General features: G+C 36.9%; 3 protein-coding genes across 14 annotated transcripts in view; all 3 read right to left on the reverse strand.

The window, feature by feature from the left end:
* Positions 1-19230, reverse strand: part of LOC119781846 (SREBF chaperone) — a 35186-nt gene extending 15956 nt beyond the window's left edge. Inside the window, exons 1-8 of one of the 3 annotated variants that reach the window (XM_038282444.1) lie at positions 19048-19230; positions 13734-13934; positions 10574-10691; positions 9174-9331; positions 8460-8680; positions 6925-7030; positions 4545-4717; positions 1633-1759 (exon numbers count right to left, since the gene is read on the reverse strand). In XM_038282444.1, the coding sequence (XP_038138372.1) occupies positions 1633-1759; positions 4545-4717; positions 6925-7030; positions 8460-8680; positions 9174-9331; positions 10574-10691; positions 13734-13867 (1037 nt within the window). In that variant the 5' untranslated portion in view covers positions 13868-13934; positions 19048-19230. Of the gene's footprint in view, positions 1-1632; positions 1760-4544; positions 4718-6924; positions 7031-8459; positions 8681-9173; positions 9332-10573; positions 10692-13733; positions 13935-16324; positions 16477-17355; positions 17557-19047 lie in introns of those variants that run through there. The other 2 variants (XM_038282443.1, XM_038282442.1) reach the window with 2 other exon arrangements.
* A 568-nt stretch (positions 19231-19798) lies between these two features.
* On the reverse strand, positions 19799-23215 carry elp6 (elongator acetyltransferase complex subunit 6). Its single transcript, XM_038282446.1, has 8 exons — positions 23163-23215; positions 22950-23038; positions 22714-22792; positions 22564-22634; positions 22330-22454; positions 21645-21852; positions 21376-21534; positions 19799-20243 (listed from the first exon to the last, which is right to left on the reverse strand). Exons 2-8 carry the CDS (start codon positions 23001-23003, stop codon positions 20118-20120), a joined length of 822 nt encoding a protein of 273 aa, XP_038138374.1. The 5' UTR covers positions 23004-23038; positions 23163-23215; the 3' UTR covers positions 19799-20117.
* A 21338-nt stretch (positions 23216-44553) lies between these two features.
* Positions 44554-117567, reverse strand: LOC119781844 (chondroitin sulfate proteoglycan 5-like). Of its 10 annotated transcripts, none has more exons than XM_038282436.1 (7): positions 117037-117567; positions 89274-90207; positions 68254-68442; positions 57248-57404; positions 54267-54323; positions 47875-47976; positions 45204-45342 (listed from the first exon to the last, which is right to left on the reverse strand). In XM_038282436.1, the coding sequence occupies exons 1-6, from the start codon at positions 117134-117136 to the stop codon at positions 47890-47892; spliced, it is 1524 nt and encodes a 507-aa protein (XP_038138364.1). In that variant the 5' UTR covers positions 117137-117567; the 3' UTR covers positions 45204-45342; positions 47875-47889. The 10 variants fall into 10 exon arrangements, with proteins under 10 accessions (XP_038138358.1, XP_038138363.1, XP_038138362.1 ...); XM_038282440.1 differs by having other exon boundaries at positions 57326-57404; positions 117037-117566; XM_038282430.1 differs by lacking the exon at positions 47875-47976 and having other exon boundaries at positions 44554-45342; positions 117037-117566.
* Positions 117568-135793: the final 18226 nt, after the last annotated feature.

Genomic DNA, 135793 nt, shown 5'->3' on the forward strand with positions numbered 1-135793 from the left:
TGATAATGTTGAACTAACTGTTGTGAAGTATAAAGATGTTTAAATTCTCAGCCTCTCAGACAACATTTCTCCTGACTTCCCCCTCCTCACTGCCACATAATGGCAGCCATCAGGCTGGGAAAATGTGCTTTCACTCTGTTCTTTCCTTTATCTTTTCTTTATATATTTTTAAAGTTCGAATAAGAAAGTGAATCAACATCACTACAGAAAAGACCACAAACAAAAATGATGTTTGCTCAAAGGTACTGTACACTTTCACCAGATCAATCCAGCAATTAAGATCAGCCCCTTCTTACAAATACTACAGAAAATCAACAATAAAATAAAAAAGAAGCAAAGTCTAAAACAAATTCAGATTTGTTTGTCAAAGGGAACATTCGGGAACAAAAAATCTGGATCATTTAGATCTCAGATTAGCTTTCAGTAAAACAGCCAATTATCCCATAACAACTAGCTAGTAACTGAATGATGCCTGCAGGGAATTTCCTCCCATTACAGAGTGTGACGAGAGATTATTATGAGTGTCCTGATAAGCAAGCGCTTTGGAGGTAAGTGTATAACTGGGTCTCAGAGGAGTCAGCAGCTCTACATATTACATCACACTCTCACACACTTAACTCTGCAGCTCTAAGCATGGAGCAACCGTGACTAAGCAGAGTCCACATCAGGGCCCATTTGTTCCTTTTCATTTATTCATATGAAAACAGAGAGTCTTATAAATTCAAGTAGATAGGTGATGTAAAAAAAATTATTACTTTTATTTATTTAGGTTATGACCTGTAGGAGTTGCAATTGTTTGGTGACGTTTCCTCCTGCTTTGTGTTTGTGCAAGCCCACCCATACAGAGCACAGCCCACGGCAGACATGCGTGGATCTTAGACAGTGGTTGAACACCAGAGTGCCATTATCACGCCACGATGTCAGCTCTTTTATATCCCCAAATGATTGGACGAAGCATTTAACGTCAACAAGACTGAATCTCCTCCCTCTGACTTTATCCAACCCACATCCACTCCCACTGCTTCCTGTCTATCAACAATGACACACTGACTTTTCAAGTCTGGTAGTAAACATTAACACACATTATTGGGAAACCGAAATAGAAGCCGGAAGTCTGAAGTGTGTGTGTGGACAAGTGGAAACAGCAACAGGTAATAAAACTAACAGGAAACGTTTACTAAACACATGCGGATGCAAATAAAGAGCATTAAGGTGACTCAATAGAACCTGCAGATGTTCAGAAGCTAAAAGTAGTGAATCTTATTAGTGACTTTATGCACCAATCATAGCCGAGTCTACATGGCTGTAATACTGGCTGTTATGGATAAAGATCATAAATGAAATCATTTTGCAAATATGCAGGTCAAATAAAATTAATCCTGAATGAAAGACATAATAAATCTGATAAGGAGTTAAAATCCCTCTGGACCTTTTAAGTAACACTTTACAAGAAAGAAAAGGTACTGGGTTCATAGAAAGTTCTACAACTTCAACATAAAGTTAGTTCTTTTTTTTTTTAGGTTGAATTCTTAGCGACAATGTTTGGCGGTGGAAGACAAACCACCAATTGTGTGGACCGAACCTTTTTCAGCTATCTTAACTCAAGTATGACAAAAATGTGGGAGTGCCTACCCTCCATTCAGTGTGGGTGTCAGTCCAAACAGTGTACACAGTCCCACAGACATGAGCAGGGAGCTGAGGACTGTGACCACGGCAGCCAGGGCCAGGCCCCACTTGGACCGCACCATGTCGATCTTACCTGCAAGGAAGGAGGAGAGGATTACTGATCGACTGTCCGTTAGAAATTATTACTAAAAAAGGACAGCATTTTACTGCCTAGAAACTAAAGAAAACATCTTGGAGGGGAAAATAAAAAGAAAGAACCACTTAGAGTAAATTATTTGACATTATTTATGAATGAATGAATGAATGAATGAATGAATGAATGAATGAATGAATGAATGAATGAATGAATATTTTGAATGAATGAACAAAAAAAAATAAAATAAATAAATCAAATTAACAAATAATATAAATGAATCAAAAGAACAAATAATAATAAATAGAACAATTCCAATTTCAGAAATGATCAAATAATAACAATAATTAAATCAATTTCAGAAATACTAACAAATCTGTATCACATAAAAAAATGATGGTAAATATTAATTTAAATTTCTTGTTCCGATTCGATTTAATAATTTGAACTTACTGTAAATTGTCTGAAAAGGGGTATGAAGAAGTAGAACTTATCTATCATACCCCTTCTCCCTCTAGTTGCACTGAAAGCAACCTAAAAGTACCTTCCTGTTTAACATCTATGTTTTGTTGTTATTTTAAATTTTTTTATTATCTTTTTTTTTATTTTTATCTTTTTTTTTTTCACACCCACATACATACATATACATACCCATTTACATACCAATATTTACATCTGCACACATATGCACACACACATGCCTACCTACACACACATCTGGCCTAAATCCACATTCACACCCACGTTCCACAGCACTCTGAGTACTGAGATCCATCCTCTTCAACAACTGCAGCGTCAGGCTGCCGGAGCAGAGGACCAGGAGCAGAGGAGAGGGCCCAGCACCCCCATGCATACACACAGCATACACACCCACACACAGTGCTCAGCAGTGATACCATTCACCTCACCTCCTCATCACAGTACATGTTGAGGAACAACAGTTTGAGCCTTTTTTTAAACAGACGCATGCTTGGACATTGCTTAAGTTCTTTCTGGAGTTTATTCCATACCCTCACATCTTTACTATACAGCACACATGGAGTAGAGTTACACTTTCAAAACAGTCATCATCAAATAACATTATAGTTATATGTGCACTACAGCAGCAGGGATTCAGCGTTAATATGATGATATTTGCAATTTTGTGATCATTTCAACAGATTCCATACCACAATGTTGAAATCTTAGCGTTGGCCTTTATTTTTTATTAGATAATATTAAGGAAAGAAAAATCAATAAAAGTGGTAAGTTAAGCCAAAAACACAGATTTGACATTTTAAACTATTTTGATAAAATTTTGCTTCAAAAGAAAACAAACACTCAAAATGATTTTGTGCTGGGTTTCTAATCAAAATGCCTTGTTGTGATTTAGACTGAATTCATCACAGCTCTTATAGTCATAAGTTACGATTTTTAAAAATGAGAAAACTATTCAGTTAGATCTAAATTTGACTTTCCCTTGCCTCTCTTAAGATATAATAATGGGAAAATAATGGGGGGAAAAAAACAAAAAACTCTTCACAAAATGTAATCAAAACTCAAAACTAAGTACAGAAATGTGGATAGTTTTTGGAACAATTTATTTCTGCTGTATTCTGAGAAAGATGAACACTGGAATCCACCAAACCGGAAAGATGCAGGACAGACCTGCCCACCCACCCCACCAAAAATAAATAATTTGACCAGTAATTAATTCAACACACAGGGACCTACAAAATGCTCTTTTGTAGGTCCCAACACAAGCTATGCAATAGTGATGGAAACGATTACAAATCACAGTCTGGTTGCTTTTCTTCATGAAATATGACCGATTTTGAAAATTGTTTAATTTCAACATTTTAAAGTAGACTGTTACAGAATCATCAGGGATGAGGAGTCAGAAGTTTTTACTTGAAATTACTAAAATGATAAAATATAGGAAGGTCAGACAAGCTGAAATGTTTTCCTCCAGGTTGCAGACTGCAGTGTGTAGTGAGCTCTCCTCTAAAAGGTCAGTCAATGAAACCTTCTCTGATTTGTTTTATTGCCACGTGAGAGTGACAAAATTTAAACACTGAGCGTCCTTGTGTTCCCTGTGTGCACGTCTACATGTACGAGCCTGAAATTTATTTGGCTGCTCGGCTGGAAGTGGGCAAAGATTCTTGCCTCATTACACAAGTTTTATGTGAAATTTAGGATTTTTTAAAGGCGCTGAAATTATTTTAACTTAACCTGTAATTTATTAACAGACGACTCATATCTTACCTTTTCAATATCAAAACAACAGTGATACCAACAAATAAAAAATTACAAAAATGTCTTAATTGAGGACAGAATGGAGCCAAAGTCAAATTCTCTGATAATGTGCAAAAAACAAGTGATTATAACTGAACCTGATTCTGAAATAAATCCATAAAGACTGCAGTCATAAGCAGGTTGTTAATCACTTTAGGAAAAGGCACCAAAATTGAACTAATGTTTATTTTTGAGTGCATGCGTTGGCCCTCTGAAGTAATGTTTGTACTGGCAGCTTGCTGAAGGCTTTTGCTTGCAGCGTTCTTACAGAGGTGTGCAGTGTTCCAGTGGGAGGATAATCCTGTGCCAGACAGGAACAACCTTGGCACACAAACAAACGTGCAAAAACAAAAGTACAGAGGGCACGGGTCTGAATGTGTGCCTGTTAAAAAAAATAAAATAATATACCGTAAGAAAGTAAAACGGCGCAGAGGCGAGCCAGCAGGAGCTAAGAGAGAATTTAAGATGTAGGGAAAAAAAGGGTATAGGACGGGGGTGAAGCGGGACTCACGAGTGGAAAAGTAGATGTAAGCGAAGAGGATGATGTACGTGGTGACCAGGGGAATTAGCTCAGCGATGCCGATCTCCTCCTTGAAGTGGATGTGAACCATGTGGTCGTCTCTCAGGCTGCAGTTGGCTGAGGGGTGAAGCTGCTTCAGGCGGGATCGCAGGCTGTTTAGAAAGCTGAAAACATCAACAGACACCGTAACTACATGTTATATGTAGCGAAAAATGTGAACAAATAAAACACAAAAAGATCCTTTATTGTTTTAATGTTTAGATCACAAAAAAGCTAAGGGCCCTGTCACACCCTGACAATTTTGCCAGCGTATGTCGACGTCCCAGAATCTCCTAAAACACTGGCATACTCTAAACTTTCTATGCATTTTTTAAATTTTTGGACGTATAAACAGAGTATTCATAATGAGTCCAGAACTTTTGTCGAACGACAGCCTAACTTATGCTTAACGCACGGCAGTGTAATGCCCATAAAATGTTATAAGCCAGAGTCCTGGCTTGTAACAACAACAAAAAAAAAATGAAAAAAAAAAAAAGAAAGAAAGAAAGAAAGTTGCAGCAGATTTAGCGTCATGTCTGCTAGGAAATTTGTTTGCCATTGTCGTGAACAGGGGGAGGATCAATCACACTCTCCTTGCTCACCCTATGATGTGGATGAAATCTAGAGGAGAATTGTTTCCTCCTGTGAACCCCCTTTTATACCAAAACGCTTCCAATACGCCATTACACAGTAGCTCTACATTAGAAACACGTTCAGCAGTCGTTTGGAATACGTCAGATATATTGATATACGTTGGAGAGAAGTTCTTGATAATTTATGCATAAGTTACTCATAGTTTTTGGATAAGCTAGACACCAAGACTTATGAGTAACTTAGATTTAACCTATGTTGACAATCAGATCACTTACCTGTAACTAATGGCCCACATATGAGCATACGCTGGCATAAATCAAGACATTTCACTCATAACTTATAAAAAACATACCCATAACTTATCCAACGTATGCCAGTGTTTTTGCCAGACTTCTCGTATGTCAGGCATATGCTGGTCTAAATCATCAAGGTGTGGCAGGGGGTTCAGATATTCATCTATTATATCATAACACTCCATTATAACTGGTATTGATTCCAAATGTTTATTTAGAAATGTACTATGTCAATTTTATGTTAGTGTGTCGCACCTCAGTACCAAAACAAATCCTTTGTAAATGCTAAACATTACTTGGTGATAAAGCTTGCTTCTGATTCTATTGATTGTGAAGTAAAATGCTTCCAGGGATTAAACTAGAGATTATTTTGACATGAATCTAACTGATCCCCACTTTGTGCTGCCAATATTTTTGGGCTGATTCCTCTTCCTTTACATTATCAAAAGGACACAATGATAACAGATGTTACACAGGACACAATTTAAACAAAAAATAAGAAACTAAACATTAATTGATAAAACAAACGAGGTTGAATTCAAAGCATGGCTGCTGGCCAAAAACATCAGCCAGTGGATGCATTGATCCATCTCTTGATTAAACGGTTGCTAAATTATGACACATGAAATAACAAATAAAGATAAACACAGAAAATAGTGCCTGGCAAACAAGCAGAATATTTTCAGCTTTGATTTTTAAACAAACAGCTCCTTTAAAAGACTAAAATCAACTGAAGCAGAATAAATGCCTGTGTTTCCATGACAAGGGGACTTATAAGGAGGCCTTTGTGTTCTGGAGGCTTATAGACAAAACTGATCTGAGTTATACCAGCCTCTGTCAATAAAACAGCGTAACATTTGATAGTAAATAGGTGGATTTTTATTATTGAATTGTATTTTTATACAATTGAATTTCCTGAAGGGCGAGCTTTTAAATACTTCCTAAGCAAGCTCGAACAAATCTTTCAACTAGGGGCGATAAACCAAGCAAAGGAAGTGGTCTGAACAACATTTCTGGGAGGATAACTGATTATCTGTGTGGTGGGATCAGGTTCAGAGAGGGAGATCACAGGCCTCCCATCATTATCTGTTCCAAATATCAGACTGATCCTTGATTATCGTAAGAAGAATATCAACTTTTAAAGATTTTACTGGTCATAATTAACCATGCAAGTAGACCTTTTCCTGTTTTAAGACAAAAGTCCTTTGACATTTAAATCACACAGAATTTTAAAGAGCACTAAAGCCGATGCCATCCTAGAGAACCTGCTGCTGCCTCTTTAAAATCACCAAATGTCTTAAAATAAATGTACTATTAATTCAAAATAAAGACAACTTAATTAAACTTCATGCAAATTCAATCTCTGAAGCTAACATTGAGATTTTACTCAGGGGTATATGTGGCAGTCTAAATGTCTAACAGCTTTGAGTGCCTTTGTAACTCACCCTGCGTCATATCTGGAAAGCACCACAGTGATGGTGTATGTGACCACTCTTTTCCTGTTGTAGTGACTGACTCCTGTGTACTTTCCAGGGACACCGAACAGCAGGTCTTGAAAAAAAAAAAAAACACACAAAGACAGATTTATGATTTTTTTTTAAACCCCGAACAATTATTTTTTCCATGTCGTGGCTACAGAACCACGCGTCGGACTGATGACTTTACCGGGATCCTAAATTTCTCAGTTAAGAGGGAAATAGTGGGGTATTCAGTATAGATCAGGGATCTGCAACCAGCAGCTCTTAATAGTGGCTATAATGTATATAAAGAGCTAAATAATTTACTATAATACATACCGGTATAAATAGCTTTAGTGTTTTTTATAAGATGGAAAAGAATGAGATTAAAAGAACCAGAAATATGTTTTAAGAGACATTTTTCTATGAATTAGCTTGAAAATTATAACATTAAAAATATATGAATTGATTGTTTGAGATGGCAACAACTAATTTCCTACACAGGATTTTTAAAAAAAAGGTTTTCTAGAAAAAGTCATGGTATATTTTGCGGCTCTAAACAACTTTTATTTGGTCGTACTCTGGGCAAAACGGCTCTTTGGATATGAAAGGTTGAAGATCCCTGGTATAGATGAACCAACCATCATATTATTTACTCATATGAGATCATTTATTGCTGCTATGTATAAAGATCAAAGCCAGCAGCCATATGCTACGTCTATGTGTTGATGTCATTTGTGTAAGGAGATAACATCCTGATAAGCATCGCTCCTGTGAATTACTTTAGCTAGAAGATAGGCCAATATCCTGAGCAAGCATGGAGAAAGGCTTAGTTCACTGTGGGTGTGTGTTTGTGGGGGGGGGGGGGGGGTTCGCAAATACAACAAGTTCCAGAGAAATAAAACTGCTCAAGATAAATCAGCTTAAAGGCCTAACATTTCATTAGTTTTAGCAAGCATTGTTCACTGGCAACTGACACAGGAAGAATCAATCACCATTTTACCATTGTATAACATATTTAAACTAGTAGGGAGTTCAACGGGCTAAAAATCAAGCAATTATGTTCCCAGATGCAGGGTTCGATGCAGATGCAGGTGCATTTTGAACAAATAATTTGATCTAAAATGGATTTCAGCAACACAGAAGATGAAATAGTTATATAATAAATGTTGACAGAAAAGGTCCTTGGTTTAAGCTAACGTCAAAAAATAAAATACTTTGTAACATATGGCCTTTTATTAAATTATGAATTTAGTCATTCTTGTTTCATTAAAGAACATTAAAACATTTTATCTCCAAACATAAAAAAAAAAAAAAAACATTCATTGTTTCCTTCCAGGTTAAAAAAAAAAACCCAAAGAAACACAATGAAGTTTATTTGCAAAGTTAAGTTAGTAAGAATTTAAATAACACAAAGATTTTGGTGTAAAATCTTAAACTGAAAGGGAAGGACTTTACAAGCTCCCACTGCATCCATCCTCATCATATTCAGCAACCATCCACAGATTGGTCTCAGGCTCTACCTCGTAGCGTTGCTGAGGTGTGCAATCCTTTTGGTTCGTGCTTCTGAATGGTCCTGAGGAGGTCCGAGTCCGAGTCGAACAGATCTCGCTGGTTCTGCCAGTAGTTACCAGGAGAAACAAGGAGGCAGCCATGTTCTGGCAGCACCGACTGCATCCGCCGTAACCCTGGAAACAGATCAGTCACCTGGAGACACAGCGTTTCCAAGCTTCGGACGCCAGAGCTGAAAAGAGAAGAAACAAGACGGTAGAAAAAAAAAAGAGATGTTAAAAAGTTATTTAAATAAAACTATTTGAGATCAAACGATCAATGTTTAGTGTTTGTCTTTAGTATTAACTGGAATAAAAGGACGACATGGCTGATAGGTCAGTATGTTTAAACACACGTCAGCTGATCCGTAAACAAGCCCCTGAACTACAAATCAGGGTTCAGCTTAGTCCTGCATGGTGCAGCTGCAAAACAAGTGAAAGAGGGGACAGTTCCAAAACCTGCTAGTTTGCAACAAACAGAGCTCACTACATGTTCAGAGCTGTTCTTTCTGTAAGGTCAGGGATGTTTTCTTTTATGCTGACGCAAAACAGGTTGAGGTCCAGAGTTTGTTTGACCTTCTGCAAAAGCATGAGGAGGCCAGTTTATCGCAAAAGCACCAAAGGTTGGTACAATGGTCGCACAAGATCTAACCACTTCCTTCATCAGTAATCCAACAGTGCGTTTACCCATCGGAGTGGACGTGGTTATGGATCTCCTCCAGCAGACTGAAGACTTTACCCAGAGGTGACCGGAACACATCCACCGGCACGAGGCTGCTGTCCCACGGCGACACCGCTGCCTTCACCAACACCTGCTGAATGTAGGCGACCGGAGGTCCATGGTACTGCAGCATAAGCACAGCCCGCAAACACATAGACAGGCAACACATTCATCAGCAATCACACACAAATGAGATTTTTAATGTATTTAAACTAGCGGGTCAGAATTGTGTTTACCGTATTTTCCAGACTATAGAGCACACCTCACTATAAGCTGCACCCACTACATTTTTTAGAAAAACTGGAAACTTGCATATATAAGCTGCACCGACCTATAAGCAGCTGATATCTACTGAACTGTCTCCCACCAAACCTGTAGGGGGAGCTCTACATTTAGCTGGAGTAGGAACGAAGAAGAATGCTAGCTCCCGTTAGCTTGTTGGCTCGCACACTAAGAGCTTCTACTGAAAGACGGGGCTTCGTCGCCTCTTTAACTCTGCAGGAGTTATGCAGGAATAATGCCCAGTCTCTTTATTGGTTTTGCAGCCTTAATGCGACAAATAGATGTCAAAATATGTGAATTCAGGAAATTTGTTTTACGCTGTGTCTGCTGCTAGCATGTTCTTGTGCTAAATGAAAATTAACCCCTTATTCATTCATTTCCAACTTTGACTTCCCCCTCTGGGAATAAGGAAAGTCAACAGAAAAGTAAAAAAAAAATTTCTTATAAGCCGCATAGTCAAAACGTGGGAAAAAGTAGCAGCTTTTAGTCTGGTAAATACGGTACACACAGTTCTAAGTACTTCTAAAAGCATTAATATAAGAGGTCTTTACTTTTCAACTTTGTATGCGACTGGTGAAAAATTAAGTACTTAAGTCCGCTTTATTGCCAATTTCTGCAAACATACAAGGACATAATGAGGTACTGAAATGCAGTGACTCTCGGTCCTCTAACAACATAACAGCTTAAAACTTAAAAAGTATAATAGTATAGAATAGACACTATTCTGTGCAAATAATAGGTAGAATGTAAACATTGACATATAAACAGAAACAAATAGGTACGGGTGTCTCAGATGGCGGTGCAGAGTAAAAGTCTGTGCATCATATAGATATCACAGTATAATTGTTAAGTAGAAGCAAAATGACACCATGGAAATGGACTGAAGAACCGCATTAAAGTTTGCCATCTCCAAATTTACATGGCAGTTTGTGGTTGTAACGAGAGCCACAGGAAAGTACAAGGTGCATAAAGACCTCGGCAAAGCACTGCTTATACTGTACATATAGGACTGTTTAGAGCCTTTGTGTTACTTTTCTGTTTTCTTTTCCCAAATAAAGTACATATGTGACCTCTCCTCTCTTACCCAATCAGGTCGCTCTAGATCTCCCTGAGGCTCATGGGAAGGGACGCTGTAGTCTCGCACCCCTGTGGTGAACTCCACAGGACCTGTCCCAGGCAGGGGAAGCCTCAGCAGCGGATAACTGGTAGAATGAGTGTGGAGAGGGAACCTGTGAGTCCTGGTTTGCTTTCAAATATACTTTAAATAATAATTTATTAAAATAATCACACAACCAACAAACCAGCTCTTTAGTTCGGCCACATGACTATATAAAATTCTTGAAAGCCAAGATGAACAGAGTGGAAAGATAGCTGGGTGTTTCCTTTGTGTCTGACAGATTCCTCTGGGAGGATTAAACCTGCACCTCTGGCTTTTCTCGCTTGGCCAATTCAAACCCGCTAAATAAAGGCAGAACTGATCCACTTTTTCTCCTGCAACTAGGTTGGTCCATTTCATTCAAGAAAACAGCCAGCGCTGTGTCACGGACATGTCTGGGCCCATGTAAGAAGAGCTTACCTGAATGAAACAGGAAACTGTGCTATAACTGATCTGAGACTCAGACTGTTCTTTTACGAAGAAAAAAGGTCTCGGCTTGGAGGCAATGTTTGTATATTTAGGTCAGAACAGGAAAAACTAAGGCTTAACTGTGTCATCATCTCATTTATCTCTTGGTCCAAATGATTCATTAAGCAACTTACGAATATTTTTCTAATTGATTAATCCATCAATAATCGGGTGGAAAAATGCTCCTTAAAGAAGATTTCACATAGAATTTAAACCAAATGAAGCTAAAACTGTATTCTTTGATGACTTCTGATAGAGCATATTAATAGTAGGGCTGCAGCTAATGATTGCAAATTGATTAATCTGTTGATTATTTATTCGATAAAAAATCTGATAGCCAAAGAAGACTTTTTACGAATTCAAACTAGATGTAACTAAAACGTTTCCAAATGAGGAGGCTGGATAGAGCATTGTTGGACAAAAAGGGTATTTTTTATTTTTATTTTTTTCAAATTTTGGTATAATTGCTTCTCTAAGTAGGTCACTGTCAGCTAAAAGCCTGTTTTAGAGTCTCTATACTCCAGTTAAACATTAATCGATGATTAAATTAGTTGACCATTATTTCAATAATGAATTATTCACAATTAAAAAGTATTAATTGTTTCATACAAAAAAAGCAAACACACCATCACCAATACAAAATAAAACGGAGGACTTAATGTCAGAGTCAATTAACCTTTCTTCCAGAGCTGGTTCTGTTCACTAATTCAGGCCATTTCAAGGATGCAAAAAAAATTCTGATCCATTTATTTTGATAAATACAGATCATCTATTCAGACTGAAGTGCAGTTTTTCCACTTGGGCAAATATTTTCTGCTCCTTTAGATATGCGTTTCTGGGTTGAGTGAAACACCCCTCCTTTCACCAGGCTCCCTGCATCCATGCTTTCCACGGCCTCCTCCAGTCCTCCCAGGTCACTGTACCTACACAAAAGCTTCTTTTGTGTTCAGCAAGCCCCCCTCCTGTTGGGCAGATGGAGAGACAGGCATCCCATTCTCCCAGGGCCACTTTCTCACAGCCCTCTGCCCCAGCTTTGCCTTTAACAGCCCTGTCGACAAGCTCTTTCTTCCCTCACTTTCCCCCCCCTGGGTGGCAGGCAGTCTTCCATTTGGCCGGCACCCTGCTGTAATATGCTTGAGGGAAAGCACGCAGCAAGTGCATGACTGTGTTTTAGATCGGTGTGATTGTTTTACAATCTTTGCGCTGATGGGGCCCGGGCAAGTCTCTGACCTATGTCCTCTCTTTGGACCACTTATTTAGCAAGAGGAGACACTGTATGTGCACGTGTTAAGTGAATGGTGGTGCTGTCAGCAGGGAACTGTTATTATGTGTGTACAGATGGCCTTGAAGTGAGCCAAATCTCAGCTTTATTCTGCGCAGTTCAGCGTATCCACTTTGTATGACAACTCTGATTCTCTTTCATGTTTCAGTAGAGGCCAAAAAAGGGGAAATAAGTCAAACTGTAGATCTAAAACCTTTCCACAAAGTTCAGAGCAAATAAAGCCAAAGTTCTGCAATAAAAGAACAAATCTGATCAAAGTTTTCTAACAGATGCAGATGAAAGGTGGGCGAAACATCTAAGAACTTTACAAGATTAGAACATGTGGAAAACATAAGGATCTTAAAACGAAAACAAACTTTAAACAGCTTGTCCAAGAATGGATAAAAAAAACTATTATATAATAAATAAACAAAAATGGAGTTAAAGGTAAAGATTTGGTTATTTTTAAGTTGTTTTTTTAACAAATACAAATTAAAGAAGGTGTTCGATTTGTATTTGTCCAGTGATGCACATAAATAAAAGTCACTTTCAAACGTCACCTCTACACCAGTTCAGGGTCTTTTGCAGCTTTTGAACCTGTTGTTCTCCCAGGTTGGTCATAAATCCAGCTCCAACCATCTCCATCCTCCCCAACAACTCCCATCAACTTAACTCCCTCCATAATTAAAGAAATCAGCCCAACAACATAATGCTGCCACCTTATGGGTCGCATGTATGATGTTTTCAGGGTCAAATGCAATTCGATATTAGCCCACTTGGCCAAAGCACCTTCATCAAATCGCTACACCTTCATAGTAACCGTTTAACTTCAGCTCCTTCTCTAATTGATGCTCTGTAAGCCAAAACTGCCAGTTTAAATCAGGGTCGTAGTTTTGCCATACTTTCTTTATAATCTAAACCTGCTTTAGACTTCTCCATAGCGTTCCCTTCACTCGTCTGCTGTGTTCCTTGGTCTTCTATATGCTATTCATTCCCAAATGCTCTCCATCAAACCTTTAATGTCTGTTTTTTTATACCGAGTTTAAACACAGAGAGGTAAACTCTTAATTAAGTGGCTTTTAATGGCAATTGGATTTAACTTTAGGGTATTTGAGTAAACGGGGTTAAATACAAATATAGAGTTAATGTTTCATTTGACCATGAAACTTGAAAACCGTATTAAAGATTATCCTCTATTAGTGAAATACCGAAAAATCATAAAATACAAAAAGTTACGTTGAAGTCTGTAGCTCTTATGGCAAGAAAAAAAAACTAGAATGGGCATAAATACATTTGCAAATCCTAATAAATGATCTATTACGACGAATCGGCTCAGGAACATCATCAGAGGGTACCTACCAGCAGGTGAGGATGCTGGCAGAGGTGAAGAGGATGATGGGTACTGGGTAGGAGGCACACAGCAGCCCGTGCCGGTAAAAGGCTGCCGAGATCTTCTCTCTCAGCTGCTCGCGCAGCGTCATCCTGTTGCTCATGGTCAACTCCCGGCCATTGGGAAGCACGGGGCGGCCGAGGACAGGGCGCCGCGGAGCATCCAGAGACCTGAATCCAAATGTACGAAAAGGTCATCAGTCTACGAAATCATACCCATCCATTGCTGCTTTTTTTTTAAACACTGCAACTTTCTGAGGCAGCTGCCCCAACATCAACTCTAGCGTCTCTGGGGACGACCCTGAACCCAACACTGATGTGGAAATCAGTCTGCAGGCGGAAAAAAAGAAAAAAAAACTAAAACTAAAAAAAAAACAATGTAAACACATCATTCTGTAAGAAAACACCCATTTATAAGTCCAACAAACACTATTTATCAACTCAAGAGTAAATTCAGAGTAAATATGCTTTGCTAAGAGATTCAATTTGAAACTAAAGTATTTATGGTGAATTAAGAAGGAATTTAAAGATTCAATGTTTTCATTCCTGATACGATACAGAGACGAACAGTCGAAAAAAAACAACAGGTTTGAAGTAGAGCACTGCTGTTATCAGACATTTTAGATGCAGGCCAATATATTCTGAAATTCGTCTTTTTGGCTATTGGACGAATTTCCGATAATCAGGATATCCTTAGAATCAAGATGAATATAATGCAATAATGCAAAGAACACAATTGGGGTATCAGAGAAGAGGTGACCTGAGCCAGGCCTACAAGAAACACAAAGACCTTAGAAACTAGGGATGTCCCGTTATCCCAGCTTTGAGAATTGGCCGACAGGATATTGACCCGATACAATATTATTATGGGTCACACCAGCTTCAATTATTTATTTTATACTGTAGAATATTTAAAAAAGGCTTGATCAAATGTCATTACTAAAACAGAGAACAAAAGTCAACATCAAAAGGTATTACAAATAACTGACTCAGGTAAAATTAACCCATGGGTTACAGAAAGTTTCAACAAAAGCAGAATGTTTCTATCAGCATGAAAGTATCTGAGTTTTTAAATATTAGTTTTTTGGCTAATTTCGAACTAATAATATCAGACAATGACATCCATAATAGAAACTTTATCGCAGGAAAAGTCTTTTATATTTTAAATATGTGATGAAGTCTGGATATATTTATAAACTTCTTAAAACAAGAAAATCACAGTTCAGTAGATCCTAAAGCAGAGAAAAAAAACTTTCAGCTAATCTTTTGATTCTACATCATTTGATTTTTTTTTCTTACAATTTTGTTAATTTTGTAAAATGTCTTCCTTGTATCACCTACAAACTAAAGGCAAATCATTCACATAGGATCCAGGAAAACATATTTGTGTCATGTATATTTCTATTTCATTAAAGATTTTGGGTTTATCGAGACTAAGGTGCAAAACTTCCAAAGGTGCAATGTGTGCCACCCTTGTGCCACATTCTGCAGAAAAAAAGACAGGCGTTGGGTCTGCTGTAAACATGGAAATAGTTTCATCCTCCCTCAGCGTTAGCAAACATGGTGCTGCTGACTTAAAAAAGAAAAAGAAAGATCTGTTTTCTGTCAGGCCAGTTCCTATGCTTGACCGCTCTTAAAACACACACGTCTCTTTCAGAAACCAAAAAGCTGTGGGTACATTCCCCACAGGACTGTTTTCTAGTAGACAGTATGGGAGTATTTTCATGTTAGCAGTAAAGAATATAGACGATGGCCATAGAGAAGGGGACATCTGGGCATGAGTCCCTTTTTGAAATGGGTTAAACAGAGATTAAAGTGTTGAAAAGATTATTTTAATTATATTTATTTTTTTATTTTGTTTTAAAAAGCTGAATTTATTGCTCATAAAATGTTCAAATGTCCTTTTTTTTGCTGCTAATCATATTGTTTATTAAACCACTCATTCAAACTAATTATAAAACTACTAAAATGCATAAACAAAGCAAACACATTAAATTTTTTAAATATGGCCATTCCAAAAGCTTGCAGTGGGAAATGTAATTTCAGCTCTAAAAAAAAAAAAAAAAAGATGTGAAATCATAACAAATTTTAAAAAGCATTAAAAACCCAACTCCAGAAAGCTGCAGCCTGTTTCTTAAAAACAGCAGAAATCTTCTGATAAATCTATTTCAATTCCATGTAACCAAATTGTTCCCTTTGCATGCAGGCAGACCGATAAGGGGAGATTGTGTGAAATCTTTGACTTCAGGCCGGTTCACTGCCTCCTAAGTAACTTCACTTCACTTCTGTTACCAATCCAATCTCAGCTCCTGTCTTTCCTACGCTCCCTTAGCAAACAGGCGTCATTTCTTCCTTTCACACGCGTTGATAGCAGCGCTCAGGTTTCCCACCCATAAACAAGCAGAGATGCAGCTTAAACTAAACAGTATCACATTGTGTTTTCATTCCTTACTAATCCTTACAGCTTTAAACTAATACTAATAAGTCACAGTACATGTTTACCTTTCCTTCATATAACATCAGCCACTCTGTCAAACACAAAAGCTGCTGTGAAAAGGTACCTGTTGATGGGGGAGCAGGTTATCTGTCGGGGTCCCACCTGTTTTTGTCGCTTGAAAGCAGCAGCGCTGTTTTTTTTTAGCCTACATGCATTGTGGTTGACATAGTGCTCTCTCCTTGATTCAGGCAAACTCTGTGACGGCTTGGTTCTTCCCCCCGGGAGCAACGGAAACATTCCCTGGGAGGAATTCTCCTCAGGGGTCTCTTGATCTGCTGTTATAAATACTCTATACAGTAAACAAAGCGACAGCGAGCTTGCACAATGGCTTCTGTGAAAGCCAAAAACAGGAGTTTAAATTAAAGCATTTGTAGATTAGAAAGAACTTCTGAGTCCTGGTGCCACTGACTTTCTTGCCAGGCATTCACTAAAAACCTTTGAATGAAAGCCTCCATCTTTCAACTGTCAGTTAAGTTCACCGAGTGCTGCAGGGTTATGTGGGTGCAGCTGCAAGGCCTGATTTGGCAAAAGGATCAGCAGCATCTCCGTCAGTAAACTAATCCGGGATTGAGCCGATTGGAAACTCAACGAGCAGGGCACAGACCCCGTGGCCACCTCCCATCGCTCTCACTCCTACTTTGGTCTTAGGATTCCAAGACATTGGTGCCCTAAAAGCAAGGCAAGGCTGAAGTGGTCTTTACAACAGCACCTCCACAAAGAAAGTGCCCAATGGACACCAGCCAGCAGCAAAGTGTTGGCTGGCAGCGGCCGCACAATGCTGGGTTTGTGCTCTCTTCAGCCGTTTCTGGCAGGTGATAATCAGCGATTGTTGGGAACTGAGATTCAAGGACATTAAAGCAAGAACCCAGCAAACTTTAAAAAGAAATCCAAAAGACAGCATGGGAAATGTCTGTCCAAAAAAAAAAGTTTGTCTACAGTATTCATTTTTCCATTATTAAACCCATCAGTCAGGGATTTGGTCATCTTTACAGTAACAACCAAACATCAGAGGGAAGATCTCGGTTGACAATTTTTACATTTTACAAAAGAGTTGGGAGAAAAAAAAAAAAAAAAAACACAATTCAAGATCCTTACCTCTTTTCAATCCTTCCAAAAAAGCCAAATTTACAAGCCCATCCGGACTTCATTGATTCCAGCGGCATAGCAAGCAGCATTAGGTATCATGCAAGACATGCAGCGGACAGCTAAAAACAATAACCACCAACATTCCAGAGAGACTCAGGCTGCATCCATTCTCATAACTGCATCAAAATTCAGTGACATAGTTGCATAATACCGAAGCATGCGCCGCTGATAAGCGTAGACTTTTAGTTCTGTTGTAAACTGAACACAGAGGCTCCCTGTGAATGAGCAGTATACAAGCAGGGACGATGACAGGAGAGAGAAAGTTTCTGTCGATCAGTAACCATGTCGTGACGACTAATGATGTTAAACAGGCGGACCATTTCTATTCATGGATACTAAATATTTAAAAGAAGCAGAAACAAAAGGCCACATCAATTATGTCTCAGTAATCGCTCCTTAAGAGCAACAGTCACCAATTCTGAAAAAAAAAAAAAAAAATTATGATTAAAATCAATATTCCCTAAACTGCAACTTTTTACTGACATATTTTAATGAAGTTAAATAATTGTGAAGAACTGGGCTCCCAAGACAGAGAGCACATGAATAGATGGAAGGGCTGATGCAACCATGTTGCAACATCACCTGGAGGAGCGAGTTATAACACGGACATCACTGACAGGCCCAGAGAGGTTCTACTGTTTGATGAAAACAAATCTATGCAACATTAAAAAAGAGACATTTTAAAAATCTAGACTTTGTCCACAGCAAAGAAGAACTTAGAACAGGTTTAGTTGTGTCTTACTCTTGTCTCATATTTATTGTAGGCCATAAAACATTAACAAGCTAATTTCTCCACTGTGAGATCAATAAAGTCAATCAATCAATAAAACATTGATCAAATCAACAGTTCACTATAAGTTTATACCCAAAACCAGCTAAGGCACTTAACAGTTGACACTTGCCCTGGGAAAAACACCAGCATTAACAAAAAAACAGCTATATTAGGTCTTGAATTAGAAAACAATAACTATGTAAATGGTACTAAAAAAAAAAAAACAGAATAGACACATTCTTGGACTTGAACCATAAATATTTACTTAATCTGTGTTTTCTTTAAAGAAATTCACTTCTCATAAACTTTGTAATAATACGTAGTAATAATATAAAACTTAAACCACATGCAAACAACCCAAAAAGTGTCTTTTATCACGGCTAACAGCGACCTTAAAGATGTCTTTTAGATTCTTAGCACCTGTCCTCAGTTTGTTTTGGCACTATGCTAAAGGCTAGCATAGCTAGCTCATTGACATCTAGCAATGTTAGCTTCCCTCTCTATTTGCCACTAAGGTAAAAGTTAGTTTAAATGGTAACGTTAAAAACCTCTTTGGGGATAGTATATGGTCAAACGGGGAAGGTTTTATTTGGGAATCCTCTTGGAGAAAGTTCTCCATTAACATTTGTTTTTTTGGTTTGGAAATAAAGCAACAGAAGCTTTACTAAACTGTAAGGTTAAGTAAAACCTGTTATATAAACTGTACAAATCAAGAAATAATTGTAGGGCAGAAAAAAACAGAACCAGGTTTATCGACAACGTTTTTTTTTTCTTCCCTATATTAAGAATAAACAGCAGCAGTTTCCATGCTTCCCTTTAAGTTAGCGCGGCTAATGCTGCTACTTTAGCTGCGCTGTTAGCACACTCACCTGATCTAACTTTAGGATTCGCTCCGACGGATTCAGTCGGTTTGGCTCTTCGGGATAAAATGATGATCAGGTTCAGTTTTAATCCTCGGCTTTAACAGTTGCTCATAGGTTGCTCCGATGTGATGGCGACGCACAGCATAAAGGCATCATAACTGATTGTTGGTTGTCAAATCCGGCAAGACCTCTCCACTTTGACCTTTCACTCATCAGTGTAAAAGGCAATACCACAGCGACCCCGTGTGGACAAAGATCAATACTAAATTTTTCCACTATTTTGTTTGGAGCTCAATTACAAGACTCACTTGGATGTCTTTATTCTCATACTGTATAATAATCATACTAACAAAATATTTAGAGCGTCATAAAATATATTTCTGTTTCAGTGATCAAAGTTTATTGTTGTAACTGATCATTTTTACAATATCTTTCCCATGTGATGATCTACCATTATACCAACAGCTGGAAGAGCACTGATGAATTCCAGGTAATGATTTGTACAATAACCTAACAAAGCCGATGCTGGAAAGTCATCATGGTCTTTATTTCACAATTATCACAGAAACACTTTTTCCTGTTTGTTTCTTTTTATTTCATTTATATTCTTGTGAACTACACAGTTCACATACAACATCAAACATTTCTCTCATTCAGACTTTTGCTGTTTGCTTTTTCCTTTTCCATAATGTTAAGGATAGTATTTATTTATTTGTTGAAATCTAAAATGTTCCAGAATGCCAAATAATCAGCAAAGCTGCAGCAAAAAAAAAAAAAAAAAAACTAGCAGAGGATAAACAGGATCATCTTGTTTTGACAGCAGTGCAAAGCACCTTACAGTCAAATCAAAAAACATTGTGAATAACTATTCCAAAGCAAACCTGTAGTACTAGTGAGGCTGTTAAGAAAAAATAAATAAATTATTCCTCCAGAAACATACATACCAGGATCAATAGTATTTGTTGATTGATGATACCATCCTCCAGGCAAAGAATACAAACCAGCAAATGCTAAAGTCAAATCTATAACGTATGGTGATCTTGAAAAATTTGTACATGGAGAATAAAAAGGTGGAGTTAAAGAACAGCGCTGGACATCCCACGGGCAAAAAAGGATGCTCCTTTATCATGAACTTTGTACTGGAATAGGTTTGTCTGCAAGTGGGGTACATCGCCTTGTCTCCTCTTCCAACAAACTTCCATCTGGAAAACAAGTTATTCTTTTTCAATTCAGTTCAATTATATAGCCCCAATTCACAAGTAGTCATCTCAAGGGACTTTACAGAGATATTTCAATTGAGTTGTACAGTTAAATGGTTCACAGTTATCAAAGGAATCCCATCTGATTGCATTTACTCAGTTTGTAAAACATCTGAGTCTCCTATAAAATCAATACTATACGTTTGTAATAGGGGTGGAACGGTTCACAAAATCCATGGTTCGGTTCGGTTCACAGCTTTCGGTTCGGTATATGTTGATTGTTAGGAAAATCTATTATGTCTTGTACAGTACAAAAAGTGTTGAACAATGCTTGCACGCTGTTGCATTTTTATCCACAACTTTCTTTCCGCCGTCATCGTAGGTCACTCTAAATGCAAAGTGGTCCCATACAGCAGACCTATAAAGTGCTGCTTCCAACTCATGTTCTTTCCCACTCGCCATACCCACACAATTCTCCACAACAACAGATTTTTTTCTGCTACACCTGGCTACGCTGCTTTGCTGCTTCTTCTTGTTTACTACTGGTGGTTGGCTTTGGTCGCAGTACCGCCACCTTCTGCTCTGGAGTGTACACGCTTCGCCTATGAGAAAAAGGAGCAGCGCATGAACCGAACGCAACACACGCAAATCGAACCGAACGGTTCGGACGGTTTTCATATACCGTTCCATCCCTAGTTTGTAAATGCTAAAACTTAAGACTTCAAACTTTATCTTATTAGGTTATAAAGATATTTCATCTCTATTTCAGTTCTCACTGGTCAGACCTCGGAGGACAACAACAAAACAAAGGAACAGTCACCATCAACAGAACCACGGCTAATCTTCGTTTAGGGAATTATTTTTTTTATGGAACTCCAACAATGACAATATAAATACATTAACAGGCTGTGTGTCGTCTGTCTCAGGAGCTAATGCAGCTTTAATGTAAAATATTGTAGCTGGATGTTTAAAACTGTAATATATAGTCCCATCAATAAAGTTCTGAAATGATCATTTGTGGTAAAAACATAGGAAATTGAGCAATAATTGCTAATAGTTGACAAATTTGAACTTAAAAGCCAGACCTTAAAAGTGCACTGTGAAGGATTAGGTTAATCAAAGAATGAAAACACACCTGGCCATGTATGTCCTTGCAGTAGCCAGTGGGAAGACCCTGAACATGAAGATTAAGACTACACTGGTGGGTCAGGCCCCTCAGGAGAGCCTTGGATCCTTCATCTGCTTCATCCTCCTCTTCTTCTGCATTACAGCGCACCAGCATCACCATGTTGCCCTGTTGTTAAAGAGCCATGATGATTCATTCATCTGCAGCTGCCTTTATCATGAGCTCATTTTAAATAATTGTTTGCAGAAATAATCCAAGATAAACAAAAAAGGGCAAACCTGTAATTTGGAGCAGACTGCGGCTCTGCAGTAATGGCTGAAGTCCAAAACGGCTCCAACGTGGACGCCCAGACTCAGCAGCACGCTAAGGTCGTCCACCAGCAACACAGGAGGTCCCCACTCCTCTCCCCCTTCCTCCATGCAGCCTGAGTCCATCACGCTGGAGTAAACAAACTCATACAGACTCTTCAGGCCGACTGAAGGGTTCCTGGAGCGAGAAGGTGATTGAATAATGAGAGAAAGAAATAAAGGTGATTGTAAACAAGAAACGTTCCTGTTATTTTTACAGAAATATATACAGTAGCAGCCATTTAAAATGGTCCTTTCCAGTCAAACACCAGCCGAATGGCAGCCCACTTCCCTGCAACTCCCAGCAGAATCCCCTTCAACTTCCAGCCACTGGAATGAGCCCCTCTTGCATATTTTTTTTTTACTCTGACTCCACTCTTTAACTGAATAACAGGGTGTGACCAAGAGAAGGTGCTTCTCTTCAGATCTAAATGTCCACAAATGATGACAGAAAGAATGTTTTAGTACAAAGATTGATGTTTAAAAATGAATTGTAGGGGACCAGCTAAGGGCTCATCAAGGAAAGTGGGGAACATTTGAATGGATACTACTGTATGTCCTCCATATGGTCCTGGAAGTTACAGCAAAATGATGCCGAGGAGGATTTTGACTATACCTGAGAAAGTTCATAGCTTCGCTTTCTGGGATGTTTTCTTGTGGAATTAGAACAGACAGCGACTCTTTCAATCCCTCCAAGAAAACCAGCTGACCTTTTTCTTTTGCTTGTGTTAAACTGACACCCTGAGAGCAGAAATTCATTCAGATATTAAAACAAATCAACAGCTATTCCAAACATGTTTCCATTTGCACCCATCCACTATAAAACACTAGTTACAGAGCAGGTACTCACTAGTCTTTGACCCACTACACTGTAGTGGCAAAATGACTGCGCCAGGCCCAAAAAACACACTCTGCATCGCGCTTTATCGAAGAAAAAAGACAAATTAATAATGATAATTAAATTTAAAATACTCCATTGGAAACTAAACTATTTACTCACATCGCAGGTAGAACGAAAGGAAGTGGTGAATAAGGAAAGATGCGTCAGTGTGTGTTTCTGAAACCAGGATATATTCCCCCTGTCAAGCAGCAGAAAATTAATACAATGGGAGAAGATGCAACAAAACTGCGGCTTCTGTAAAAACAACAGCTGCGTTTTTTCTGGTTACCGAACGTATTCATCATTAGTGATATGACAAAAACACTAATGCTTTAGCGCTAGGATTAAATTCTTACCCTGCTGAAGGAGTCAGGAGAGGTGTTGAGGATGCTGTTGAGTTCTGTAAACATTGCTAGCTTTATCGGCTAACACAACATAGACTCAGCTGTTTGAAAAACGAAAAGAAACTGTTACATAATAAAGGTATAGTTTAGAGATTATTATAAATGCATCCTCTTTTAAATATCTGTTAAATTAACATGGTTTTGTTAAGTATTTGGAAGCTTTACTTGCTGCTTTGAGAAAAACATCTCAAAACGTGGAATTATTGGCAGAGCGCTCTTCTTCTTCTTCTGTTTACTGACGGTTGGCAAAGGAAATTTAAAGATGAGCATTACCGCCCCCAACTGGACGGAGTATTTTTTCTTCTTCTCCTTTTTCTATTGGTTTAATGGCAGATTGCAACCCTGTCCTTTAGGCGCATACCGCCACCTACTATACCGGAGTACGTAGCATGAGCCATATCAATGTACGTATGTATACATACATACATATACGTATATATGTATATATATATATGTATATGTATATATATATATATATATATATATATATATATATATATATATATATATATATATCAAAAAATCTTTTTGAAGGTTATTTTTATGTTTTTGCAATTATGCATCTTCCTTTAATGAAAGACAGAAATGACATGCACACAATAGAAACTTGGTTATATATAAATAAATAAATGGTATATATATATATATATATATATATATATATATATATATATATATATATATATATATATATATATATATATATATATATATATATATATATATATATATATATATATATATATATATATATATATAGGTACAACAAGTAACAAAACCAAGTTTCTATTGTGTGCATGTCATTTCTGTCTTTCATTAATGGAAGATGCATAATTGCAAAAACATAAAAATAACCTTCAAAAAGATTTTTTTTCAGAAAGTATTTTTTAATACCTTGGTGATAGCTATAAATAAAAGATAAACACATACACAACCAACGAACCTTTATCAGAACATCCATTAACCGTCCTAAAACATTATTCTTAGCTATGCAATTATACACTTCTGTAATATGCACTAACTATTTACATTTGAGTGTAAAAATAGCTTTAATTTTTTTATTTTTCAAATAAATCACTTCCCATGACAAGTGACAGAATGGCTGTAAGAAAGTTGATTCATTTTATTGACGATCTTCATTGGCACATTGAATCTTCTTGCTCCTAAAAATACTTAATAAACAATAAAGTAAGATAAATTTCTTTTAAAGTTATTCATAATCCAGTTAAAGCATTTTTGATAAGAAGATATAACCTGATGTGTACTTTTTGTTAGAAAATAATGAAGGAAAGCTTATTCATCTTTTTGGGGATTGTAATTATACCAAAAAAGATATCTCATTTTTTTTGTCATCAAAGAAATCTCAATAGGATGGAGAAATGTGAACTTGTCAAGAAAGAATTTTTATATGTTATATATATATTTTTATTTTTTTTTTTTTTTTCATATATGGCAAATATATTCACACCTCCAAATATTTACAACAAAAACCTAATTTCCAGATTCAATTATCTTCTATTAACATATATAAAGAATCCTTAAAATTCAGCTCAAATGCTAAAACCATTCAAATCACAACTGCCTTAAAGAATTGCAACCCTGAAGCAAAGTTTTGATTTTGACACTGTAAAATATTGCTCTATGTTCTGTAAAGCCCTTTGATATTGTATTTGTTTGTAATTATTAATGTTCTATGATGTTCTTTGCAACACACAAAAACTTGCACCTGTTGTTATTGTGCACAGTGCCACCTACCGGTGGTAAGAAGAAGTTGCCGCATGCAAAACAACAGTTGAGGTAATATTGTTTTCGTTCAGTAGATGGCGCTGTGTAGCTTTCAAATAGAAAAAGTCAAAATTAAATACACTCACCGGCCACTTTATTAGATACCCCATGCTAGTAACGGGTTGGACCCCCTGTTGCCTTCAGAACTGCCTCAATTCTTCATGGCATAGATTCAACAAGGTGCTGGAAGCATTCCTCAGGGAGTTTGGTCCATATTGACATGATGGCATCACACAGTTGCCGCAGATTTGTCAGCTGCACATCCATGATGCGAATCTCCCGTTCCACCACATCCCAAAGATGCTCTATTGGATTGAGATCTGGTGACTGTGGAGGCCATTTGAGTACAGTGAACTCATTGTCATGTTCAAGAAACCAGTCTGAGATGATTCCAGCTTTATGACATGGCGCATTATCCTGCTGAAAGTAGCCATCAGAAGTTGGGTACATTGTGGTCATAAAGGGATGGACATGGTCAGCAACAATACTCAGGTAGGCTGTGGCGTTGCAACGATGCTTAATTGGTACCAAGGGGCCCAAAGACTGCCAAGAAAATATTCCCCACACCATGACACCACCACCACCAGCCTGAACCGTTGATACAAGGCAGGATGGATCCGTGCTTTCATGTTATAGACGCCAAATTCTGACCCTACCATCCGAATGTCGCAGCAGAAATCGAGACTCATCAGACCAGGCAACGTTTTTCCAATCTTCTATTGTCCAATTTCCATGAGCTTGTGCAAATTGTAGCCTCAGTTTCCTGTTCTTAGCTGAAAGGAGTGGCACCCGGTGTGGTCTTCTGCTGCTGTAGCCCATCTGCCTCAAAGTTCGACGTACTGTGCGTTCAGAGATGCTCTTCTGCCCACCTTGGTTGTAACGGGTGGTTATTTGAGTCACTGTTGCCCTTCAGTCTGGCCATTCTCCTCTGACCTCTGTTATCAACAAGGCATTTCCGCCCACAGAACTGCCGCTCACTGGATGTTTTTTCTTTTTCGGACCATTCTCTGTAAACCCTAGAGATGGTTGTGCGTGAAAATCCCAGTAGATCAGCAGTTTCTGAAATACTCAGACCAGTCCTTCTGGCACCAACAATCATTCCACGTTCAAAGTCACTCAAATCACCTTTCTTCCCCATACTGATGCTCGGTTTGAACTGCAGGAGATTGTCTTGACCATGTCTACATGCCTAAATGCACTGAGTTGCCACCATGTGATTGGCTGCTTAGAAATTAAGTGTTAACGAGCAGTTGGACAGGTGTACCTAATAAAGTGGCCGGTGAGTGTAGAATGCAATTAATCTGCAGGTTTAACAGGGACAATAGAAAAAACACTGTTAAATCACATATGTAATGTTAATGATGATTGTTAAGAACTTGTCTATAATTTTTCAGTTTTTGTTTTAATTATTTTCTAAAACGTGATCATTATGAACATATATGGCTGTAAAGATTGTTTTACAAAAACATGCACAATTTAAATCACCTTTTTGATGATAAATAAACTGTGGTTGGAAAGAAATATACTCTGAGGGTGAGACACTGATAAGGGCCAATGTCAAAGCCATAATAAAATGAAGATTGTAGACAAAACCTGTTGGTATAACAAGAACAATCTGAAACACACAAAACAACCCAAAATCGTCTGTAAACATCGGAAGATATTTATCAAAATGTTTCATACCATCACCACTGGGATTTAAGATCACTAATTCAGAATAATATAGTGATTTTTAATTAAAATCATACATGTAAAAGCATTCTATAGCTCTCCCATAAGGCCAGACCATTATCTATTAATAACATTTTTAGTTTATTAATATTATTTCGATGTTTATAGACACAATGTAACTTCACATATGAAAGGGGGCATTTCTTTCACATGTGGAAAATATATTTTAAATCTAACAGCTATATTACTTTTGTCACTTACATACATTGGACGACACCATCACAAAGCTGCTGTCCCACTTAGCCACCCACTTACTAATAAATATACTTTCCTTCCATTTAAAAAAATATGTTCCTACAAAGAGATGTAATGCTTCTTATAAAGATGTCTTCTGCTTCTTTTTCAGATCCTGCTGCACTTAATTTTTTTGCCAACAAATAGAACCTGTGTTTCACCTGTGGTTCTGCATTTAACTAGTTTTCATCAGTAAGAGCAGTCTGATATCCAAGAAAAAAAACAAAGATCACCTACAAAAGGTCCACCTTTCAGATCTGACATACATTAACTCATTAAACCTTATTTTTACAGCAGCACAAAAAATATCCAGCCACTACCACCGGATTGAAATGTCTGCCTGTTTATACTGTAGCTCAATACTGAATAAATCCAAACACGAAAGATTATTAAATTACACAAAAAAGCCATGAAAAGTGGCGACGTGTGGATTATATTTCAAATTCAGCCCAATTTGAGCTTAAAACCAAAATGTTCATACAAAGATGCACATAAAAATCATGAGAAACTGATGAGACCAAATACAAATACTTTACTTTTTAAAGTACTTTATTTATATAAAAAAAGTAAATAAATGCTTTGTTTCCCTGACAACACGACTCGAAGAACGGTTATGTTGAATTCTGTTGTGATTTCAACCAAAGGCTTTGAGTTGTTTAACGACTATGAAATTAGAATCAGGCAAAAGTGCAGAAGTAGAAAACACATTCAGTTTATTACTTTGCTTTGTTTTTCGTGCAGGGAATCATCGATAAACACTGACCAGTCTTTATTTGTCATGATTATGAACAGTTTGCTATTAAAAAAAAACCCAAAAAACACTTAAATTTAAGATTGCTTCCATGTCGAAATGGTCAGAAAATGTCTTTGAGGACAGATCCTTTGGGTTATTAGCAATGTGGAGTATTTTAGAACCAGTAACAAGAACTTCCTTCTTGTTAAAAGGAATCCACTGATTTTATGACCCTCAGATTAATCCTTTATCTTAAACCTCCAAACGGACAGAATTTCAAAGCTTAGCAGTTGTTGTTCCTTTCAGTTTCAGTATGCTTTCTTCCATATAGTCCATCTAAATACAATAAACACAACCAGATGACTTTCACTGAGCAGCCAGCTCAGGGAGGTGGAAGGAGTCCATTTGTCAGAGGTTGTAGGGGTATATTGTCCAAGGTTCGATCTGTTGATGTTCGTGTAACGCAGAAGCTGGCAATGACCGAGTACTTACCGGGCTGCGCATAGAACAAGAGGGAGAAGGTGGGTAAAATTCATCTTCCCATCTTATAACTCTGCCCTTTGCTCTGCTGGGTCCATTTGCAGTCTTTTTGCTTGGCCCGTTTAGAACGCGAGGTTTGGCTTTTGGTACCCTGTACAGGTAGACATCATATTTTGCCAAAGGTCTTTTAGAGGATTTGAATAGACTCTTCTTGCTGAGGTGGAGCTCCAAGTCGATGGTTACCTTACGGCGTAAGAGGAGAATCATTTAGTAAATGGACAGATAAACACAAGTGCATAAGAATGACAAGTACATACACCCTCTGGCACCACTGGTAAAAACATCTAAAATTCTTTTATTGAAGAAAAATCTCAGTCTAAACATTTCATAAAAATCCAACATCTAATTTCAGCACATTTAACCCACTTTAAGAAATAACCACCTTTGCTAAACCTCGAGTGGCACATTTTGGTGTCGCTACTAACATTTATAAAAGATATGTTACAAAAACATTTAGACATTTTTATTTCAATTTTCTAAAGCTGAGTTTCTTGAACTCTTAATTATCACTTGCTTTTTCCATGGTGTATAAATAAAAGGGGTGAAACAAAGTTTTCTATCCGTTCTTAAAGACGAAAAAGACAAGAGAGCAGGCCATTCAAGGCAGGTGTGTTTTGACCTTTTTAACTGGAAAGTTTATTTAGTCTAATAAACTATGCTTGTCCATATCTACTGTTAGAGCAACAAATAAAAAGTAAAGTTTATTTTGATCATGACAAGAAAAGACACTGCGTAATGAATTTTTGTTTTTTTGTCTTTCTGCAAAAAGCAAAGGATGGCAGGGAAGGTTAGAGAGCTACTTGGCGTTTGGTGATCTCCAGAAAGTAACACGACTTTAATAAGATGAATGAAATTGATAAAACTGAGCTTCCAGCATCAAACACACATAAAGTTATAAGGCATCTTGCTCCCACTGGTAAGCATGGAAAAGGATCCATGATGCTCTGGGACTGTTTCTCTTCAAAAACTGTGCTAGGAACTTACAGTAAATGCATTGGAATATGAAGGCTCTTCAGCTAGGACTTTTTAAAAGAAGAACTCAGTGGACTGAAAATAGATTCCCATTAGGTCTCACATCAGGATAAAGATCTAAGGCTTATGGCTAATAAAAACAGAGGTGATATACAGGGCACAACACCAAACTTCTAAGCAGGCTACAAAAAATCATCTTGGAAACATAAAGAGAAGATCCCTGGACTCTACAGAAAATGATGGTAAAAAGATTAATTCTTAAAATCTACCTATTTAAATGCTTTAACGTGTTTAAAAGCATGGGGAAAAGGCCAAGACGTCCCATCAAATAATTGACACACATGCATCTGTATTTTATTTTCGATGTGAGAATACTGACAGTAGTATTTTCCTACTGTCACTTAATATCACTGGTGCCAAAAGCTGAGAGAGCAATGTACACTGGAAAAACGATCTAGAAATAAATAAATAAAAATGTCTTAAATTAAGTGTATTTACCCTTAATTTGAGTAGGTAAATTAGATTAGTATGAGTATTTTTACTCTTAAAATAATTAGATAAAATGCACTTGAAATAACACCATGCAATTGTGTTTTCTTATTTTAAATGTAAATTGTCTTGTTCCATTTGCAAAGTGTCTCTTTTACATTCTTAATCCAAGAATAAATTCACTTATTTTAACAAAAAATGACTTATCTAGATATCGATTTTTTTCCCAGTGTAATGACACTAAAGTCCCACTGATCTGTTTCTGAAAAAGAATCTGTAATGAACAGAGACAAAAAGAAGACATTTCATCTTGTTTTTGTGACCAAGCTCATATTTATACCTATTTTTTTTTCTTTTTTTTTTCTTTATACAGGGAATGTTTTTTTTAGAAACTGATTCATCACTTCTATGAGAGCAAATTCTTCATGATGAGGAAATTGCTGTTAGTTTCTGTTGTTTTATGTGTGTGAGGCACATTTCCAACCAGCAGAGTCAATTTTACGCTTGATTAGAAACTATCAACACTCAATTTCCAAACTGAGGGATGATGCTGAGTGTTAACTATCTTCTGTAGCTTCTCCCAAACTTGCTTAAAAAATAGAGAACAAAGAGGAAAAAACACATTTGAGCATTTCAGTCACCAGATTTCCATATTCTTGTGTATTTTCTTCTAATGATGAATATTTTGGTAAATTACCTAGATACCAGGAAGCATTACATGATTTTTGCAGAAATACTGAAATAAGCACTAACATGTTGATGTTTTGACGTGTTTGTATATCGTAACTCAAGTGATACAGATATGTTTAGTTGATGCCGAGCAGAGCTGTCTAAAGTGCGTGCCTGCAGCCAGCTTGTGGACCTGAGTATGATGTTGGAGCAGCAAGACAACCCTGTTGAAATGGATTGACACTTTAAAAAAAACAAAACTAAGGGCTTTAAAAAATTCCAGGTAATTCATTTATTCGTAAAAATGAACTATTTTACACAACACAAATTACACAAAGTATTAGATTTAATTTAATTAGGACTACAAACTTCCAGTAACAAAGTCTGTTAAGTTTGGTTAAAGACAGCATTCCCCATGACTGATATCTGTTTTCTGTGACTAAGAATAGACTAAAAATTATTTTAAGGACCCACAAAATGGGGACATTTTTTTTATATATAATCAATAATAATATTTAGAAACTTCTATGCTGCAGGATGTTTTGTATGTTTTGGATAGAGAAATATTTACAGAGCCTTGTGCTGTAAAAATTTGACTATTTTGTTAAGTATCAATAATGTGTCTAGTTTTTTGATGAGCAGGCAAAAAGTTCTTTTCATTTTTGATCAAAAGTAAATACATATCTTTTACCACCCAATCACTTTTGCACAAGAGTCCCTGATTAGCCTCATTCCTGCTCTGTTTGAATATAGCCATGGTGGTTTGATTACCTCAGATTTAGCATGACAGATAAGTTTTTATTTTAAGTATTAGATTTAAAATGCTCCAGTACCATTTAGTAATAAAAAGTGTAAACTAAATCAGGTTTATGAAAGCAGACGTGTGCATTGGATTTAAGGTTTGACATTTGGTCTGTAACCTTTATAAAGCAGTAGGATCTGAGGTATGTTGTTACACCAATACATCTATCCCAGCTTCTTCATACAACAACCTGCAGTATATGACCAACATTTAAAAAACTACTTTTAAATCTGGCTTGAAAACTCTTTACTGACAGCGTCTGAAAAGAAAGGAATAATAAATAATTGGTCATATATAGAATTTGGCAGAAATAGAAAAATCTGTGAAAATTCTTTCTTCACACAACAATTACTATGTTTGCTTCTGAATGAATGATATTTAAAAAGTTGTATATTTAACTTATTTAAAGTTGTATATTTAACTTCTTGCTCTAATATAGTGTTTTCCTTTAGTTAAAATGCAATGCAGGCTCCTGTACTGTAAAAGGATGTCTTATAATTCACAACTGCATTTCAAACACAGTGATAACATAAAGGATTTGCTTCTTTATAATTTATTGTTTTAACTCAATTCTACAGTCTAGTTGGAGAAATAGCAGCATTAATAAGAGATTATTTATAATACGATTCAAAAATCTGTTTTTTTTTAGTCTAAAATCAACAATTAGGAATCTGATTTGTAAGAAAAATAAGACATTTTGTTTAATGTAAGAAGAGGTAATTCTTGTTGATAATGATTTTGGCCTCTATGGCAAAAACTTGGACACCACTGCTGCAGAGTTATACAACCCGGTCATTAAACACATCTATGTTGATTGGTGGCCTTTTGAATGTTTCATTAAAGTTAATAGGGTAGTAATTGCCCAAAACAACAAAGCATACCTATGAATTCTGCCAAAGATGATTAAAAGAAAAAAATCCTCTTTATCTAAAAACATGAAAATGGAATTTGTTCATCAGAGTGCAAATGTTCTCTGCTAAAGAAAGCAGTTTGGTTCCACCATGTTTTACTCTCTGAAGTCATTGCCATCACTCTGCTGCATAACTAAACCGGTTACTGATCCGCATGTAAGACAGGAAGCAGGGAGAACTGGGGGTATTCTGCCCCGAACTGTTAATGTATCACCGGATTTCCATCAGAATGGAAGCCAGAGGCTTCTGTTCCGATCTGCAGAATTCCTCAGAGCCTCATTAGTAAACTAGACGGTGCCAGACTGATTCATTTAGAATCAAGTGGGAGTAAAGGTGGGGGTAGTTCAAGAAAAAAGAACAATCAAGTAGCCTCCATCACTGGTTTTTCTCTGGGTTCCTTTTGGTTAAATTTCTACCTTTCATCCAAATCTGAAGCTCACACTGCATGCACAGACCAGTGCCACCATAACTGTAGTTATATAAATAAAACAACACATCAATTTCACACTACATGTTGACTCTATTCCCACATGTGTACATTTCACATGCATGAATAAGTGTGTCTTTCAGTGTGTGCTCGCCTCCTGCACAGACTACTACATGCCTCAGCCAATCACGACAGCTACTTTGGCATCCTGACAGCATCATTCCACCACACCGTCAGCCAATCAGCGGCTGCTGCTGAATCCCAGGTCCCATCTGGCTCGACTTTTAGAGCATCAGAGAAAAATGTCATTTTCACACACTCTCAACACGTTGGTTTCTTTTCCCATTTCCCTCTCTCACACTTTGGTCCCACATTGCATCTTTTGCTTTTTAAAGAGATTTCACAATAGCCAGGCATGAACAGGAACCCAATCAACAACACTAATGGGGCGATCTGAGGCTTAACTGAGGAAACAGAAAATGCTTAATGAAAAAATGGGATAAATCTATTCAATCATCTAGAGCAGTAATGACAAGATTGAGATCCGAATGCTGTTGGACATTTTAGTCAAGCTTTGGCTGCTAAGGTAGATTACCATGAACACATGTCTAACTGTTTTTATTAACTTAAGTTGTTGCTTCTTTAAAGAACAGAAACTGGGAAATGGTGGAAATTTGAAACACATTGTTCCTCTGAGTGCACACAAAGCTCACCTAATAATAAGGACACATAAATAGGAATCATTTATTGATAACAGATAGGACCAATATGGGAAACACATAGTTTTGTGTTTCACTGATCAACTGAGAAAACACTCACCATCTTACAGGAAGTAAATCCGGTTAGTTTAAAAGCTGGAGGATCCATCAGTTCTCTAGGACTTTAGGCTGCATGTTGTAGTCATCTGTAAGAACCTCAGTGCTTTCATTTTTTATTTCAATTACTGTATTCTAACAAAACAAACATAAAAAAACTATTATAATATCCTGAGTGATAGGTGCCAGAAAGAATAATAATCTTATCTGCCCCCTTTACTTTAAACAATACATTCAAAAAGAACTTAAATCACAAAATAATCAAAAACAAAAAGAAGACAATAAGCATAAATAACATAGGAAAAGATAATGAAATAAAATATCTGTCCTCCTGAAATACTTTAGGTTAATTTTCTGTATATTATTAGAATTTGACATGATTATGTACAAAAAGGTATAAATGACATATTCACTAAGCATATCATCTTTTATTGTCCTTTATAATATAAATATTAATTGTGACTCTTTGGTATCTCTGGATGCAGATTGGCTGCAGGGATTAAAGGACCAGAATAGGGTTTAAAAGTGAATTTGAGACTATTACAATAACCACACCAGTCGTCAGGAGCTACTATCAATGTTTTCTTTCTTTCCGCACCAAACCTGAACTAACTGCATTAATTGTCTAATCTGCATGTCAGTAAGGTCCACAGAGGCCCAGCATCATTGAAACATGTGACTCAGAAAAGGCATTTATATAAAAGTTAGAGTAACTCTGCAGGAATTAGGTTCTCCTAATAAATGTTGGTAAGAGATTTTCTTTTCTGTAGCTCATATCTACGAGCATGTAAGCTTTTGATAAGAAAGAGACAGTTTCTCTTTAAAATTAAGGTAGGAGAGCCTCATTTCAGATATTAATTCATTAAATCAATGACCAGCAAATGTTTTGCACAACCGTGATTCCTGTGAACAATTTATGAATGGTCAAATACCTTAAATTGAAACTCAGCACCTTTATAAAATAAAGCACCAATGTCTGTTTGGTATGGTAGCTAAGTTTTGAAACATTAGATTTATCAATATTACCTGAAAGATTGAACAAATAATCCTCAGATTCTTCGTGGAAAAATTGTCTGATATCAACAACACAAATACTATCTGTTTTATTTTGAAACCGGATTTTATTTTTTGAAAGAACCTTCAGTGTTTCTTTTTTCAGTTTTAATGGTTCAAGAGCTACCCTGCCATACTACTCTTTTACCACCTCAACATGTGGATATATCATAATATTTATGGGCAATTTCTCCAGAGAGGCCCATTTTTCTTAGGTGACATTATCTCACTAGTTTAGACTTAATTTGTCTGCTTTAAGGGAATGTGGTTATATGACTCCAATAGACAACATTAAACAGTGAGAGTTACTCAGAGTAATCCTGGTTTGATCAGAGCTTATAATCTCTAACACTTTATAAGGACCCACTGACCAAAGATAAGAAATAAAATGAATGGGTGTAACAAAAAGTTTTCAGATTATCATATATATTTGAATTTTTTATGTTTTTGAACAGTTTTTTTATTGATTTTTCTCCATTGTTCATGCAAAATTTAGGTAATGCAACTTACATATTATGGTTCAAGTAAATGGTAACAAATGGGTTGTTTACAAGTACAAAATGGGTTAAAAAAGGAATTCAGACAAGAGATCTGTTTATCTATTTCATGTCATATGATATTTTTGTCTTGGCTTTAAAAATCTAGAGAGAGGTTGTATGGCTGTTTCTTATGTAAGATTTATCTAGAAAGAAATGCATACCAAGCACAAATGTAACAATGTGGAAACTAGAGTTAAAGTTTCTTTGCACTTTAAAAATTGCTCACTGTCTAATGCCTCCTATTTCCATATAATAGTCTCAAAAAAGTTCTTTTTCAAATTTTTGGGTTTGTATAAAAATAAAAGTAAAATAAAAGTAACGCATGCAAATTTTACCCACATCTTTTAAAGTTATTAGAAACATCCAATTAAATATTTACAATAAAAGTAATGATCATCATAAAACCACATAATTAGTACTAATTGCTTTTGCTATAGTTAGAAAACCATTACACTGTGATTTTAATTAGAGAATAACAATCATTAGAAGAATTTATTATTGGGACTTTTTAGGATCTTTCATTATTTTTTTGTCATTATTTTGATTGCTAAAAACCACAGCTTTACATGAGATAAGGTCTGTTGTTGAGACAAAAGACTAAAATCTAACCCAAGTCACGATAAGTGCTGTTCTACTTGATAAGCCGGATTAGGGCTGTCTGTGGAGATCGCATGATGGCTTGTTGAGCCTGAAGTGGATTGAGAGCAGTTTTAATTCTCTGATAGCCTTCAGTACATTACTAGATGACACTAAAGCTCGGTGAGACTTTTAATCTGCTTGGTTGTTCTGTTTGTAATTGAGTCACTGTGTGTGTCTGAAGGCAAAATAGGACAGAAGCTGCAGAGTTTGGATTTGAAATTATAGCTTCACACTGGGTTTCCATGGAGATAATGCCCAATGTCTGAAAATGCAAACAATTCGCTGCCAACAGTTGAAAAGTGAAAACAAGAAGAGAAGAGGAGGAGGGATGTAGAGCTTTATATAAATTTGAGAATGTTCCCTTACAAGCAGCATGTTCCCCTTTCTGCTGCTGTAAATCTCATTTGATGCCTACCTAACATCTCTTATAAGGACATTTTTGCACTTTGGTTGATATTTAGTAATATCCTGTCCAGGGGTGATGCTGAGAAACTAGTCTATGCATTTGGTACTTCAAGGCTGGACTATTGTAATTCTTAAATACTATCAGAATTGGGAGGGAGTAGCGGTCTAGTGGTTAGGGCTTTGAATAATGAGGTTGTGAGTTCGATCCCCCACTCCCACAGACTGCCACTCTGGGTCCCTGAGCAAGACCCTTAACCCCACACTGCTCCCCGGACGCCATACAATGGCGGCCCACTGCTCCCCAAGGGGATGGGTTAAATGCAGATAAGTACTTTCCCTCTGGGATTATTAAAGTATAATAAAAAAAAGTCCACAAACTATAGTTGAAAGTCTTCAGCTGATCCAAAATGCTGCAGCCAGAGTTATTATGACAATTAAAAAGAGAGATCATATCTTTCCCATTTTAGCTTCTCTTCATTGGCTTCTTTTTAAATCCAGAAGAGAATTTAGAATCCTCCTTCCCATGAAGCCTTAAATGGCCAAGCTCCATCTTACATCAGATATATAATTGTTCCTTATGTCCCTAACAGAGCACTTCACTCTCAATCTGCAGATTTACTAGTGGTTCCTAGAATTTCTAAAAGTAGAATGGGAGGCAGATCTTTTAGTTATCAGGCTCCTTTTCTGTGGACCAGTTTTAGTCCGTGAGGCAGACACCCTTTCTACTTTTTAGGGACATGCTTAAACTTTCCTTTTTGATAAAGCTTATTGTTATAGTGGCCCAGTTTATGCAGAGCTATCTCTATGGTTATGCTGCAATAGGCTTAGACTGCCGGACGAAATATGGACCCCTTTCATCATTCTGCTTCATTCTCTCTCTATTCTCCCAAACTTCAGCAGCTGACTGGAAAAGAAACAACTTTTAAGTATTTTCACACATGGATCAGAAAGGATGAAAAGGGTCTGAGCAGACAGTCAGAAGCAGTACACAATATACAGGATTCTTATTAAAACTATATATATTGTTTACATGGCTTATAAGGAACAAGAGGTAATCATAGTGATTGAGGACACCTGTAAATATATTTATATACAAACATTTAATTTACATAGTTCCTGTCTCAAAAGGAAAACTGTCAAGTTTCGGGCAGTAAAAACATTCATATCTGTTCATTCATCGGTGTAAAGTACAAACCCAAATGCTCTCAGAACTAAATCAGAGAGGACAGGAGTTACTTAGAGCAGAACTCAGAGTTTTGAGGTGCTGTATGATATGAACAAGCATGCACATTTAGTCACCTGATCAGTTTGGTCATTTTGATTTATAAAGTGGCTTTTCAGGGATATTTTAAGAGCTTTGATAACAGAACAAGTTTTTGCTAAGGAAAGTCTTTGTTTTGAGAGCCTGAAATCCTGTTTGGTTCTGTGATCTGTTTTGCAATTGACATTTCTGAATGGAGAAATGTCTCTAAGGAATTGTAAAAAACCTGTGAGACACTATTTTCAGCGATAGAAGTACCCATAGATATTTTCCCATCCCATTGTTGGGAGCAAATCGCTACCTCACTAAAATCTGTTGAACATTCTATATCAGGCATGCCCAAAGTCAGTCCCCGAGGGATGCTGTCCTGCAGTTTTTAGAAGTTTCCCTGCTTTAGCACAGCTGATTCTGCTTATTGCACATCAGCAAAAGCCTGTCAATCACCTGTCAATGAAAATCAGCTGTGCTGGAGCAGGGAAAACTTGAAAACCTGCAGGACAGCAGCCTTTTGGTATGCCTGTTCTATATGAAATAACGATGAGCTTGGAGCTGGTGCCCCTCCCTTCCCACTACTGTTGACCTTCCAAAATGTATAAAAAAAAGTCTTTGATTTGTTTGCTCTTTGCTCTCAACTGTTATCATAACCTTATCATTCATCACTCAGTGCTAAACTTGAAATAGATAGATAGATAGATAGATAGATAGATAGATAGATAGATAGATAGATAGATAGATAGATAGATAGATAGATAGATAGATAGATAGATAGATAGATAGATAGATAGATAGATAGATAGATAGTGTTGTGTCAGGTTTCAGCTTAATGTGTGAAAGACTCGGGATTAATTCAACAAATGCTGCTTTACCACAGCAGTTATTCTAAGGTTTCATTTTCATTAAACCTGCTCTCTGAAAGAGGCCCTGGTGATAAAATTACACTGGCTTTCATCTGACGATTATAGTGTTAATAGGTGGAATGAATTATTAGTCAACTCTGTTTCCTATTTCCAGGACACTCTTATCTGGCATAAGCCAGATTGATACCGTGTAGAATTGAAATCGAATACACGTTAATAATCTAGGAAAACTAATGTAGAAAGATTTCACAAAAGGGAGGAACATTCAGTACAGTTCATTGAGCTTATTGGGTATCTGCCTCCCCTGTTGAGTTTTTAGCCAATCACAGCAGTGGTAGCAGCTGAGATGTTTCACATTTATTGATTTGTTTCATAGAGTCAACTGATAATCAGACTCTTACCATTTCCAGTTGGGAGGAACGTGCAAACATCTTTCCATCTGCAAAGGCAAAAATTGCATCCTTTTGCTCGTTTTTCAAAAAGAATTAGTTGAAACTGGTGCAGCCATGTTTGTTTTGCTTCAGCCCTCTGCTTCTGGTTGATGTGTTGACGTCATACAGGTTACAGCGTTATAAAACATTACTGTATCGAGTTTAACATATTTTTTTATGGACGACCAATCCTGCCATAATTAAAAATGCAGAAATAAATAAATGGTCCAAAATTAAATAAATACAAATAATTGCCCTGCAAAAATACAAAAAAACAAATAAATGTAGGTAGAAATTAAATTATACAATGGAACATAAATATATATATCTTTTAATTAGCTTCTTTGTTTATTTGCCTTTGTAATAATTACCTTATTTATTTATTGTCTGTTATATTCTTCAACTTTATTTATTTATTACTTATTTCTTTAAGTATTTATTTATGTGCATGTTATAATATTTTTGTCTGGTTTATTCTTCCTTTGTATTTATTTACCCTATTTATTTCTTCAATGCTATTAATTTCTGCGTATTTACATTTCTGTATGCATTTCTGCCACAATATGCAAATGAGTAGGGGTGTGTCTTAAGGGGTCAACTTCTCCCCATTGGTTGATTAGCAGCCACCGGCCACAGTGGCAACAAACATGGCTACCTACGATGATGTGGTCACTAAGGCACAACGGAATTTCGCTCAGTACAGCTCTCAAGACATTTCCATTTCTAAAGTGCAGCAGCGATAAAATGCAAACATGGTGATCAAATGTAAACATAAGACTGGTATATGATTTACAGTTTGTCCAACATTCAGCGTTTCTTTTTTTTTAAATGTTTTTTATCACCTCCGTGACACAACCCTTGTTTCTAGATTAGTCAGTTATGCTGGGTGTTTTTCATGTTTTAGAATTTTGATTCACCTTTTTAAAGACCAGGATAAAAAATTAGATATGCTTGACCTCCATTAACAGCCTCATAAGAACAAAGTCTTTCTCTTTTGCTTTCAGAGACAACAGTGCCACCCCCAATACTACCTCACTCCTCTGTTAGTAATATAATGCCTGCTTGTTGCCATGGTGTCCTGTGGTACGTCTAGCTTCATTCATTTCAATTAAGTGGACCCTCTTTTAGTATTGTGTGTATTTCAACTAATGCAGTCATGTCCAAGCTTCCCAAATGTGTATGTGTGTGTAACAGGGTAAAAAGAGTGAAGAGGAGGATAATCGCTGCTGTTGCTGTTTTTGAAGCCAGCATACTGCTGTTTGCTATTCTTTACTCATAAAAAAACTCTTTCATTTTACTTTTTGGAGACTGAGTTGCTCTCTGAACCTCCTGTCTGTTAATCCAAAGAAAAGGAAGGGCATCCAAACCTCCCCCCACCCTTCATCCATTACTCCTCCACCCTGGGAAGAATCTGCCACAATGCTGTTGTTCAACCCGTTACTTTCACGCCGAACCAAAGGAGAAAGCCGACAAAAGGCTGTAGGCACAGCGGCCTCAGCAGAGACTCATTCATTACTGTTTATCAACTCTGGACAAATGAGAATGTGTCTCTGGGAAACAATCTGTTAGTTCAGGATCATTTTTAAAGGGTCAAGGCTTTTCTAAATTATCTTGACGCTCAGACTCCAGAGCTTAAGACAATCGAGGCAACTCAAACCAAAATACCTCTGACTGACTTGGTAAGTTTAGTGACAATAATAATAATTTAACTTTATTGATCTTACACTGGAGAAATTTACCTCTGCATTTAACCCAACAGTGGGCTACCATTGTGCGGCACCAGGGAGCAGTGTTGGGTAAAGGGTTTTACTCAGGAACCCAGAGTACAGGCTGTGGGGTTCGACCCGGGTACTTGCAACCTTCTCAGGGCACAAGCGCACTGCTCTAACCACTAGACCAACACTCCCCACAGGGTGCTAAAACTATTCCCGTGAATAAAAGTAACATTTTATGGCCCTAGAAGAATAAATAATCAGGAGGTGTTTATCTAGAATGTCTTGAAGCTTCATTTGAGAGTTACCTTGAAAGTTTGATTTCAACTAGTCCTGGACTCAGTTCAGTCAGGATTTAGGCTTTTTATTTTCTATCAAGACCTGAAAAAAATAAAAAATAAAATAAAAGATTCATTTATTGATTTAGGCTGAACTACTTTTCTGTTGAGTTGTTACTTGTCCCATTGTCATGTACTTTCATATTTTGCTATTAACCCTTTAAATAATAATTGGCTTGCATGACTAATTAACTGCCCAATGCAAAATGATGATAGTTTACATTTTTAAGTGAGTGTCAAATAAATCACTTTGTTCGACTTAGTACCTTAGGATGATGTCCGCTTTGTTCTCCGATTTGATCAGACTGTTTACTTCAGCCCCCAGGAAAAACTACATCTACTGTAATTGTGAAGGATGCAGTACCAATAGTATACTGCATCAAACAACTTTCTACAGTAGGAGCCATTCAAAATAGCCCTTCCCATTCAAACGGCAGCCGAATGGCAGCCAACTTCCAGGAGTGATCCCCTCCTCCTGGGCATGCATATTTCTTTACTCTGACCCCACCTTTTCACTGAATTACAGGGTCAGAACAGGAGAAGGCACTTCTCTTCACAAATCATCACAGAAAGAATATTCTAGTACAAAGATTGATGTTTAAAAAAGGAATCTTAGAGGACCAGCCAAGGGCCCATCAAGGAAAGAGGGGGCATTTTGAATGGCTACTACTGTACTTCCTAGAGGAAGTGTTGGATACAAAAAAGGGTTGTTTCCAACTCTAGAGATCTTGCTTTTTTTCTCTGGAGTCTCTATGAAGTGTAGAAAAGTCTTAGGTCTTCCTGGACATTTCTCTTCAAGCATGGAATACCTTGTTTGGGATGTTTTCTCTCAGTCTTCCCTGCAGATCCTCTCCAGCTGACGTCCAGGCGACATCAGTAGACAGCCACTTTTAGGTACTCGAAGAGGTGTCTAATTAAGTCTGAGCTCTGACTGGGTCACTGAGGGATGCTTTAACACTCATTAAAAGACCTCTTTGTGATCTTAGCTGTTGATTGTCTCTGGAATTGGTTTTCCTCTGAATCTTTCTGTATTTGGCAGAGGTACAGTAATTTCAATTTTATTGTGGAATAGATGTCCATTTTTGAAGAGTCACTAAAGCATGATGCTGTCACCACCACACTTCTGGGGAGATCAACAGTGAAGCTCTATTTATGTCGCTCTGATGCTCTTGGCCACCTCTCTGACCAAAACCCCTTGTTCCTGGACAATTTATAAATCTTGTTAATCTTCAATAATCCCGGCAAAAGATATTTTCTGGATGTTGAATTCTGCCAAACCAGCTTTGTACCATTCCCTTGCTTTAAAAAAATCTGGTTTCAGAGGTTATAATAACTTCTTCAGTTTATTAGCCTGGTTTGTGTGCTATATGCATGTTTTCTGTGGGACCTAAGAAAGACAATAAGATCTTATTAAGTTCAGTCAACTTTGAAGAGATGACCTCATATCAAGTGGGAAAAAGCATCTCAATGATCAGTAGAAAACAGATTTACACCTTACTGTGTCCATGACAATAAACTGTGCAATACATATGCACCGGTGGCTTAATCAAATTAGTTTCAGTTTAAAGTTACAATAAATTGAGAAACTGAGGAGCTCTGAACCCTTCCTAGTGGCACAAAGGCATAGTAAAGTTCACTTGTAAGCAATTAAAGGTATAGGGGACAATCTTTTGTTTCCGGGTGGTTCATCACAATAAGTGGTCCTCCTAATTGTCAATCATTGTGGTCATAAGGCCGTTCTACGTGCTCATCCAGTTAGCTATCTTTTTCTGTGTATGTGCACTTTCCGGCACATACCTTTTGTGAGCTACGGTTTCAGACAGTCATGAAGCTCACCTTTCTTCCCGTGGTTCTTTGAAAATGGCCGAGGGTCGTAAGAGAAAAAGTGTCTACGAAATGTTCGAGAAGAAAAGAAAGGCCTTAGAAGAGGCAGATATATCCCAGAATGCTTTGCGCGGAGAGTTCTCCTCACAAAGCACTATGGGATTTGCTGTAACAGCGACTCGCTGTCGCCAAAGCCTTTCACTACCCGACAGCGGTGACTAATAACAGGTATGGTCACTCCTCCTCCACCGCACAGGCCCCGCGCGGTGGAGGAGTTACGTGACCATTGGGGAAAAAAGCAGTCATCCTCCGTCTGAATGGTTAGTTTGCTATAAAGTACACTATGTAGTCCCCGCTGTATGTGGAAACAGTAAGCTTGTATGAGCTATGAGAATAGCACATTTTAAACAGGGCGTGCAAAAAGAGAAATTGGATGGTGCATGCTCTTGCATGCGCATTTATTTCAAAGTGGAGAGGGCGGGTCTTAAAAAATCCTCCACGATACCTATAAGATAGAATAGGCTAACACAGGAGCACATCTAAATGTTAATAATCACATATAATTTATTGACAGACAACATGTCATTTAATGAAACATTTTGTAAAACTGCTAGAGCTGAAACTCCTCTGAAAACATTTTAGACTTGGACATCTGTTTCAAATAGTTTAATCGTGTGATATTCAGTTTGTTTTACAGATATTTTAAAGAGATTTTGTCATTGAGATAAAACAGCAATTGAGCTGACATTTTCCTGCTGAGCCCTCAGAGTTTAAAATGAAATTATTTTTATTGATTAAACCTAAAAACGATCCTAAAGTGTCTAATGCTTGACATGAAATTTCTGTGTAGTAGACTTAAATTGTGCTTTAACAGTTTTTTTTTTGTCGTCTTAACTCTTTCCAACTTTAAAAATGAATAGATTTACAGAATTACAAAAAGAAATATCCGAAAAAAGTATCTTTTAAGTCTTGCTGCCTAAACCTGATCAAAATGTACATTTTTAATTACTTTAATTTATTTTGTACTCGGTTCCAATTACCACCGCCTATATAAAAACTGTAGCCCACCTAATAATATAACAACCTTTTAATACTGTTTCAGCCAGAGATCAATTTTTCATCTGATTTTGTTTACACACCAAATGTGCCCCACAGAGGGCTTTTATTTGCAAGCACAAGCATGTCAGCCAGAGTGTGTCCAGCTGGAAACAGCAAAAGCATCTCCAGAGGCATGAAACATGCAGAAGCAGCAGACAGCTTTCTGGTGTTTCTAGTCATGATTTATAACCAGTGAGGAGAATCTTTTGAACAGTTAAGGCGTTGCAAATATTGGATCCTTCAGCCACATCTTCAGCTTCCTGCCTTTTTTATTTTTTACATGTTACTCCTGAAGAATGAGAACAGGCTTCACATTAACATGAATAGGACTAAAGGTCAAGGAATAAAGATTTTTTATTTTTAAAGGATCGCCTTTGATTATTTTTTTTAACGGCCTATTTTTTACCACAAAAAAAACAATAGGACTTTTAGGTTGATATAAGACTTTCATATGACTTACAGGATTTCAGTGGTGCGCAGTAACTAGACTATTTGCTAAGTGTCCTTTCATCTCAATGAATTTATCTCAGAGGTTTTATCTGGGGTCATATTATCAGCAAGTATCCTGTTGTTTGTAATAGTTCAGTTTTATGATATTATATTCTGTAACTTTTATCAAGATAATGTTTGTGGAATATGTAAAAAATCAGTTTTATTCAATCAGCCAGTCAAATTAATGGCACTGTTTTATAAAACCCGCAAAATATTGGTGACATGTTAGAAGTGTACTCCTCTAGAAATAAGCACCAGCCTATGCATTGCTAAACAGGAATATAAGGTACTTGTGTGCTGTGTAAAAATATAATTTAGATATAAAATGGGAATATTTTGGATGTGGTCAAATCTAGGTAAAATAAAAAAAATTTAAATAACTTTTCGCAATAAAATTATCCAATTGTGTATTTACTGTGGCTGTGTATGTGTAAGCGCTGAGACACACTGAGACAAGGACCTAAAAAGCTGCGTTCAAAGCCATGCAGAGAGCGTCAGACTTAAAGGGAAGGAAAAAAAGGGGAGGCGACACAGAGGTAAACACAGGATCCAAAGAGGTCATGTTAAAAAGGTTTATTTCAACAACTGTCTGCGTTTCATTTATTTTTTTTCTCTGTTTGAAGTCCAAAAAAGTACAAAAAAAAAACAAAAAAAACAAGTACATCAAGGATTAGAAATCACATCAATGAAAATCAAGACACATTGTGTTGCTTCTTTTAAATCAATCCAAGCAAACTTTTTTTTTTCCAATATTTATACATAATTGGATTAGTCAGACAAACATCAAAACCTCTCAGTAGCATTAACTTTATTTATTTTTTTTTACAACAACTTTTTCTGTAAGTTTTAAACTTCTGTATGATTTCTTTCTTTTTACAAAATACACCAATGCAGGCAGGGAAAGGGAAGGTGTGTGACGGTGTTCACATAAAAGCGTGTCGGAGCTTTTCACAGATGTGTATGCTTCTAATGTCTGTGTGTGCGTGTGTGTGCAGGTATTACAGAGATGGGAAAGTTTAAGCAACAAGGAGGGGTGGGGCTGCGAAACAGGGGTATGGCTGAATGTAAGGGGTAGAATGGGGGTTAAAAGGGAGCTTTGGGGTTAAGCAGATTGGGACAGGGTGCAGTTTTTTTTTAGCTGGGGCAGTGACGGAGGCAGAGCCAGTGTATGTTTTCTTTTATTTGCAGCGACTGGAGGCTGCTGGTGGCAGTGGTGCCGTATTGGAGACAGCTGTATACTGAGTCGGTTGGCTGGTGTGTTGGCAGGCTGGTTGGTTGACTGGTTAGGCTGCACGGCAGCGGGCAAAAACAGAGCAGCTGATGAGGTCTGCATCTTCCCATTGCCGGCACATGTTGATTTCTGTGTTTTGTTGTCAGGTTGCTTGGGGGTGGGGGGCGATTTTCGTGGTTTTGTTTTGATTCACATCATGTTGTTCTGCAGTGAGTTTACCTCCGAGGAGTTCTCCTCGCCAAGGACCTTGTGGTTCTCATGTTTGGGGGTCAGAGAGTTGTGGATGTTGAGGGAATCATCCTCCTTAGGCGGCGCCTTCACCGGGTCCTCCAGCTTGTTTTGGGAATGCGGATCATCCTACATAACAAAAAGGAAGTAGTGGAGGGGTGGTGAGGGAGGGGGTGTCAAGAAACACAGTTAGAATGACTGAAAATGACGCATTCAAGTTCAGCTCTAACTCTGACCCTGATGATTAGTAGCAACTTTAGCTGCTGTTTTTTTAACACCCTTTGTTGTATTTTAGAGTAAGGCTTTAAACTCTGTGATTTTTTTTCATTTATTGACCTTTTTATCTGTTTTTGATCATTATGTGCATATTCAGCTTTACTTAATAAAGAAAATAGAGAAAAAAAAAGTTGAATCTAAAAAATATGGGCAATTCGTTCATTGAAAGAAAAATCAAGCAGTCAAGAAGGCAAATTACCAGACAGTGAAATTAACATTTTTATACCATATCCACAACATCTAGGGCACCTCTAATCCTGCATTGCTTTAAGTCAGAAATCTTTTATCTTGAATCTGATTAATCATTACAGCATGGAAATTTAATGATAATCTTTCAATGTATTAATATACATATTAATGTATATTTAATGCCTGTTAATCGCTGTCATCAAATTCTCTGCTGCTTTATTAAATATTGCAATAAACAGGCTTTAGAGGGTTTTCTTCTGGTGACTTTAAGCTGGAGAATTTTTGATAAGTGGGAGAAAAACCATATCCCCATTTAAAACCTTTGCTTTTCATTTTAAATACTATAGATGCTCACATTTATAATGATGCAAAAATGCCATTCACAGTATAGCTGTGACGTGAAAACTCAATCAAAGGGCTTTCATCTAAAAAATTTAAACGACACATAAAAAAAAGCTTCTGAGAGCTTTAGAAATGTACAAAATGACAAACTAAGACAACTTGGTGTGTGTATATATATATATATATATATATATATACACCGGTATATATATATATATATATATATATATACATATATATATATATATATATATATACATACACATATATACACAAATTATACATATATTTTGTGTTTAAGTTGTAATTTTTATGTTTTTTTATTAATAAATTGAAGTAAATTTTTTTCTCTCACAGTTTTTCATGGGAGACATTTTGAAAAGAAGTCAGGTTTTGATTGTTAAATATTTATAGCTATTAAGCCAAAGCACTTTATAGGACTAATTATGGTCTATAATGCTGGCGTTATTTACAATATCCCTTCTATGTTTGACAGATTCAAATGGACATTGGTGATACCAACATTATCCATTGAAAAATGTTTTTGTTAATAACGCAGTTAGTCAACAAATTTTAGATACGTTCAGTTCAATCTAAACTTTTTCATCAATAGAACTTTTATTAAACCCACTTGTAGCATTATTTAAGGATATATCTACACATTCTATCTGTTTGTACACAGTGCATTTTGCAGTGTTAAAGTAACACTTTAGGAGTTAATTAAACACCAATCCGAGTGCCTTTTGTCCAACTGAATTTGTTTTAAATTGCCTCTACATGGAGTATATCTTACTCCAGTTGTTGTTGTAATACTCCAAAAGAGTATATGTAATTTGACACTGCATATTTAACATTGTGGAATATACTGTGTACTGTAAATTTGAGCATTTCCTATTTTTTTATTGCATTAACATGACTGATGATGATGTTTGGAGGAGCTATAGCCTAAATATTTGAATAAATTCTAACTATCAGAAGAAAAGATGTCTTTACAAAACATTCTGCTTTGTTTAATGGACAATACCTGTTAAAAAAAACAACAACAACAAAAAACTTTTAGATGTTGCAGATATGGCTCAATTAGTTCATGCTAAAAAGAAACATTTTATAAATTTAGTGGTCTGGTGTCCACTGTTTTACAAACACCATGCTCAGGTGGCATGATGAGTATTGATGAGGAGATACTGAAGTGAGCTGCATGAGCGACAGCAATCTCCCAGCCCTCCCCACCCACAAAAAAAGCAACCTGGGAAGCACATGCACATCCACATGCAAAAAGAAAAACAATGCACCTCTTCAACAGTGATGATCGCTCATGCAGAACACCTTTGATCTCCTCGGTCCTTTAATTGTTTCAAAGCTAAACACACTCCACCCAAACTTATTTTCAATGTGCACCACCATCATACATATCCAAGCAATTGCTGGGGGAGAGATAAAAAAAAAAACAATCTCTATGCTTTAGTTGTTTCGATTTAAGTCGTCAGCATTTAATTTAAGGTCAAAAGGGAAAAACTGATTATAAAGTCTATTGAAGTTCTGTTTTCCAACCTCTTAGTCCCATTAATTTTGCATGGCTTTATCGACTTTGCTGCACCGAGGTTTTCCAGGGTGTCAGTCGGCGCCTCTTTTCACAATCACAACGACACTAAAGAGTGCCCACCCAAACACACACACACACACACCCACACACACACAGAAGCAGAGCAGGAGCAGAGATAGATGCTCTCTTTCTCACACACGCATTTAAGTCCAGACCCTGAGGCCTGTGCCATTTGCAAGCGCTCCCTAATTGAATGTTTGCATTTGAACTCAATGGTACTTTCAGAGAGGAAGAGCATTGAGAGGATTTACCCGATGGCTGTTGGCCTAGATAGTAACTTCAGGCAGGACGTGTGGGTATGTCACTTCCATGGTTACGGGATAGGGGCCCTCTGTCCTCCCGTCAGCATGAAACTGGAAAATGTTTGTGGTTGTTGGATTTCATTGTTGTTGTGCATGGGTGAAGAGGTGCGGGCAGTGGGTGGGAGCACAGAGTCACAAGGACTTTTGTGTGGGATTCAACTTTTGAGGGGGAGTGGGAACAGATATAAACAGGGTTCTGATGATGAAGATGATGATGGAGGCACATGGACAGTTCTTGATGTCCTTTACTCAGATCTGGGATTGTATTATTTTTGCGTAAGCATGAGGAGTTTTCAGGTTAATTCAAATAAAAAAAGCAATTATTTCCTTTAGTGGGATGATTTGCACCTAATACTGCAGTTTGTAATATTACTTGAAACTGTTGTTTTTTTTTATTGAGAGATATGTGAATATGTTTACTGATTAACAGCCTCTTGTTATATAAGGTTGTGAATTTAAGAAAATGCACCAAAATAAATTAGGTTTCTTTACTCAAATGATAACAAGGTTTCCACAGAAAAGTCATGAAAGGCTTATTAAATATAGCAAGTAGGTGCAATTTATATTTAATTTTTCAATTTAATCTAAATCACTGGTACAATCTCTAAAAAACGGAGTTATTGACCATTCAAATAATAAAAATAATAGAGCACTTAATGCACCATTAGTAAAGGAAAAAAATCTTAGGTATTATTGTTTATACAAGCACAGCTCTTTTTTAGAATTCAATAGCAAGGGAAAGTTTGCATTAAGTTCCCAACCTGCTGAGCATACATTTAGAGGGCCTTTTATACACTGTTTGGCTACACATTGTTTTTAATCAAGACTTTTGGCAAAATTCAGTTTTTTGCATAAGTTAGATATATAATGGCTAAATAAATAAAAGCAGGACAGGAAGCATTTCTACACTATATCTTTTAATATGGGATTTGAGCAATGATGATACTGTTTTTGTTTTTTGGTGTTCGGGCACAAAGATGCGAAAAAGCGTAACCAAAATAATTGGTGAAGCTTGCGATTCATGTTGCTGTGGATATAACAGTAAAGCTGCATAATGATGAATTATTTAAAAATAATTTTGAAGTTTTTTAAAAACTTCATATCAATCAAGATGTTACAGATTAAAGAAAATATTATCTTTTCCTCATTTGCTTGAACTGCTACATCTAAGAACCTGGTAAGGTTTATTTTTGTTGCTAGATGTATCCCAAAGAGACAAGTGGTTCATACTCTTGATGATCAATGATCATTATTCTCATTTTAAACCTGTATTTCCCTTTACGGAACTTCTTCATAAATTTAATAAGTTCTCATCTACTCAATTTTTACATTTTTTGGGAGTTGTGCACAATTATTTTACTCTAATGTTTTCCTCAAAGGATTCATGATCTTTGGTGCAGTTTAAGCACTTACAAAATTGGTTTTAAGCATTAATCACTTAAAAGGCTATTTTGACTTTTTAAGACTTTTTAATCGAAACATTGATGCTTTTTAAATAGAACCTAGTACTTGACTCTACTGTTTATACCCCTTTAAGAGTTTAATAAAAAAGCAAATTCCATTTTATTCAACCAACATATTGGAATCGGTTGTGATCAAATTTTTACGTTTTTTTTTTTTTTAGATTAGCTCTTTGTAATCACAGAAGCATCTGGACTGACTTTTAAACAACTTCACAGCTTTGAAAGATATGACAGACTAGAATATATTTCTTCAGGCAATGAGAAGAATTATGTGCAGTCCCTTGATTTTAAGATTGTATGTTGTTTGCTACTTCTTATTAGGATTGGTGTGTTGGCCAAGTCTGTGTCAGAATAATAATACTGTATATGTTTAGAGCACTAAATATCTGTCTTTATTTAACTTGGGGATTTAACTAAGGATTAATGATTGTATGACTGGGGCAGCATGATCAGACTATGATTTTTGTTGTCTTTTACTGTCTTTTGGAATAATGAAACAGTTAGGAATGATTTAAATAGCTTAATCTGCTGAAAACCTTGGGTGAGCTCAGCTGTGATAAGTCAATGAGAGCCAATACAGTCGATGGGAATCCTCTTAAAAATGACTGCCGACTCGGCCTGGTAAGTGTGTTTCCTGTCCTGAATTTATTTACTGTTGACAGGAAACAATTCCCTTTCACAGTTTGCTGCAGAGGGAAGGATGCGGCTGCACTCGGCTGAATTACTTTGAGGGGAAGATTGGGGACAAGTGGGTTCAATCCACCGCCATGAAAGAAACACAAAGCTTTCAATTACAGCAGAGAAATGACTGCTGTTTATGGAACGGCACAGAAAACAAGGACCTTGTGTTCACCTTCTCAGTAAACAGTTCTTTTTTGCAAATGATAGTTTTTTCCAATAAATGTTCAGCATGTGTTTTTATGTCTAGACTGGGTTGGTGATAAGGTCAGCAGCTTCTTTCTGCAGGGTCAGTGTTTAAAGGGCAGGTCCAAAAGATTTTATTTGTATTTGTGCAGAAACTGTAATTTTTGGATGGTCATAATCCCAGAAAGCATTCTTTTTTTTTTATTCAGTAACAGAGTGAATGTTAAATAGGACCCAGAGCATACTACAGCATTGTAGCCAGCACCTTATATATAGAGGCTGTTGGTCGTCCAAGCAGACAGCTGGGATTCAGATACCGACTTCAGTCTATAAAGCCGAGGTGTAACACCATGTTTTTTTGCAGTGTTTGTGCAGCAGAAACCATGACTTGCACATCTAAAGTAACAGTTTAAAAAAAAACAATGGTAGTGCCAAATCTTTACAGCATTGTGCCCTGAGAGGTAAGCCATAGTGAACATTTCAAAGACTTCCACAAAACTTTGTTTGTTCATTTTATTTTATGTTTGCCTTGTACAAAATTCTAAAGCAACAACACAAAATCTTATTTTAAAATAACAATTTCTTCGTAAATTGTTTTGTGTAAATATTGTTACCTCGCCCAAGGAGGTTATGTTTTTTAGGAGAGTTAGTGTGTTTGTCTGTCTGTGTTCAAGATAACTAACTGGGTGGATTTTAATCATTTTTTTTTATCAGAGCTGTCCCCATTCCAAGGAACAACCCATTAAATTTAGGTGATAATCCATATCATAATCTTTTAAAAGATTCTCCAACATTGTAAGATATGGATATTTGTCAGAACAAGCAGTTTCCTACTTAACCAGAGGGTGGCAGCAGTGATAATTGACAGCCTCAGCATCGGACTCAAAAAGTTTAGAGGTATTTTACTGAAGACAAAAACACAAAAGGGAAAGTTGTTGGTCTGTTAGCAGGATTAATTGAAAACATACTAATGGACATTTTTTACCAGAGGTCTGCCTCATGTCAAGGAACAATTTATTTAAATTTGGTAATGATCCAGATCATGTGTGAGTTTTAGCTATAGCTGTAAGTCGAAATTATGGGGCTAAATTTGCTGCTTGGCAGAGGTCGGTCTTTGAGCCCTTTTATAGTTTTTAATCTTGCAATGATTTGATTCTAAAAACCTTTTTTTAAGACCTAGCTTTGCACCTGTAAGTTTAAAAACAGGCATATTTCATATGCTCAAACAAAACAAAAATCATTTTCTCTCTATCTCATTCATAAATTGCATGGGCTACAAATATTTCACATTTTTACATGAATATTTAATATGCTTACACATTAGGGGTTTCCCAGACACATGGCAAGGCTTTGGTATCACATTGTGCCAATTAACTACATATGGTTTTGTGTAATTTAGTTCATAAAGATTTGTTATCTTTTACATTGAGAAACCAGACAAGGTGCAGGAGGGGCCATATCTATCTGGCTGCATGAAACATAGAGTAACATAGCAGTACCCCTTCCCCACCTATTGCTGCACTCTAATAACTGAAAATATATTAAAAATTTATCATTTGCTTATCATACAAGTTAAACAACAAACTACAGGCTGCCCATTCTTTTATTATACATGCTCTAACCTCTGAAGACCCTTTAAGACTACATTAAAGGGTATTTTGTATGCTTAAAAACCTAGAAACTAGAACTGGGTCTTATTATTGCTAAGTCAGCCTTTTATTACCTAAAGAACATTTCCAGGATTAAAGGACTAAAGTCCAATCAGGATCTACAAAAACTCACTCATGCATTTATCTTTAGTAGGATTGATTACTGCAACAGTGTCTTCATAGGTTTGCCTAAAAATCGTCAGACAGCTACAGCTGATCCAAAATGCTGCTGTCTGTGTTCCCACTAGAACTAATAAAGTAGAGCACATCAGCCCGGTAATGAAGTCTTTTCACTGGCTATTTTATTTGTTTTACTCATGTTTTTACTTGCTTTTATTCGGTTTCTATGTACCTTCTATTCCACTGTTTAAAGCACAATTGTCTTTGCACTGAATTTTGCTGTATAGATCAACTTGCTTGCCTTATTTTGAATCTTAATTAAGCCGCTGAAACAAAATCAAATGAGCATATTTACAACCAATACCATTACTACAAAACTGTCAGTTCTGAAGCAGGAATGAATGTGGCTTTTCTGTTTTGAAATAAAGAGCATTTATGCTTCTTTTTATCTTTTTGACATCCTAATTTTACTAAAACCTGTAGCGCTATGGAATGCCCACACTTATAACAAATAATTCAATCTGATCAATTATCAGATTTTTTAAAAGAAATACCACAAAAACATGGCCAACAATGTTTGTTGTTTTGTTTTATTTCATCTTACAGGAATCTAATTTGTAACCAAATTTGGATAGTAATGTAAAATTCACTGTGGATGATATTCATTACTTCCTCAAAACATTATAAAACTTTTTAACAAACAGTAGAAGCAGGTGATGTGATTTTTTTTTCTAGTCACAAACTTTCCCATAGACAGTAAATAGAAACATAGCCTTAGCTAAAATTAACACATCCAATATCAGTCAGTCTTTTCTGACCTGTGCAGAAAATAATAGATAATAGTTGGTAAAGGGGAAGATGATCTGTTAATTGAATTTACTGATGTTGTTTTCCTTTTTTCAGATACAACTGAAATCCGATATGCAACTGTTTAAAAGAAACAACCACATATTGTCACTCTTTCTAACAATAAATTAGTCTTATTTGGATTAGTTTTAAACACCAACATCATTAGTCTAATTTATTTTATTAGTTTAGAATATTTTTGCCTTTTAATTCAGCAGTTTACATATATTTCGATAGTTTTTGGTGGAACTGCAGGATGCGGCATATTGTTTCAAAGTCTTTTGGGGAGAAAGTGATCCCCTCTGCTATTGTCTGTTAGTGTAGCAGCATCAAAACAACTGACCTAAACAAGCTTAACAAGGTAATAAAGACCAACTCTGATCTGGGAACTATTCAGAAACCTTTTGCAATATTTGTGAAGTCAATTTCCTAATAAAATAAAGTAAATTACAAGCAATCCTACAGAACGACAACAGACGGAATTCAATAAGAGGCTTCTCATGATTCGTTATATGACAGACTGCTAAAGCAGATCCTTCCTGCCTACAGCCATTAACAGTTACAGCAACTCTTTCAATCAATCCATATAAGAGTTACTAAATTTGATTTACCTGCAGGAATAAAAAAAAGTATTTTTAAATTCCTTTGAGTTGTATTTTTAAAGTACTTGACTCAATCATTTTGGCCCACATCTTCTGAAAGAACTGATCATAGACCTGCTCTATGACACAATAAACTATCTCCTTCCTAAACAGTGGAGGCTTGGCATCGCTTGTTTCTTGATTAAAATATTTAAACAGATTAATTCAGCACCTTCATGAATCTGAAACGTGTACCCAAGGATAAACCCAACTTTTGGAGGTTCACAAATCTATTCCTGATTTCTCTGGATTTTCTAATGATGTCACACCAGCTTGTTTGAGGTACTGCATCCAAAGCTGACCCTACATTTAACTCAAATGTTTTGAAGAGGACAAAGCCATGGCACCCTTATGTGGGTTTTTGCATATTTTTTTTCCAATGTACAATAATCATATGTCAATTTCTGAAATTGTCCAAAAATGTTTGCTTTTTTAAGTGGAATAAAACAGGACAAATTAATCTGATTTAATGTCAAACTAAAAAAAAACATTATGGTACAATATTGTGTCTTTTCATACAGTGCGTTTATAAATCTGGTTTAACATCAAAATTTAAATCTGTTGAAACAAATCTATCTACTATTTTAAGCTGTTTTTTGTTTAATATTTGTTTTTATTTGTCTAGACAGACTAAGGCTTAGACTAACCCACTGACAGTTGAGAGGGGTGACTGACAGGGCCACAGTAACAATGAGAGAGCTGTTTGGAAGGGAGACAGGGGGTCGGGGCTGTCTGACATGTCTTAAATTTGGTCTTACCTCGCAGTCGGACTCCTCTTTGGTCTTACACTCCCAGGTGTATCTGCTCATGGTTTTCTGAGGGGAGGGGGACGGGGCAAAGGGTTATATTCCTCAAAAACAACCATATAAGCCATCCCCAGAAGAAAGACAGGTAGGGGGAGAACAGAGAAAGACAGAGTTTTAAGTGGACAGAAAGAAGGAGGAAGAGTTAGAGAACTAATGGATCGGAGACAGTTAAAAGAGGGAAACAGGAAGAGACGGATAAAATAGACAGAGAGGCTGAGCATTGGAGACAGAGACCAAGAGTAGGAGGAACTCGACTTCCTGTTCGATGTCAGCTGATATTCCCAGCTGGATTCAGATCTGTTCCAGCACAGACTCTCTGGTGCTGCTCGGCTGTTAGTATGGACCAACAGAGCACAGGTTTGGAGTTGTTAGTTTTTTATTGTTAAAATTTATGGTTTATTTATGAAATTTTGTGTTTTGTGCCATTTGCGTATTAAAACTGAGTCGAAAAGTAGTTGGGAATATTTCATTTGATGTTTAACTCAAGATCTTAGCAGTTATGGCAGAACCTATTTAAATTTATTTAAAGCAGGGAAAGAATTCAGTCTGAATTTAATACTGTTTTCAAATGTACCTTTACTTTTTAAAGCTTTATATACCGGTAGGTTCCAGCTTGTCAAATTTGTTTAAGACTATGATTTGATATTTGAATATTACCAAAAAAATGTGCTCCAAATCCCCAATATTCTAATTGGATTATATGTAGAAAACAGGGAATATTTAAATATAAATAGTACTAAGTCATTTTTCATGAACGTAGCAGTCTTTTTCACCTTATATCAGTTGTGCAAATAAAATGTTTTCTAGATTAAGTGATAGTTGGATTAACTGCTTTCATGTCAGTTAACATGGGAACCCTGACTTGAAAATAAACCATAAGAACCATATTTGTTGCTTACTGTTACTATTCAGATAATCTTTTTAACTGTAATTTCTTAGTCATTGTATATCCTCCCTTATACAAATATAAAGACACAATGTTGGCATCCAACATATCGTAAGGGCTTACTAGAAAATTACTAATAATAATGAGCAATATGGGTAAAATACTTCTTCTGTACATTAAAAATATTCCCCATGGTACCATTAGGATTTCAGTCAATTAATTTATATTCCACAAGTACTATTTGATCAGTGACAGAGATGTTAGAAGAAAAATACTAAATTTTCTTGAATTTTCTTGATCTTGAGCTCTAGCGTTTAATGTTATACAAGGAGAAATTTTTAGTACCTATATTTAAAATGAATGTGTGGGAACTGCTCGCATGTTGATAAACTACATGGAAAAGCTAGCAAAGGAAACAAGTTTTAAGCCTACACACTGGAGCAAAATGGGGGAACAAACTACCGAAGAGCTGTGAGAGGGTGGTACCACATCCTGAAAATAATTAACAAAAGAATGCAATCTCTGTTGTAGCGATAGAGCAACCCATGCTGCTACAACTTTGGGGTTAGCGCAACTAGCTACCCATGCTTCTGTTAGTGAGGCACCTGACAGCTCTGCTGTCTGCCCCCTTCAGGCAGAACCAAGGCATTGCATCCCAGATGTTTATCCTGATAACCAACGCTGTTTTTCTAAAACACCCAACAATTTTAACTTACCTGTTGTGATATCCCTTATCTATCTTGTAAACCCATAATCCATTACTTTTTTTGGCCTTAGCCATCCCTCCCTCTTTCCCATATTAACCTACAGGATAAACAAGTCAAGAAGACATGTCGATAAAGCAAAAAAAATTAGCTTAGGTAGCAAACATGGCCGCCAGGTGGCACATATTAGCGACAGAGCAGACATGCCATGACATAAAATACAGATGCAAAGAGGTGATAAGAGAAAAAGCATGTTAGAAGGACAGAGAACAGGCAGGGTTCATAAGGATGTTTTTCAAATGTCCTAGAATGATCAGATTATACCAAGAAAATCTTGGAGTCTGTGGAATAAGTGGTTTCAGGGGAACTGAACCTCTAATCTGTGGCACTGTGGCCATTTTTCTTTTGCTTTGTTACCATTGTAGAAAATGAACTTAGATTTGACACTTGCAGGTTAAGAAAATGTTGGCATGTTCACGTTTATTTTAGTCCAATGAGAAATAAAAACATTCAGATAAATCTATCAATCATGCTAAAACGTTTAACTTTTATGAAATCTTTTCATGTTTGTCTTGAATCGTGAAAAAAAGATTATTAATGATTTTGATGTTATCATTTCTCTTTCTTCGCTTTAACACCAGATTTCTGTTTGTGTGAATAATTTTTTAGCATATTTTCATTTACAACTAATAGTTTATCAATTGGCTAGACTGCAGCCCAAAATTAAACATATTCAGATATTTATCATTGTCAATTAATATTGGTAAATAAACATTCTCGTGTTTTTAAAACAGAAAGAAAAACTTTGTTGTGTGATGTTATTTACATTGTTTTTCATTTTCTACTTTTACAGGTTTGGCCATTTTGTTTAAAACAGAGCCATCTGTCATTCAACCAATCTATAGGAATGGATAATCCATGAAACTGCCTCTCAGCTCTACACTATTGTCCCACTAATACGAACAATTAATATATGATCGTAGCGGAAAGGTTGGATAAATATATTTCAAATTCTGTTTAACAATATAGATGATCTGAACTGACTTAATACTGAGAGGTAGGGGCTACACAAAAACATAAGATTGGAAACCAATCTCTAATCGGTGCATCTCTATACCGTTCTTCTCCAGACAGAAATTTTTATTAAATAATGAGAGATGATTATCGGCAGCCAGACCTTGGACCCCGCCAATCCTCCCTCCTCGGAGCTTATAACACCTCAGAGTATCTGAGAATACTCATGCCCATGCATTTTGAGGGGGAGTTGAAGGCCCAAGCAGGATTTAGGTTGGAAGGGAGATGCAGAAAAGGGGTGAGAGAGATAGAGGCGAGAACCACGTTACCTGACAGATAATGTTATCATAGTAAGCCAATGCACGGGCATGAGGGACGTTAGGAGGGGTTTCGCACAGTTTCCTTACATTTGGGTGGGAGCCCTCAGCGATGGTGGACAGTGAGAAATTATCATTGTGCTGCTCCGATGAAGGCCGGTACTTACTGCTGGGCGCCGGTAGGGTGGAAGGGGTCGAACAGAGGGAGAAACCAAAAAAAGAAAATGTAAGAGATTTGAGACAGAAAAGTGATGGAAAAAAACAAACACAAAGGAAAGAATAGGATATTTTGCAGAAAAACAACAAATTTGAAAAAGAGACAAAGAATGAGGATAATAACAGTGAAGCAAGGACATAGGAGGTTGTTAATCAAGACAGATTATGTAGAAGTAATATATAAGGATGAAATAGCAAAATAAGACTCAGACAGAAAAAAAAATAAATGTAGTGGGTTGCATGAGGGCAACAGAGGGGCAGAGAAAATATAACATTTTTGGAAAAGGAAGGAGAAAACAGCATTAAAATCATAGAAAAAGCACCAAAGCAGCATTAGTAAAGCAGCTAAACATGAAAAACAGTGAGACAAAAGAAAAATAAACATTAACCTGTGATGCAACACAATGACAACAGCATGTTTCCTGGTTCTAAATTCATAAAGCATACATGTCTTTTTTGAATTCAAAACAAGTCTGAGAAAATAACAAAAAATATCTTTATGATTTTATGCTTAATTTAGCTTTACACACATTATAATGAACACCTGTTTACTTAGAGATGGTTTGTTTCTTTCGGTTAGAAGCTTCTAGGCAGCTCTTAGCAGACAGATCAGTGCACATGTCTATAGTAAAGTACAGGTAAATAATTTAAAGAATGGAACAGTGGGCCTCTTTGGCTTAAACCCCAAAACAGTCTTCGAGGAAAATGAGAATACAAATCAAGTCCAGATCTCAGTCTGATTAAAATGTGATTTAAATTATTCAGTACATGAAAAAAAACTGAAAAATTCCTTAGTTAAAAGTGAGAAATGGAGCAAACTTTCACCCAGACCAATGTCAGGGAACCACAGATAGCTAAAAGAAGCATCTCACTAAATAATGGCTAATTCTAATTTTTACGGGATTAGTAGAAAATGTATTGTATTATTTACAGGTGCTGGTCATAAAATTAGAATATCATGAAAAAGTAGATTGATTTCAGTAATTCCATTTAAAAAGTGAAACTTGTATATTATATTCATACATTACATACAAACTCATATATTTCAGATGTTTATTTTGTTTAATTTTGATGATTACAAATGACAACAAATGAAAATCTCAAATTCATCATATCAGAAAAGTAGAATATTACTGAAGACCAATAAAAACAAAGGATTTATAGAAATGTTGGCCAACTGAAAAGTATGAACATGAAAAGTATGAGCATGTACAGCACTCAGTATTTAGTTGGGCCTCCTTTGGCCTGTATTACTGCAGCAATGCGGCGTGGCATGGAGTCGATCAGTCTGTGGCACTGCTCAGGTGTTATGATAGCCCAGGTTGCTCTAATAGTGGCTTTTAGCTCTTCTGAATTGTTGGGTCTGGTGTATTGCATCTTCTTCTTCACAATACCCCATAGATTTTCTATGGGGTTAAGGTCAGGAGAGTTTGCTGGCCAATTAAGAACAGGGATACCATGGTCCTTCAACCAGGTACTGGTAGCTTTGGCACTGTGTGCAGGTGCCAAGTCCTGTTGGAAAATGAAATCTGCATCTCCAAAAAGTTGGTCAGCTGCAGGAAGCATGAAGTGCTCTAAAACTTCCTGGTATGTGGCTGCGTTGACCCTGGACCTCAGAAAACACAATGGACCAACACCAGCAGATGACATGGCACCCCAAACCATCACTGACTGTGGAAACTTTACACTGGACTTCAAGCAACGTGGATGAAGTGCCTCTCTTCTTTTCCTCCAGACTCTGGGACCTTGATTTCCAAAGGAACTGCAAAATTTACTTTCATCAGAGAACATGACTTTGGACCACTCACCAGCAGTCCAGTCCTGTTTCTCTTTAGCCCAGGCAAGACGCTTCTGACGCTGTCTGTGGTTCAAGAGTGGCTTGACACAAGGAATGCGACAGCAGAAACCCATGTCTTTCATACGTCTGTGTGTGGTGGTTCTTGAAGCACTCACTCCAGCTGCAGTCCACTCTTTGTGAATCTCCCCCACATTTTTGAATGGGTTTTGTTTCACAATCCTCTCCAGGGTGCGGTTATCTCTCTTGCTTGTACACTTTTTTCGACCACATCTTTTCCTTCCCTTCGCCTCTCTATTAATGTGCTTGGACACTGAGCTCTGTGAACAGCCAGCCTCTTTAGCGATGACCTTTTGTGTCTTGCCCTCCTTGTGCAAGGTGTCGATGGTCGTCTTTTGGACAACTGTCAAGTCAGCAGTCTTCCCCATGATTGTGTAGCCTATAGAACTAGACTGAAAGACCATTTAAAGGCTTTTGCAGGTGGTTTGAGTTAATTAGCTGATTAGAGTGTGGCACCAGGGGCCATCAATTTTGAACCTTTTCACAATATTCTAATTTTCTGATATGATGAATTTGAGATTTTCATTTGTTGTCATTTGTAATCATCAAAATTAAACAAAATAAACATCTGAAATATATGAGTTTGTATGTAATGTATGAATATAATATACAAGTTTCACTTTTTAAATGGAATTACTGAAATCAATCTACTTTTTCATGATATTCTAATTTTATGACCAGCACCTGTATATGAATTCTCAGTGGGTAAAACAAATGTAATATTTTGTGCTTACCAGCACTTGAATCAATTAAGAAAATGGAATGTCTTGATTTTACCAGGACTATCTACTTGTGTAACCTGATCTTAGACCTCTGAATATATTAATTTGATTTTTCTTCATTAGCTTTCTGTAATGAACTGCTTCAGCTCCTGTGCTTCTAAGATCTACGCTACAGTCTAACAGCATATGTTTTTCTAAATGTTACCAGACTACTTTTAATCAGACACTGACTGTTTGTTTCCCTCCATCACACCTCGGAGGAAACACATTCAGGAAAACCTGTTTGAACTCTTTCAGATTGCTGCTCCTTCCTCTTCATCACAGATTTTTCAAAGCAAAGCGAAGTTTGTCGCAGAGACCAAATCAAACGCTAACTATGTTGAGAGCGACACCAGTTTTGTATATTTTTCTCTTCTCTCTGTCATTTGGCTCCCCATTCAAATGAACGATTTCTGTGAACTCTTGAAGGCACAGAGAAACATCATCCCACATCTTCTTTCTGATGTCAAGTTGTGACTCTGCTTTTCATCATTTTCATTCCCTAATCTCATGTAGAGTTAAAGATGATGCGGTCTTCCCACTTCTCTGATCTGCATGCAGATATTGCAGGTTAGATTTAAAGAAGGGACTGTCAAGACTGAAGAAATTCCCTGCTGTACTATAAGCATCTCGGGCTTTACTGCCACCCCCCACCAGGCTTAGCTTGTTTATTATATATTCTAAGGGAGAGATATGAACTAGTGACAGTGATAAGTTTGAAAGCACAATGGTGAGCCCCTATGGTCGGTACATAGACACATATGCACTAGTTGGTCACACACAATGCAAAAAATCACTGCCTCTCTTTGCCACTCTCCACTAACGTCTTTGCATAATATGTAACACAGAAATGGTCAAACGAAGTTAGTATGTTTTGTTGGGTTTGTTGCAACCACAGCCAGTAGACAACCCAAGGACCCTTTACATGGTCGTTGTTAAAATGCCTTGTTCGTCATGATATAGGCTAGATGTGCTGAACGCAAGTATTGGTTCTTTCCAATATGGCACTTGAATTGAGATGGCAGCAAAAGTGACGAGTAAATAACATATATATATGAAACTGATCAAAATGAAATATATTTAAAGTCTAAATTTGTCAATCACTTAAACCTTTTGGTGCATGTGGAGCATTGGATAATAACTGGTCAGTTTTAAATGCCTTGGTCCTTAAGTGATCCGTTTGTTGGTTCCTAGTTGTATTAGTTATGATGAAATATATCTTGATTTTAAATGCTCTATTTAAGATTTACTGGCTGCACTTTTACTGTAGACAACCTATATTTATTTGCATAGTTTTTTTTTTTTTTTAAACAGTGCTTTAAGGGTCTGCCTTCTTTACAATTCACAGTTGGAATTTAATTATTGTCAATAATATTTTAAAATAACATGTGAATTATTACTCATATATTAAAATATCCTGTCTACTTTGAATTTTTTTTTTTTTTATTAAAACACAGTGGGCTGCCCTTGGGCTACCGTGGAGACACCATCCACTGAGTTTAGCCAATTTGCTGTGGGAAACCCTGTGCGGTCAAAGATAAAGCAGTTATAATGGAGAGGAAGAGATAAAGATGAAGGTTTCCTATCACCTCGTTCAGCTTTGGTCTCCCGCTTGGCCCCTGTTGAACATATATCAGCTAATCATCCTGTATGTAAAATATGCCAAGAATCTCCTTTTAATTCTATTAGTTCTTGCTACATGGAACATCATGAGGGAACATCAAATCACAGATGCACTATATGCTGCCACCAAAGGTATCCTGACTGTGTTCCTACTAAACATTCTCAGCTAGAGCTGTACTTCTTAAGCGATGTATGACATCTTTGGAAAATAATTGTAGTTAACCCACATACTTCTGACTTTTCTTTCTCTTTACTTTGATTCCAATGTCTACAGTTTCCTCTTTGAACTTAAACTTCTTGATCACCAAGATCTATATAAGGGTTGGCCACCAAACACCATCAACAGGTCATACATGCTATTTGCAAGCAGAATTTGAATTTAAGGCAAATATAATTTAATGGCCTACCAAAAATGCACATATTAGCATTTTCTTTCCCCAGTCTCCGTTTATGATCCGACTACGACAAGCTATGACAAGCCCAATAATAAAAACTTCTAAAAAATGTAAAGACCATCCGCATTCACAGCTTTTTGAGATCTTCATGCAGAGTGTAATTCGATTTACACAATGTATAATTTAAGCTGTTCTGAGTTTATTTTGTCAGAAGATATAGTTTGTATCTAATGGAAATTTTATAATTTTGAGACAGTTTTGGAGCCATACAGAGATAAAACTTACAATGAAGATGTTAAAGGCTGCTACACGATTGTTAGCTGCAGCATTACTTATTAATATCATCTGTCTCAGAGTTGTTTAATAGGGGACCTTTTAATCTCTTTGACTTTCATATTAATATTTTAGGTTAATTGTATTATTCTTGGGTCAGAAAAGCCATTTGCATCCGTATTTCAACCATACTGATTTTTAGATAAGTTGGAAGACTTAAGGTTAAACCTCCTTCTTTATTATTCCATCTGCTTTGAGAAATACAAATTATTTCTGGCACAAAAACAGTCCTACAGTATTTTGTCACCACCATCAGGAGTAACTCCACCATATTTTTTTGGTATTATGGTGATTTCAATCTCATTTAATGTACCTCAAATGACCATAAACACTACTTCCAAAGTCATAGACTTAGTCAATTTAAGCAGCTCCAAATTCGCAAAGGTAAATGTTTTCCCTGTAGACACTGATGCTGGTGTTCCAGTATCTTCCATCCTATGGAAGATGGACCCTCGTTGGTTTCTGTGTTGCTCCTGAACTTTCTGATGCCCTTTCACCTCAGCACGGCTGTTTTAGTCTGATATATGAGTGATGAGCGCTATCAGTAGGGATGTCCCGGTACAAGTTTTTCATTTCCGATACGATACTGATATTGCATCTTTGAGAGCTGACCAATACCAATGGTGACTCAATACAATATCAGCACAAATCATACACACTTTTAATACTTATTTTGTGGAAGGATTGTTGAAGTGATAATACTCAAACAAACAGCAATAGTCAACAACAATGGGTATAAGAATAAATGACCTATCAGAGATTTTAGTTGTAAGCCGATATTAGTTTTTTACCTGATATCTGAACAATATCTGATATCCATATTAGATTGGGATATTCCTAGAAGCCTTTCTGTGTGGAATAGTTTTCTAAGGCTTATGACTTGTCTGTATCTGCTTTCCAAGGCACTGACCGGAGCCTTGTAAAAAAATCTCTAAGCTATGTTTAAAGGATTGAGCAGGTTGGAGTTTCAAGTATTCATGAGGCTTTCTGGCACCAAACACACTCCTCTGAGTGTTTCATGCTGAGTTTTTCTCCCCATAGCCGCTCTCTCTTCTTTATCTTTCACACATGGTTTCCTTTCTTCATGCAAATCTCTAAGTCACACCCGAATCTTCATCTCGCCCTCTTTTCTGATTTCCTAATCTGCAGTCCTCCATTTCTTCCTCTTCCCTTGCCTCCTTCTCACTCCTCATCTCAATTTCTTAAACCCCACCACTTGATGAGGCAGTGTTTTCTCTTTCATGCAGCACCCCACCGCTCACACCCCTCAGGTTGCACAGCTGTATGTAGGTCAACTCCACCTCCTCCGCCCGTTTCCCGCTCCCCTCCCCTCCCTTCCCCTCCTTCTTTTCAGGCTGCCCTACTTTCAGCTTGATCCACAGTCCCAATGACATCACCCTTGCTTTCCTCTTTTTCTTTTTTATTTCTGCAAGCCAGCATATTATGGATGCTTCCACTGCACCACTTTTCCTCCTTGCCACTGAGTTTAATCTCCACCACAGCTAGCATGATATCCCTCCCTGCGGTCCTAAAAATAAACCAAGCAGCGTGGGAGATTGTGATGAGGTCTTGGTCCTTTGGATCCCATTCGCATCCGTGGTGCTCAGTCTCTGGGCTTCTGCTCATCCACTTCAACAGCTCTGTTACCACGGAGATCAGTATAAAACATTGGTGAGGGCAACACTACCCCTACCCACTCCTTTTTGTATTCAGTCCAGCCTTTCAGTCAGAGTTTTTACTCTTTTTCTCTTGCCACCTTTCCTACAGTCTCTTACTTTCTTACTTAACACAAAGTGTGATGCATAGAATTTAGCTTTTTTAGCTTTCTGCAAAGTTTTGAAGTTAAAGCACAGTAAGAACCCTGTTTTTATGTGTAACTATCTACACTTTGAACTTTTACAATGTTGTCAGACACAACCATTCATTGTTATGGCTGTTTTTTTTAGCTGGTATTAATGCAGCTGTTCTACAATACAAATGGAGGTTTGTTAAAAGCATTGGTAAACAAAAAAATTTGGCACATTGATCAGATCAGCAATTAATTGGTGGAGAATTTTCAACCAGGATGGTTGCAAAACAATACTTAGAGCTTTGATCATCCTGTCAAATCCATCATCCAAAACTGGAATGAGGCACCTGAGCCACCTTAAGTGTAAGACCGCTGAAGGAAACTGATCAGAAAAGCAAAGGATATTTACTAATATGATAAAACATATTAGTTCATAACATTAACATCTATGGACTACTCTGTGTTCCAAAGTAAGAAATGGTAAAAAGCAGTGGTTTAAAAACCACAACTTTTACTGTTTTACTTCTTAGAGTTAAGAGGCATTATGGAGCGACCCAAAACAGATCACACCAATAACATTACAGTATTATTGTTTAAAGCAGGACATGTCATGTGAGGAAAGCAAGAGCTGCAAGGCCCACAGCTAAGCCAAAATAAACATGGCAATGCCGGAGGACGTACGATTAGCTGCTGCTATCACACCGGTTTCCCAGAATCCACGATTTCTTCTTTGAAAGAGAAAGAAGAACCTAAAAGCCTCAGTTGTTATTTCTCATGGCATCTCCTGCTATTTCATTTTGCATCCCGATTGGTTAAAAACAAACTTCTGTAGGTGGGTGCTAACTAAGCAAGATTGATACCGTTGGGAACTAAACGTGTGCTCTACACATTATGGCTTGCCCGGATATTAATACTAACATTTGGAAATGATTATATAAAAAAATATTAATTGTTAGTATGCATGTAGCTACCTACTGCAGAACTTAACATGAAGAAACAGCATTTAGTTCTTCTAGAAATTTTTATTCTTGAATTATTTCTTGAATTATTTTAATTATTTGTGTTTCCTTTAACCCCCTGCAATATACTTTTCCTTTTTTTTCCCTCATGCACAGTACTTTAAATGGTATTGCCACTGAAATGTGCAATATACCGGTAAATAAATTTGCCTTGCTAACTGGTTAAGGCAGCTGGTAAGCTGGCAGGGTGTAGAGCTCACTGACAGTGTCCAGCCCAAACACAAAAAAACTACTAAATTTTTCTGCTATAGAAAATGCCAATAATGCTGCTTGGTTATATTTCCAGGCCAAAAAAAAAAATACGTTCTTGGAACCTGGATACTGAAGGAGCACCATATCACCATATATATAAAATATATATATAAATCACTTTGCTATATTTTATGTTATTCTATTAGATGGTCAAATCAACTTAAAAATATATATATTTACTTTAATAATGTTTATTTTCAGAACATAACCTAGTTAATGTGCAGCTTCTGCAACCATTTCTTCTGTCAAACTCTTCAGTTCTTTTAAGTTCACTTGCTGAATAATGAAAAATGAAGCATAAAACTGGATCTCCTCTCTGGTGGATTTTGAGGAATCTCATAAAGATAATGGAAGATGTAATAATGAGAATAATACAAAACAAAAACAAATACAATACAAATAATCTCCTACATAGTTTCATTGCTTATATACAGTCTTTATTTCATATAGTTTTAACATGTGCCTTTTCTGTGTCTTTTATTCAGGCTGATTCTTACTCAGTTCTCCACACTGCTTTTCCAACCTCCTCCCTCTTTGTTTTTTTCAGTTCATCTTCCCTTCAACTCCTCACCACCCTTACCAAGCTGTACACTGTCCTTATTGATCTAGTCCTTCTGACCCATCCCCCTACTCAACAATCCAAATAATGTCATCGTTTTTCTTCCTATTTTTGTTTCTGTTTTGCTTTTAATTTCCCTCTAAATGGTTTTATTACATTATTTTATCTTTGCTCAGTACTCAGGATTTATATTAGATAAAAGATTACCTTAAATGAAAGTTTAAATGCTAGAAACATTTTCATATTGGTACAGTCCTGTTTAGACTTTATTAAAGTATTTAACCCTTTAAAAAAATATTTAGTCACGTTATCTAAAACCTGTAATATCATATAGTGGTTAACAATATGTACATAACATTATCATTAAATATTCTGTTAATTTCTAGATACTAAGTGAAGAGATGGTCCTGTGCAGCTAACCTCTTAATCAGCGGCGGGACAGTGGTGCTAATTTTGGCAGCTAAAGTACTGAATCTTTTAGTAACTGATTGCTTTTCACCTTCTGATTACTTATAAATCAGGAATTTTTTGTCTGAATAGCTTTTTCTTTCTTGATAAACTGTAACCAGGGGTTTGTTGCAGTTTCTTTAATTGAACACATAAGTGCGAGAAAGACTTTCGTTATTGTTTTTAATGATGGAATTAAAATATTTTAATAAATTTTTTTTAGATGGGAAATTAGATCTGTCGTGAACAAACACCTACCACCCTTATGTTTGCAACTGAGGGGCGAACTTTAATTCTTCAAATTCCTCTGACTCATTCTTTCACGCAAACACAGCTGTGATAAGTTCCAGTAATGGAAAATAATTCATGCCCTAAAATTGCAACAGACTCCAATAATGCTCTCTGCCTTTTCTTTCTGCTCCCCTACGAAGGACTCACGCAGTTGGTTTCATTCACTGTCTTTAATTAAATTTTCAAACTTATTTCAGGATTCTTCAATCCAATCCACTTTTTTTTTATATAGCACAACTTCAATAAACACAAGGTTTCGGAAGAGTTGCACAAAAAGACAATAACTAAAATAAAATAATAACTAAAATAAAATAATAAACTAAAATAAATAAAAGTAAATAAAATTAAATAAAAGTAAATAAAAGCACTGCCCGCAAAGGGTAAAAATAGGCATGTGTATACATAAAATCTTTCCTTTATCCTGAATGAATTTCTGATAACTTACAAAAGTGGCTATCCTGATTCCTTCTGGTTGTTTCGTGGATAAAATGTAGCACAGGTTTAATTGCAAATGCTATGCAAAAAGCACTTTTAAGTAAAATCTTGAGTCATGCACTGTCTGCACTTAAGATAATCAAAAATAATCATATTATTTTCTCCATGCAGCTCGTCCTTTAAACTAATCAGGTTATCTTCTCCTTTTAAAGAAAGATAACATGTTCCCATTTAGGGGGTCTGAGTCCTTAATTATCTAAAGATGGACTGAAGTTAGAAATCAGGCTAGACGGTCTCAGTGAGATGTTTTATTTTCTGAAATTCATTGAACTTTGTGATATTTATGTCAACTGCAATCTACAATTTTGGGGAAAAATATAGACATTTTACAAATTTTTCTTTTGCAATTGTCTGTATCATTTTAGTTCATTATTCTTCAATGCAGGGGTCTTCTTTTATATCTCATCTACATTAGGATTATCTTTAGCGATGTATAGAAAAAAAAAACAGATACATTCCCATATAAAGGAAGAGCTGTGTGGCTCACTGGTGAGACTGGAACTGGGCTTAGTTGTAACTAAGTCTAAGCTGACCAGTAAGACACTACTGCACCTCTGCTTTTTCTCTGCTAATGTTTATTTACTGAAACAGAGGATTATTTATGGCTGACAGTTCAGTTACTAAAATGGTGTAAAGAATCTATCGTCTGCTTATTCACTGCATTCTCTTCTTATTACTTATTCTGTTTATTTTAGTTTTATTCTCTAGCACTTTGATATTTTAAAATGTGTGAGACTTTGTGATGTGCATTAGAATTATTATAGAATACTATTATTATTAAAACTGCAGGTATTTATATAGTTAATCTGGAGAGAAGAAGATCTGAATTTTTTTACTTTTACTTATCCTTTGACTTAAACAGCAGTTAGAGCGCTGCCTTAATGTTAAAATACGCAAACATGCAACTATTTCTTGTTAGCTGTTGAGAAAAATCTTATCTTTTAGTTTCCCTTTGATAGAACACCTCAAAGTCCTCGTCTCACCTGCGCTTGCGCAACTTCTTGTTCTCCGTCTTCAACACGTGGAGCTTCTTGGCGAAGCAAACGATGATCATGAAGAGCAGCAAGAGCACCAAGGCCGAGGCGCCCACGGCGAGGCACATCACCTGGAACTCGGTCACCACCGATTCGCAGCGCACACCTTTGTGCCATATGTAATCCTGGACATTGCATCTGAAACAAAGAAAGGCACGAGGGGCATGGTTAAAGAATCAGTTGAAAAGAAAAGGTGTAAATAAAACACATAGGGCCGGATTTATCAAGATCCAATTTTGCGTGCAGTAATTTGCGCTCGCAAACTGGAATTTTGCGCGAGGGGCTGAACCATGGTTTGCGGGTGATTTAACAGGAGCGATTGCGTAACTGGTGGCAGGTGCAAAACTGTTGGAGACGCCCTATTTAAATTATGGTTTTGCGCGTTTTGTGGTTTGCGGCAAAGTAGTTTGTTGTTTGTACAAACTAGTGCATTAAGAAATTTTAATCTTACAGTGACACCCCCACCCCCTCCAAAAAAAAATAAAAAAAATATGTATATATATATATATATACACTTTGGCAACCTTTATTCCCTAAGGTGGTATGTGGCTGAATTTCTACTTCACTGCAGTAAAAAAAAAAAAAACGCATCCCCGCAGCATTGGCATGTTGCTCCACAGGCGCAGAGGTCGGGGTTCTCTCCGTTAGGGCGTCCGGGGACATGGCATTTAAAACGTCGGACAGCACTTCTGAAAAACAAGATTGGGAGATCCCAGATGCAAAAAAATGCAATGTTGCAAGGTGTTTTGTGATATCTGGTATTGCGTGGGTCCTCCTTGTGGCTGGCTCCAAATCCATTCGGAGGTCCCCCAACAGCTCCAAAATGGCAATGCTGGATAAACGATATGTTTTGATGATCGTTTCCTCCTTCATTCCAAAAATATTCACACGGAGTGAAAAAATTCGTTCTCTGCGTCTCCTTGCTTCATTTCGATGTCTCCTTCTTGCGACAATAACCGCTGCCATGTGTGCGCAATTACGCATACAGACCATTTGCACCTTCTTTTGAAACGTGTTAAATATAGAGTCAGATACCGTTAGCAAAATTGCTTTCAGGTTTGATAAATCACTTTGCGAGTGCTAAATTAATATATTTACATATTCTCCTCCCACAAGACGCACTTTTGCGTGTAAACGCCCAATATTGCATATTCATTGCAGAAAAAGTACTAAATGGATAAGAGGCGCTATTTAGCACGTTTTAAAGACTAAATCATTTTAGCACGCTGTTGATAGTTCAGTTTGTACATTTTTTAGCGTGCGCAGTGAAATAGCTCATGTTTTAATACACGCAAACCTTTGATAGATCCGGCCCATAGAGAAATAAACAGGGTTAGATTTGAACATGTCATTTGCACCCTTTCAAGTATTTAATTTCTATGTATTGAATACATATATACAATTATTAGGAAAACTAGACTGTTGATACTAGTATAAGATTAAAAATTGGTGCTATATAATTGAACTGAAGTGAATTGAATTTGAGCATAGATATACATAAACAACATCAAAGTAGAACTATATTAACCATAACCAAAGACAGACAATTGTTGTAGCCCATCACTTTGGGAAGGAATGATAAGCTAAAAATAAAACCATTCAAAACACACAATTAACTATTTTCTGGCTCTTCATGTCTGAGTTTTCATATTAAATGATAAAGTGACAGAGCAATTAAAAACAATCTGAACAGACACATTATACACGTTTGTAAGGGATGACAGAAGAAACTTAATTCCCTGTAAAAAGAAGGACGTTTCTGCAGGGTTCTGCATGACTTCAGTTTACTAAATCCCCCTCTGAATGAACCCCAAGACATGTGGAACAGTCTATGGGAAAGATGAGACCAAAGTAAAAATGTTTGACCATGTTTATTCAAAAACAAAACAGATCATATCTGCATAAACATCCTTTACCAACCGTCAAGAATGATGCTAGTGGCCTGATAATAAGTGTTTATTCTACAACCTCTGGGCACGAGAAACTTGCAGTTATTAATTTCTACAAGAACTCCCTGTAAACAAAGGTATTGTCAGATCTAAGGCAATCTGTCATCAATTTGGCACAAAACTACAGTTAAGATGTTGAAATAACCCAACTAACGTACAAAATTCAACCACAAATGGTTTGGTAGGAAGAGAGCTCTGATGAAATTCATTTCTACACCCCTAATCAACTGAACCCATTTATAGAAGAGTGTGAAAAATTGGAAAAGTCTAGCAGAATTATCTGCTAGAAACTGCTTTATAAGGGTTGATTCTCTCACTATATCATCTGTAACTGCTTTCATGTAGTGGATGTTTGAAAAAAAAAATTTAGTATTAAAATGTATTACATAAGCCCATCTGTAAAGTCATTCATGGAATAATGGCAAGTGAACAAGCAAACACAAGGCAGCTTTAACTCACAAGAGTGCACCCAGCTGCCATCAAAAATACACAATCAGAAAAGACATTAATGTGATTTAACACAACGCATATGTGGACTCACACAAGATACACACAGAGCCCCATGCTGCTTTCATAAGTGTCTGTTAAAGTACAGAGTTTGCCTGGGGAAAGGAGCCATAGAGACAGATGGTTCAGTCAACCCGATGTTGGGTTTGAAAAATGACAAACCTATATCAGTAATTAAACTAAAGTGCTACAGAGCAACATGTTTACTCTGTGAGATCAATGTATCTATAGAAAGTAACGTCACAGTTACAGTATGTGGTGATGATGCCTTTTAATAAGTAATTCTGATTAGAAAAGTCCAGTAAGAAAAGCAGTTACTGTCATTTAATAAATAGAACCTCTGCTAACATTTTTCTATATTTATTAGATTCTCTTTTACCAGAAAAAAAGGCAATAAATAAAGATTATTAATACAACTTTGCCTTCAAAACAATTAATTTTCCAAAAATAAATACATCTATAGACAATTCAAGTAGTTTAACTAGAAACTTGCGTCATACTATCTCAGTATTTAGCTGTATCTTGTTTTCTTTGGGACACCAAAGAAACTACTGTAACCATCAACTAAAATGTGTGTACTCCTAAATGGGCTCTTGTATAACTGTCCTCTGCTTGTGCTGTTTTGGACTATTTTTATAGGATTTAAGTAGAATTATTTGGTTTTGTCTGAAGGGAATTTCATTTAGATTAAATTGGATTCAGAAAAAGGGGTGGATCGCTCAGATGCCCTGAGGCTGCAGGTCGTCTAGCACTACCCAGCACCACCTTCACCCTGATCATACATTATCACTGGAACATTGATTATAAGGGATGTGTGTTTTCTGCAAAGTTTGCACCAGACAAAATATATATTTAAGGCTAAATATTCAGTGAGGGCCATCAGTGCTTCCCCCACTAAATAAGTCAATTGATATTGGTCTGATAACTGACCTGGACCCTTGTTTTGGAGATTTTTTTGAGCATATCATTCTAGAATGACACCCACCCTAAAGGTAACAGAGCCAAAAGAGGATATATCAATCCTAATACCAGCTATAACAAATAGAGTTTGATGGAGTAATGTAATTTTAACTGCTAAAAAGGCCAAAATATTCATTAAAGCACCCCAAGAAGAGCAAATGAAGTCATTAACTGCTGTAGAAGTACAAATTTGTTGGTGTAATAATGACTAAAAATAAAATTAATATGTTAACAGTAGAGATGCTGCTGACTTGTTGTTCTTAAATGAATGCTCTGTGGTTCTGAGTGCTTTAGACTTAGACAATTTTTATTGTTGAAATTTCATTTTGTACAGCTTTCTCACAGTTTATTGACATGACTCACACAGCTATTGGGAAAACCATTAAATACAATTGATAACATAACATACAAAATAAATAAGTCATGGTAAACTTTATCTGATGCTCTGAAGGATGTAGGTTTAAGATAACAATTTTACTCAAAAACGGGCATGTTAAATTAGTCAATACATTTTTTTTTTCTAACAATCTAAATAACAGCCCACTAGAGCATTAGCAAATATGTCTGCAGAGGTTCTGAATATATCAAAGGGTGAGAAAGTAAAGTAAAGGATCTGTAAAAGCTTTTCAGAATAATTCTCCTTATATAATAGATTTGCTTGATACCTTTGCATTATTTGGAAGTAGTAAAGAAATATTGATTATATTTTTTGTGCACGCAAACTTTACACTTACAAAAAATATAAAAATAATAAAAATAACTGAATTTTATTGATCTCACATTGGAGAAATGTACCTCTGCATTTAACCTATCCCCTTGGGGAGCAGTGGGCTGCCATCGTGGGGCACCCAGGGAGCAATCAAGGGTTAAGGTTCTTCCTCAAAAGACCCAGAGCGGCAGTGTGTGAGAGTGGGTTTCGTACTCACAACTTCAGGAAGCTATCAATGTAGAACCATTAGTGGTGCAAAAGTCCACTGAGCAACAATCCCATTGTTGGAGAAATAAGATAAAACTTTTGACATATTAACAAATATTTCATATAATATATTGCATAAATTGTATTTATGCTCATAATTTAGGAGGAAAAACTAAAATCAGAGCATATTCTCACAAGGCTTTAAATCTTTTTGCCAAAGAAATCTTCTTTGAAATATGTTTGTAATGCTTTAAACCTATTTGATGAGAAAATTAGGTAACAGGGTAGTTTCAAGTGAGAACTGAGCACAAGTTGTAATACTTTCTCTTCACTCTCTCTACTACACGTCTGTGGTAAGAAATGGATAAAGGTCTGAAAAGTGAAAAGAGATTTTGAGGTTTGCTGATCCTGTGCTTTTCCACTTGCCTACCTTCTAAGCTCGGTCTCCTGAATCCTTCCTGAATATCCTTCTTTCATTTGCCAGCTGAGAGGAAGCGCTGGCCAAGAGCCAGGAGACATTTTGAGTGTGTGGGCATGTGTGTGAGGAGGAGAGAGGAGAGCGATGGAGCCTGATATCACATTTTCAAGGAGACTTCAGTGTACTCAACCTCTGAGTGTTTCTGTGTGTACAAAAGACGAGGTTTATGTAAGTCAGTAAGTATGAGACAGTGGGAGGGGGATATCAGGGGACAGAGGGAAATAAAAAGATATAAAGGAGGAGAGAGGGATGCAGAAAGGATGAGGAGGGATGACGATGTGGTGGTCACCATAGCAACCCAGCTGAGCGGTAAACGGAGCAGACGCTGAGCTGACATGTCATGCCTTCACAGGAGAGCGCCTTGCTGAGCCAAAAAAGAAGACCTCTCAACCAGTTGAACATTTCTCCTTTGTCTTCCTCCCCTTCATTCTCTAATCATCTCCTGCTGTTTGTCTTATTGAACATTTATTTTCCCACTCACTGCCTCTTATTCGCAATCCTACTTTCCCGATGAGGAAATAATGGATAGGATAATGAGTAAGGCGAAGTCATCAGGTAACTTGTATTGATATTAGTTTATGCATAAAACACTATTTTCTGTCATTAAAACTTTTTTTCTTTTTATTTCAGTGTAATTAAATGAGGTGTGCTGATGGAGCAGCATCAATGAAAGCAGTGCCAGTAGGTTTCATAGACGTATTCACTGAGTCAAAGTAAATCAATAGTTACAACCTGGATACTTTTGAGTCAGTGAGGTGGAGGTCAATAAACAAATGGCCGCCTGTTACATACAATCCACACAGAAAATTCAAGACTTAGAATCAAGTAACTGCTTTTGTTCAGATATCTTTGTAATTTTTTTTATTGCTTTCACTAACAAATTCCAGTAACAATTTCAATGTCTGTGCTGAATAATGAGCACATGTGATGTGAGTTAGTTGCTATAACTATTGACACTGACAACATTCTCAAGTAGCTAGTGAAAACTAGCAAGTCTCTGTAATATGTTGATCCATTATGTTGAACATCTCATTCACTCACTCATTTTCTGGAAGTCAATTATTCCTTAACATGTGGTCGTAAACAGAAATTTCTTTAAAAAAAAATGAACCCTGTGTTTTCTCTTAGATACATTTTAAACACCAGACTGCAGTGAGGTGCATAAAAGTAACTGAGACGTTTTTTTTTTACACATTGCCCACAGAAAGAGAATTGTTGTATTAAGTACAGCCTGTAAGCTCTTATTGTGGTGGGAAAAAAAATCACATATTTGAGTCCAAAACCAGCTTGTCAACAGACAGAATGGATTTGTGCTAAAAAAAAAAAACAAGCAAAATTAATCAATAGATTTCCAGTCATAAATTTAATTAAATTTTTCTTTGAATATATTAAAATACTACTATGTCTTCCAATCCTAGAATGAAAGGGCAAATAAAGTACCAAATGAAGAACTGTGATTCCTGCTATTTCAAAGATTATGAAGGTTAAAATAATAATTCTGTCAACAGAAAGAAACACTTATTATTATTGGAAAATTAAAGGATATAATATAATGAGTTTTACCATTAAGAGGAATGTCTTATTATTTGTATATATAAAAGAACATTTTCCATTTAGTGATCTGCATATCTCTTACTCATCAACCCCATATTTAGGATAAAAATACATAGATAAAGCATATTAAACCTAAAAACATTTTATATAGTTATATAGCATAAATATGATTTATTTTCATACTTGAGGATATAATGAAAGCTAATTCTTTCAAAGATTTAGACAGTCTTGGCAATGATGTCTTCTTAAAATATGTTTGTAATAATTTTCACCTATTTTTAGCTAAAACATGTATCCATGATTTTTGTGCATTATTAGAACAGGGCCTGACAGGATATATTTTTTCAAAATCTATTGTATATGGATGACTTTTGAGATTTGGTTCACTGAGCCTTATTAGCTGTGGGGGGAAAAAAATACTTTCTATCTGTTTTCTTTTTTTTTTTTTTTTTGAACTGAGGCAGTTAAAGACACAGTTAGAGCACCAACCCTATTAGGTACGAAAAAGCTTTACTAATATAAAACATTTGTTGTTATAGGGTTTCCTTTTAGCTGTGGCTTAAGAGTAGGAAAAGGAGACTTTCTTTCTAAGGACACACAGGATGTATCATAACAAGGTCCTCAGAAGGTGAAAGGTAAATAAGTGAACAGAAGGTAAGAGCCAAACAAGCTGAACCTGAACTGACAGGAGAGGGCATACAAGGGTGCTGAATATATCAGTATGAAGACCAGATTTCCCCCCCCAAAAAAATGAACTATTTTTAAACATTTCCTGCCTAAGGAGAATATTTTATTCAAGGATTGCAGAGAAGGAAGAAAAAAAAAAACTTAATCAAGCATCCAGAAAAGGCTGGATGTTTGTCTGAAAGGCCAGTAGAGGACAGGAGAGACCTGGAATCTCCTAGAGAGAAAAAAAAAAAAAAAAAAACCTAAACTAGGATTCTGGCACATTTGACTTTCTCATTCGCTAGGGGCTTTGGGAGGGAAAGGGAAACCATGGGTCAAGCTGAGTGAAGGATTAAAAAGTTGGAATAGATTTTATATAAGGTTTACAGAGAGGGGGAGGAACTGCTGGAGTTTGATCTAATTCTACTAGAACTTTAAACAAGACAGATGGACCTTTTTTGGTTTTATCTTCCCAGGAAAATATGTGTTCATGGCTGAGTCAGAATGAGGCAAATTCTAAGGAAAATAGCTAAAGGAATTGATTAGTTGCCATAGCAAAATGTCATGCTTTCAGTCTTTACATCACTGGGTGGAGATCCCTCTGGTGAATCAGTGAACCAGAGCTGTGAAGGAAAAGGGAGAAATGTCCAGTAAAAATTAGCTAAAGAAATTTACTGGAATTTGAAGAAAAAAAAAATCTTGGCAGGTTAACTGTTGTTTATAGAGGAAAAACTCTGGATTTTATAAAAATAAAATGAAACCAGGTGCAGATATTTTAAAACTCTTTTACATTTTTACCAGTTAAAGGTAGAAGTGGAAAAAAACTGGTGAATTTACATATTCATTCCCCACTATGGTTGCACTTTGAAGGAGAATGGCTCAAGTTCATACTAGCTCATTTGCATTAAGGTTAGGTCCACTCATTGAAGAAAGACCTGTCACTTCAGGAGAGTCCAATCAAAATTAAAACTCAACTGCAATAACTCTGTATAATAATCCAGCTAAGTGAGTATATATGTATATATATATATATATACATATATATATATATATATATATATATATATATATATATATATATATATATATATATATATATATATATATATATATATATATATATATATATAGGCTATATGCACTGAATATACTGTATATAACCTATGTACCTTTTTCTTTCTTCCTTTGGCACCTTCTTCTTCTCTTATAAACTATTTGAACTGATGTAATGTGGAAATTTCTCCACTGTGGGATCAATAAAGTCAATCAATCATTCAATCAATCAATCAATCAATCAAATCAAAGTTACTGACCTTTAATGGAAAGAAATTACCTGTAAAATTGATACAGCAACAATGCACCTTAAATATGATCAAATTACAGCAGATTTTGTAATGTAGAAGGGGCATTTTAACCAGATTACCAACCATTATTGATACACAACCTGAAACCTAATCAGCTAGTATTGCTTAACTGTTCACTATGAGAACCAAAACGGAATGAAAAAGCCTGCCCCCCCCCCCCCCACCCCCCAAATGTAGTATTTCCTGATGGTATTAGTGGCATCGCACTTAAGATTCATGTTTCAATACTTTTGTGTTGACATCTTTCTTTTTTTAGGATATTAGCAGCTGAGCAAAGCTTTAGGAAAAACAACAATGCTTCCCTTCTTTAAGGCTCATCGATATTGTCCTCTAAATGAACGCTTAATTTATAGCAAAGCAGGGTTACAGATAGCATAGGTATGCAGGGAAGTTAAAATGATATGTACATGCATGCAGTTTGTGAAATCTGTTTAGGAAAACATAAACACAAAATTTGATCTCATTTCTGTCTGCTTGTCACATTTACATATCGTTTCCAGCTGAGATGTCTACCCGACTCAGCTACATACCGTTATTCCTGCTGTTTTATACGCGAGGAGTCTGTCAAGGACGCAAATGACTCATTCAGCAGAGATCTGCAGATCTGACTAAACCCAAAACCTATTTGCATAAACCTCTGAATCCGTGGGGAGCAGTCACGACACCGTAAACTGCAAACTAATTACCGATTCACAGATGGGTCCCTTGTCACACTAAACAGCAACCATTCACTGAAACTTAAAGGGATGCTTTCTGCAAAACTGCTCCGCTCATGACCCTGACAAGAAGACAGTAAATCAGCTCTGGAGAAATCCAGTTTGCGCTTAGGAGGTTAAATATGGACGTGAACTCCTCATTGCAAAAGATAATAAAATATAGGGTGATTGGCAATCAGGAGGGAATTTATTTTGCAATCACATGAAAAAATACGTTGTTTGGGAAACAATCTGAAAAGCCAAATTCAACCATGAATTACATCTTAGCTTTAACTAACAGCGCAATCTAATAGATATGAAATTGCACTGAATGTATCCTTATCTAATGCAACCTGTTAAACATATTTTAAGGATGACTGCATAAAATTACAAATTTGCTGGTAAAAGTGTCGATTATAATTCATTTTCTTATAAATCCACATTTTCCTTAATCCAGCAATAAACAGATCGATATGTGTATACCAAAAAAAGTTGTAAAACAATCCACTGGACTTTGTTTCCAAGTTTGAAGACGTTTCGCTTTCCATCCAGGAAGTTTTTTCATATCAAAATGTCAGGAATATTGTTGAGTTTGAGGTTTTATACAGTAGCCCAACAAAGCCTTGTTTTTGTTTTGAAAACAGGAGAGCAGAAGACCTGTGGAAGTTAATCGGTGTCGCTGGGATTTGAATTAAAAATGCCACTGAAATTTAAATGTTGTATGTTTGTACTTACTGTTTCAGTGTTAAAATATATTTTTGACCTAAAAAGAAGTTAATTGTCATTATTTCTACACAGTTGAAATTTCTTTTGTTATTTTCTCATCAAGCTAAAAATTCACATAACTATTTCAAAGTGATTACATTTTCAATACTTATTTTTCAGTTAAATTTTTCAGTGTTAAAAAAATCTGCATATAAAAAAATTCAACCTTTCAAAATTCAAAGTCAATATTTTCAGCCTCCTGAGATTCATCTGGCTCTATTTCACTGTCTTAAATTCAGCGTCTAAATTCATTGTAAAAAGGGAAGGGTTACTTCAGGTCACAGACATTAGCAATGGATTGTGTGTCCAACACCCAGCCAATCCCGTTATGTTTTCTTAGTCACGTGACGTGACGCTTGTGGCGCTCATACGGAAGGAAAACCAGCATGACAGAGCCGGTCATGCAAGCTAACGCTAACTCAACGGTGAGTTTATTGCTATTATTTTTCTGTAGTTGTATTCGTCCGTTTCAATTTTTTTATTTGAAAAAAATACAAGGTTTTAATGGTGTACTGTGTAAAGCCTCAAATTCAACACCAATCCTGATATTTTGAATTGAAAAGCTACCTGGATGGGAAGCAAAACCTCTTCAAACTTGGAAACAAAGTCCTGTGGATTGTTTTTTTTTTTCTGGAATTACTAAAACCCTGGATGACTGAGAATCTTCACCAGCACACTGATATGTCTAGAACTAAGTTCAGTTCTATATTATCAATCTGGGATAGCTGCTGTTTAGTCTGTCCATGAAAAGGAAGGACGTTTAGTAAAATACTTCAAGCCTGGTTCTGCTGGAGGTTTCTTCCTGTTAGTAAAAGGGAGTTTTTCCTCTCCACTGTTGCTACAAGCATGATTAGTGTGGTTTTCCTTAGAAACTTTGAATCAATTTGATTGTATGATCTGGTGAACTGCAAAGTTCCTTGAGATGACATGTGTTGTGAATTGGCGCTATATAAATAAACAGAATTGAATTGAATGGGTAACGTGCGAGCTAGTACCCGCCTTCCATAATACGCTTTCAGCCAATCGTAGCAGCTAATTGTGACGTTTTGTAAGCTGATAAATCAAAGTTTCTCCAAATCCTGTCTGAAGAAAAGCACAGACATCTTTCCCATCTACAAACGAACAAATTTCTTGTCTTTGCTCGTTTTTTAAACAAAAAATTGTCGCTATTCCATCTAAAACAGCGTCGACTGTGGTATCGACATGTGAGTCCTCCAGCGTAGCCATGTTTGTAATGCCCCTGCGAGGCCCTTGTGACTATCGTCATTCTACATGTTCCACCCAAAAAAAAACTGTTGGCATGTCATTGGTCCGATCCGCCAGTTGTTATGTGATGAATGTATCAGCAGAAGTCTGTCAATATGGATTTGTTGTGAGACTGAAAAATCAGATCTCGCGACAATCCATCTTGCAGCGCAGGGTTAGATTTCCCTCACTCCTGTTGTAAGCTGCTCATTGACTGTATTAAGCTTTATGCATCAAAATTTCGAAAAATGGAAATAGTTTGTCTAATTTCTGTCCTTTACACCTATACTTCGATCAGTCTTTGTCTGCTTTGGGATATGTTAGGTGTAGACTTCCACTGCATTAAGATTCCATTGGATGCAGTAAACAAGTAAATTATCTTAGCATACAAACTTATAATGTGAAATAATGGTCAGAAGGCAGCAGCAAAAGTAAAAAAAACACACACAAAAAAACAAAAATTGTCAAGTACAAGCGTGAGCTACGAGAACAAGCAGAAGAGTGCTGCAGTTCTGTGTTGTGGCCACAGGGGGCAGTATCATTAGAAAACTCCATCACGAGGACAAAGTAATTATACATTTATTATCTATTTTAATAAACATGTGGTTCCACAGTTTGTTGTGTTCTGCTGTTCATAAGATGGTTACACACATTTATTTATCTTTTACAATTCTAAATACCTCTTTTAGGGTTTAGGTGTACACTTAATGCCACTGTTTAAGCAGTTGACAATAATTAACAATTTTATTAAATAATATTTTCACAAAGTAGAAAAAGAAAATACAATTCCTGCAGGTAAGGGGACATTTCAGTCCAGGACAAAATGCAATCACCATTTGGTTCAGTTAATATCATACAATAGCTAAAAACAAATTGTTTATGCAACCATATTTGGAAAAGGTTTGGAAATCATTTATTATGGTTTGATTTTCTTTGTCTCAAATTCCTGGCATAATAAAAGGTGTGTGTAGTTTTGATAGCACTTGATCTGATTTTGTGAAACCTGAAATTTCAACATTGCCAATGTCTGTTTCTAATCTCTCAAACTTGCCTCTGAGGACAATTACATGCAAACACCATCACAACCTTTACAAAGCATCATTTGGCCTATTAGTCTCTCTCAAAACGAATAACTTCACTTTTATTGAAAAGATTTAAGATCCAATAAATTCCTTTAGCATCTGGTTTTGTTTTTCAAAATAGGAACAAAGTTCCAGTACTTTTGATATGAAGCTATCCAATGGAGATTATGTCCATAATGGTTCTATTTCAAAATAAGAGCATAAAGCAGTCTGTGGTATTCTAAGCTGACAAAAAGCAGAGAGTGGATTTCATTAGAGCACATGAGTGTGTTGAATGTTGCATAAGAGGCTGTGAAAATCTGTTTTCAGATGCAAACAGGTTCACAATCATGGCTGTGAACTGCAGAGACAACCCCGAAAACCTGCTGAGAAAACCTGAGCAAAAAGCCAAAACTTAATTCAAACAAATGTTTTTGTATGTTGTCAGGGATGAAGTAAGCCTAAAAGATCTCTCTTGGCAAAAACAAACGGTCCCTTTGCATGTGTGTGTTTGCCAGCCCTGGCAATAAATCTCCCCTGTGTTTGACCTCTGACCTGGCCTAACCTGGCTCCACCTCCCCAAGCTCTTTGACTTTAAATTGATCTCTAATACAACTATAATCTGTGTGTGTTTGTGTGTTTTTAAAAACAAGCACAAAACCCAAAATGGACACAAACGGCTGTTGCTGCTCAAAGCTCCTCTTAATTACATCAAGCTGCAGGACCCACACACACACACATAAATTCGACCTGGCTCGCCTGAGTCGTTTCCATTCCGGCAAGCATTATGAGGTTCTGACTCATTCTCTCACTCAGTTTATCCTCCACCTCCTCTGTTTTTCTCTCTATCCACTTCGCACACTGTTTCAGAACATTTCTCCACTTCCTCTTGTTAATGCCTTGTTCTCTGTTTCTCTCTAAGCCCCATCAGTTTCCATTTTCCCTGTCTTTGTTTCTTTATCTTTCGACATAAGTCCAATATTATGTAATTAGAGAATGGCCGTATTACTGGCAGGAAGATCCCAGTTTAGATGCAAAAAAAACTTTATTTTTTTATATAACTGCTAGAACTTACTGTAGACAGGTGTACTGTGAACGATTGTTTGCAGCTGGAAAGTAAGGAATCACATTGCTGAAAAATGTAAAACTGGTTATAAAACTGCTAAATCCGAGCCTCTTCTTCATGAGACTCTCTCTGTCTCTCTATTCTTTCCATGCCACACACCCTCTGTCATTCCTTCCCTCTGTTTTCAAATCTCTTTCTCCCAATATGGTCCTGAGTTCTGCAGCGCCTGAGGTTGAAGAGGTTTATGACATTGTCATACAGCATCTGTCAAGGGATCGGAGGAGCCAGCGCCGGAGAGGCCAGAGATGCTTTAAAGAAGAAGATCAAGTCAAACTGTAGCTGTATGAACTTACTAAGAGCTAAAGAGTTGTGTGGAGAAAAAAAAGGTCTTTAAACTGATCCAAAAAGTAAATATTTCCATTGCTCTGAGTGAAGTTTAACATGTCCTGGCGTAGGACGTTATATGATTTGGGAAAAAAGAATTATTGCTAAACATACATATTATGGATCACAAATCTAAATAGTGATCAGTTTATCCACAGTTTTGGACAAGTTGTTACGCATTCAAAATAGTTTAGTTTTAGGTGCAAGTGCTTTATTCGGTGGAGAAGAGGATAAGTTTTGATTTGTATGTTTTGAAGTAACATGACCTGCATTTATATACTGATACAGCCGTAAGTAGCAATATTCTGATTCAACTTTTCAATTTAATAACGATAGTGCAGCTTTAAGAATTGACCAATAATGACCTGATACGATATCAGTACGTCATGCATAGTTTTATTTAGGGCTGTCCAATCTGTAATCATATTGGAAATATAAAAAAAATAAAGATAATGGAAATCAGTCCAATATTAGTCAAAAAATTATTATGGGAATATATCAGCCTGCCACTAAAATGTCAGATATAAGAAAACTCAGAAACACTTTGCTTCTGTTAACTTTTGTTTAAAGTTTATGTAACTCTTGGGTACATAAGAAATGGGTCAGTTGTTCTCATACATTATGCTGTTAGCTATTGTTCTCTGTTTGAGAAATATCACCTGATAAAGCCTTTTCTATCATTCCAAATTTAAAAAATAGGTAACCGAACTATGTACTGTATGATAATTGCTAACATTGTACAACAGTCAATATCGGCCGATCCTCAAACCTGCAATATCTTTATCGTATCGGAAATGAAAAACTTGTATTGGGACACCCCTTCTTTTATTACTTATTTTTTGTGTGTAATACTAGAAAAAATTTGAATAATTGATATTACACAAACAGAGAACATTGATCAGCAACAACAGGTATGAGAATCCACACATTCATGATGCAGGCCGAGATATTCCGATATTTTTTGGCTGATATCTGACCGATTCTCAATATTAATATTGGATTGGTTAAATGAAGGAAATTAAACCTGAGAAAAATAATTATTCAATATTTTAAAATTAATACATATCATATCAGTAGATAGATGTAAAAAAAAGTATGCTCAAATTTGATTTAATTATATCCACATAACAGGAGATGGAAACACAGTTTATGAACACGTTTTGATGTAGCGAATATTTACTTAACATGGCTGATCAGCTGTTTCTCTTGCCAGGGTCCCATTAGAATCACATTTCTCTCTCTATGCCTCTGGATGGCAGGTACCATCACTATAGTATCTGACCTGATATGTACAACTTGCCTGATTGTAACATATTTATTAAAACCTTAGTCCATTACTGGTCTTTGCTCTGTGCTAGTTTGCTAACTCTATTTGTTGTTTATATCGGCCAAGCATACTGTAAACATGTGACGGCATTGCGCTGTGGGTTTCCTGGCTCCACTGGACAGAACACATCTAATTTGCATTTTCTTTTTTAGACATTTTAGACTTTTAGACATTTCAAATTCACATGACTTTGGATAGAAAATTACCTTCAATCCTGGTTGTCATCAAAAAAGAATGATCAACTTAGTGTTAAGATGTATAATTTAATATTTGAAATTGTTTACATGAAGTTGGTCAATTTTAGACCCTGCCAATAATTCAAGAGATCAAAAAACACAAGGGAGGGCGTAGTGAAGAGGGTTTTGTTGTTCAAATGTGTGGTGTGAGGATGGGAGGTAGTAAAAAGGATTTTTTGACTTAAATGTTGCAGCCAAAAACCAACATTTTCCAAGACACGCCGTGAGTGTTTCTTGGATGCACTTTTGAAAATTTTTGGAGGCTGTACGTCAGATTATATTAACTTTCATTTTTATCAAAGTTATATATTTTAGGTTATTATTTTCTCCATATTTTAGCTAGAACACTGAAAAAAATAATGCAGCCCATTTTTGGCCTTTACTTAAAGGTGCAGTAGGAGATCTTTTCTGATCCATTTTTTACCATGTGGCCCAAAGATCTCCCCACAGCCGCTAAGCAAACAGTGAAATAGAAGGTCTGGAAGTGAAATTAAAATAAATAGTCCCTGCTACAGTGAGAAATCAATGAGTAATCCCAACTAATCACAAAAGACGGTCCGTTGTACACGATTGGTTCCTGACACGTAAATCATGTTCGTCTGCTTGTCCCTCCCCCCTGTGCGCTTACCCTGACTTGAACAAATCGACCTCCCAATTCTCGTGCAGCCACGGCGTGAAGGAAAAAGTGGGTCTGATGTAGGGGTGGGTATTGCCAAAGAAGTCACGATTCGATTCGAATCACGATTCACAGGCCACGATGCGATTCTATCACGATGCATCGCGATACTTGAATTATTGCGATGCATTGCAATATTTTCTCCTCCATGTTTTGTTTTTTAATGACTCGGCACAGTATCCCACGGCCGGAAATGCTTGTGACACAAGGCAGCGTGCGTCAACACATTTCCAGCGACATCTACTGGACTGGAAGTGGTATTGCACTTTTTTTTGGCTGATGTTCGCCAACCATTCATGCAATTTTATTTATTCATTTTTTTAAATTAATAATCGATTCTTGACATCAAGAATCGATGCAGTAGATCACGAAAATTAGAATCACGATGCATCATCATCACGATTATTTTGCACACCCCTAGTCTGATGTGTGTTGGACAGACCCTATCCTTTCTTTGCCTGTAACAATGGCAGCTATATTTGCTATGATCAGTGGGTAAAAAGTAGTTTGAATCTATTTTGAAGTGAGAAAGTCCACCTGAAAAAATCGTCAGTACAGTCAGTTCATCCAGAGCCATCCTGCCTTCAAATATTATTTCTGTCAGAGCAGCTTAGACCCCCATACACTGGCAGTGAGGTCACTAGGAATCCCATTCAACAGCAGCCTCTGCCTTGGTCATGTACATAATCCAAATTTAATTTCATGTACATAATCCAAACTGCAGGCACCAGGATAATAAAAGCGAGCATGTTTTGCCGACAGATTTCTGCATTTTAAGTTAATTTAGGCGTTAATAAACTGTTTCAGAGGAGTGATCATTGCACTCTGCATCATCAGTGCTGCCTGTCTCCCTGCAAGCCCCGAGATCAGCGACATGGGGCTTCAGCTGCTCAGACGCGCTGCTGCTGCTGCTCTAGACGCGCTGCAGGCAGCATGTCGTTCATGTGTTTTAAAGGCATGGTTTCGAGGGGTGGTCTGAAGGGAGAGGCATGGTTGTGTATGTTCAAAAATATAGCTTGCTGGAACCGTTTTTCCAAGATCTCCTACAGCAACTGTAATTTAGTTTCTTTAACACAATTGTTTCATGTTAGCAGGGTAAGACATAAAACAATTGTAACTAAATATGATTAAGTAAATGCCAAAAGCGATTACATAATTCTTTCAGTGAAATAACATATATTCTTCAAACAATCAAGTTCGAAGTGCTTTTAAGAAACAAACCACTTGTTGCCACTAATGGCCTGTCATGGAAGATTTTGTATTTTGGAACCTGGAAGGCTGGGAAAAACTGCATGCAAAAACATTGATTGGTTATAAATGAAAGTGGTCAGTATACTGCATTATTATTTGGCTTTAAGCGTCATAGTAAACGATTTATAAACTAAAAGAAATGATTGCATTTTGTAACCCTGCAAATTATAAGTAATTCGACAGAAGCCCCTAAGCTTTGTGTTCAGAGGCAACTCTAAAACACAACTAAAGCAATCCTGTCTTTTTTTTTCTCCATAAAATTCAAAATAACATGTAATCAATCCAAACTTTACGAAAGTCATAAGAACACAATCATTGCTTACAAAAACTTCTTTGCGACATTAATATTGTTTGCCCATGCTGTCCTGATTTTATATTCACAGTGCATTGTACAGTTCTAATAGACCCTTTAAATAACATTTCAGGCCATAAAATTATAAAATGAATAAAAAAATGTAATTTATGATTATTTTCTTACTGAATAGACTTAAACACAAATAAAACCATTTTCTCCTTTTTGGAGACAAATATGAATTATAATTTGCCGTAACCTTCATTGTAAATTAAAATTTAACCTGATTAAACTTAAAGATTTAGTCTTTAATTTTATTTGGAATGTTTGTAGTAAAAAAAGGTGAAGCTTTTGATATAATAATTTGCTATAAATATGGAGGACATGGTCTGATCTAAAGAGATACACGGAGCTGCTCTTAGGTCAGCATTTCAAACATGCACCTCATTGTAACAAAGCAGCTTTGGTTAATTTGCAAGCACCAACAAGGGCAAACACACACACACACAAACGAAGCAAAATAAAAATTAAGAATAAATCAAATTGAGGTTTCACACAAAAACCCAAGTCACATGTAATCCTACACAAACTCATGGCTTCATCCACTGAAGAGCATATTGGTCCTCATCCATGCCAGCGCTCCACTGACCCATATCTTGCTTTTGCCCAGAAGTCAAATGCCTCTCAGTATATCTCACTGACTCACTCTCAGGAGGTTCATCGCTGCTACTATCTGCTGACTGAAGCCCAAAATATGCCCTAAATATATGAATAAAGAGTGCCTAAAAAGAAACTACATTCTGAATTATTTTGTGTTTTCAGATAAGATTAAAATCTAGTTTGTTTTTTTTGTAGTTGTTGGTCTTCCAACAATTTTCAGTTACATTAATCATCTTTCTTTTGGAGTTAAATATTAATTATTGGGATTAAATATGTGTACAAACATCATTTTAAATATGTTTTTTTATTTATTTTTAAATGAGCTTGAAAGGAAATTGTGTGTGATTTAACACATCTGTCGGATCACAAACTATTGCGTCTGACTGGGTATTAAGATCAAGTGATTGTGCCTGAATTCTCAGTAAATCCGTTTTTCATTTACAACTTATATCTTTATTTGATGGAAGGCAGGTTGAGTATTGCATCCAAACAAAAAATGTTATGATTAGGACTACGTTTTTAATCATGATCAATCCTGCACTTGTTCTAGATAGGAACTGGAAATGATCTATGAAGGAAGTTCCAGCCAAACTGAGCAGAGGGATCCACAGGGATTTCCTAATTGTATGGGTCACCACCCAGGCTAAATATGCAATAGATGTTATACTGTACTATCATCACTACCATGTGTGCTGCTGCTTTATTGAAGGCTGAAATGCAAAAGTGCATTAAACTCTGTAACAATTGCTGTGTGATATAGAGCATCACTGTATGTTTAATGGCAGTGCCACCAGGATATTAATGAGAAAAAAAATCTAAATATCAAAGGAGTGCTTAGATGTAATCATTTATATTCTAATTGGTGACATTATTCACAAGAATTCCTTCACACATCTTTACGATGAATGGATGTCATCTATAACATTGCATTACGTTTTGTCAATGTTGCTTCCTCACCAATTGTAATCGGTTCTCCCTTAATCTACTCTTCATCTTTGTGTCCACCTGAACATTTCAAACAACCACCAAAATAACAACCAAGTAGCTTTTTTACAACAGCCATTCCAAAACTCCACCAATTTGGACTGTTTTTCATTTCATTTGCAAAAATTGCCAAAGCTGCTTACCTTTGAATATTTCTTTACAGATAATAGTTTACCTACTTTTTTCAGATTTGTATAGATTTTATTTTATTTTCTATCTGATATTATAAGTGTGTCTTTCTTCATGCTTATCTCTTTTTTTGTACTGCTGCCTCTTGCATTATTAGGAGAACTAGTTCTCAGTTTGGCGGTACCCCTGTCTTTTACAGCTGGAGCCCATAAGGATACAGCCCTACAAATGTAACTGTTTATAATCTTTAACATACTTGGCAAATGTGCAATGCAAAAATAATCATAATGAAACCATAATAGAACTAGTTATTTATGATCGAATTTTCTAGAGGTTAACTAGGATTAGGGTCATAACTACAACAAAACATAAAAGCTCTAAGCTCTTCTGTCCTCTGGATCCCCAGAGGTCATAAATCCATTACTGTTTTCCCTCTCTTGCTGATTGATCCGACATTTCTGGTGGCACCTGTCTCTGTAATATTTTATTTTTAATCAGACAGAGATGTCTAAGAGGTTTTTGAGCTTGTATGAGAACTGTGTAGGCAGAGTCGGCTAATTAATATCTTTAGTATCGGTTCCAGTCAGGAGGCTGTTTGCCGACCCGCATAAATCTGCATGCAGATCCGTGCAGCAGCTGCTTACTAATTGGAAGTCTACCTAGAATGATTGGTTGGTTCATCCATTTAATGATTATGGGGGGTTGCATGCTAAATCTTCTTCTGATCTAATAGGCGCTATCACTGTCTTCTGTCATTAAATTTATGTGGTTCTACATTAAATACAAACATATATTCAATTTGGAAAACTGGGCGCCTGTAAAGTTAAATTTTACTGTTTTCTACCAGTTTTTTCACACATTTTTACAGAGAAATATCCAAGAATAAAATATAGATAGTAAAAGATTATTTCCTGTCTTTTCCTTCACTGTCTGATAAGTGAATGATTTGTACTCGTAAAAGCTGTAACTGAAGTTGTTCTGGTTTTCATGACCCTTAAAAGCAGGACTCTGCTTAAAGTATATGATAACTGCATCAATTAGTTCAGCTCAATCTAATCACTTAAATGAGCAAGAGAAATGCATCGTACATACAGATATCTGGCAAACTATGGCAATCCGAATGACATTTAAATTAACGTGCATCTTAAAAGTTATACCAGAGAAAGAAGATGTTATCATGAAAGGTTTGGTAAAAACTAGGGACAAACACAAAGGTGATATGCAGACATAAAGTTAAACGAATACTGACCTAGAGACAATGTATGTCTCCTTCTATTGAATGGAAATTCTAGACAGCAAATGCTTCATATTCATGATTAGAATATTAGAAATCAACCACGGTAGTCATACTAATCCTCCACTCCCCCACTATAGACACACTTATAAACACTGTATACCTGTAAATGTGTTAGTTGGGGTTGAATGTAGTCTGATCATAACATAAATTATTCTTTTGTTCCATTCAACATTTTACCTCCACCTTCATTCTGCAGCACTATCTGATTTGGCCTAAAGAATAGGCATTGCAGCAGTTAATAAGAGGTGTCTGTAAAGCAGGCTCTACAGTACTGTTCATGGACATGCCAGATTTAACACCAATATCAATAAACTGTTTGTTTGAAGTTTGCGTAATATAGTCTATAGTTACACATTAATAGTTTATAAGTTATTAAATAAATAATTATTTTGAGTTATAACAGTTCTTACATTTAAGAAATAACTTCAAGTAGCTGGAACAGAGGAGACCAGGTGGGTTTTGAACCCTTCATGCTTGTGTTTAAAAACCAACTTCAGCTTATTTTACCTGCAGAATATCTCCTCGCCACCCAGCTGGTAGCACTGTCCTCCGTTGAGGCAATAGTTGGGCTGCATCTCGCAGGCAGAGCGGCAGCTTCCATTGATCATCTGGTAGCCCAGCCGGCAACCATTAGGTGAGATGTTAGGTACCACACCAGGATACGGTCCCCCAGGGTTAAAGGATCCAGACCCCGGAACGCGGGGCCTGGAGCGAGCAGGAGACCCCGCAGCCTCTCTAAGGTCTTCATCGCTCTCGTAAGCATCAGTCGTAGTGCTGTAGCTGTATTCTTCAACAGTGGGGGTCATCCCATCTTCATACGGTGTAAGGTAGTCATAGTTTTCGGGCATTGCCCAGGATGTTGCGTCCCCACCTTGAAGCTCATGGGCCAGAGATGATGGAGAGGGCGGGGCTAGGTCTAGGTTACGCCCACGAGAGGCTGGATCAAAGAAGTCCACATGAAGGACATCAGGGTTGGAGGGGTTGGGTGCAGCTGCTGGCGGGGCTGTAGTACGGTGGTCCAGGTCAACCATGGAAGTTTCCTTGACAGTAATCCAAGGTGGGTCATTATTTGGTGTGCGCCGCTTTTCTTCATCCCCTTCCACCTCTCCTTCTACAATGCGTGGGTTGCTAGGCAGCAGAAGGTCTGTCTCAGCCGAATCAGGAATGATCTGGGGTGTTGTGACCACGCTTATTTTCTCCATCGTGGGAGCCACCGTATCAGCAAACATGCCGCTGCTCTGATCATCTTCCTTGTCTCCACGAGGGATACGCCTCGCCCTCTGGGTCATAGAGCTGACGGGAGCAGAAGTGGCAGAGGTGCTCATCCCAGTTACTGTTGTGATGACATCATTGACCTTTACAGGGCCGTCCTCCTCAATGAGTGGAGAAGTGATATTGACTTTATTGTCTGGCTCAGTGGCATTTATCCCAAGAACAGCCCCTGCAAAAAGAGAGAGAACTGTTTTAGTTTTCATCATTTCTGAATGTATTTATGGACTTTAGTTAAACAAAAGAAATTATACCATTGAGTTGAACTTCTAATCACAAAGAAAATAAATACTGAACTTATTTGAACTTAAAAAAAGTTGTTGCTGTAAAATAAGGCTGAATGCATAACATAATGAGGTACCTAATGTCAACAACATGGTTTAAGAACAGCTAGAACAGAAGCATGAACAATACAATATGGTTAGATGACGTTTTTCCAATTATTCTTATTTACCGTGGGAACTACAGACACATGCAGTCTGCAGTCTTCAAAGAGAAGGTAGATTGTTTTCTTACTAGATACAACATTTTGGCAGATCAAAAAGTGGTTAGGGGTTTGTCTGACTTTTTTGATTAAGGAAGCTTTTTAATTCTTTTTAAGGGAGGGAGAACTGGATTAAGTTTGAAGCTATAAAGCACCCACACTCTGTGCCTATAAAGCTGTGCTGTTGAGAGGAAAAGAGTACAAAGTCTGGCACAGTCCAGCTGAAATAATGACGGCGCCTCTGGAAAAAGATGTTTCCAATTGAACAATGTTTCCTAAGTTAAAATTGTACCAGAGTCCATTATATCTTTGGCATTCTAACACCACTAACTAGAAACACACTAAGAAATTAACAGTAGTTGTATCATCAAAATCATCCCAAAGTATAAACTACCAATATTTCCAACTATGGATGATGTAGCTTTGGGACTAGGAGTCAAATTTACATATTTTTATTACCAATAGCATTTTCAGCGGAGGCAACCGAAGCTATGACATGTAAGAAAAAAACTGAAATTGAATCCCCTATAAAGAGAGAGTGAGAAATAAATCAGATAACAGGAAGGCTAAATGGAGTACAGTAATTGTGGTTTGTTTGTTGTTGTACTTTCAGCCTCTGTAGGGCTGAAAGTATTATATTTTAGCAAACCATTCAATTGCACATCACCTCTGCCTTTAATCTAAACAAATATGACCACTCAGTAGAATGGTTTAAAAAACTGAATTTGTTCTTGTGTTGTTTTACATTACAATATGTAAAAGTTAAACAGTCTTTTTCTTCCTCTTTGAGAAGCTAAAAGTAACAAAAAAAGGACCTGACCATCTTTCTGCAGAGTTTGAAATATACTGCAGGTATATCCTGTTTATTTTATATGAGTTCCTGGTGTTATAAGAATAGTTAATTATTTCAAAGACTTGATTATGTACTTTTCGAGTTTAATCTGTATTATATTTATAGGTACTGAGAGTATATTCAACCAATTAGAGGCAAATTAAGCCTCAGACAGATCACCAGTTTTTGACGGATTCAAAACACAGACATAAGAAAGCTCATATAAAAATTATATTTACAACCAATAAATACATCAAAATGCATATATTTTAATGGTGGAGAGAAACCCTAGAAACCCAATAGGGACACAGGTGAGAACATGCAATCTGTACAGCAAGAGCCAGACCTAAGGTAATTATGCCATCATACAAACCACCAATTAAAACAAATTTGGGAATCAAGTTTAAATTAATTGTGCAATTTCATTTTGAAGAACCTCCAGTGCAAACTGACAAAGACCACAAAGAAACTCCTCTTCAAATGGCTACAAACTCAGCTCTGCTCTGTCATCTTATAATTAACCAACATCAAGTTCAAGAATCCTGAAAGCTGCAGTAAACATCTTGGTAATAAAAGATTTTAGAAGAATACCTGCATGTTTTTGTTGTTTTCTGTTGCCTTTTTCTTATAATCTACTCCTGGAAGCTGCACATTACAAAACATAATAACCCTAAAATGGGACATAATAGGATTACAGTTTGTAATTTCAATTCAAAGCCTCACCAAATACAGTAAATATTAGAAATATCCATTCAAATTTATACATGTACATGTTTCATTTATCATTTCCTTAACATTCATCGTTTCATTCAATTTTTTTCTTTTAAATACCACTAGTCAAGCATCACACATATTTAACTGCCACATTATTGCTTCATGCTTTAAACTGCAAGCATTACAAAATCAACAGTGCAAGCTCAAGGCATCTGGGGGATGAGACAAATTAAAATGACACACGATTGGCCGTATCCTCCAGTCGATTACTTCATCTGAGGGCGGACTAACCATCCCGCACAAAAAAGCAGCTTTAGGGTTGCTCCCTCTCCTAGATTTAAGCAATAATTCACTAATGTACTTGAGTGGCGTGTATCTGGGATTAGGGATTACTGGTTTAAAGAGGGAATGGATTTGGGGGTTCAGTGCACGGGTGGGGTGATGATCTCAGGGAGACTCAGACAAAACAATGTCTGGACAGATGTAAGAAAGCTGTAACCTCAATAAGTGAAGATCACACCAAGAAGATTGAGGAAATGCAACCATAACAATTCTCTTCCTCAAGTATCTGACAACGGAAGTAACTGCAAGTTTGTCTGTCTCTTAAGCTATGTTCACACTGCAGGCCTTAAAGCTCAATTCCGATTTTTGCGTGGCTGTTTACTTTTCCAAATATATGCGACTTGTATGTGATCTCCTGTGTAAACTACATTCATACAAAGTAAGTGTCCCACATGCGCAGTAGAGGATGCAATGACGTCACAAGCAAGCATGCTCTGTGTTTACGGAAGTAAGCATATATATGCATCTAGCAGTCCTCCATTTATTCTGCACAGCAAGACGCAGAATAGTGACTTTTGTTAAGTATTAATGACGTTCAGGTCAGATGAGTGCAACCTGGCCGTTCACACACAGGTTGAATTTGAAAAGATCACATCGATAACGGATTCAGGACCACATAGCCAAGTGGCCTGGGTCGCATTGGAAAAAATCAGATCTGCGTTGCTCAGACTGCCATGAAAAGAGAAGATACAGGTTGCACACAGTAGTAGCCATTCAAAATTTCCCTACTTTCCTTGATGCGCCCTTGGCTGGTCCTTGGCTGGTCCCCTACAATTCATTTTTAAACATCAGTCTTTGTACTAAAATATTCTTTCTGTCATGATTTGTGGAGATTAAGATCTAAAGAGAAGTGCCTTCTCCTGATCAGACCCTGTAATTCAGTGAAAGATTGGAGTCAGAGTAAAAAAATATGCACGCCCAGGAGAAAACCAGTGGCTGGAAGTTAGCTGCTATTCGGCTGGTGTTTGACTGGGAAGGGCCATTTGGAATGGCTGTTACTGTACGGATGTGGGTCACTTCAGGCTGCTGTGTTAATGTAGCCAAACATCAAAATTTTTGAACATGTACTGAGGAGAAAAATGCCATTTTAACAATATATGCTAAAAATGTTTAATATGCCAACCATTCATCAACTGGCAGACGGATGCAATACTACAATGGATTTACACATTTTGAGATATTAATTGTGATTCAGATGGACTTTTCCCAAAGTAAGGAATATCCTCAGATAAGGAGGGTCAGTCTTTCTTGACTATTCTAATTCTGATTCTAAGTCTCCAAGTCACAATGAACACTGATATAAGTAAAAACTGAGGGAACATTGTGGAACACAGTCACTAGATTTTAAACTGGGGCCAAATTTAAAATTTCCATTAAATTTAATTAAATACTCTTAACTTAACTGCTTTTGTATTTTAAAAGTACAAACTTATCAATTATAAAGGTATATTGTGTTAATATACAACCTTAATTTTATAGGTTTGCTCTCTGTTTGTAGAGCTTTGAAACTGTCTCTCTTAATCTCTTCAATGTCTCTTTTTTCAATTCAGGACACTTTTTAAAAAGCTGTTATTTATTTATTTTATTAGGTTATTCAATAAGCTGAGAACGTCCTATGTAACCTTTTGAAAATATACCAGTGCAGCAGAGTTTAATGGCCTTAAAGGTTCTTTGCTCTTGGGGTAAGCGACAGAGGGGAAATCTGTGTTCCAGTGGTTTGTCCAACTTTGACGAATATTCTTCCCTATAAGCTACACTCCCATCACTGACCTGCCTCTATTCAAAGTCAAGCTTAAGACCTATTAATTGAAAAAAAAATTTACTTCTAGACTTTGATATTTTTCTTTTAACATATATATATATTTAATTTTCCTTGATACTGTCTTTGTTATAATGTATTCTGTGTTTGTTTTTAAGCTGTAAAGTAATTTGATCAATGCATTGCTAGAAGTTGCTGCATTCATAAAGTTTGATTGGATTTGATTCTGGTCTGAACCATGACGTTGATAGTGTACAACTGATTATCCATAGTGGTAACTGTGGGTGACGCAGCAGGTTTGCAGTTGTCATATAACCCAGTTGTCACAGATCAATGGGAGCATACACTGTGGACTAACTCAGGCAGTTCTCAGTCCATTGGAGAACCCCCATGTGGAAAAATAAGATGCACATTCAATTCTTTACCTAAACTTAGGATAATTTCATCCTGCATGCATATTTAGGTCTGAGGGGTTATCCAACACTCTAAAGAACCATACAACTATACAAACTATTCTATAAAAACTAAACAAAAAATACCATTAGCAGGAATAAACAGCACAATCTCAAGGAATATTGGCTAAGACACAGTATTATCTGGACAGGATACTAATACTTATAGTTAATCTTTTGCAATAGTTGCTATTACAACCTTATAAAGGCAACCTAACAGCCTCAGCTCAGCAGGATCAGATCTGTCAGGTGATGAGTAGAAATAAAGAACTGGACGTGTTTCCCAAATGGGATTTTATAACATTTTCATTTGACTTCTTTTTTTTTTTGTCTTTTCTGACTAACTATCTCAGTAAAATCTCTGTTGGTTCTAAAGAAAATGTGAAAATATTACTATATTTTGAGCCAGTTTGATTTGAAAAGGGGTTTTAAGATGTTGTTTTACATATTATGTGTGGGGGATTTTATCTTTCTTCTTGAGAACGTTTTGTTCTCATCTCAGCAGGAATGATTCGCCAAGAGTGGGAAGAAAACTCCTGTGAGTTAGCTTAAAACTTTTACCTTTAAAGTGTTTATTTTCTATCACACTGAGCTAATCAGCTTCTCTGTGCTTAGAGGGTAGAAACCCTGTGAATATCAGCCATGATTTAGATGTTAACTCCTGCTCAAAACTTGTTTAGTTCCAAATTCCTCTGACTACATTTAGGCCACAACATTTAAGGCTTCTTGATTTAAAACAATTATTTGACAACCAAATCAACTGGTAATAAGAATACCTTATAATGTAAAAGTATTAATGTTATGTGCTTAAGTATTATCAATGAGTCGATGCAATCAGCTGGTTTTCCTTATACAGAAAACTTGGAAGCAATTTCACTGTATGATCTGGTTGAACTGTAAAGTGCCTTGAGATTACATGTTTTGTTAATAAGTGATAATAATCTGAACTGAACTGAATAGTGCCAGTAAAAATGTTTGATTTCTGCAAACATAAAAATAACCTGTTAGAAAAGTTAGGCAGTTTATATATATAATGAGTGGAAAACGTATGCTTGTTTAAAATATTTGGGCTGATCCTTGACACTGATCAATGCTTACGTTAGGAAAACTTTTAATATAATTTCAAGCTATTTTTTAATAAACTTCATCTAAATTTTCGGTGCTGGTACTCAGGGCAACACCAGTTATGAGCCTAGCAGGACATCTCTTGTTGTACATTAAGGGACTTAAAGAGTAACTCATCTTGGACTTCATAAAAGGCCATAATGGGCTCAATAGCTTTGGATCGTTGCCATGAAAAGTCAGGTCTGATTTTATATTAAATGAAGAAAGAAAAAGAAAATATTCCTCCAGTTGCAAAACTGAATTTAATCACTTGAGACAACAGACTAAATCCGGCTAATACAAAAAAATTTAATTACGGTAAAAAAATTTCAACAAAGAAAGATTTTACTTCACCATTTGAATGGAATCGAAATAGCAAACAAACAAAGGGAAACTATTGTACTCTTTATTACCTGTTTATTTCTAATGTAAAAAAACATTCAAAGATTAGTCTGTTAAGAAGATCTAAAATACACTGTAGGCACAGAAGGAAGAAAAATAGAGGTTCCTGGTTTAGATGGAGAAAAAAAATCATACTAGAGGTCAGAGTTACTATCCCATCATGATCTCCTGCTGAGTTGTAAATGCTCTGCTGGCCCCATAAGAAGCTTTGCTTGATAACCTCCTCTTAATGACATATGTGAGGATATCTTTAAGGATATTACTGAGTGCTGTGGAGCTACAACCAGGAGTTTCTGGAAGTTTATTTTCTATAAAGTGTGACTGAGTAGAACAGTGAGGTTATAGATGCATGATCAGGTGGGGACAGATTATAGCACATCTTTTTGAATCCATAACCTGCAGTTTATATCAATTTATAAAAAAAGTTGCTCATTATTAATATTTAACAATTTCTGCTACTATAAGAATTGTTATTAATAAAAGATTAAGCAAAAAGAAATAATTATTATACATAGGAAAATACACTTTTGAGCTTTGCATGTATATCCCTGAAACGTAGTGGTATAAAAAAGGTGAAAACTTTTCATAGTAACACTTTTTTTAAGAAGAAGAAACTCCTAATAAATGTTTATTAAATAATTGCTGAATGGAAAAAAAAAAACCCATCACATTAAGGGATGTTGCAATCACAAGGGAGTGAAACAAATTAACAACATTTTAGATAATAAAATCATCTTTTGTTATGGGACTTGACGTCATCCATTTGGGTATTTTAAGGTGTGTAGAAATACTTTAAACTCATTTCTTGATTCAAGGGTGGGCGAGTGAAAAGAGAACGCTGGTATTTGGTGGTAAATGTTTAAATACTTCCTGTATTGTTGTGGCCAATTGTTACATTTAAGGAGTCTTTAGGACACACTGCTAAAGTAACATTGTATTAGGCAGTCCTCACGTAAAATGGACATACAAAAGGTCTACCTTTTGTGTTTCAGTTCTGGATAGATATGTGCAGTAAGTGTCATGATCTTGGCTCCGATGGCTGCCCTAATTGCTCACCTATTCACCTGTCCAACTCTGCCGGTTGTTCATTACTGCTCATCTAATCCACCTGCTGCTGCTTCAATTCATATGGCTCAGTCCCAGCCATTATGGCCAGATTATTGGTGTTCCTGCTCTTGTTCTAATGCTCGTTCTTGGGGGCCAGTGGAGAGAGTGTTTCTTTTATTTATTTCCGAAGTGTTTCTTATTTCCTCATCCTGATCTGCCTCTTATCCACTGAGGATGCCTGGTCCTGCTTGGCTCAGTGGAGAGAGAGGTTATAGCGTTCTGTAGTGTTCCTGATATCCTGATCTGTTCTGCTTCTCAACCACTGAGCCTGCCTGTTTCCATCTGAACGTTCTGCCTGAACTATCTATGGACCCCTGGAACTCTGAAGCAGCCTGTTCCTATTCTCATCGGTATCCCTTACTGGGCCCCAAACTCCTGGACCTCTGAGCCTTCCTGTTCTGATCTGTTTCCCTGACCTGGCTCAGCCACCTGCTCGTTCTCTGAGACTGCACCATCTGGGACACTGTGGACGGTGCCCGCCACATGTCGTTAGCAGCCCACCGGCTGGATCCTGCCTTGTCCTATGAAGATTTACTGAACTGCTAAATCAGGTTAGTGACTCATATGGATAATCATTCTCTGTCAGATTATCATGATCGTTAAACTGTGTTTCTCTTAAACCAGATTTCCAGTGATGGACAGTGCCCCGCCCTACCAGATCCAGCCCAATCTCTATCTTAATAAACACTTTGAATTATCCTACTGTCTGTCTCTCCTTGAATACTTGGTCCTTCTGTCCTGCTTCATTACAGTAAGCATATCTCTAGATTGGTAAAGGATGAGAATTTTGGTCAATTTTGCTCAAACATGTAAAAGCCTAAAAGTTTTCACATTGGTGTTTGTTAGTTTCTTCTTTGACACTCTTATCCAGCCACTTGTCACTGAAATGAATATGACTACTGGAAAAATGTGAGTTTATTCGAAACATTTAGGGTCATCCTCGGGGTAATCCATCCAGCACTCTCAAAATCCACTGCTGTTAAACCCATCAGGTGAGAAGCCAGGGAATAAGACAACAACACTCCTTTTAAGGCTAGCATCCACTCACCAACCTTATTCCAGTACAAAAACTTTTTCATTTAGACAACAATGCTCACCCGGAATTGATGTTATAAGCCTAAAAAGATTCAGGTTTTGATGCGCCCCTAAATTTCACCTTTTTAAATTCTTTACTGCAAGAAAATAATTTCCTGAAAGTGATTTATAAAGTAATTCTTATTCTGAAATATTATGATTAACCAGTGACACCTAACACTGGTTTTTAGGCTTAAACTTGGTTGGTTAGACTTAGCTTTGATTTAGCCTAGAAATAGTTGTTGAAAAGTGGGCTGTTTGGTCTGTCTGATTTGTCCCAGATTTAGTCCAATAATAGACATTGAAAAGATGTTGAAAATTTAGTTTGCAACATCTTTGCAAAGTCTTCTCACTTTTAACTGTTTCAACCAAATGTAGAAATCATTTTGACATAAATCATGTCATCATTTCAATTTGTTTTCAACCAATTTTTGAGCAATGGGAATGGTTTGTTGCATAACTGGAGCGTTTTGAGGTTGACAAAGACACAAACTGAAATGGACTGAGTAAGATTAATGATCTAGACAAATCTTAAAAAGGAAACTTAAGATCTTACAGAAACAAGGTTTACAGTAATGTAACATTAAAGTGTCTAACAGAAGAATCCAGCAGAAGGAAACAAAAACCAGAAATGAAATACCGCTGAGAAATGATGACCTACATAGAAACGAGTGAAGAACAATCAACAGAATGAAAACAAAGAGGATCTAAATAGACACGAATGAAAACAGCTGTGGGTCATGAAACAGGAACTGCCCAAAAGGTTGCAGCTTGGTCACCCAAATTGAGCAAAGCTATTCTATTACAAATTAAAACAACCTCCTCACTTGACATTTTTAGAGCTCATTTTAAGACCCACTTTTCTGGCTTGGGTTTTAACCAAGACAATAAAATGTTCGTCTTATCTGGATTTTATTATTTTATCTGTTTGCATTCAGTATTGTCTACTGTACATGTATTTCATCTTCATTATATTCTGCTTCGTATTTTCAGTCTCCTTTTTTTATGTCCAGTAATTTTGTTAGTGCTTTATCACTAAAGCTGGGCTAGCCTGGATAATGCAATGGTGTTACATCTGAAACTTAACGTTTATGCTCTGATCATGACAGACCATAAGCTGGTCTAGGAAAGTCAGCCTTACATAAAAAAGGGATGACAGATGTTAATGGGGAGAGGTGGAGATGAGAGACGGGTAGAAAAAGAAAATGACAGCAAAAAAACAGAGACAGGAGCATAAAGAGAGGGAGTAGGTGACATTTTCAGTGATTGATGGGAAATGATGATGAAAGACACTAGCTGGAGATGACAGAAAGAAGAAGACTCTTTTATGGCCTCTGATAAACTGACTTTAATTCTCACTATGACAGTCTGTTGTCAAGAATGAATCATACCTCAGAGACATTTTATTTATCCTTGTACTGTTGCCTCAAAAGACACATTCCCTGAGGATGATTTAATTCCACATCATCTTGGTTCAAGGGGTAATTGGAGCTAAGAGATGCTGATAGGTGTCTGGACTGCTATGACTTGTTTCATGACTGTTTAGCCATATTTAACCATAGGTACCTCCCTGCAAACTCCACACAAAACAAGCCTAATTTAGACAATTATGATCGAGATTAAACAGATGTAAGAACTATTTCATCCATTTTTTCCACACCGCCAAAATTGTTTTTTGTGCAAGTTTGATTTGATTTCAGAAATGTAATGATTTGTTTGTAATCTGAAGGGATATTTGTTAAATGGCAGAATCCAGAACGAAATCTTTTAATGATAAATTATTTCGATATATAACTTGACCCCACTCTTGGAATGCATGAAGAACAAAGGCAGGAATAGTTTCCATTAGCAGCAGAACATTAATTGCTGTAAAACTGTCTGCAAACAACCACAAGCCAGGAGGGATCGTTATTTACTCTACATTACCTCGCCATCTGGACTGATTTCACAAGAATCCTCTACATGTCATTTAATCTCCTCTGTGCTTTCAGCAGACTCAAATTTGTTTACAATGCACTGACTATTCAGGGCTCAGGTACATTTTTTTAGTCACACAGTGGTGTCATTCTGCCAGAATCCTCACAGTGCATCACTGAACTGAGCTCCAATTAAAAGGAACTGTCTCCCTTTCAACACCTCGTTAGGTTAATTGGATTAACGAAGAGAAACTCATTGACTGACAGATTATTTTAAAGCTGCCTGGTCACTCTGTCATAACTGCAGAAAGTATATCGCAGTACATTGGTGGTTTACCTATCAGATATTAGAGTTCATTGCAGTTGGAATATAAAATACACAACTTAGATACCAAGCAAAGCTTTAGACTTAATGGTTGCACTGGTTTATTTATGGTTTTATATTTGGAGTTAGGTTAAAAAACATGGCTATGCAGAATATCAACAATATGCAACTGCAATAAATATGACAAATGGTCACTGGTTCAACAGACAAAACAGACAGCTAAACATACGTCCAGCTAAACATGACTAAGCATTGGCTGTAGGAAGTGAGTGGAGTTAACAGGAGAAGGTAGGGAACTTAACTTCACAGGGTTTTTTATATGGCTACATATGGAAAAAAAAAGCATGTATGTATTTTCCTGGAAAAATCTCTTTCCCTACTTTTTTCCAACTTTTCACAATCTTAGCATGCAGGGGCATGTCAATACGGAGGTTTTCAGATGCAAAACTTCAGTGTAGGCATCTGATTGAGTCAAGAATTTTATAACTGAGGTGGTTTCTTGCAGATACCGAAAACAAAATACTGAAAACCAAAAACCAGGAGACCTTAAGGAAAACACACATGAGGTGCAAAGAAACGATGAGAAACCAGCCAACATTAACTGAAGAGGAGTATATATGCCAAACAAAACAAGGACTGTAATCAACTGATTAGGAGCAGGTGTGGACAGAAGAATCTAGTAGGGAGCAAGGAGACTGACACAAGAGGTCAACAGTGGGTAAACAAGAAACACATAAAACCTCAAACATAACCAGAAAACAACTAGAAGGACACAAAATGGAAATGAATCCAATAATAACTAAAAAAAGAAAACATAAACAGAACACAAAAGTGCAAAACCGAGACACTAGTAAGCACCAAAGTTCAGCAGGAACGGAACCAAGACCACCTCATCAGGCCGCACTAGTTTTGATGCGCACATGATACATCTGAAGAGCCTGACTTGAAAACTTTCAGCTTTTTCTAAATGGGAGCGTTGATCATTGTTGTTTTCAGTAGGATTCAAAATGAACAAATGATCCAAGTGAACAAGAAGATCAGAGTGTGATTAAAGCCGATTCATTTGCAAGTCGCTTTGTTGGGTACACTTATTTCATTCCTTATTAATACAAATCTCATGGCTGCCTCTTTACAGATAACACCTTACAAAGCAAAACATCCAGTGCAGGGCAGCCTTGTGGAAAATTAAGGCTTCCTCATATTGAAGATTTTAACATAAACAATTCCCTTAAAAATAAATTGAAGGCTAAGACAGCAAAACTCATTGGCAGTAGAAATATGGATAACATCCTTAACTACCTTTGACCAATTTGAGCCAAGGACTGACGAAGAGGTCCTGTGTTATTGGACTGAAAATGTTGACTTCAGACTCAGACTGGGTTTCTAACAGACAGGATTAGAGTCTAAGAAGACAAAACAGACTAAATAACCTGAACATGTTATATAAGAAGATTCCTCACTGTTTGTTTTGTGAGAAAATATGTCTGTTGTCTGTCTGCCAACATGACCCAATATAGAATAGGATGAGTCCAGCTTCTTTAGTAAACGATGTGGATCCTCCACGAGTTAAGAATTAAGTTCCCCTAATTGTATTTTTCTATTTGCTCATGTTTGAGTGTGTGTTTCAGTGTGTATGAATGTGTGTGGCCAACTGTTTTGGGGTAATGGCTTCTCAATGCCAAGGGTTGGCGTCCCGCCGACCCCTGTGGGCTTTTGTCTAACCCAAATCATGTTGGAAAGGGAAGCCACTAAACCTCCCTCAGACCTGAGGCACTCTGATTGGTCATGACAAATTGTAAAGAGGAAGCTGATTGGTGGTGACAGTTAGGGTCCTTGGGCCAGCTTGGTGACCCAGACCGTGGGGAGGGGGGAAAAAGGTCAGCCAGTAGAAGACAAACAAACAAAAGATCAGAGGCTCATGCAGAGACAATATAACAGCTCTGTAAAAACAGGGTCAAGTTGGGATGTACTGAAGCATTTAATATATGAATGCATGTGGCAAAAACATATTTTATGACTCTAGTATAAATAACAATAATACAACTTTGGACCTCATCCAGCCTCTTTTGCCACAATTTCATATATGAATAGGAATTGCTCTGAATATATCAGCATTTTATGTGCAGGTGTTACCTCATGATCATTTTTTAATTAATTATAAACATTTATCTTGAAATGGGATGGGGCTGCTCAGCAACCTTTCTTGCAGCAAGAATGTTCCGGGTGTGATTCCTGGGGTCTTTCTGCATGGAGTTTGCATATTCTCCGTGAGCATGCATGGGTCCTCTCCTGGTACTGCGGCTTCCTCCCACAGTCTGAAAAGGTTAGATTAATTGGCTTCTCTAAATTCTCCTTAGGTGTGAGTGTGTGTGTGAGTGGTTGTTTGTCCTGTTTGTCTCTGTGTTGCTCTGCGATGGACTGGCGACCTGTCTAGGGTGTACCCCACTTCTCGCCCGTAGACAGCTGGAGATAGGAACCAGCACCCCTCCCGACCCCGCTTGGGATAAGAGTGATGGAAAATGGATAGATGAAATGGGATGTTCTCTTGTCTTTCCTACTTTAAAAACTGGCCAGGAGAAGTAAACACCATTGACATCTCTAATTTTATCACAAAAAAAAAAAAAAAGAAATATCCAATAGCTAGAAAAAAAAGTAAAGGAAAATAAAAAAATAATTCCATGAAATCTGTCACAGGAATTGTTCAGTGTACTGATAACCATTGTCTGAATTTGTAAAGAGATTAAATATTTCTTTAATACTGGAAATCTTTACTGAAAGAAATGTGTGAATTGTGCCATCGGATGTTTTACTTTATTTTTTTGCAATAGCATTCTTTCAAGCAAATCTGTGCACAGAGCGTGGGGAAAACATGAATAAGAAAAAAAAACTGAAAGATGACTCAAACATCATAGATGGACTTTCACTTTCTCACTTTCTGAAAGTATTTAACTATTTATTGAGTGCAGAAAAGCTAATGTTGTTTCTGCCCTATTCTGCTTTTTCCACTTGTGTAAATTTGGTTTACTATCTAGTTAAATGTAACACTAAACATAAACAGCTAATTCTTCATCAAAAGGATTTAGTTTTATTCATTGCAGAGCATATCCCTACGCATTGGGAGGGGGGCTTTTAGATTGGGCTGCAGACACACCTGAGAGTGAGTAGCAATAGTGATGAATGGTGTGTGTAGATTTGTTGCTGTAATGTTAAATTTTTAAGAAGAAAAATAAAAAGGAAGTACAGTGGAGGAAGGGATGTGATATATATTAACCTCGGGATGGGTCAACCCAGAGAGAAGAGTCGGTTCTGTTCAGACTGCAATTTTTTTGGGATATGTTTTGAAAGACAACCAAGTGGTTGCACCAGAGTTCTCACACCTGCCACTGCTTATCATCTGGGATATCATCTGCAGTTTTTTTTTTCCTTTTTGTCTTATAACAACTATATATATGCAAGAATAAAGTATGAAGCTGCTTCAGACGGACGATGCAATTATTCACGGACCAACAGATCATCAGCCTGTTGAGCAACATAGAACGGATATTAAAGATTGGCCTCCTTCTCACTGTTTGTTCCGTCAGATATCAGTTGAGATCCCTCATTGTCATTCCTTTCATTCTTTGTGTAATTAACCAACTTCCTGAACAAGTCAAAGACAAAAAAAAAAAAAAAACGAGTAGAAGGAATAGCAGGCATTTAACAGCATCAATCTTAAAATGAAATGCTTGAAATAATAAAACACTGTTTGTTGTGCTAAGAAATTTGACCCACTGGTCAAATCTGATCACATGTGCATTAATCTATTCAGAGTCTGTATATTATTGTTATAATAGAATGATTTTATCTGTCTGAAATCAGTGATTACACTTTTAGAGAGCAAACTCAGGGGTGTAACTTTCAAACAGCTATCAACACAACACTACATTTACCTCTGATTAGGGCTGCAACTACAATGACTTTGCCAATCGATTAGTCTGTTAATATTTTTTTGATTAATAATCGAATAACAAAAGGTTCCTTGAAGAAAAAATTTTTACAGAATTTTAAGCAGATGATACTAAAAATTTTTCTAGAGTTATGGATAGAGTGTTTAAAGAGACAAAAAAAATTGGTATGGCTCGCACTTTTTTAATATTTCAGAGGAATTACTGCTCCGAGTGGGTTGCTCTCTCAGCTAGAGGCATTTTTTACAGCAGGGGTGCAGCAACTTCTTGATGCACCCCATTTTTAACACACATGAATTAAATGAGTGGCTCGTTAGCTTGCCTCTGCTGGGCTAAATGAGGGGATTGAGCCTTTCGATTCAGGGGTATTAGAGAAGAGATGCATCTAAAAGTTACAGGATGGCAGCTCTTGAGGAGTGGATTTGAGCACCACTGTTTTAGAGTCTATACTGCAGTAAATAATTAATAAATTACTCATTTAGAATATTTCAATAATTGATTAATCACAATTAATTGTTTCAGCCCTAACTCTGATTACCGGTAACAGTTAATAGTTTATCCTGAACATTTAAAATAATAATAGAATGTTATATAATCTTGTGCTGTGAGTCATTTATACCTATGTTTATTATGCTTTGTTGTCTTACTAGATTTTACTTGAGTGTTATGGCTCACGGCAAAAACACAGCCAGATAATAATCTGTCTCTATTCATCCCATGCTCTAAATCACTATAGCACTACACAGTTTAATAAAGATTACATGGTATTTATTGTGTGCGCTGTCTAAGGAAATTCAAGCTATTAGACCAGGAAATAAATGTAACATTAAATACGAAAGCTTCCAGGTTGGATTCACAGGTCAGATGTCTGACTTAAAAGGTTTCTCCTCATTCAGTGACTACCAAACTTATTTAATGACATGCATTTATTTGGTGGTAGTAAGCCTGGATTTAATACACACATGAAGAAGTGTTTCTACTGATGGTTGGAAAACATTCAAGTTGAGATGGCTAAAACAGGACAGGAAACAGGATAAGGAGGAAGATAAGAGATTCTTTATCTTATTCTCATAGGTTTTTAGCTTCAAACACTGAAACCTTAAGAGAAGCACAGATGCACCCTCGTCTTACTTTTCTCCATTTCCATATTCACTCAGTCTAATGAAAAGCTCCTGAAGCTTCTTTATCTTCACGGAGCGCTGCTCATTAATGTCGGCACAGTGCAGAAATTTGCAGGCCAGTGATTGGGAGCCAGTCTCACTCCAACACATTTTTTTCTCCAATGCTGATCATCTGTTCATTGTCTCTTTGTCTTCTCTTTCCTCTTTGTTATTTTCCAAAATTCCTCCTCTTTTCTCTTTTTTCCTACATTTCTCTATCCTTTAGCTCATGTTCTCTGATGCTTCATCATCTGCCTTTTTTTCTCCCTTCATAACATAAGAGCTTTTATATCTGACTCCACAGGTGGCGGGATGGAGAAAGGATGTGTCGCCATAGAAACGATGCTGGCTTTCTTGGAGCTGATGCAGCTCTGTAAACTCAACGAGATCTACAGAGGATGCTGACAGATGGAGTCAATCACCAAATAATATCATGTTTACCCTTCATTTTAGTCTGTTTGATATAAAAGTATAATAATATTCGGATTGCTGCGAGATAATCTCTAATAGTGTTTATGTAACTATTTTAGTTCAACTCACAGATCAAAACTGTTTAATATATTTGGCAAAACAGCTTTTTGCTGCATAAAGAAACTCTTGTTGCTGTTATAATTATATTTAAGTGGACCCTTTAAAAAAGAGCTACTTTCAGTCTTAATGACTAAATGCTGTGTATCGTTTCTGCTTTAAAAGGATTAGCCAATCAATTGGAAAACACCGAACAATGACACCTCTTTGCCAAAAGTGCACATATCTGCAAGATCGGCTTTGAAAAATGCAACAGAGAGAAGAGCAATCTTTATTCATTGAGGTTTAGTTTTTAACACATTGTAAAGCTCAACATTAAAGAGTTGAGTATATTAGAAAATAAAAGGCTAAATCTCAGTGTAACATATGACGGTCTGTTTTTTATTTTTCAGGAACGTTTAAATCTTGCATTATCCTTTTTAAATAAACCTGGGGAAATAAGATTTAACATAAAATCTCTCGCTTAGCTGTATTCTGTAGTATGCACAGTTTTCAACTCTATGGTTATTGGTGTTATTTATGGTATTTCTCTTTTTCCTTATCTCTACAAACTGCCTCCAAACATAATACAGAGGATGCATTTAAAATTGAATAACCACCTTTTTTTGTAAAAATAAACCATTCAGCCTTTGTCATGTTAAAAAAGCCTAATCTTTACATACCCCAATATATGTATGCACAAATATGCAATATGCCACATCTCAACTTGAGAAATGTTCTTCGGTCAACATGAGAAAGGTTGACATATACCACCACAGTAACAAAAGGTAGCATAATGCTGTTGGGCTATTTTGCTGACAGGGGTGTGAGTGCAATGCACAAAACAGAAGGACTACATCCAACTCATTAGAAGCTCAAGGTAAGAGTCTGAAATTGAGTTGTTTTAACACAATTATCCAAAACACACAAACAAAACGGGCATTTATCTTGTTTGAATGGCACCTTTACTCTCACCTTCATTAAAAATAAATGGACTATGCATTGAAAATGGAACCCAACCAATTGAAATAACCAGTTCTGACACTGAATGATCAAGTATGAAGTCAGGAATGTCAGAAGTTGATTTATATTTATGGTTAGGAAAGAAATATAGTTGGCCATTACTTGATCAGATAATAAGGACACCGAAAATGTGGCTTCCTCTTTGTTTTCTAAAATGGTTTATGAAGTTGAGCTGTTGGGATTTAGAATGCAGTTTTATTTTATTTTTTTAACTAATGAAGATTAAGTAAACTTTATCACTTCTTGTGTAAAGTGTCCCCCTCACAGTCCCTATAAACAGTCTAATCAAACTGTGAGTAAATTGGTTAAATTTAGAAGATAATGAAGTTAAAAAAGAAGAGAAAAAAAAGAACAAGATGAGATCTAGATGAGATTAAAACCCATTTCATTTCCTTTAACTGTTAATTTATTTTTTAATAGTTAAACAGGTATCTGTTGGCATTTGTAAAACATCTATTTACATTAGATTAGGAAAGCATAGCTGTGCCACTCAAGAGTAAAAAAATAAATATTTAAACCTACAATAATTTAATTGTACCGGTATTTGCAAATGTGCATATTTGAAACCATTAAACATCAGAGTAGAAGAAAGTGTTTCGATTTTATCTTATTGAGAAAAACTCTGCATCCACAAACCAAACGTACCCATCTGCCTAATTATCTCTCTATCTGTTAAATGTGGTTTGTTGCCATGACAGGTGTTTGAATGTGTGTGAGGATAGAGGAGAGGGATGAGCGAGCTGCATGCTAATGTGGCAGCGTGCAGCGGAGGAGAGAGCCGGCACAGCCAGATGAGAAGAGGGAAGCATGTGCACGAGGATGAACTCATTGACTCGCTTCAACAAGGACACATTGACACACAGGCAATGCAGCATTTGATAAATGAAATAAAACTGTTCTATGGTGAAGGGAAATACGACCCGTGAACACAGAGAAGCATATAAGCTGTAACGTTAAAACAGAAAAGATTTGCATTTTACATGGTTATCATACACTCACTTCACATTTATAACACTGAAATGTACATTTCCATTCAAGGGCATCACACGTTTGAGAAGAATGCAGACTCAGCACTGCTAAAAACGCACACCCACGATGTTTCATCTTTCATTGACAGAGGAAAGCTGATGTCCAGCTGCTCATTAAACTCTGTAAAGGTTCTTTCATGACCTTTTGAAAAAACTTAAAGAGGACTAACATCAAGGTTGACCAATGCAAAAAAAATACACCTGAAAGTCAAACCAGGAGAAAAAAAAACACCTACATGCTGCAGGAAGTACATTGGTGCAGGTTTCATCCTCAGAATTTTTATTTTGTAATCATACTCCAGGTAACCATTAAAAATGAACCCATAAATCTCTGACTAATTAGATTTTGTTTGTCAAAAAATAGACAGTTGTACCGTTCAACAAGCATGGCCATTTGCATAAACAGGATTACATAAGCAGGCGTCAATGAACATCAGCAGCTGAATCACTGCGGAAATGCAAGACGTGGGAGGTAACTCATAGGTGCAGAGTGAAAAAAATAAGCGTAGGTTGATTTTGTTGGTTCTGCTGAATTCGATCAGTGTCTCTCAGGTCAGAAGAGGGGCACGGTGGTGGGGGGGTGTCTTATTTTGTGTTAAAATAAGGTAGCAATGTTTTTTTTTTTCCAGATAATTTAATACATTATGGCTCTGATGCAACTATGGGAGATTATGGTATGCAAAGAGAGACGTAACATTTCCTTTTTGTGGTAAAACTGTTATTTACCTGGTTCACATTAATGATGCACAATAGACAACAATAAAGAAAAGCTTTTTCATTTTAGTTGTGCATGCAATCATGACCACTAAAGTTGAAAGAAAAATAGAAAGACCATTTATTGTCCCACTATTACACTATCCCACTATCTCACAAACATAAAGACTGTCAGAAGGCAGTTAGTGTTTCCCTACTTATACTTCCTCTAAACACATTCTCTTGGATTATTAATCAGATTAAAGGGTTCCAGTCGCTTACATGGATCTTGTTGTATAACATCCATTACTCAGGTATAAAGGTTACTTTACAAACATTTTTCAATGACAGGCTTGATATCAAGATTGAGGATCAGATGGGGAGCAAGAGCCATTGTGATATTTCTGAACTACATATTCCTTTTCATTGGTATTGTAACCATAATGGGGAAGAAAGCCTCAAAGTGGTAGGCATCATAAACTTCCAAGACATCCAACATCCCTGCAACTAGAGTCTAGAATAATAGCCCTATTAATGTGCTTTCTAAACAAGTTTTCTAAATAATATTATTTAAACTAGTTAAAACTTTGTGGTCATGATTCAAACTACCTCCTGTCAAATGTTGCTGTGCACCTGAGCAAGACAGCTAGGCAAATTTACACTCCAAACTGAAAGGTAGTTGAGTATAATTTAAAATGCTTTAAATGTCTCTACAACTTTCCTCTCGTGTATGTTGTATTAGGGGTATTATATTATACACCAGTATATTTTTGTTGCCAACAACAAAAAACTACATTATAAAACTTTATGAAAAGTGCTTTAAAGGAGTCATAGAATGTAAAACCAAGTTTATATTGTCATAGATGAAAAACGATAGTTCAGTGGGTGAAATGGACGTACAGAGAAGTTTAAACCCCATCGACACCTCCTTTCTATGCAAATCTCACAATTCTAAACTTCCACCATAAAATGGGCGAATTCAAACAAAGCACAGAGTTGACGTCAATTCGGGGATGTTACCTCATTTGGTTCTGGACTGACTGGACTGTTCCTCAGCAGAGAGCCATGAGCCACCCGTCCTCAGCCGTAGGAGGGGTACTGGGGGTCCGTAACAGACATCCCAAGTCTCCCGGAAATTCCAGGAGTCTCCTTGATATAGATAGTTGTTCACCGAGTCGGATAAAGTATCCTGGATTTAAGACTATGCGAGGTGCTGTTTTTTTTTTTGTGCGAGTGAGAGCGGGCAGGCAATACAATAATTCGTGCACCATGTGCGGATTAGAACTACTTTGATTGCGCAGGAACAACAAGAGAGAGCAGGGTGTGGGGAGGAGGTTGCTTTTGAAACCTGTGCGTATCCATCCAAAGCGATGCTCTGTTCAACAAGCGTTCCAGGCGACTGGTTATAAGAGAGTGGCTGATTGGATTAGTCAGAAAAATAAGGCAACCAGTAAGTTTTGGTTTACTCTCTTACAGCCACCTAGTTACCACTCAAAGCTGTGCATCCTGTGAAATAAGTTGAATCCTCCAGTAAAAAAACGAAAATATAAGACTCCCTTTACAGCAGAATATACAAAAGTATGTTGCACTGTAGTCGACCAAAATCTCGGACGATTTTGAAATTCCCCCCGGACATTTTTTTAGGTATGAAAAGTAGGACGTGTGTGGAAAAAGGGACATCTGGTCCCATAACATATCAATAATTTGATGTTTCGGTGAGTGAGTGCTTGTTGCTATGATGCTGTTGTTGCTCAGCAGCTTTGCTTGTTGTAAACCAACCAATCAGCGTACAGCTCAGCTAAGTATTCATCAGCATACCATAAAAGGAAGAAAAACCCGTAATTTCATTCTGGAGCTTTTAACCAGGCTTGCATTAGGGCTCATGGAACAGCAAATTAGCCATTTTCGGCCCAACCAATGTCCCACACCCTATTCAGAGACCTTAAGGACCAGCACCAAATACCCTATATAATCATTCTATGACCCCTTTTAATCAGTCACACCTGTCTTAATCCATGCTTGGTTAGACGATGGAGTTTGAAAAAGGAGGCAGGGAAAGCAGAATAAAGCATTAGCTTTGCTGCATGCAGTTAGCCAAGCCTTGTTGCTAAATCTTTATATAAACCTGTCAATCAGCTGCACTTTATAACAGACGACTGTGGCGTCAGCACTATGGCTGGAGGTGGTGTGTGGTGGTGGAGAGCTACTCCCCAGGATTGTAATATCTTTTACATTGAAGAGGAGCTACTGGACATGTACAACTTTTAATGAGAGTCTATGGGCAGGATGGAAATACATCAACAATCCAACAATGAACAAGACAGCTTTGCTCGTCATTAAGGATTAAATATCTATCCAAAAAATATGTTTTGAAAAATAATAATTTTATAATTAAATTTGTAATTTTTTTTGTCTTAATCAAGGTCAGTGGGTGAGTGGGGGGGCACCATTTCCCCCTTTTTTGGCCAGCTGCCACGGCTCCGAACCCAGGCTTTAGGAGGCATGGAGAAACATGTTACAGTAATGAAACTTCCCAGCAGTGGTCAACCAAGCAAAATGTCTCCAAAAGAGCTTTAACAAATCCTACTGGACATTGCAGGCCATACCCAACTCAGTTAAGGTCAGTGGTCAAGATTTAACAGCACGACTGGGAAAAATGGAATCAATGGCAAACTTCCAAAGCCAAAACCACTGATGAACATTTTCAACTCAAATGCATCTCCTAAAAAACTGTTTAGTGGACTGACTAGATTAACAAAGTCAAACTTTTTGACGAGCATGTATCCTGTTACAAAATGAATGACACTGATGGGACTTTTGTTCTGCTTGAGAACCCTGATAACCTCTGTTAACTGATGGATCCATATATTATCCTCTCTGCTACAAAATGGTGAAGAAGTATTTTGATTTAAAAGTGCAAATATCTTTTCCTGGTACTTTGGAAAACATGGAGGCTCTGAAGCTCTGTTACTTATATAATTTCTTAAAAATCTCCAACAGAGTAGAACCACAAAAAAACACTTCAAATTTAACTATTAGGACATCATGGAAGCTGTTTATACAGCCAACACAGACACACACATAGTGTAGCCAGTAGGCACTCAGCCACAAAATCCAAACATTTTGGCTTTAATGAAATTCATTGCTAAAACATGTCATGGCAGCGATATGAACACACAGAGCGGCCACTGGATGTGCAGTGTTTCCATGGAGACTAAAAGGAAAAGGCCGAGACGGCGCATGCATCGCTATTTTTCATCTTTAACCAGAGCTGCAAAATGAGTCTATTTTATGATTGCTGTCTGTTCTTTTTTATCCTTTACGATAAAAAGCACTGGACTGGGTTAGTTGGCTCATGGAGGGAGGATTTGGCTTAAAGATTAACCAGATATGTGTGTCAGCAGGACAGAGGAGAAAATGCAGATAGTACAGGAGGAGGAGAGCACATCCATGGGTTTATGTCCAAAAACAAGCAGCAGACATCCAGGGTCCAGCCATCATCCAACCAGGAGGATGGGGGGGCTGGGGGGGATGGAGGGCCGCATGTCATCAGAGGGATGAGGATTACAAATGACCACTAGAAGAGGGATGAAAAATATATAGATGGAATGAACGAAGGGATTCAGATTGTCTGCTGTCAGTTACGGACGGTTGGATTTTTGTCCTTCGCAGATGTGGGACAAGCTGCCGCCTCACTTCACCGGTGAAGCGAGATGTGTTGATGGGTGGGTTGAGGGGTGGGGGTGGAGGTTTAGCCCAAGGTGGCTGTCTGCACCAAATCTGCCAGCTTCTTTTTGTGCTACTGTAAAAGCACCTGATCTGGAAGGTGACAAGCCACAAAATCACTTGAGGAAAATTTTTGAATCCAACTGACGTTAAGATGATGATGGTGAATTTCATTATCTTAATATCCTGCACCATCCCTGGAGCAGAGATAGAATCTCCATCTCATTAAACCATTTTTTAATAAACATGGAAGCCTTCCTCTGCCTTTCTGTCATTTTCACTATTTAAAAAAAACCGATGCCATGTTTAGTGAGATTCATGGACCTAAGAAGGTGAATTTCAGCAGCAAGTCATTTTTTGGCAATCGACTATCTATGGAGGGTTAAATAAATATCTGTACATGTATTATGTAAAAAACACGTAAAACTAATAAATAAATGTTCCATCAATACTATTCAACAATTGAAAACTCTTCAGTTAAATACTATTTAAATATTTTATGCATCATTACAATATTAAATTAAATAATTTGCAACAAATTGGTTAAACACCACTTATTTTGGGTCGGGGGGTGTTATGGCACTAGTGGCTCAATTTTTGGACAGTAGACTGACAGGAAATGGGGTATGAGTGAAGGGCAGAGACATGCAGCGAAGGACCACAGGTTGGATCCAAACCCGGGGTCGGCCGTGTCGAGGACTAACCCCTTGCTCAAACTGGCTCCGGTGCGGTTACCGAGCCGACGGAGACCGCAACTCCCGCACACCCCCTCTCCCACTGCCCTTTTGACTACGGTGCGGTGCGGTTCTGCGGCTCCGGCAACAGGTCCGGAGATTTAACAGAAGTTCACTTGAGTTCACGTAACTTCACGCGATAACACGGCCCAAATAAGGATATTTGCGAGAGCTTGTTGCGGAGGGCTCCGGCACGCCGCAAGGATAGCTTTCTTGCGGAATTTTATGCAGTGCCGGAGTGTCTCGGTAACCGCAGCCAGACAGCTCAGCAGCCGGTGAGAAAGGTTTACGTCTTTTTAATGACTTGGAATCACTGCGGCGCCGCACCCACCACACCGCAACGGTAAGACCGGAGTCGGTGTGAGCCTGGGGTATAGCCTCCGTATGTGGGTCGTGTGTGCTTACCACTGCGCTACCAAAGCCCGCCCCATAAGTTTTTATTATTTATTTACATGCACATTTTATATTTCACTAAGTATTTATGTATGTCATGTCGTCTGTGCGGCACCTATCAAACTCAGTGGGCGGGACTAGGGAAACATCCATAAAGACTCTGGCGTCTGATTGGTTGCTTCTCACTACACAGTACAAGACCACTTTTTCCAAGTTTTCTTTGACAAAGCCTATATTTAGCCAGTTAAGTCACAAATAACTTTAGAAACCAGTTACAATTTATTCAACACAGACTCTGTATCCCTAGTTTGGTCTGAAATATATCTAATAAGCTTATAAGAAAGCTCACTGAGGTCCAACATGGCGTGGGTTGCCACAGACTTCAGAAAGCATCAACATTAGCTCCATCTATTGGATAAAACCGACTTAAGTTCTCTCATGAACAAAAGAGACCAAACTAAGGACATAGACGCTGGTGTTGCTTATTTTGGAAGTTATTTCCACATTTTACAGTGAAAGCATTTACTAGAGTGAAACGCTTAGACCGAATATAGAGCACTGAACAACCCAGATGGTAATCATCAGATATGAACAAAATAAATATATAAAAACATCCATGCAAGCTAATTTCCTGACACTGAGGTACACTTCCGGTTCTACCCCTCATCCCAGTCAAGAGGAGGAGCAATAAGTGACAAATATTGATGATCTACAGGACAGGATGCTTTTAATCCTTTGCATCAAGACCACCTTTAAATACATTTTAAATTATAACACTTATTAAGACTTACTGTGAAAACGTAAGATGAAATAGTTTACTATTCTGTAGAAGATTTACGATTTCCTTTGGAAGCTTTAGGGGTTAACCTGGAGCTCAGTTCTATACATCTAGTTCTACTGGCTGGTCTACTGCTCCCAACGAATCATTTAGGGAAAAAGAGGGACCTTATGCAGAAATTTTGAAGCAGGGCCAATACAAGACAATTCTCGTGTTTGTGAATGCTCTGAAATAGGATTATTTAAGGCTATTTAAGGGTACTATACAGAAGGAAATTCCAGCTAAACTACTTTGCAGCAAAGAAGAAAAGATTCCAAGTTTTAAAGCTTTTTTTAAACCTGTAATAAAATGTGTATTGAAAGGGGGTAAAGTTTAAATGTCGTTACAAAAAGGTCCAATTACTGCATTAAGTTCTAACTCCTCACTTGGATGGGGCTTAATCTAGTGCCAGATCACATAAGAAAATCCTGAGGTTTTGGCATTTTAGTTTAATATTAGGATGACAATAACAGTCTACTGCATCCTCGTTTTCTCAGCAGTGATTCTCTGACTTTTAATGATTTGGTGAAACTCCAAAAAGCCAAAAGTAACAATAGATATTTAATGTTAAAAACCAATGGAACATAATTTCTCTTCAATATAACATTTCAAATAGTGCTTTGCGATATATAAATATTGGTGCTGATACTGTGATGACTATATATTTTTCCCCCCAATTTAAACCACAATTTAAACAACAAAGCACCCTCATTAAATCTGCCATGTTCAACTGTTTAATTGTGCAAAACAGCTTGAATTTAGTGACAATTGCATATGATTTTAGATTGAGTCACAAGCTGTTAAAGAGAATGGAACATATTTTATGACCTGATTAGTTCCAATCAATTTAACATTTAAGACAAATCCAAAATGTAATTAGAGGTTTTATGAACCATTTCTCTATACAAACTGGATCTTTCAAAGCGGCAGTAAATATCTTAAAACGTTTAAAATGCATCTGTCTTTTTGTGAAACATTGTGTTCATGAAATCAACGGGTTAAAGTGAAATAAAGTGCCATGTTCTGTTGATTCAGTGGATGTGGTGGAAATGGTGAACTGACAGGGAAAGGATGTCTTTGTTGCTCCATATAACCCAGACACAGTGACAATAAAACCACATCCATGTGAATTTCAGCTGCTCAGATGAATCAGTCGGATTTTATTTGATTATAACGCCAGACTGATTTCATCTCGTGCACGTTCCTGCATGATTAATCTGACAGCAATGTGGCCGGCGTGCATGTGCAGCAAACCCCTTTGTCTGAGGTCCTCCGCACACGTGTTGGTTCTTTTATTTTCATGTTTACTTTAGATTTTTTTGCCCTATTTTCCCTAACTGAGTGTATCAGAATGTCCTCAGACCCCTCATGAATTATTTATCAGCTACCCCTCGGCTTTAATCCTCGCCTTTTGTGAAGCTGTGGTCCCTTTGGGGATCCGGTTAAATGCATCTACTGCTGGACGTTGTTACTGTCACACGAACCTGAGGGTCCTGGGATTTTTCTGGGGAGGATTCTGTGGTTGCGTACTGACAGTGTTAAAACAGTGACCTGATTGTCAAAAAACACTGCTTGTTTCATTGGTGTTCCTTTAATAGGAGTATTTAGCAGCATTTTAGACCTCATATACAATAAAAGCATCCACATATCTGAAAATGGAGCAGATATGAAATGTAATTGTATGTTTTCTGACATTATTACTTAAGTAAAACCTAAAATTCTAATGTAACTTTCAAATTTTTATAACACAGTATTGATTAAGATGAACCTAGATCTTCCTCTGTAACTCTTTCTTTTCCATTACAGGAACGTTTCCACCTCTCTATTAGCTCTGATCATTGTCAGATGTGTTCACAAAGGACAGTAAACGAACCATCTGAGTTATCTGATCGGATGCATATATTTGACATGTTTGTTAGTTAGGATTTTGCACAAATTTATATTATTTGTATTCAATATATTGAGCAGCTCTAACTATGTTGCTATTCTGGTGCCAGATGGGGTCTTCAAGACTTTAAGCTGACCTACTTTATGCTTTATGTAATTTTATTTTAGATTTCATACTTTCACTGATAGTTAAACAATCATCCTTTTTTTGCATCATCTGAATTATCACTCTGTAACAGTTACTAGAATAATGTTTTTAAATGTTTTCTAGTGGAAAATCTCTTAATAATTGGGTATATTACGTTTTTACCATGTAGGTTGGGATTAAAGCAGCAATGGATAGTATTAATATAGTAATTTAAATACATTTTACCGGTTCATTAATGAGAAGAACTTCCTAACCTACAATGTGAGCCTCACTGACCTCCTTTCTGTCTGCCCTGTGGGACTATGTTACGGTAGCCTTCCCTGAATCCACTGAGATGATGTGCTGCTGCTGCCTGCAGCAGACAATTCAACTAATTGATGCAAACGCTTTTGCATGATTGCTGTGCACAGAGAAAGAAGCCGCGTCTTACCGTGGACACACAGTGGGATCAGGTGCAGAGCCATGGAGCAAAACAGCAGCATTTGCCTCCAGCATCCAGCGCAGACGCTCGCTTTCTTCCTTCCCTGCATCCTTGTTGTGCAATTTTATGCTCAGACGATCGAATGTTGAAATATAAAAATAAAACACCCTGGATTTTAAAAAGTAGTGTCAGAAAAGTTGGGGAAGCTTGCAGCAAGTAGTCCGGATGGATGGATGTTTATTCTAGACTCCAGCCTCTCCGCGCTTCTCCTCCATAGCCGCTTGGTCTGCTGCGTCTCCGCCGCTGCTTTACTCACTCCGGTCAGCTCCCTGTGGAGGCTTTTACGGCTCCATTGCTACAGAACGTGCAGGAGGCGGGCGGTGTTAGGGGGGTTAGTAGTTTCTAGATGGCGCAGAGAAAAGTTGCGGACCGGACCGGTGCTTTTTGGGGCGGTTCGTGTGGCTGAGAGGAGGACAAACGCACGGCGGTCTGCTGCGCGCTCGGCAACCTTCTGATCGGCTGGGAAAAAAAGAGGACTGTTGATGCGCCTCCTCTCCCACCTCTTCTCCCCCATCCTTACCCCCCTTTCCTTTCTTCCCTTTCACATTTCACCAAAATCATTTCCACCTTATTATATTCTCTCCGTTTACTAAACTTTGCACGACTTTTACTCCTTCTTAACCCCTCACACTTTTCCTTCCTTACTTCCTTCCTTCCTTCCTTCCTTATCCTCTGATTAGAGGATTAGGGCCACTGAAAAAATTAAAACAGATAAACATATTTTTAAGAATTATTTCTAGTTCATATGGGGATGGACATCTGACTTTTTTCTCAATATTATGACTTTAATCTCAGAATTATGACTTTAATCTCAAAATTCAAACTTTTTCTCTGAATTATGATTTTAATCTCAGATTTTTTTCTTAGAATTCTGACTTTTTTCTCAGATTTATGACTTTAATCTCAGAATTCTGACTTTAATCTCAGAATTATAACTTTTTTTCTCAGAATTATGACTTTAATCTCAGAATTATGACTAAAATCTCAAAATTCTAACTTTTTTTCTCGGAATTCTGACTTTAATCTCAGCATTCTGACTTTAGTCTCAGAATTCCGATTTTTCCCCCCTCAAAATTATGACTTTGATTTCAGAATGATGACTATTTTTCTCAAAATTATGACTTTTTTTCCTCAGAATTATGACTTTTTTCTCAGAATTCTGATTTTAATCTCAGAATTCTGACTTTATTAAAACTTTAATTAAGTCAGAATTCTACAGTTTTTTTGGATTGCTTACACACTAAAGTTAAAAGTAGTACACTATAAGCAAAACCTTACACTCAAGAAGCAAAACATCAACCCATATTTGCACAACTATAAGCACATTGTCAACCTCACACTTGTTGCAAAACTCTACACACAGTGATTTGCAAAACACTAAACACACTTAACATACATTACACACAAAAATTTATTATGAAGTCACTTCCTTGCAATACCAAAGCACTGACTGTCAAATTACCGCACCTTCCAACCAATTGATTCAACACAGTCATCAGGTGTGCAAACACTTGTTTGCTTAATTGTAGACACACCAATCAGGTGTATAAGCACTATAAAAAGCAGCAGGTGAGTTCATCGGTCTTCAAGCAAAATGGAAAGAGTCAGAGAAATAGTAAGACAAGGTGGAGGAGAAGGAGGAGGACAAGGACAAGGAGGAGGACGACAAGGAGAAGGACAAGGAGGAAGGGGAGGAAGAGGAATCAACAGAGGAGGAATCAACGGAAGAGGAAGAGATGGAGGCCATGCTGGAGGTAGAGGAAGAGGAAGACTTACATTCTTGGACCAATTGCACAACATAACAGCAGCAAATCAAATTGATCATATGCAATACATTGTTGTCTGGGACAATGTGTCTTTCCACCGCTCTGCTCTGGTTCAGAACTGGTTTCAGCAAAATCTACATTTCCTATATCTTCCACCATACTCTCCATTTGTCAACCCTATGGAAGAGTTTTTCTCGGCATGGCGGTGGAAGGTATATGATCTCTGTCTCCAGGCTGAGGTACCCCTCATCCAAGCCATGGAGGAGGCCTGTGACCAGATGGAGGTAGCAACAATGCAAGGATGGATTCATCATTCAAGACGTTTCTTTCCAAGGTGTCTTGCTAATGACAACATTGCCTTCGATGTTGATGAAATTCTCTGGCCAGATCCAGCTAGGCGAAGAGACAATGTCTAGTTTTTGTTTAGTTTTTTTAAAGTAAACTTACAGTACAATACAGTTTTTTTGGATTGCTTAAGCACAATTTTCAAAACAGGGCCCGTGTTTTCAAAACACTACACACAATTAGCACAACTACACACCCAATTAGCAAAACACTACAGATCCTTTGCATAATTAAACACTCTTGTAAAAACTATACACTTCTGTTTAAAAACCACACTTTGTTACCATATGAAACACACACGTTTCACATTACTATACTCTGTTTGCACGACTTACACTCTGCTGTGATAAACCTAAAACACTTTTAGCACTTCTACTTCCCTATGATTAGAGTTGGTTACCATCAACAAAGTACAAATATAATGTAAATTCACCAAACACTACACAAGACCAATGTTGCAGACTGAAGAAACTCATTTATTTCTCAACACGCCCAAAATGTTGACATGGAGATTCCTAATATTGTAACAAAATGTCACTTTACGTATTGTACTGTAAGTTTACTGTAAAAAACAAAACGAAACAAAAACTAGACATTGTCTCTTCGCCTAGCTGGATCTGGCCAGAGAATTTCATCAACATTGCAGGCAATGTTGTCATTAGCAAGACACCTTGGAAAGAAACGTCTTGAATGATGAATCCATCCTTGCATTGCTGCTACCTCCATCTGGTCACAGGCCTCCTCCATGGCCTGGATGAGGGGTACCTCAGCCTGGAGACAGAGATCATATACCTTCCACCGCCATGCCGAGAAAAACTCTTCTATAGGGTTGAGAAATGGAGAGTATGGTGGAAGATATAGGACGGTGAAATGTGGATGTTGCTGAAACCAGTTCTGAACCAGAGCAGAGCGGTGGAAAGACACATTGTCCCAGACAACAATGTATTGCATATGATCGATTTGATTTGCTGCTGTTATGTTGTGCAATTGGTCCAAGAATGTAAGTATGAGTGCTGTGTTGTAAGGGCCCATATGGGCATGGTGGTGGAGGACCCCATTCTGTGTAATGGCTGCACAGAGTGTTATATTACCCCCACGTTGCCCTGGGACATTGACTATACTATAGCTCTGTGGCCAATGATGTTTCTTCCCCTCCTTCGTGTTTTCGTCAGGTTGAACCCAGCCTCATCTACGTAGATAAACTCATGCTGGATCTCCTCTCCATCCATTTGTAAAACTCTCTGAAGAACAGTGTCAGGCAAAATTGTGTTCAGTGTAGATCTAGTATACATATTACAGTACAGTAAAAGATTATTAGACAGTATGCAAGATCACAATGCTTAGGTGAATACATACCTCTGCATAATCATGCCGCAGTCGTTTCACCCTTTCGGAATTGCGCTCGAAAGGCACTCAATAAATTTTCTTCATTTGAATATGTTTTTTTATTAGGATGCGTGCCAGTGTTGATGTTGAGACCTGATGGATATTGTTGAAACCGACGTGGTTATTGACAATGTTAGCTTGGAGCTGTTTGAGGGTTATAGCATTGTTGGCCAAAACCATGTTTACTATCTCCCTCTCTTGCTGTTCTGTGAACATAGGAGGCCTTCCCCCTCGTCGTTCCTGACCCTCAATCCTATGTAGGAAAAAAAACAGTAAACAATAGTACAGTAATTTCACAGGAAAAGGTAACAGAAGTGATGATAGTGCATAGAATACAGTACTGTAGGCAGTTGCTGAAACCGTGCAGATGTTTTTGATATGATGATATTTTTACAATACCTATTTTCCAGTCGAAATGTTCTTATCACACTTGCCACTGTGTATCGGCTTAGATTTGGCTGTACTCTCAGTCCAGCCCCCCTCATCGTCAGGCCGTGGTTGACAACGTGGTCAACCAGTGTTGCGCGGATCTCATTTGTCAGATTCGGTCCTCTTTGAGCACGTTCTTGTCTTCCTCTTCCTCTACCTATACCTCCAGCATGGCCTCCATCTCTTCCTCTTCTGTTGATTCCTCCTCTGTTGATTCCTCTTCCTCCCCTTCCTCCTCTTCCTCCTTGTCCTTCTCCTCCTCCTTGTCGTCCTCCTCCTTGTCCTTGTCCTCCTCCTTCTCCTCCACCTCATCTTACTATTTCTCTGACTCTTTCCATTGTGCTTGAAGACCGATGAACTCACCTGCTGCTTTTTATAGTGCTTATACGCCTGATTGGTGTGTCTACAATTAAGCAAACAAGTGTTTGCACACCTGATGACTGTGTTGAATCAATTGGTTGGAAGGTGTGGTAATTTGACAGTCAGTGCTTTGGTATTACAAGGAAGAGACTTCATAATAGATTTTTGTGTGTAATGTATGTTAAGTGTGTTTAGTGTTTTGCAAATCACTGTGTGTAGAGTTTTGAACAAGTGTGAGGTTGACAATGTGCTTATAGTTGTGCAAATAAGGGCTGATGTTTTGCTTCTTGGGTGTAAGGTTTTGCTAATAGTGTACTACTTTTAACTTTAGTGTGTAAGCAATCCAAAAAAACTGTAAGTAAAGTGACATTTTGTTACAGTATTATGAATCTCCATGTCAACATTTTGGGCGTGTTGAGAAATAAATGAGTTTCTTCAGTCTGCAACATTGGTCTTGTGTTTGGTGAATTTACATTATATTTGTACTTTGTTGATGGTAGCCAACTCTAATCATAGGGAAGTAGAAGTGCTAAAAGTGTTTTAGGTTTATCACAGCAGAGTGTAACTCGTGCAAACAGAATATGGTAATGTGAAACGTGTGAGTTTCATATGGTAACAAAGTGTGATTTTTAAACAGAAGTGTATAGTTTTTACAAGAGTGTTTAATTATGCAAAGGATCTGTAGTGTTTTGCTAATTGGGTGTATGGTTGTGCTAAATGTGTGTAGTGTTTTGAAAACACGGGCTCTGTTTTGAAAATCGTGCTTAAGCAATCAAAAAAAACTGTAAGATTAAAGTCAGAATTCTATTTTCCCATATTAAACTGAAATAAAATTTTAAAAATCAGTTAACTTTGTTTTTTATTTCTTTCAGTGGCCCTATTTCCTCTTCCGTATTTGAGACATAATCCACTTTTTTACTGTACAAAAATAAAGACTTTTTACGTTATCAATTAAGCAATAAAATGACTTTAAGGTTTTTGAAACAGATTTGTCTGTTTTGGTAAGAAATGCTTACATTTCACGTTAAAATGTCAAGTTTCAATAGATGTGACATTAATTCAGTAATGTAATTTAAAAATACAATTCCTACAGAAGGTCATCCATCTCACAGTCTACTGTTAGCCTCCACCTGTCAGTAGACCACCAATTTCATTAGAACCTGACCACACCACTGTCATCTGTCTGGTCCTGGATGGTGAGGAGTCTGCAGACAGACAGGAGATGGATTGACTGGTCCACTGGTGCATTCAGAACCACCTGGAGCTCGACACACTCAAGACTGTGGAGATGATAGAGGACCTTCAACTAGAACGCTGCCACCCCTCACCACCCTTATCAACCATGTCTGCTGTAGATCACTTCCTGACCTCTTTAAACAGAGGTTGTACTTTCTGCAGCAACTCAAGACATAAACCCTCCCACAGAAGCTTTGGTGATCTTCTATAGTGTCCGTATTCAGTCTGTCATACATGTTCATCTATTTTTTGGGCTCATTCACAAAACAGGAAAGGTTCAGGCTGTAATAAATAAGCAAGCATTTTTTTTAAATATTACTAACTTCAGCATATTTGACCACCCAATCACAGACCTGATTCAGTGGCGCATCAGACGTGCAGGTAAAAAAGTTTTTATTTTTTAAAAGCCCCCTCCAGAAATAACAATAATAACGTCTATGGGCATGTGGGGTTTCTATCCCTCCATGTATGACTTCTACGGGTCAGGAAAAGGGCAGCTAATGTCTTGGAGGTGACCTTTATTTCCTTTTTTTACCCACAGCTAATCTAAATCCCAATTTTAGAAGCCTTATTTCACCACATGCTTAAATTTAAACGTATCCTCATTTTCATCTCTAAGATTGTTATTAATCTTCCACTCATCTTTGTTGTCAAAAAATCCTTATTCGCTTCGTTCCAGACGCCACATTCTCCATGCTTCAGAATGTTTTTTTTTTTTTTTTTTTTTTTTTTTTTTTTTTTTTTTTTTTTTTTATCACTTCTTTAGTTTATTGGACTTTTTCCATCTGGTTAATTAGTAAAACAACACAGCAACCTAAATTCTATGTAGCTACATTTCCACCCCTGAGCTTCTTTTACTTTTCCAGATTTTTTAACCCCTCGCTTTTTAACCCCCCTCCCTACATCCCCAAAAGTTTCTGTAATGAATTCAAGCATCGGCTCTTAGTCTACACTTGGTTCTTTAAGCTCATTCTCCATTTTAACACTAACTGAGTAGAAAGAATATGAATTGTATTTTTGAAAAATCATAATAATCTGGAGTATCCAACAGCATCAAAACAATGAGCTTTGTTTAATGGTGTGACTGAGAGAAACAAATAAAATGGATGGGTAAGCAGAGGGGGATATTAGGGTGAGGAGGGGTCTGCTCACATGGTGATGAATGCTCAAGAGCCTGAGGTAATGATCGCGGTGGGGGTCGCAGGCATTCTTCCAAACAAAAAAGAGGAGAGAGGGGCTGTGCAACAGGGGGGTGTTCTTTCTCTCCATGAATGTGTGTGTGTGTTTGCATATTCAAATAAATTAAACATGAAAGATACTGGATGTGCTCATATTCATGACTATGTCGATGTGTATTCATGTATGCAAAATATTTGTTTAGTTATCAACTAAGATGTTTTGCAAAAAAGAAAACATGTTTCAGGGAGCTGTGAAAAAAAGGTTAGGAGGAGAGTATTGTGGCTGAATTTAAATTATATTAAATTGTTCTAATTTTACAAAGAGAACTGAGTCATGAAACGTTTACATAGAAAAAATAATCTCCCTTTTGTGTTGTGTGCCTACAGCCTCAATTGAAATCGGGTCCCTTTTGATATCTTCTTAAAAATGTCCTCTTTAGTCCTTCCCATGTGAGGACATGTTTGGGGGATTTACAGAAAACAAAACAAAATGCAAAGCTGTGCACATTAACTGGCATAAGGATGCACATTGGCTTACAAAATATGTTTTAAGCCAGCTTAATTAATTGTAAATTCATATTTGTTCCTTAATGAGTGAATTTGTACACTTGAGATTAAACTTTAATCATTTAGAATCTGATAAAGTCCAGATATCTTTTTTATTATGTCAAAAAGAAAAGAACTGAACAAACTTTTTTTTTGTCACTCTGTATTATTCAAAACTTTTATCTTTTATTCTGGTTTTAAAGTTAATTTCAATTTGTATTATTATAAATTCTGTAGCTTTCCCCACTCATACCAAAATACTATAAGGCATAAGCTAAAAACTTTGATTTAATCTCTCTTAAATGTCACATCAGCTCAAACAGATAATATTTCTTTTGTTAAGGTATGGAAAAGAATAATCATCCTCATTGTACGCTACTAGGATAAACTACCTAAGGTTTGTTGGGGCTCAAGGAAATTGGTTAGTATGGAAGGATACTGTAGTTTATAGAGACAGCTAGTGTGAGACTGTCATGATTAACTAAAGATGAGAGCCAAATGCAGAGAAACCATTACAGAGAGACCAGGGGGAAATATTTAACAGGTTTTATTGAAGAGAGGATGCAAAGTGCAGTGTTGCTCTGAACTCTGCTCAACCGGAACTGAGAAGTGAGGGGAAGACACAGCGATTAGTTCAGGCTCAGTGGGAAATTTCATTCGTGAACTTGGAGAAGAGGATCAGGTTGCTGACTCACGTTTCCAGAGAAGTTGTTGAATCTTAGACCCCAGTCTGTATATTGTTGTTCCAGTGTTTGTCTGATTCGGTGGAGGGAGGAACAGGGTTTACCCAGAACGGGGTCGTTTGTAGGTGAACGGAGAAACTGACTGTCACTCAGATTTCCTGCGGTCCTTGAACGGGTCGTAGTGGAGATGATTCCCTTGCTCAGTGTGTAAACTCAACGTCCTCTTTGGGAAAGTGGATCCAAACCTCCAGTTTGAATCCCCAGCTCAGTTTCAGGCTCAGTTGATCCTTCCAGGGAGTGAAGGTCCTAAAGATCCAGTTTGCAGGATGACTTCCTGCCAAGAGGCAACGACATAAAACAATGTTTAAACTCAGGTTGACAAGAACTCAGTCTTACTCAGCAAAAACTCAGCTTGGCTAGAGTACCCAAAACTGGCAAACACTCTGGCGTCGAGGTAGTGGCAATCAGCAGCTTAAGAGCACTCCGTTAACAAGGTAACCATCAGAAGGTGTGTGAGGAGGTGGACCAGAACCAGGCGCCTCCTGTTGGAGGAAGGGAGACAAACACAAAAAACAAACACACAGACTGGAGCCCTGACAGAGACAGCTATTGATCATAGAATTGGGTTTAATAATAGAACAGTTTGTATTTGGGTGGGGTTAATTTGAATACCCACTATAACATACATTTTCAGATAATACTCAAGCATTAACGCATTTCCTCTGATGTCACGTGACTCCTCTTGTTGGTGTGTAAGCAGCTTTTATAAAACTCTAATGTGTTCGTGATTCAAGGCTCTTTGTTTATTTTGTAACCGTGTTATCTGCCATGAGCATCAATGCTGATCTCTGTAACTATTTCTGTGCCTTACTTAAAATAAAAATGTAGTTCTGTTTAAGAGATATTCCTCTAGAAGTTGTTATTATTGTGAAATGCTTCTAGAGTAAAGGAGCCTGACTGCGGCCCTGCTTAGTACAACTATGCAATGGTAAATATTAGGCAGGATTAATGCAAATATGCATAGACTAAACCCAAAACATATAATTATAACTTTACTGCCACACATAATTTTATTTTGGCATGCCTCTAATGAAGTGCAAAAATAAAGTAAATATATGTTTCATCCTCTGGTTAAAAGTAATACATTTGACCAGGCTTTGTCTATTCATAACAGTGCTTCCTATTTAGTTAAAAGACGAGAGAAAATGTACTGCTCTTAAAATCTTTCCGAACATTAAAGATAAAGAAATATACAATCAATCTATAACAATCTTTTTCTTTCCTTTACCATGTTTATGACTCTAGCGTTGTAAAAGATTATGAAATGAAAACTGAAACAATATCTCATCTACCTTTGATTTTGGTATTTTTTCCACCTTTGCTTCTCTGTTGTTTGGAGAAGCAGAGATAATAAAAGTATTTCTAATAAGTTTAAACAAACATTGGAAGAAAATTCCCTACAGCTGAAGCAATGCAATATTGCTACTTTTCATGAAATGAAAAGTAGAAAAAGGTCTCAATAAAATAAGTAAATAAGTAAAATATAAATACAAAATAAGTAAAATTATACTTGTTTATTACTCTCAATTAAACTTTCTTGAAATGTCTGTGTAAATAATCATAAAACAAACTGTTCACATTAGTTTACAGATCTAGAATTTTCCCTAATGATGGCAGTGAAATAACGGACTGGTTATTTATGAACCATATACTCCATATATCAATCAAATGTTACAGATATTTAAGATTCCTTTGTAAACTAATTTATTTACTGTAATATTCTCTTTTTCATCTCGGAATTTGATGAATTGATGTCATTTCTTCAATGTGTGATTCTCTTACATCAAAAAAAACCTTACAATAATAATAAAAAAAAAGTTTGTTTGTTACTTAAAATTGGACTAAAATTTTTTTTCCAAGGTCCTCATTAATTTTTTTTAATTTCTCATTTAAAGTCCACTTATTGACTCTGACCATAAAATATGTTGCAAAGTGATGTTAAAAATGACAAAATAAAAAGTGTCAGAACCAAAAATTGACACAGGATGAATATAATACACCATTGCCAATGACATTCATTTACTAAAATACAGAAATATTGCCTGAGAGAATCATTATTTTTCATTTTATAATTATCTACCAATCTTCTGGAGCATAAACATGTTTTTGTTTCTGTAAAACTGTGTTATTTATATTTTTCTTGTTGTGAAATTTAAATAGATGACACATTTATGACAGGATGCTGCCAATTAGTTCAGGGCAGACCTGTCTTTTTATGTGGGAACCACCCTGATTCATCTCTTGAAATTATGACCTTTATATTGACTAAATGATTCAGGCATTAAAGTTAAGCAACTTAAAACTAAAAAACATCCGTCTGAAAATAATTGAGGCTGAAAACAAAAAAAAAAAACAGAAAAAAGAGGAAAATGTGGATAATTTTCTCTTTATAAATGTCCCCTAATTCATATAAATCAATGAATCATTACAGCAGCTGAAAAGAAATTAAAAAAAAAAACTGTGAAACAAAAAAGGAGGAGCTCCCATCCTGCTGTGAACCCTTGCCCTACTTTACCCCTCTCCATATTTTATGACACTCACCCACAGTTTTTAGCACATAAGCTGCACTCACGTGCACAGAGCCATAGTAGGTGCACAGACATAGACATGGCTACAGCATGTATGCCATCATCAGCACCCAGACACAGCACTGACATCTCAGGGATTTAAACAAACGTGGTCAGAAGTGTATGTAGGAAATTGAACGTGACTGTGGCTGCTATAATTTCACTGCCACAGATGCCTTAAAAATATAAGATCCATTTAATGTCATATGTTCCATGTTTTATATTTAAATCAATCAAATGTCATTAAGAATACTGTCAGGTAAAGTGAGAGCAATCATTTTTCCCCCACAACAGCACCTGGCAGCAGCTGGGATGCATTAGAAAGGGATGTTCTGTATTTGAATTTTGAAAGCCTAGAAAATATTGATGTCTGGATGACTTGATTACACTCTCTCCACCACAGATGCTCCTTAGGGGTATTCTACTATAGTATTTTTTTATGGTACCGATGAAGATGTCTCATGGTAATCCCATGTCTATTTCCAAATATCCACACTTTAAGGACTCAGCTTCTTCTTAACCTGTAAACCCAATTGCATAACAGGAAAACTAACAGAAGAAAGTTTCAGCTTACAGCTCTTAATAGTCTGGACTGCTAATGGAGGTATGAATTGCTGTTATGTAACTACACTAAGTATAATCATTACACCAAATGGCCTCCAATGAAAGTGATCTCTTAATTGTTCCACCTAGGGTTTTTATTCTGTTTTTTTTTTTTTGTTGTATTAATTTAGTTTTGCAGGTGGTGTAAACATCTTAAACTGAAGCCATCAGCTGCCTCTTCACAGACCTGCCAGCTGTATCCTAAGCGCTGCAGGCTGTGTAACTATGGAGCTGTCGTTATAGCAACAGCCTCCACCAACGAAAGGGCAAGGATCCGCACCAAGAATACATACAAGTTTATAGCATTATTTTTCAAATCAACCTGATAGATTTTACATCTCATGTCTCAAAAAAAGAACAATAGTCACTGTAAAAAATACTTTAAGTTCCTGTTCACCTTTAATTTGAATAAACTATTGTACCTTTTAACTAAGAGACAAAAAAACTAAAAAAAAAAAAAAAGTGCAATGACCTGATTGCATAGATGTCTATACTCCTTACCCTTTCCTGAACCGCGTTATAATTAAATTTTAACACTTACTCTACTTTGATGCACACCTGTCATCTGTTAAATTGGGAAGTTTAGCCTTAATTTTTATATTCTAGCTAACATCATCCAGAAAGGTAAAAAACTATCTTATAGCACCAGACATGTTTGAAAAATCCTGCAGCATTGTTTACTTGCCACTGAAATGTTTGAAATGAATAACTGGATAAACAAGAAAATGACAGGGAAAGATCATAGTGAGTTTTTGCAGGGCGTTTGTTTTTTTGTCATTTGGGGTACTGTTATCCCATATGAGCAAATTTGGCAGGTAACATCTTCAAGAATAAAATGATCAACAGACTGCATACAAGAGACTTAAGACAGAACTTAATCCGATGCCTGTACTATATTAGGCATGACATATCTCCCATATGTAACTGCTTCATATCCACCCACAAGTCTGTTACTTAGAAGCTGAGACAACGATTGCTGAGCTGACCACAGATCTAAAGAAAAAAAAGACATCCTGTCTTATTATTGTCTTATTGTTGTTTGAGACTTTAACAGCGCGTATTTCTAAGAGATGCAGATGATGGTTGAAAAGGTAATGTGAACTATAGACAAAGGGGATGATAGTGAGGACTATGCTGGGATGATGATGATGATGATGATGATGATGATGATGATGATGATGATGATGATGATGATGAGTGAGCCGGGATTGTGGATGGGGAGCAGAGTTGGGGCCCTATAAAGGAAGAATTTCCTTCATTCTTCCATCAGGACTCAGCCTATTCACTACATCCAACCGTGTCCAGGTGGAACTTTTAGCATCCTGCATCCACTGAACAGTGCAAAGAGCACTGTTCCATGTTTACAAATTCCAGCCCTTTAAACTATATCCTTCAACTGGAATTTTAAAGCTGAATAAGATGGCAGAGCTGAGAAGCAGTAGAGAGAGCAGACATAGATAATTCAGCAGCAACTAAGGGAAGTTCTGCTCTTTCTGTAGCAGGGGAAATAGCTGCTGTGAACATGCATGACTCTTGGTGGCAGAGGAGCCTGCGGTGCGGAGAGGAAGCTGCAGCAGCGGGGGGGTAGGACAAGTCAGATTAAGATGCTGAAACTGAAGGTGTTGTGTTGTTGGTGGAGAGACCCTTTTGCCATCGCTGGTGTCATGCTGAAAAAGAGCATGGAAAGCCAAGCCATCAAAAATATATTCAAATGTTTTTTTTTACTGGTGGCAGTGATAATAATAAAATAAAAATTGTACAATACAGAAAGCTAAGCACATACAACTAAACAGTGAAATACGGCATCTACGTTGCTGCTGTTAATACCTGTATTTTACAAAGGCATTAAAATATTCTGTGTTTGACTTCATGGAGCTGCAATGCAACTAAAGCCATGATTGTTGCCTATACTAAAAGTATAAGAACATGTAGTTAAGGCTCAGTAAATGTGAAAGAGGAGATGCCTATTGAACTTTATTACCTAATATTCATAATATTTAAAATTTTTATTACGACAATATAGATTCACAATTTAGAAATGTAACATATTTTTGAATTGATTTAAGTTAAAATGACCGTTTTCTATAAAATATAAATTAGAACTCAAGAAAAACGGATAAATTCAGCTGTAAAAATTTGATCAATTTGCTTTGAAAAAACATTTAGCAGATGAAAATTGGAGTGGATGAAAACCACTGAAGCAGAATTTCTAAAAAAAAAAAAAAAAAAAAAAAGGAAATAGATCTAAAGGAACTATCAGTAACCATGTCTGTTCCAGTGCATAATTCAAATTTCTTTGAGTATTATGTCTTCAGTACAGGGGCCATAACAGGGGCCAGGACATGATCTACAGGGGCACTGGCCCCCATTTAGAACTGTCCATGAGTGGTTCATTTCCCTCAAAAGAAATTCCCATCACTAACATGTGTGTCTGGGTGAGTTCTATTTCTAGTTAAACATTGGGCTATGAATGGGAAATGATTGATTAAAACCAAAGTGAACTATAATAGCAAAAAGTCAACCCTAGGAGGTCAGCATTAGGAAGGTTTAAAAAATATTGCAGAACTGAACAGTTTCACATGGAAGTGTTGATTTTGGGGTAAGTTACACTTTAAAGTAGACGTGTATTTTCTGTGTACAAGGAAACGTGAATGTTCTTTTTCTAGTATACTCTAGTGAGATATTTTCTTATTATCTTACATTACTAAAAACTTCTGGGAAGACAGACTAAAATAGTCTGTAAATGCAGTTATTTAACTCAAAAAATAAACATTTAGTGTCTCATTTAAAGCCACCTAAATGAGGGGATACTGGATGCTGAGTAAAAAACATTTTCTACTATCTACTATGTCATGATGACATTTATTTTTCACATTATTCAGGGACAGCCAGATAATCTCTGGGACATTTTAAGCTGGTTCCTAAAAAGTAAAGAACCTTGATCACACATGTGGCACATTAAATATAAAACATTCCTCTAAAAATGTTTCATAATTAACGTTTCTTCTCCCTCTGGCCTCACGTATGCGCAATGAATCTGCCACAAGTCATAACCTTCGCACATCAGTACTCAACCGTCTTTTTGTGGATTTTATCTGTCAACACTTCCAGTGCTTTCAGCTCATATTCGGCAGCTTGTTGGTCAGGATCACGGTAGGCAGGTGATCGTCTCCAATGATCTATGGGAAAAAGGCTAAGTGAACCTCAGATACACAGTGCCTCTCCTCCATATCTTTTGATACTTTACACCCTTCTTGAATTTATTTTAAATTCCTTAATACATGAAATAAATGTATTTGACCAAATAATGACAGAATTATTGATAAGAAGCAAGAAAATCTAATATAAAATCAGTGATTTCATTTCCGCAGTTAACAGTGAGGATATTTGGAGAAATCTCCACCTTCAGCCGTTTGGTGTGAAACATGTCTTGATTAAGATAAAGATATCGTTGCTACTCAGTTTAAGAGATTTTATGTCAAAAAAAACTTCATCCAAAACATAAAGAACTGAATGTTTTTTTGTTTTTTGTTTTTAACATAGATGCAGTTTTTCAGCAGTGTTAAATTTGTTGAGAGGGGAGAGGAAACCTATGAAATAAGAAAAACTGACTTTCCTTCATCAGCAGTATTTTATCATGCTAGAAAATAGGCTGCAGTGTCAGTTAAAGGTCAATATACAAGTGTTTGGGTCATGAAGTGAAATCAAACCTTTGTCAGATATTCTCAACAGGCTGCAGCAAAATGCAGAGTATTTACTGCCTTGAAAAGGTTCAGTACATTAGTGCAGCCAATGCCATATTGATGTCAATGTCAGCGTGTATCTGTTATTGTGCTTATTAATTATCTAATGATTAGGCTTAAAGTTTTTTTTTTTTTTGTCTTTTGCCATCTCTGGGACATTGGATTTTTTTAGACAGACCTTAGTCTGTCCTGGTTTAAAAAAAAACTAACAAAAAAACTTCCCACTCCATCACACAGAGTACTGTGTTTATCTAGGGCTGTGAGCTCAGTTTATTGTTTACACTTCTAAAGCAGAGCTGAGCAGCCAGACATGGGCGACAAAACCTCAAGTTCATAGATGACACAACAGTTGACCTCAACAGTAAAAACAAGGGATTAAAGTCCAGAGAAAAAGTTGGACATTGGTTGGTGCAGCATAAATTTGCTAAGTAAGGATATATATATATATTAAAAAAAAGATAGTGATAAACCTGTGGAGGTCATGTCATGAGCACGCCTCCATAGCCACAGTAGAGGCTATAGGACTTCAGGTTTCACGGTGTGCAGATCGCAAAAGACCTGAATTTACACTTTAATGTAGTATACATAGTATTTTAAAATGTTTAGGAACCTACAGTTACTTTAGCAGCTGTTCTACATCCTGCCACCCATCTGAATGGGGGATGCCCATCATTTCAGATGCCCTTTTTAAGTTCAAGAGGTACCAGCCTCTTTCTACCCTCCCATCTGGGTGAGTAATCTGTCTCCGGCTCTTCATCCAACTCAATAACAAACTCATGCTCAATCTGCTGGAAGCTGAAATCCGCCCCCACCAGATTACATTACCAGGCGGTTCGGATTAGGTTTGAAACGGCATCAGGACTCACTTATTCTTTGTGTGTTCCCACAGATGCTACAGGCAGTTTTATGCATTAAAAAAAACAAAAAAAAAAAAACAGTACAAGCAAATTTCCACACAGACTAATTTAGATTGTTTTTTCAACTCAATAAAAAGAGGAGATCATAAGGCATCTTTGACATTTTCTATGCATACATGCTCATCAGTCATTATGCATTTTTTTTTAACAAATTTTAAAACCTCATTTCAAATGATATCCAGCAGCATTTACCCCTTTAACATTTCGTTTTGCATCCTGCCTTGATATTATAAACATCACACCTGATATAATAATGGATCTCAGCTACATACTGAAGATGGCTTAACTCAGTCTGAGGAAATCTAATCTAAGTTTGTCTTTACAATTGCTGGATAAGCCTTAACCATATATCACATAATGTAAATAGCTCATGTGCAGATGTTTCATAGCATTGCCCCTAATCCTAACACAATAGCAAACCAGATAATCCACCTTGTCTTTGTGGATCAACAGTTCTGTGATAAAAACAAACACAATGGAAGGAAACATATTAACGATTCTTAAACGCCACAGAATGAATCTATTATACCACTTTTTATCTAAACCTGCCATTGGATATTATTGAATGCAGCTGGTTGCTTTCTTTGAGAGGAAACGACTAATTTGTCTAATCAACGCTGAATAATAAACCACTGAGGAATTAAGTAAATATTCTGTTTAAAATAGTTGGGAAGTCTTTCTAAAAATATTGGGTTTGTACTGTTTTTTGAAAGTGATGAGGAAAAAAAAACAACAAACAAAACAGCTATTAGAAAACACAGTTTATTTGACAGTGTCTAGGTCCAAGTACCAACAGACCTCATACAAAATAAAAAAGAAAACAAAAACAAATGCTACAAACAGAGAAAACTTCCATCTACACAAAACTTCTCCTTAAAAATACATTACCATCAACACAAAAAGCTTCCATGAAAGATAATATATGTAAGCAGAGAATCATGTCATGTTTAAGTGAAGATAAACCACACACCTAGTTAGATGTTAACATACAAGAGAGCAAAAGAAAAACGAAGAGGGCACGGTGAATGAGAGCGCGAGAGAACGACTTTGTGTTTCTTCTTCCTGCAGCCTGGGAGAAGAGGGCAGCGATGACAGCAGTCATGTGGGCAGCACTCAAAAACAGACTCAAATGAAAAGAAAAGGCTAACCAGAGGTAGCTAAAGGGTGTGAGAGGTAGCAGAGAGCAAGATTTCTACAAGAGGTAGCTAGCAGATGAATAAGGAAGAGGTAGCAGATACTTACAGTGCTAAAAGAAGGGACAGTTCTTATTTAAGGTACCGTTTAGGAGTTAGGTTACTTGTTTGGACATATTGAAGCAGGAAACATTAACCTGCCAGATCAAACAGGCTTAAATATTGATAACTGAGACCAGGTTCAAACAAAAACAGCAGTAATGGCTGTCAGGAAAAATTAGAAAGACAAACTCCTGTTAAAATCCATCAGTTTTTTGGTGAATTAAAGCCGTAAAAATCGAAAAGCTTTGTCACATTTCAACAATAGTTTTCAGCCAAAAAAAGAGATGCTAATAATGCATCATTTTAAAAGATAATTTGAATAATCAATGCATTATTTTGTGTGATAGTTCACCATCAATTCCACAGTAAGGTTAGACTAAAGAAGCTAAAGAATATTGCAGTTTTTCAAAGATTTGTGTTCGGAAAGCAAGAAGTGAGAAAAAGATGTGTTTGCGAGGTAGGCAGCGCTAGGCGTGAGGAAAGTGAGGAAGAGGGAGTTGATAGCTACAGTATCAGCACCTAAAGAGCGAACGGAACTCCCGCAGAGCTGAGGAAGAGCTCGGTCTCGTTCGAGCAGAAACGCAGCGTCTCTCACTGTGTAAAGGTCATCAGAGGATTGACGTGTGTGTGAGGGTCAGTGCCAGGTTTAACCAGGATGTGTGTGTGCATGCAGCCTCCAGTGTTTGCCTGAGCTTAGCTTACATTTCTGTGTGTGTGTTGCAGCGCTCTGGATGCTGAGACAGAGGGAGGAATGTTTACCATCTGCCAATCCTTTGGTTGCCTAATCCGGTCTCAAACATGAAATCTTATATTTAAGGAAACGGAAAAACAATCATTTCAGTTGTTTGCTCTAAGTTCTTTAAATTTAAATAGTGTTAATGCTGCTAGTTGAATTTAACCCTACATGAGGTCATTTATGCAACTTGGATTAGCTTAAAAACTGAACCATAAATTCAATTAACTCAATGACCAAATTTGTGAAATTTTTCTCGAAAGGTCAGAGCAGCGATGCAGGTTTTCCTTTAACTTAAAAGGAAGAACGCTGCCACCTTACCTCATGAAAAAAAATTATCGAGGAAACTTTGCAGACACTGATGCATCTCAAAAATTATTGCATCAATTTCTGACATTTCCTTTAATTTGGAACACGAAGTGATTTAGGGCCAGCTTGTTACATCTACAGGCTTTGCTTGGGTTAAAGAATGTTGGACACACCTGATAAGAAACATAACAGTCTTTCCAGCAACGTTTGACCTATCAGGGTTTTGCCTGAAGGCAATTAATTTACAGGTAACTTTTTATATTTTTAGTTTCTGTAACTACAGACTACAGTCAAACCTCCCTCTGTCTTCACAGACAGAGCTACAGTGTATCATTAAAAGAGGAGCGAGAGGTAGGTACTCAGCAGGAGTGAGGGTGGGATGGATCCATTGGATTTTTAATCACAGCATCCTCTGAATCGTGTGACTGCCTCACATCTCACAGCTCAGGCTACTCGGCACACAGACTGGATGCCAGTTCTTACAAGCACCCTTTACTAGGATTTATGTTTTATGGAAAAAGAGGGCTACAGGTGAGTTTTTTTTTTCCTGTTTCCTTTGTTACTCTGGAAAGGGTTACAGTGTCATTAGAAGAAAGAAAATAATCATCAG

Source organism: Cyprinodon tularosa, unplaced genomic scaffold (genome assembly GCF_016077235.1).
Source record: "Cyprinodon tularosa strain WSP-4 unplaced genomic scaffold, ASM1607723v1 ctg183, whole genome shotgun sequence".
In the NCBI taxonomy this organism is placed as follows: Eukaryota; Metazoa; Chordata; class Actinopteri; order Cyprinodontiformes; family Cyprinodontidae; genus Cyprinodon; species Cyprinodon tularosa.

What these genes read in the sequence shown, in the direction of transcription:
- elp6 (XM_038282446.1), bottom strand. Translation starts at nt 23,003, where the DNA reads ATGTTTACAGAACTCAACAGCATCCTCAACACCTCTCCTGACTCCTTC. An exon ending in CCTTTCGTTCTACCTGCGAT is followed by an intron (nt 22,635 to 22,713) that starts GTGAGTAAATAG and finishes TCTTCGATAAAG; the next exon opens with CGCGATGCAGAGTGTGTTTT. An exon ending in CAGTCTGCTCCAAATTACAG is followed by an intron (nt 21,535 to 21,644) that starts GTTTGCCCTTTT and finishes CTTTAACAACAG; the next exon opens with GGCAACATGGTGATGCTGGT.
- LOC119781844 (XM_038282430.1), bottom strand. Translation starts at nt 117,136, where the DNA reads ATGCAGGGAAGGAAGAAAGCGAGCGTCTGCGCTGGATGCTGGAGGCAA. An exon ending in ATGATAACATTATCTGTCAG is followed by an intron (nt 54,324 to 57,247) that starts GTAACGTGGTTC and finishes CCCTCCCCTCAG; the next exon opens with AAAACCATGAGCAGATACAC. An exon ending in AAGAGGAGTCCGACTGCGAG is followed by an intron (nt 45,343 to 54,266) that starts GTAAGACCAAAT and finishes TTTGTTATGTAG; the next exon opens with GATGATCCGCATTCCCAAAA.